Here is a 135142-nt window from a genome sequence, read left to right as displayed (position 1 = left end):
GAAACTTTCTTGATTAAATCACTTTCACACCCTTCAGTGGCAGTAAACTGCAAAGACTCCATGAGGATTCCTTTCCCTAGGGCTTTTCTATGCAACAATTCACCCCTCCCAGAAATTCTGCTCTTACCCTCTTCACCTAGGGCTTGCTCTAGAGGAACACGTTCCTGAGCAACAACAGACTCTTTCTGGGTCTCCCTTACATCCAGAATTACCTCTGGCCCGTCCGGCGGATTCCTACAGAATCCCCTTTCAGGCAAACTGACAGACTTCCTAGATAAAAGGTCAGAAGCATTCTCCTTCCCTTTGCCACACACAAGTTCAGGAATCTTTTCCTTCTTGCTACAGGTTTCCACACCCTCCATAGGTAACACAATCACATCACCTTCCTGCTCTCCTTGTGCCCTGGCTAGGATCTCACCCTGATTAGACAGAGTTGCGACACCCTTTCCCAACCACACACGAGCAACAGGCAAAATACAAGCACCAGAATTGTCTGGTCTCTGGGATTTTACATAGACCCTAACTGGATGCGACCTAGTTACAGGACCATTCTCCTGAGCAGACACAAACTTAGGACCCTTCCCTTCCTGGGCTTTAGCTGAATCCAGAGCCAACTCTGAGACAACTGCACGACCCTCAACCGTCACAGGCTGCAAGGCCCCTTCTGTCTGCTCCACAGACCAAGAAGAGCCGGACACACTTTCTCCTTTCCCAGACACACAGCTTGGGATCTCATTCCCCTTGTCCCAGCACACAAGGCTGGTCACAGACAATTGCTTGGAGATCGGGGTAGCTCCCTCCATAGGCAAGTCAATACCCCTGACAGACACAGGCACATTTCCTTCACTGTCCCACTTCTCCACCCAGCTAACAGGTAAGGTCCAGGGACACTCATCTTCCACTCTCCTCTCCTTCCCACCCTGCTGACTAGACACAGCCATCAGCTCACAAGGCTGCCTAGGCTCATCCAGACTTTCCTTACCCAGCACCTTGCCACTCCCCACAGATCCCCTCCCCTGCCTGTGTCTCCCCCACTCAGCTGGGGTCTCAGCTCCCACTGTGCTCAGCGCTGCCCTTGCTGTCCCAGTGGGGGTAGGCAGCGAGCTCGCTGCTTTCCTCACTGCATCAGAGCCAGCCTGAGCCCCCTGAGCCCCCTCTCCGGTGTGCAAGGGCGCAGGGAGCAGCTCTCTGTCCCACCCAGCCCCAGGGGTCTGCTTACAGGCAGGCAGGTAGCCTGAGCCTAGCGGCTCCTCCCTGCTGCCAGCCAGGTCATCTGCATTTTCACTGACCGTTTCCCTCTCCACCGATTGGTTCCCTGGATTCAAATTCAAACCCTTGGCCGTTACAGGAGCAGGGCCTGGATCCTGTCCCAAAGAGACAGTTGCCCCACAACAGGGTCTCGCAGCTGGTGTCCTGGAGCACCCCAACAACCAGCCAGCCCCACCCCTCCTGGGTCTGCACAGGGATCTGGGCCATAGGCAGGGCGAGGGGCTTCATCCCTGGGACCCTCACCCGGCTCACACAGCCCCTCAGCCTCTGAGGCTGCACCACCCAGGGCCTGACAACAGTTCTCTCTGTCCCAGGATCTCGCCACCCCAGGAATGGCTCCCCATTGACCATCACCTTCTGCTCCCACTGGGGGTCCGAGGGGCCTGGCCCCAGGAAACTCCACACAGACATATAGGTTGGGGTCAGGAGTGGGAGCCTGTCCACCTCCCCACCCATCTAGCTGACGGAGTCTGTGGCCTGGGGACCCAGCAAGGGAGCTAGACACCGGGGGCTTTTCCGCAGGGTCCCCCTGGTTCACATCGCCAGCCTGCTCAAAGGCAGTGAGGTGGGCATCCACATCCCCCCCTTCTTAACCAGGGGCAGCAATTTAGTCTCGAGGTTCCCTGCGGAACTGGCCCCCCGGGGTCTATCCCCACTCACCCCGGGGGGTCCCCTAGGCCTCTCCGCTCCCCCACCGCCAGTTCATGCTGCTGCTGCTTCTGCAGCTCTTTCTCGGGCTCTCGCTGTCTCTCACAGTCCTCTTGTTCTCTCGGACTCAGCTCCAATCCCGTCCGTCTCCGATCCCCGGATGGGGAACCCGATCGTGAAGACCCTCGTCTGGTCGGGGACAGGAGTCTTGGCGATGCCTGGCTCCCACTCCAGCTGCTCCCAGATCCTGCTATAGCCCCATTTGGGGTCAGGAATCTGTTCCTTAGAGCGGTCATCCTCCTCCAGCTGCATGATGAACTGTGCTTTGGTGAACTTTCCAATGCTCAGCCCTCTCTTTCTGCACAGGGTTACAATGTCCTTCTTAAGGAGACGGTGACAGGCCATCACTCCGCTCTTGCCACGTTGTTGTGGACTCACAGGCCTGTGTGCTCGCAGCTCCCCACGGTTTCCAGGGAGAACCCCTCGTGTGCCAGCCCAACTCAAGGTCACCACCTCTTTGCCAGGGTCGAGCTGCAGACTCCTCCGCCCCTGGGACCGCTCGCTGCAGTCCCCCGGGGGACCCTGTTACTGCAAAAGTCCTTTTCTCTGGTCACACAATCCTAGGGGTTAACCGCCCCCTGAAACCGTCTCTCTCTGAATCTTCAGCACGCCTAGTCCCCATCAATCCCCCTTTGTTTTACTGCTCCCCAGTCACTTACTGCAGGAAGTGCCATCCACGGGGTGCAGTAGATCCCACCGCTACCACCAGTTGTCACGGAGTGCCCGGGCGATGCTCTGGAACTGCTCCCCATGAAGCCAGTCAGGACTCTGGGGCAGTCGCCTTCCGGTGAGCAGCCTGTCCGCAGGGCAAACAGCTCACACAGCTTCCACCTTCCTGGGTCTGACCTCGGAGCATTCTGCATCCTCTGCCCCTCCGTGTGCTTCCCACAGCGAGTCCGCTCAGGCGGGGCTCCTGGGGAAGCCAGAGGGTCCTGCACCCCAACTTCGCAGTCAGACGGGACTCTCAGCCAGCCAGTAACACAGAAGGTTTATTAGACGACAGGAACATGGTCTAACACAGAGCTTGTAGGTGCAGAGAACAGGACCCCTCAGCTGGGTCCATTTTGGAGGGCAGTGAGCCAGACAACCACGTCTGCACTTCACTCCATGTCCTAGCCAGCCCCAAACTGAAACTCCCTCCAGCCCCTCCTCCTCTGGGCTTTGTCTCTTTCCCGGCCCAGGAGGTCACCTGGTTCCTTTGTTCTCCAACCCTTTAGCTCTCACCTTGCAGGGGGGAAGGGCCCAGGCCATCAGTTGCCAGGAAACAGGGTGTCGGCCATTCTCTGTGTCCAGACCCCTGCATACACCTGCCCTCTAGGGCTCTGCAGTGATCATACACCCTTACCCCACCCCCTAGATACTTAAGAACTGCATAGGGGAAATTGAGGCACCCCCACAATATTCGGAGGAACCATTAAGAACAGTCCCACTTCGTCACACTGCCCTCCCGCCGATACCGGAGTGCGGCGTGGTGGGGGGCCCGGCCCTCGCTGCAGATCTGCCCCCGGGCCCCGAAACCCGCGTCCCTTGGGTCACGGATGGAAGCCCGCGCCTCGCGTCTCACAGCAGCAGCCGGTGTGGCCGTGAAGACAAGGGCACGGGCTAGAGGAAGTGGGTGGATTGACCCAGGACTTTCAGTGACTGGCACTTGAATCGGTCAGAGAGAGGAAGTTTGTCTGGAAAGCAGCATCCATGGAGGAGAGGGAATGTAGGCTAGTGGTTAGAGCTGGGGGGAGGGGGGGGCTGAGAATCAGGACTCCTGGGTTCCATTCCCAGCTCTGCCAGCAGCACCATGTGCCAGCAGCCCTGGGGGGTTTCTCCTTCTCCGAGTGCACGGTTTAGACCCCACCGAGGCAGAGGGGAGCCGCTCTTCAGCCCAAGGGGAAGGGACACCTCAGCGGCCAGGCAAAGCGGGCCTGAGGGGCTCCAAGCCGGCTGCAGCGAGTCTCCTCACAAGATTCCCGTTTGCAAAAGGGGAGAAATAAAGGAGAAGCTGAGAACTGAAGACCCAAGTTCTCCAAGGCGGCGAGTGACTCTGGGGAGGGGCCCATGCCACCCACAGCCGGGACTCAGGCCCTCCCCAGAGTCACAAGGCTGCTTTCCAAATCCCAGGCTTGCTCACAAGGGAGAAGGTTGGGCTCTGCTCATTTCCCCCGCAGGGGCCGGGCTGTTGGCGCGCTAGGACCTCTGCTGTCCACGGTGCGCCAGGGGATGCGAGGCCAGGACCGCTCCGCACAGGGCCCCGGCCCCGGCCCCGGCCCCAGCCCCTCCTTGGCTGCCCCACTGCCAGGCTCTGGGTTCTCAGCACTTCCCAAGACAGCGCCCGGGAGGTGCCAGGTTCTGCTCCGAACGAGCCAGGAGGAAAGCCGGGCCGAGGGGAGCTAGATGTGGAGCCCCCTTTGAAGCCCAGCCACCCCCGCCCCAGATCCCGTCAGGGGAGACACGGTTTGTGCCCTTTCCCTGGGAACAGGTCAAGCTCTGGGAGAGAAGCCCTGCCCAGCTATCGTAAACACAGGACATCCTCCGCTGCGGCAGCTTCCACCAGGAAACAAGCGGACATGCCGCCAGCCCCACCTCGCAGCCTCTGGAAAGCCCTGGGGCCAGGCTGCCAGAAGCTGCACCGGACGCTGCCTCAGTTCCCCCACCCCAGCTCCAGCAACGTCCCTTCCGCACCGCCTCAGAACCCGACTTCGGTCTGGGGAGCTCTGGGTTTGGAGTCCCAGCTCTGCCGCAGACCTGGGGCCTCTGCTCACCCCCTGACACGGGGCAAAGCCTTCCTGGGTCTTCTTTACGTCAACACGAAGCTCTTCAGGGCAAGGACAGTCTGCTACTGGTGCGCCTTTCGGGCCCAGGCAGGTCGCCCACATTCAAGGGCTGTTTTGGTGCAGAAGAGAAGCTGACGGAGGAGCTGGGGGACACAACGCTGTGACAATGTCTTTGGTCGCTTACAGACACAGCTTTCCCTCGGGCAGCAGGAATAAAACACCAGGAGACAGCATCAGCAAAGAGCTTCACGCCCCTTCCCAGCCAGCACTCTGCCCAAAAGCGCTCCCACGGGCGGCTTTGCTCCGAGCCAGGTTCCTCCCAGTGCTGGTTCTGGCTGCCGCTTCGGCTTTCCGCAGGTTCTCTCACGCAGACACCCCGCTCCAGCGGGCAATTCCCAGCCATCAGACCCCCTCTGCTCAGGAGAACCTGTGCTCTGGGAGGAGGCTGTGGTTGTTTTAGCCACCTGGTTCCATCACCGAGCTCTCTGCAGCTGTTACACCTGGTTTCAATTAAGTTTGACCCAATTCAGCTCACCATCTGTGTACAGCACCTATTCCCATGGAGCCCGTGTGTCCATCGGGTCCCTGCCCCCCCAGTAACAGACGCACACCTTGCACCATTGTGTGCGACGCACCGAGCACGCTCAGGGCCGTGCAAGCCAGCCCCGGCTCCGAAGAGACACTCTGCCGGCCTCCCCCTGCCGTCGTCAGCCACCCCAGCGTACACTCGGCATCAGCACCTCGGTCCCCCTCCTTCCGGCGGGAGCGTGCTGGTAGCAGAGAAGGTGGCCGTGTAAATCGCTCCGGCGCCAGACCCAGCTCGGGGCGGGACGTAGCGCTTAGTGCTGCTGGGGGCGGCCGACGCGCTCCCGTGAGCCGGGCCTTCCGCCGGGAGCCGCGTCGCGCCTGACCGGGGCAGCGGAGTGCGGCGTGTCCAACGCCAGCACGCCCCTCGGGCTTTGTGCTTTCCAGAGAGGGCAGGTCATTATCTGCCAGGCTCAGCGGGGGGCAAGCAGCTTGCCCAAGATCCCCCCGCAGGACAGCGGCCAAGCTAGGAGCAGAACCCAGGCGTCCGAGTCCCTACCCCTCCTGCCTCCCTCCTGCGAGAAGCACTTTGCACAGGTCCCGCTCGTAAGTCCCCAGGCCCCGAGTCCCAGCCATCCTGCGCCCCGGGCAGCTGTTCCCACCCACGCAGAGGGGACGCCACGCACCAGTCGTGTGTAATGAGCAAGAGCGGAGGAAATAGGAAGCAGCCACGTGGGTCTGCCCCAACCCCCCCGATTAACGCCACAGCCGCGTGCCAGGCCGGGCTGCATGGCCTGGCAGCTCCTGCAGAGAGCCCCGTGACCCCGACACGGGAACGGGGCCCTGCCCTGCCCCCACACACTGCAGCTCCCACGGGGCACGGTCTGTGGGAAGCCACCGCCCAGGGCAATGGAGGAGCCGCCCAGGTGGCTGGAAGGAGCGTCACACCCAGAGTCCTGCCACGGGAGGAGAAAGCCCCTCGCACACAGAGCCCCCGAAAGAGGGGGGGAGTCGAGTAGTTTGCGAGGGTCTCTGCAGCCGCAGCCCCCTCGGGGACCTTTGGGAGCCCTCCCAGAACCCCAGAGCAGCCCTGACCTGATGCCAAGGCTGGTCCCAGGAGATGGCGCCTTGCTGCAGGGCCGGGCAGGAGGCTTTTGGGACCCTGGATTCATGGTACCTGGTTGTCCCAGGCCAGCACAGCAGGATGACAGCACCTACCGTGCCCGGGGGCTGGGGAGAGCCCTGCAGGTTAGCTACGTGGGGGCACCTTGCAAACATCCCGGTGCCGCAGGGGCGGCGCTGCCAGTGGACAGAGAGGGAAGGGGGGTAGTGCCCGGCAGGCTGGGGCCTGGGCAATCAGGAGCATCACGACTGCCTGCAGCGGGAGGCCCGGAGCCGGCGCCTGCAGCCAGGGCTGGGAGTCGGGACTCCTGGGCTCTCTGCCGCGCGAAGTCCCTGGGATTGGGTGGGGGTCAGACGCAGGCCCCGCCGCAGGCCCGGCAAATGCGATTAGCTGGTGATTCCGAGCGCCCGGGGGACACGGAGACAGAGCCCCGAGGCACGGTTCTAAGGCCGGGCATGGCCCATGGGGCAGGCCCAGAGCTGCGGGCGCAGAGAGAATGGGGCATTCATCTCCGCCCGCCCAGGAATGGAGTGGGCTCGCAGGGGAATTCGCACTGGCACAGACCAGAGACTGCTGCCAGCCCCCGACACAATGTGCCTGCCGCAGTCATGCCCCCTGCCGCGCCCAGCCGGGCTCAGCACAGGACAGGGCAGGCTCGAGGCCCGGTAGGAGCCCGGGGCCGTGACCCGTCACCTGTCCAGAAGGCCTGAGACAGCATCTCGCGCCGACCCTTGAGCCACGGAGCCGGGCAGCAGAGAGACGTGCCCGGCCGCCCGCAGCGGGAACCTGAGCCCACCAGACGGGCCCCTCGAGGCCACTCGCAGCCCTGGGCGTAAAGAAGCCGCTGGGCTACGCACCAGGCCCCTGCGGGCCAGACTGGGACATGGCTCCGGGACTCGGGCAGCAGGCGGGCACGGGGGAGGAGACCCCGCGGGTTGTGAGCTCATGGCTGGGGGGGCTGGCTGGCTGGCTCCTGGGCGGCCGGGGGGGGGGGGAGCACCAGAGACAGGGAGAGGATTTTCCCTACAGGCTGCCGGGGGGGGCGGCTCTGGGCTGGGACACAGGAGACACGGCCACTCATGCCACTCACCTGTGGGAAGTCCTGGCATCTCCGTGGACTCAGTTTCCCCTCCAGTCACGTGCGGGAGAATGAGCCTGCCTTGGCCGGGTCAGACCCGGAGCTCTTCATGGCAGGGAAAGTGCCTGGGACCGAGTCTGTGCAGCGCCTGGCACGATGGGCCCCCCCATCTCAGCCCGGGCAGCGTCTGGCACGACGGGCCCCCACAACCGCGGCCGGGGGGCCCCCTCCTCCCCAGCCGGGCCACGGGGGCTGCTCTTACCTTGGGGAGCCGCTTCCCGCTGCCCCGCCCGCCGCCGGCTCGGCGCCTTCCCCAGCCCAATTAGCACCTCGTTAGCCCCGGCCCAGCCCCCGGCCGGCTGCGTTGCAGCCTTTAACCCTTCGCTCAGGTGCCGACCCAAACCCGCTCCCCCCGGGCCTGCGGCTGGGCTCCAGGGGGAGCGATCCACCTTCTCCCCAGGGTTAGGGCAATGGGGTAGTGGCTGCGGGCCCCCGCCGGGATGGGGGCCCCCGTCGCGCCAGGCACTGCCCAGACCCGAGCCGAGATCGGGGCCCCGTCAGGCCGGGCACTGCCCAGACCCCGGCCGAGATCGGGGCCCCGTCGCGCCAGGCGCTGCCCAGACCCCAGCCGAGATCAGGGCCCCATCGCGCCAGGCGCTGCCCAGACCCCAGCCAAGATTGGGGCCCCGTCGGGCCGGGCGCTGCCCAGACCCTGGCCGAGATTGGGGCCCTGTCACGCCAGGCGCTGCACACACTCACTGTAAGCTGTTTGGGAGCAGGACTCGCTCACACGCAACAGAATTATGATGATTTATTTTCCCTGCCAATGTGGCAGAAGGTTGGCTTGTAAACACCCAATGGCTGCGGGTGCTGGGAGCTCCGGGCGCCCCCCGGACAGAGGGGACTGAGGCCCAGCGAATGGAGGGTCTGATTTTCCAGAGAGACTGGCACACGCTGCCCCAAAGCCACTCACCCCCAGTCACCCAGGGAGCTGGGACCAGACCCCCGTCTCCAGCGTCCCAGGCCTCGAGGTCGAGCACCCTCCTCCATCTCCTGCCCTCAGTGCAAACACACAGCTTTGGGGTACGGTGGCAGAGCGGCCGAGGTAACTGGCATCCGTGTTTGCAGAAAGAAACCTCTCCCGAGCTGCCAGGATGGAGCAGCAGTGGGCAGAGCCCCTCTGAGCTATTGCTGTAAGGACGGCGGGCGTAGTCCTGCTCAGCCAGCTCCGGGCAGCCGGCTCCACCGCTCCGGGAAGTGGATGGGTGACAATCCTTTCTGGAGGGTTTGTCATTTCCTGCCGGGCTGCTGCTTCCTGGTCATGGAAGGTGCCACTTTGAACAGCCGGCTGCGCTCAGATCCTGGCTCTGTTACATGCTCTCAGCTGGGGTCTGGGCAGCGCCCGGTGTGACGGGGTCCCCAATCTCGGCCGGGGTCTGGGCAGCACCTGGCCTGACGGGGCCTGATCTTGACTGAGGTCTGGGCAGCGCCTGGCGCAACGGGGCCCCAATCTCGGCCGGGGTCTGGGCAGCGCCTGGTGCGACGGGGCCTGATCTTGGCTGCGGTCTGGGCAGCGCCTGGCCTGACGGGGCCTGATCTCAGCTGGGGTCTGGGCAGCGCCCGGTGCGACGGGGTCCCAATCTCGGTCGGGGTCTGGGCAGCGCCCGGCCCGACGGGGCCTGATCTTGGCTGAGGTCTGGGCAGCGCCCGGCACGACAGGGCCCCAATCTCGACCGGGGTCTGGGCAGCGCCTGGTGCAACGGGCCCTGATTTTGGCCGGGGTCTGGGCAGCGCCCGGCACGACGGGGCCCTGATCTCGGCCAGGGTCTGGGCAGCGCCCTGCGTGACGGGGCCCCATGGTGATGGGTAAAGCATTGTAAAACGGGTGTGTTTTCTATGTGGAGCAGAGTCTCTGCTGATTCTCCTCGTTTTCTTTGTCCATGGGCTGCCCCCCATCCCTCCCATTCCTGCCCGGTCTCAGCCAGAGATGTGGGAACCCTCCACTCTGACACGGCTCCTCCGGCCTGGGCACAACCTGCCCTGGAGCGGAAGGAAGCAGACGCTGGGAATGTTTCTTCCCAAGCTCCTGCCTCTCCCCCGCCCCTGAGCGAGTAGCTGACCCCTGGGGGGGAAGCGTGCGGCTGTGTGGGTCCTGCAGGAGCTAGCAGCTGCCCAGGGTGGGACCTTTGGGACCCCGCCATGCGCCTGTTTTGGGGGGGGCACGCTCCAGGGAGGGGGTCAGTTTCCTACAGACAGTGAGGAGTTGGCAGAGGCCCAGCAGTTGAACGCCCAGGCAAGTGATGGGGTCTCACCATCTCATTTGCCGAACCCCGGGAGCTGGGGAGGGCGGGAAAGCTGCCCCCTGCTGGTGCTGGGCCCTCAAGCTGGGGCAGTTCTTTGTTCGGCGCCAGGGCAGAGCACAGCGGAGTGGCCGCAGCGCCGGTGCCAACCACTGCACACGGTGAGCGGGTCGCGGGCCGGGCGCCAGCTGCCCAGGGCCAGGGAGCAGAGTTCAAGGCTGGCGGCGAAATCTGCCCGGCTTTGCCCGGTAACAGCAGTCACTGGTGAACTCTGTCCCGCAGCAGGGGCCGGGCAGCGAGGAGCCAGAGACACCCTCCTTCCCCTCGCTGCCAGCCAGGGGCAAAGTCCCAGCTGCTGGTAACCCCCGAGCACGTGGGTCCGTGGGGCAGAGTCGCCGGGTGCATCCCCGGGGAGCGGCAGCCGGCAGAGCCCCCGTGTGCCAAAGCAGCCCCAATGCACAACCAGAGAGGGGGCAGTGGGGGCTACTGGGTCTGGCCCTGGGCAAGGAATTGGGGGCCCTGGACTCTAATCCTGGCTCTGCCACCCACACCAGCTGCTTGCCTTGTGCACGGACCCACGGCGCCCCTGGAAAACAAACGGCGCCAATCCCCTGAGGCCTGAGCCACCGCCCTGGGGATGCTGAGCCAGGTGCCCCATGTTACAGAGGTGCAGCCAGAGGTGCTGGGCCCCGGGACGGCAGCTCCAGGCCCAGGAACCCCACGCTGCAGACCCAGGACCGCGGGCGCCTGCTGACCCCAGCCCAGCGCCAGGGGCTGCGTCCAGAGCCCGGCTGAAGCGGCTGCTTCAAGATGGCTGATTTCCCATGGGGGGGAAGGGGCCCTGGTAGTGCCAAGACCCCCCTGCTCTTAGCTAGCCCCTCCCTCTGCGGCCTCTGAAGGGCTGTGCAGCCAGCAGGGGTGGGAGGCAGGAAGCACCGGGCGGGAGCGTGATCAGAGTGGGGATGTCCCAGCACCCTGGAAGGGGACAGTCGGCCACTGGTCCCAGAAGGGGACATGACTGCTGACAGTTACCCAGTGAGTCAGGGGCCGAGACAGGGAGAGAACCCAGACATCCTGGCTCCCAACCCCCCTGCTCTAACCACTAGACCCTGCTCCCCTCCCAGAGCTGGGATAGAACCCAGGCGTCCCGCTGTTACAATCAAGCTCTGATGGGCTCAAACAGGGCTCTTTATCTCTGTGTCTCCGTTGGGACTAGTCCCAGCCGTCTAACCTCCCCCACACACACCTGGACACGGTGTGGCTTGGACCTCACCCAGCAGCTGCACCGGTTCCCTGGGACCAGAGCCAGCTTCACACGGGCGAGCGGGCGCACCGGGGCATGCTGGGCTTCGGGCCGGGGGCGAGTCGGGGGGCTCTGCGGGATCACTCTTGGTGGGAAGTAATGCAGGTCAACGGAGTGGGGGTCTGGCCCATGGGTAAGTGACACAGGGAACAGCCCGAAGGAACGAGGGGCAGACGAGATGCAGCCACCCAGGACTTGAGGCTGGCACGGCAGGGCAGCGGGAAGGGCTTGCGGGTGCAAGGAGGCAGTGGGAGCGGGGTGCAGAGCCAGGCGTGTTATTTTCCTTTCAAAGCAGTTCACAGCGGCTTTTCGGGAGCTTCCGACACTTTCCCCGTCGCTCAGACAATAAGTTATTTCCAAACCGTTCAGAGCCCAACCTGGGACCCACCAAGGGCCAGGAAATGGCCTCTTACCCTCCTCCCAGCCATGGCTCATCTTGCTACGATGGGGGGGGCTGGGGGTGAGACCGGGGGGGCAGGGGCTTACTGAACATGTTGCCATTCTTGGCTCTTGCTCTTGGGCCAGGGGTTACGGTGGCTTTAAGGCCCCTTTGTGCTCCCTGTATTCTGAGCCCTGCTGTCAGTTAGAGCAACCTCAGGGCTGCTCTAACTGATGCTTCTCCCCCTATGGGCCCCAGGGTGCAGAGAACAGCCCCAGCACAGTGTGCTCCAGCCATGCCCCTGATCCACCCCCTACATCAGGGGCTGGGAGCAGGGCCATTACACCAGCTCTGCACTGACCAGGGAGACCCTTACGCATGGGAACCCTCAGGGGGCCGACGCCACCCCAGGGCAGGGCAGAGGGGCCCAAGCCTGGCTGAGAATTCAGGCCGAGGAACATGGGGCCGGGTCTGCAGCAGGTATCAGCCGGCTCCACTGACAGTGCCGGATTTACCCCAGCTGAGGATCGGGCCCCTGATAAATTAGTCCAGGGGTATTTAATACTGTCAGCCTCCCTCTGCCCCCCACCCCCGCCCTCAGAGCGCGTGTCCCCCCACGAGCACGTCCATCAGGTAGTCCAGGTCGCTCATGTCCAGCCGGTCCTCGGCGCCAGCCAGCGCCTTGCTGTCTGAGTCCTCGGCGCCGGAGAAAGCCTTGAAGCCGGAGAGGCTGGTAGGCGACCACAGGTCGCAGTCGTACATGGAGGTGTCGATGTCCTCAAAGATGTCCTCCAGGCCGTCCTCCAGCAGGGAGCCGGCCGAGCTGAGCAGCTCCAAGGGGCCCAAGCAAGGGGCTGAGGTCCGAGCCAGCTCCTGCTTGGCTCCAGACTCGCCGGCCAGCAGCTGCTCCTCTTCGGGCCGGGCAGGGCTCAGGACCTCCGCCTGGCCCAGGTCCTCCAGGATGGCGGAGATGGAGGCGTCCCTGGTGGAGAGGAGGAGATCATCCCCCTGGTTGTCGGAGGGTGGCTGCCGGCAGGGCTCCGACCCACTGTCCCTAGAGTCTGAGGCAGGGGCAGGAGAATCCACCCCGGACAGGGCCTTGGGGCTGTCTGGGGCCACTGGTCCCCCGGCCTCCTGCTGCATCTGGTCCTGCATCCGGCGCAAGGTGTTGGCCACCAGCACCAAGTGCCGCAAGTTGGGTTCCACGAGCCGCAGGCTCTGGTGCAGCTTCAGCATGGAGATGTTGAACAAGGAGCTGGCCGGGGCGGCGCCGGGGTCCCGGGGTTCCGGCTCGCCGCCCTCCATCTCCCCCCGCGTGCGCTTCACGCCTTTGGCCAGCATGGGTCTGCAACAGAGACGGGAGCAGTGAGTTCCACCGGCCTGCAGCCTCAAGCGCACCCAGGCCCAAGGCCCAGCCGCCTGACCGCAGGGCGCCGGACTCCTGGGTTCTTTCTCCAGCTCTGGGAGTGGAGCTGCATCTAGTGGTTAGAGCAGGGGGGGCTGGGAGCCAGGACTCCTGGGTTCTCTCCCCAGCTCTGGCAGGAAGTGGGGTCTGGTGAGCGGGGGCAGGGAGCCAGGACTCCTGGGTCCTACTCCCAAGTGTTGTTATTCAGTCCCAGCAATCTAGCCCCAGTGGACACAAGACCAGGCAGCTGGGGGGCACCTCCATGAGCAGGGGCTCCTCCAGCTCTGGTTGTCCTGGTGACGCAACACCCCCCAAGGGAGGGGGATTAGCCTCCTGGAGCCATTGGGCAGCCCCAGTTGGGGGAGGGTATTTAACTCCTCCCCGCCCATTCTCGCCCCTCTGAGACCCGCTCCTGTGTCCCCAGTCTTGGGCTGCCATTGTCCGTGAGCACTGGCCAGTCTTTCCCCTATGGGGCAGGGCAGGCCTGGGAGCCCCACAGTGCAGATGGGGGCTGAGGCCCAGAGACGCTGGCCCAAGGCTGCAGAGTGTCTGTGGAAAAGCAGGGGAGCTGAACTCAGGTCTGCAAAGCCCCAGGCAGCTGCCCTAAACACTGAACCATCCTGCCCGCAGCTGCCCCACGGCTAAGGCCCCAGCGTAGCCGGGCCTCAGGGACGGGGCTGACTCGTGAGCCAGTTTCAGTTTATGCCACGCTACTCAGGCATGCTCTAATGGTTAGAGCGGGGGGGCTGGGAGTCAGGACTCCTGGGTTCTATCCCAGCTCTGCCACAGATGCCCTGTGTGCCCTTGGGCACAAGACCCACCCCCTTTCAGTGCCTCAGTTTCCCCCTCTGTCACCCCAGGATAGCAGCACCAAGGGACTCACCCAAGCTGTTGTCACTAAGCTGCAGCCCCCCCAGATGGGGCCCCTGCGTCTGACAACCTCTGTCCCCTCCGGGAAGCGAAAACCTTCTCCCTGGAGATTTAACCCCAGCTCCCTACAGTGGAAGAGGGGCCCACACCCCTCTCCTGCAGGCCGACACCCTCCCTCTGGAGCTCTCTTCCCAGGCAGCCGGGGAGGAGACAGGATCCGGCTCAGCCTCCCCCAGCCCAGGCCTCCCTGCGGTTCCTCCCCCTGCCGGAGCTGCCAAGGCTGGAAAGCTCCAGAGAGGGGAGTGCGGGAGAGACACCAGCCCGGCCCTTAACTGGCTTGATCCCCGCTGGCCTGGGGGTGTCAGTCAATAGTGAACTATACAGCCTGGGGGTGTCTATACTGTCCTATAGAGCCTGCCCTTCCTAAAGGGGGGGGGTTGTTCAGTTCCTGTGCAATGGCATCGTATAGGGGACATGGTTGTATAGCTTCGAGCACTGGGCCATATGGGCCCTGGAAGGAGTCTGAGTCCCCCCACTTTTCCCCTCCTCTCCCCGAGTTCCCATGAGGGGTGCCCGCACCCTCCAAAGCACAGACCTGAAGTGGGGCTGGGGATCTGCACTTCTGGCTGTCACCGAGTCTCCGGGGGATGCTCTGGACCTGCTCCCTACGAAGCCAGGCAGGACTCTGGGGAAGTCTCCTCTCGGGGAGCAGCCTGTCTGCAGGACACACGGCTCACCCAGCTTCCCCCTTCCTGGGTCTGACCTCAGAGCATTCAGCATCCCCTGCCCCTCCGTGCGCTTCCCCCAGCGAGTCCGCCCAGGCGGGGTCCTGGGGAAACCAGAGGGTCCTGCCCCCCAACTCCGCAGTCAGATGGGACTCTCAGCCAGCCAGGGAAACAGAGGTTTATTAGATGACAGGAACATGGTCTAAAACAGAGCTTGTAGGTGCAGAGAACAGGACCCCTCAGTCAGGTCCATCTTCGGGAGGCAGGGAGGCCAGAGGCCCATCTGGCCCTTCCCCCATTTCCCCAGCCAGCTCCATCCAATGAAGTGAGCTGTAGCTCACAAAAACTTATGCTCAAATAAATTTGTTAGTCTCTAAGGTGCCACAAGTCCTCCTTTTCTCTCTCCAGCAATCTCCCCCAGACTCCCCTCCCCCCCAGCTCCTCCTGCAAGCCTTTGTCTCTCTCCCCGGCCAGGAGAAAACCTGATCCCTTTGTTCTCCAACACCTTCAGTCGGCACCTTTGGGGGGGGGGGGGGGGGCGCCAAGCCATCAGTGGCCAGGAGACAGGGTGTCGGCCATTCTCTGCCTAGACAGCCTCACACTGCCCTCTAAGGCTCTGCAACGATCACCCTCCTTCATCCCACCACCTAGAGACTTAAGAAAGGCATAGGGGGAAACTGAGGCACCCACACAATATTCAGAGAGAACATTAAGAACAGTCCCACGTCGTCACACTGGGTCCCCCTGAACCAGTACTGGCCAAAGCCCCGGGGACACCGCCCCGCCCTGTCCCTTTGCCCCCAACCCAGGGCAGGGAGGGAGCAGCTGGGACGCAAGGGGGGGTTTCCTGGCGCTCCCTGATGCCTGCCCCAGGCCTGAGGCTGCCAGGCTGGGGCCGGGGCACTGTGCCAGGATCATGGCCCGTGGGATGCAGCAGAGCTGCTGTGCCAGAGGCGTCACTGCACCCCCTGTGCGTACCACGGAGATGACACAACGTGAGTAACGCTACAGTGTCGTGCGGATGACAGATGAATCACAGCCCATGGTTTCCAGGCACCTGCCTCCTAAGGGCTCGATACAAACCAAGCTGCTAGGCGCCAGGCGGGACCCAAGGCAGCATTCAAACCAGTGAGCAGGTCACAGGACTGGTTCCATTCCCAGCTCTGCCCCGGGTGGCCTTGAGTACATCCCCTCCCTGTGCCTCAGTTTCCCCTCTCACCATTGCCTACTCAGATGGGGAGCTCTTTGGGGCAGGGGCTGCCTCTCTGGCAGAGTCTGTGCAGCGCCTGGTGTGATGGGCCCCAGAGCCTGATTGGGGCCCTCGGGTGCTACCTTAATATGAATTATTAGTTATCATGGATGTCGTATTATCCTCGTTCATCGTTGGTATTAAAAGCAGGGACCACTGCTACAGGGCACCGTACAAATGCCCCAAAGAACTATCAGTCGACGTACTGATACAGTATATGTGCATACAGCACCTAGTGTGACAGGGCCTTGATTTCCTACCGGCTGTTACCACGGTACCCATAATTACCTCTACAAAAATAGGGATCTTTGCAAAACACTTCACAGAGGAGGCCACACATCCTCTCTCTTCTAGGAATGGGGAAACTGAGGAACAGGGAACCACAACTTGCCCAAGGTCACCCAGTAGGCCAGGGAGAGCCAGGGCTAGAACTCAGGTCTCCTAAGTCCCAGACAACTGCTCTGTCTTCCAGGCCACACGGCCCATTTGCCATGGCTTTCAGCTGCAGCCGGAAGCACCTGGCACTCACTTGGCAGGGGGGCAAGTGGGTGCCCCGGGCACATGGAGAATCAGACCCAGAGAGATTTAAACATGTGCAGATCCAAGGCACCAGCCTGGCAGCTCTGGGAAGCCTGAACCCTCTTTGAGCAGGAGCAGCAGGACCCACTTCCCCCACACCCAGCCCCCTGGCAGCATGTCTTGGTCCTGTCCTGGAGCGGGTGAGAGGAGAATGAACCCTAACCATTATAATGTCCTTGCTCTGATGGGGGGCTTTGCACTTGGAGGTCTCCAGGCAACCTGCACATGATGTAGTGATGCCTACAGATGGGGAAACTGAGGCTCAGACAGGAAAGTCACTTGCCCAAGGTCATGAAAGAGAACCCAGGTGTCCTGAGTCCCAGTGCAGGGTCCTATGGACTGTGCCTGCCAGAAGAGCCATTCGCCCATGGTCTGTGCGCCCTGGGGAACCTGGACTGGGCCAGACTCCAGGGGCCCACAACTCCAGCTGTACATTGTTCCATGGCTGGAGGCTGCTGAGGAGCAAAACGGCAGGCCAGGAAGCCGTGAGAACGACTGTGCCCCTCGAGCCAAAGCTCAGTGCCCGGAGCTGGGGAGGGGCACGGCCGGGTCTGATCCCAACCCCCTCCCGGGCCCAAAGGGTTCGTTTCTAAAGGGGGCGATTTTGTTTCCTAGGTAGGTTAGTTATTTTTCGCCCCACAGCCAGAATGGGGAGCTAGACACCCCAATGGTGGACGCTTGGCAAAGAGGGATCCCCGCCCCAGAGACCCGCCCCAGGGACCCCATTCATCTGCCCCACTGCCCTGGCGGTGCCGCCTGCTACCTGCCCCTTGCGCAGGGGAGCCCCCAAGTTACCTGCCCCTTGCCGGGGGTCCCCAGTGCTCCATGCATTGCAAGGGGGGCTGCCCCTGTTCCGTGCCTCGCCCCGGGGGTCTCCCCGTTACCCCCCCGGCCCGGGGGGGGGCTGCCCGTTGTTCGGGGGGGGGCAGCCCCACGCGGCGGGCGGAGCAGCGGCGGGGGCGGGTGAGTCACGCAGCAGCCGGAGCCTCCTTCCCCGCCCGCCCCGGGTGACTCACCGGGCTCCGGCTCCCGGCCCCGGGCTCCCCCCAGCGGCCGGCCCCGGGCTCCGCCCCCGCGCCCCGTCCCGTCCCGGGGCAGCGCGAGCCCCGCAGCCGGACCCCTCCAGACCCTCATTTACATACCCGGATCCTCAGGGCCCAATCAGCGGGGTTTGGAACGCGCCGCGCAGCCAATCAGCAGCCGGCATGTCCCCCCTCCGGCTCCGAAACCGACTCGGCCACCGGGAATTGCTACATCTGCCGTGCTGCGCCAGGCCCCGCCCCTCCCATTGTCCGGGGGAGGGGGGGAAGCAGCGCGCCAGCCAATAGCGGGGCTCGGCCGCACGCCTCATCTGCATACAGTGGGCGGACGGGACCGAATCAACACAGCTGGAGGGCGGGGCGGAGTGAAAGGAAAGACCAAGAGGCCCTGGCCCACTGCCATCTGATTGGCCCGGGCCAAGCGGCTCATCTACATACAGAGAGCGGACGTGAGCGACTCAAGCGAGAGGCGGGGCGGGCGGTTTGAGTGACAGGCCCGGCAGGGGGCGGGGGTGGGATGAGTTTGTCGGGGCTCAGCCTGCAGCTGCTGGGGGTGGGGTGGAGGAGGGGGGAAGGAGGAGACCCAGGGCATGCCCCCCCTCCGCTCCCCTGGCCCTCAGCAGCCCCACTCCCCCATCCACCTTAGTGCAACCAGCATTGGTCCTTAGACATGGCTCTGCATCGAAGCCAGGGGGCCCATCTACCCTGGTATCCTGCCTCGTTCCATCCAGGGTGGTTCCAGCCAGACCCCCCACAGCGCAGCACAGCGAGGGTGAGACCTGCCGAGCCAAGCAGCCGCAGAGCGTCAGGATTCATGTGATTTAGAGGAAGGTGAAAACAGCCCTGGGGCTCAGAAGTGAAAGTGAAAGGGCCAGCTTTGCCCTGCGACCAGCTGAGCTGGGGCGCAAACAATCCCCAGGCAGCAGGTCCCCAGCATTGCACATCAGGCCCACGCCTTGGCCTGAGCCGCCTTCAGCCTTTTCCAATCATCACCCCTCTGACCGGCCTCACGTCAGCGCCCCCAGCTCATTCCTCTCTGCCACACCAGCGCCCCAGGGCCTCAAAAGCATCTCTCTCACCCCCGGAACTCGGCCCAATGAAGATCTCCCTGTCCCCCTCCTCCCTCTACTATCTCCAAAGCAGACCAGGCCCCCAGTAGCCAGGCACCACCATACGCCTGGGAGACGGCCCCTGCCCTGGGAGTCCCCAGGGATTAGACAGAGGGGGAGACAGAAGCACAGAGCAGCAAAGAGACTTGCCCAGGCACCTGGAGTGTGCCTAGAACTCCGCTCTCTCTGTTCCCCGCCCAGTGGCCCCATTCACTTGACCCTGCTGCGTCCAGGGAGCAGCTGAGCAGGTGGACAGAGGTGTTTCCAGGTGTGTGAAGCTGGCACCGTGAGGAGAGGCCATTCAGACAGCAGGCTACCTGGGTGGGGAGTGGGAGCAGGTACATTGATAGGAGCCCTGAGCCCAGCTGCAGGGGAAATGCACTTCCAGGGGAAAGACTGCCCAATGCAACAGCCCTGCAGCTTTCCTGGCTTCCCGGGCCTAGTTCCTCGCTGCTACCTGAAGTGATTCCTCAGCAGCCGGTGTCGCTTTTTCAAATGCCATTTTGAAAACACACCACTTTTTGCACTAATCAGCCCGTGCTTGCCTGAGCTTTGTCAGAGGAAGGATGAGAGACAAACCCCAAGCCACCCCTCCACATCCGACCACTTGATCCGCAGGGAAAACCTGCCCCCCCTCCAAAGATGAGCTTGGGAGCTTAAATTCAGAACTCCCCTGGACGCTCAAAGCCATGGTCTCACCAGACGCTGCTTTTATGGTTACAAACCACCTGCCACCTCCAAACCCTCCTCTGGCCTGTGACTGCAGAGGTGTTATTTACCCACCTCATTTCAAGGGGTTTCTTGCAAGGTGCTAACCCTCTTGCTCAGCAGTCCGACCCGCCTTGTACGGAGCAGTGACCCCCCAGTCACCCTCACAGTGCACTTCGTCCGGGCTGCAGCAGCTGGAACGTGTCTCTCCCCTCACCCACGGTCGTCCCGTCAAATAGATTACTTCCCCACCTTGTCTCTCTCCATTTGTTTTTTAAACACGATCAGACCCAAGGCCCCAGTCCAGATCTCACCAGCTCCCCACCCAGCAGACCAGGGCCCTCCAGGGTTAACTCACCAAGCTGCTGGTCTAATGTTAACAGTGATGTGCCTGCTACTGGATCCCGTGCCAAGGGCACTGGCAGCCCAGGCTCAGAGGCGTGGCAGGGCTGGCACACAAGTCGTTCTTTACTTTAGCGGAGCGGGAGCTACTTCTGCCTGAACGTTCTGGCCCCAGACAGGCTGTTCCCAGGTGCACCCTGAACGTGCAGTTACTGTGTTTGCGCTGCCCAGCTGCAGCAGAAAGAACTTATCACTCTGCCCAGTGATTGCTTCCAGATGCGAGCAAACCAGCCGCGCGGCTGGGCAAAGGCAAAGACCGGTTCTTAGGAGACAGCCATTTCCTACCAGCTTCTAGACGGGCAAAATCTGAAAACAAACCACAGATGAGATTTTGGAAAAAGTCCCACAAATAGGGCAATTTCTTCCCTCGTCTTTACCGAGAGGCTGCTTCTCACTCACGGACAAGCCCTGCCTGGGGCCAGTTCTACCACAGTTTGTGTGCAAAAGGAAAGCAAATGTGAGGATGGGAGACCTACCGATTTGCTCATTGCCCAACTTCTTGCATGGGCGTCGGACAGGGTGACCAGACAGCCTGACAAAATCGGGGCTGTCCTGATTTTAGTTCTTTGTCCCACGTCCCAACCGATGGGTCGGGACGCCATTTGTCCCGATATTGCGGCTTTGGCCACTACAGCAGTTTGGGGTTTTTTTGCTTCCCACGTGTCCCGATATTTTGTCCGTTTCATCTGGTCACCCTGGAATTGGATAGTAAGGAGATAGCAGAATTTCCTCCTTGCCTCTTGATCTCTGTTCTGTGTCCGGAAATCATAGGGCAGTTGTTTATTTAAAGGACACTGTTAGTCCAGGACCTTCGAAGGGGTGGATAGCACCAGGAGTTACACTGGGATATGGAGCCTTTCATTTCTAGGTCACTTGTTTTGTCCACCCAACTCTGATCTCCTGCAGAATATTGAGCAGAGAATCCCACCCTACCATTCCTACCTGAAGCCCCCTAGATATTTCAGTGAGAATGAAAACGAGCGTTTCCCCCACCATCTCTAGTCTAACCCCCAGCGAAATCCTGCAACTCCCTTCAGACACTCCCATGCGATCGGCACACTGGGAAAGAAGAATGCTCCCTCCTCCATGGATCCGATACTCTTATTCACAAAGTAAAGTAAAGAAATGTCCTTTTTAAATGAACCTCGCAGTGATAGTTTTGCCAGCATAGTTTGTTTCAACGTGTGCCCATCTGTCGGAGCAGACAGCTACGGTCCCTTCAATCATGTTTGACAAGACGGGGCAATCAGTGTAAGACACTTTAGTTTAAACTGTAACAATTCAGGTAGAGCAACAGTTTAATTATGCAGATCTGCATAAGGAGCATTTGCCCTACAGTTTCTCAGCAGATTCAGGGCATTTGCCACGAGTGGGTGACTTAACACTGATATTTGAATCCTTTATACCCAGATTATGGCACAATTTGAGCTTGTCAGGTATGAAAAACCATAATTTGCACCTTGCAAGTAATTAGGGATTGAAACATGCACACACACAATGCTGCAAGAGAAACGAAGCTCACAGCTTTAGTTAAAGGTCACGTAGTTTCGGTTAAGAACAAAAGCTACTAGATCTCCTTGTGCATCCACTTTCCCACACAGAGCCCTGCTCCACACTCAGGCCCAACTCGATTTAAACAGGAGTTTTCCCCGAAGCTGCAGGGCATGTTTGGGAGTTCCATCATTAACGCAGCTTTCGCAGCACCTGGAAATTGCAACGGCCAGGCTACAGATCTCTGAACAGCACCAAGGATTTTGGGAGAAGGTGTCTGCTTTTTGTTCCGTTACCATCCGGCATCGGACAGGACAGAGTGTCCACTGCCCATGGCTTACAGTAAAGCAGATTAATAATTCTAACGCTAAACAGGTGCAATTCTACCGTGATCCCCCAGCACTGGCCGAGCAGTACACCAAGGAGATGGACATCTCTTCACACACGTGGCAAAACCCCCCTGGTAATGCTTTATCTTCCAAGGGCACGTACATCTGGCATGAATCTCACATTTCAGTGTATTCTCCTGAAACATTAACACCACTAGGACTTTGGGTTCCTTAAGTCCAGATTCCCAGGAGTGCAGACACCCCTACGATCAGCCCAGATCTGCTGAACACCTGAGCACCTTGCAGCTCCCAGGGAAGATGGCTGAAGCCGGGCGGGGGCCGAGCAGATCTGAAAATCAGACTCAAGGTCTAGTCTTTTGTGCATGGCAAGATGACACTGCATGTGTCAACTTCCCTGCTGTGACTAATGAGAAGACAGAACTCTGGCCAAACACAGGCAAGCTGGACCTCTCAAGCATTCCCAGCCGCCACCCCAAATTTACACCCCAGAGGAGCTCGTAATATTACAACAGGTTTGGTTCCCTGGAGCAACTCAGGCAAAGATCTCGGGGTACAGGACCAGAGCAACCCACGAAAACATCCCAGGCTTCCAAAAGAGAACTGAAACCAGAACTTGTAGCAGTGACTTGTGTGTGCCCAACTTGAGACCCCGTAAAGGGACCTGGCTAGAGACCGGGTGTCTCAGCATTGGCCCCAGAACACAATGATCATGCCTGCCCAGAGGCCTAAGAAGAAATCATTAAAAATCACAACTGAATCTTAAGAAGTTTTGCAGTTCTCCACAGATCTGGACTGGCTGAGGGCAGCGCACTGAGGTTCCCACTGCAAGAGAAAACAGGCCCGTCGGTATTTTAAAAACCAGGCCTGTCGCTGCAAATGATTGGGTCTGAAACACTGACAAGACTTCACCCAAAAGCCTGCTGCAAAGAGCACGGAGCTCTGTGACGCTCAGGAAAATATTACAAACAGAGCCACGGAGACAGACTGTTACTGACTATTGTGCATATACAAGGACGTGGTTGTACGTCGTACGTCACATATTGCGGCCAACAAATTGCGTCAGAAGAGGAATCCAGGGAACAGCCCCCCAGTCCCAGCTGTTTGCCAGCTCGCTGCCTGAACCCAGCAAGACTGGCAGCCGGAGGCATGAGCAAGAACCAAGCGGTGGTCTCGGGGCAGAGGGACAGCAGGCCCGCAGCGAGGGCTCCGTAGATCAGCTGCTGTCACTCTGATGGTGTGAGTCTGCCCAGGACGAATCCCACGCAGCCGTGCAGCGCTCCTGCAGCCTCCTGGCAGGAGAGGGGTCGCACCGCAGCCCCAGCCGAGAGTCTGAACAAGGACGAGAGATTCAAAGACATCTTGCTAAATGACCGTCGCTCAGAGAGACTCCCGGGAGAATCCCAGCCCCACGGATTCTATGGCCCAATCCCTCCCGATGCCACTTCAGCGAGCCCAGCCTGTTGTTAAAGAGGTAGCAAAGCTGGCTCCCAAATCCGACACCGTACCAGGACATGGACCCGGCCGGCAAAGCCAGCAGCAAGTTGCGATGTGCAGGGCCCGAGCGTTACAGGCCTGCGCCAGAGAGGTGCCGATGGGAACCGGTTTAGCAGACCTCGTTGCCAAGGCGGACGCTGCCCGGGTGTTTCATGGGGGCAGGCGGCCAATGACCTGAGACGCCGCTTGCCTCTGTTCGTAGCCTTCCCTCTTGGCGCTAACGTTATGGCCTTAACACACAGTCACATCGGCCTGCGGGAAGACGGCGATTCCAACTCCCAGCTCCGGCGGGAGCCCTCAGCAGCAGGAAGGAGGCAACGGGACAGGTAGGCTCTCACGTGCAAGTCGGGGCCGACCGGCTGCGGTAGCCAGGAGTTTTCAACCCATGCCAGCAGCCGGAGCCGGTCCTGCGGTGTCAGAGGAGAAGGAAGCGACCAGCACGCTATCCGCCTTCCTCGCTTGAGACAATAAACTCTGAGCGGCCCGTGTCTGTACGCGGAGAACGGGCAGGAGAAGCATGGCCTTAGGAGCCCACGACTATCTCCATTAGGTGGTCGAGGTCATGCCAGTCTCTCCCTGCCGGGGCTCCGCTGGCCTGGGAGGGCAGCTCTCGAAGCTCTCGAAGCCCAGAGTGTCAATGTCGGAAAACAGGTCGTCCCCGGCCAGGTCGCTGAGGTAGCCGGAGTCCAGGGTCTCAAAGCTCCCGAAGAAGGAATCGGCAGTACTGGCCTGTGGCCACGCTTCCCCCAAAGCGGTTCCCAGACTCAGGGTTGCCCCGGCGTCTCCCGGCGAACCCCGGCGCAGCTCCTGAGCCGCACAGCGGCTGCCCGTTGTCTCCAGCCCGTGGCTCTCTCCAGCATCTGGCTGCCGGTGGTTCTGGGATGCTCCGGGCGCCTGCTTATTCCAGTCAAGTCTCTTCCTACCACTGATTTTTCGTCTCTGCAACAGAGCACGTTACTTCTGCACACCCGGGACGGGGATCCCTGCGCTGCAGCCAGCCAAGAGACAAACGCTGCCGAGGACAAGGCCGGGACGTTGAGAAAAGTCAAGGATCGCCTGGACCGAGCAGGGCGAAGGTAAGGCAGGAACGCAGCAGGTCGAGTTTTAGCCTCAGGCCACGTCTACACAACAAAATGAAGCGGCCGCACGGCGGCGTACGGCCGCCACAGTCATTCCACCACTTGTGCGCGTCTACACGCGGCTCCCGGCCCGCACAGCCTCACCGGGAGCGCGGGCACCGGTTATGCCATCAGCGCGGGGGATTGCGGGACGGCTCCTGAGAGCCGGGAACAGCCAGCGTCCGCGCTGACCCCGCGTCGACCTCACAGCGGGAGCAAGGTTTGCGTGTGGACGCTTCCAGAGCTCAGGCGGCGCGAGCTGCCTCGCGTCGACCTGACTGTGCAGCCGGGGCTCAGCGGGGCACGTCCACGCCGACAGCCGACTCGGAGGGGTCTCTCGCTGTCGTTACTCCGCCCCCGAGGGGCGGATCTGGACTGACTGTCAATCCAGCCGTGTCTACACTGGGGCTTAGGCTGGGTCTCTCTGGGGTGTGACGTTTTTACACCCGCCCGCAGCAAAGTAGCTGGTAGCTACGTTCACGTCAGTGCTGGGTGTAGGCCGGACCACAGGACCCTCAGTGAGCTCCAGCACGCTCAGTGAGTTGGGGGGGGGGGGTTTAGATTGGATATTAGGAAAAACTTTTTCACTAGGAGGGTGGTGAAACACTGGAATGCGTTACCTAGGGAGGTGGTAGAATCTCCTTCCTTAGAGGTTTTTAAGGTCAGGCTTGACAAAGCCCTGGCTGGGATGATTTAACTGGGAATTGGTCCTGCTTCGAGCAGGGGGTTGGACTAGATGACCTTCTGGGGTCCCTTCCAACCCTGATATTCTATGATTCTATGATTCTATGATCAAGATAACCAGATTAGGGGAACGGAGCATTTTTAGGCCTTGTCTACACTAAGGAGATTTGCAGGCCTGGCAAAGCCTCCCAGTTAGCGCAAGGAGAGGTTAGACCAGCGAGAGCTTTCCCCACCTCCGAGTGGGATCGGCCATCCCCGCAAAAGGACTTTGCCAGGATCACAGCGTCCGCACAAGGGCTCTCGCCCGCCAGCTACCTCAGCGAAAAGCCCCGAGCCAAACGTCACTGGCCAAACCAGGTGTGAAGCAGGCCTGGGTCTCCCGAGCGCCACCCAGCTGGAAGAGATCCTAGCGCCGCTCTCCCCAGGGGACGATCGTCCGCAGCTCCCAGCGGCCTGGGCCGATTCCTGCAGGGAGGGCCGGCACTGGCCCGCCAGCCCCGCCGAAGAGGAATGGGCCAAGAGGCCACCGGGGTCCTGGGCTGATGCCCGGCCCTGTGGGACGCCGGCTCCAGCCAAGCAACGAGCACCCCACCCCCTCCCATGGACCGGGACACTATAAAACCTGATTCATACCTGATTCCCCCCCCCACAACCTTCCACCAGCAGGAACCCCACTGCCCCTCCCCCACCCCGCCCCCCAGCCCCGCTTCAAGCCCTCCCCGCCCCCTCTCTCCACTAGCACCTAGAGGGAACAGGTGACCCCCCTTTCCACACTCCATCCCAGCCTCTCCCCCATACCCTCCCCCACCACGCACACCCCTCTGCCCTACTGTTCCTTTCCCCTCCCGCAGCGCCGCCCCCCAGCCAGCCTCCAGCTGCAGATATAGTTCGTAGGGAGGGCTGCGGGGGTGGGGGGGAAACAGGACTGCAGCAAGGGGGGAGGGGCGCGGAGGGGCATAGATAACGGGTGAGCCGGGGGGGGTCCAGCCCCCATTGCAGGGCTGCAGCCCCAGCGCAAAATCCCAGCCCTGCCCGGAGCCCAGATCGCGCCCCCCTGATGGGGCCCGGGGTGCGGTCGGTACCTACCGGGTTGGGGCCTGGGGTTTGCACGGGCCGCCCGCGGGCTCCCTCCCTGCCCAGCCGGCCCCGACCCCGGCCCCGGCCCCAGCCCCATTGGCTGGTTCGGACGCCTCGGGAGGCTGGGATTGGCCGGCCGGGGCACTTACCTGGCCGCTCCAGGTGTGTCCGGCCCGCCCCTTGGGGGGTTGCGATCGCCTCCCGCCCACAGACCTGGGACCCCCCGCGTCCCCGGGGCTGAAATAGGGAGGGGAGTGGGGGCCAGTGGTTAGAGGGGGTGGGGGGAGCCAGGACTCCTGGGTTCTGTTCCTGGCTCTGGGAGGGGAGTGGGGGCCAGTGGTTAGACGGGGTGGGGGGAGCCAGGACTCCTGGGTTCTGGCTCTGGGAGGGGAGCAGTGGCCAGTGGTTAGAGGGGGTGGGAGCCAGGACTCCTAGGTTCTGTCCCTGGCTCTGGGAGGGGAGTGGGGGCCAGTGGTTAGAGGGGATTGGGGGAGCCAGGACTCCTGGGTTCTAGCTCTGGGAGGGGAGCAGGGGCTAGTGGTTAGAGCGGGTGGGAGCCAGGACTCCTGGGTTCTGTCCCTGGCTCTGGGAGGGGAGCAGGGGCTAGTGGTTAGAGTGGGTGGGAGCCAGGACTCCTGGGTTCTGTCCCTGGCTCTGGGAGGGGAGCAGGGGCCAGTGGTTAGAGGGGGTGGGAGCCAGGACTCCTGGGTTCTGGCTCTGGGAGGGGAGCAGGGGCCAGTGGTTAGAGCGGGTGGGAGCCAGGACTCCTGGGTTCTGTCCCTGGCTCTGGGAGGTGAGTGGGGGCCAGTGGTTAGAGGGGGTGGGAGCCAGGACTCCTGGGTTCTGTCTCTGGCTCTGGGAGGGGAGTGGGGATTTGGGCCTGCTGGTTCTTTCCCTGGCGCTGGAGAGATGTGATCTAGTGATTCTATGCATCCGATGAAGTGAGCTGTAGCTCACGAAAGCTCATGCTCAAATAAACTGGTTAGTCTCTAAGGTGCCACAAGTACTCCTTTTCTTTTTTCTTTTTACGAATACAGACTAACACGGCTGTTACTCTGAAACCAGTGATTCTATGGTTAATGCCTCGGCCCCCCCGGGCTCTGTGGCCTGTTGCTGCCGGTCCCTGTGTGACGTGGGGCTAATGCTACCCCAGGGAGCCTTGGGGTGAGTGGAAGCTGCGGGACACAAGCCGGGCGGCACTGGTGTGCTGTTCGTGCTGCGCCCTCTGGCTAGCTGGCTTCCACCGGCCCGCAGGCGATGGGGCAGGAGGTCCGGAGCTGCCCCTTGGGAGGTGGTTTGATGCTGTGGTGCCCAGGGTGCCAGGCGCTGGACAGACGCCGGCCCTGTTGGCCTCCAGTGAGGTTTCCTGGGGGGCGGGGGGAGTCTCGGGAAGGAGTGAGGTCATCTCTCAAGCATCAGCCTGCCCCCAAACCCCAAATCTCACCGTTTTCCTTCCGCCTGTGAGATGCTTTGGGTGGTAATGGAACAAGGGCTCTCACCTGAGAGCCGGCAGATCCCTGTCCCCCCATTTCCCCAAGAGGTGGTGGGAGCTGGAGCCAGGTGTCCCCCACCTGCTGGGGGGTGCCCCACCCACAGCTCAAGGGAGAGCTTCCTCCCCCCACCCCAGCTGGTGTTTTGTGAACGTGTCTAGGGGCCCAATCCGAGCCCCTGCCCAGGTCAGGCGCCGCCCGCGAGGCCCGCAGCTGAACGCCCTGCCCCCCGGCGTGGGAATCGCTCGGGGCTCTGGCGGGAGACAGGTGCCGGACGGACGCCAGGAGCGAAGTGGCAGCGTGTATGCCCAGGGGCTGAACGGAGCCTGCCGAGCTGGAGGCTGGTGCTCTGCGGTGGCACCTAAACCCTCCGGAGCTCCGCGGCTCGCACCCGGGCTGCCCCTCGGGGAGATCTGCTTGAACACCAGGCCAGGGCTAGGCAGGGCAGGCGGGAGGCGCTCAGGGTCCCTTCCCGCCTTAAAGTGTCTGAACAATCTGGTTACAGTGGCTCAGCTGGGCACAGCGCCTTGTTCTCCTGCTGTGGACGCAGCTTCAACGCCTGGCTCTACCAACACCTCCTCCTATGGCCTTGGGCAAGTCACTGCATCGCTCCGTGCCTCGATTTCCCCAAATGGAACTTGGGTGCTATCCCTTTAAGCAGCTGGCAGCCCGGCTGAGGCGCTCCCTGGGGTGTAGAGCCCATCAGAGGAGCAGTGTGTCTCCATGGCTAGGCCTGGCACCGTGTACAGAATTCGGAAACATGGTTATTGGTCCAGTCTCCCAAGGCCGGTGGTCTGACCACTGCCCCTAGCAGAGCCCATTGTTCTCAGGGGCCAGTGCAATCCCTAGTGTACTAGCCCATACCTCATCAGCCACCAGTTCCCCCTCCGGCACGTGGGGATGCCTGCCACGCAGGGCACCAGGGGCTAATTGGCTAATATCTGTACAGCTGTATGGGGGCAGGTTACTGCTGAGGAATCCCCCCCGGATCACATCAGAGCCCATCTGGCCCGGCATCCCGTCTGCAACAGGCCAGCAGCAGCTGCTCCAGAGACCCCAGGGTGCTGCTGCCCCCAGGGAGGCTTGAACCCCCTGAGCTCAAGGGTTAGAACGGTGCCCGGGCAGACAGGACACCTAGGGCCTATTCCCAGCTAAGGCAAGTCACTTTCCTGCTCTGTGCCTTGATTTCCCCAGCTGTAAAATGGGGATAATGGTCCTGCTATCTTTGCGAAGTGCTTTGAGATCCAGGGCGAAAAGGTGCTGGGCGCATGATGTGACAATGCTGCCCTGCAGCCGGGGGTACCCACTGTCCCAAATTCTCCCTGCAGCCGGGGGTGCCCACTGTCCCAAATTCTCCATTGTAGTTTTAATCTCTGCATCTGGAGGCCTGGCTATTCCTGCTCATCCAAGCCTTGTTTAAACGAGGGCGCCATTGCAATCTAGTGGCAAGGAGTTGCACAGGCTAATCCCGCAATGACCCTCCACGGAGAACCCGCACGTTGGGGAGCCGGCTGCTCAGAGATTAAAGAGACCAGTGAGATTCAGTCTCAGAAAATAGGAAATCTTTACTGGTCCCCGCGTGGTGCGGGGGTGGCAGCTCCTGCTGCCAGCGAGAAGCAAGCCACAGCCAAATATCAAAGGCATCCCGAGGCCTGGGCTCGGCCGCAAGGGGTCGCCATGGGGTTAGCAGGGCAGCTCCCCAGATGGGGTCGAGCACTGGCCCCGAAGGAGCTCGGCGGATTGACCTGCGGAAAGGCACCGGGGGGGCTGGAGGCGGAATTTTCTCTCCCGCCCGGGGCCGTGGAGGACAGAATTGAATCCAGACTCTGGCTCATTTGGCCCCCTATCCAGGGGCCCAGCCAGCCACACTTGCGCTGCGATAGCAGCTTGGAGCTGGGCTGAGCCCCCCAGATCCGGAGCAGGCGGCGAGGTTACGGCTCAGTGGCGGCAGGCGGCTGGATCCAAGCGGCAGGGGCAGGGCTGGTGGGTGGCTCCCAGCGGGGGCCTGGCGCCCTCACACCTTGGGGTAGTTCCTGGAGAGATAGACGCTCTTCCCGTCATACTCCGAGGTGGTGAGGCATTTCAGGAAGAAGTGGCCGAGGTCGTGCTTGGAGATGACCCGGGCACCGCCGGACGTGTTCACCGTCACCGTGTAGTCCCCGGTCAGCGGCTGGTCGTCTGGCGGGCAGGGAGGGAGGGACGGGTTGGGACATAGCCGGCACTGAGGGTCACGGCCCCCCTTCCTCCCGCTCCGAGGAACCCACCCCACATAGGCCTGCACCCAGCCCTCCAACTGGGAGGGGGTATCCTGCTCCATCCGCTGCCCCCTGTGACCCGGAGGGGGAGCCCACCCTGCCACTCTCTTCCAGGCACTGGCAGAGAGAGCTGGTCCCAGCCAGAGCCCCCTACCCACCGGCGATGTGGGGCGGCATGACGGAGACGCAGTCCAGCCCCGACTCCTGCAGAATCTGGTGCATGCGGATGTGATCCTCCGTCACTGGCAGGAGCTTGGGTGGCACCTTCTTCAGGTCCCACATCAGGAAAGCTACAGGGGCGGGGCATGAGGGGAGAGTCAGAACAGGGGAGGAAGGACAGTGGCAGCAAAGCCAGGACTCCTGGGTCCTATCCCGGCTCTGGGAGGGGAGTGGGGTCTATTGGTTAGAGCAGGGGGCTGGGAGCCAGGACTCCTGGGTTCTCTCCCCATTTCCCACTGATTTTCTGTACAACTTGGGCAAGTCCTTTGGTCCCCCCAGCTGAGAGGTGGGGCTCGCCCCTCCCTGCCCCCAGGGATGTGAGGGTAAAGCCGCTGGTGTCTGGGCCATGCCCAGGGAGGCTGTCCTAGTCGCTCAGGGAGGCGTGGGTATCCATTAAGGCAGGGACGTAAGGACCCCACAAGGCCTGTCAGACAGTAGCATAGCTGCACCCGGCCCCATGGCCCTCACGTGGGTAACCCCAGATCCTGCGGCGTCACACGCGAGGAAGCTGCCAAGCAGCTGCAAGGGGCTCGTTTCTCCCGGCTTGGGGCACAGTACGTTGGGGTGGCAGCAGGGCCCCCAGGACACCAGGGAGCGAAGGGACGGACGTGCTACCGAACCTGAGGCAAAGGGATTAGGAACCCCCTCGTCAGAGGAGGAAGGACCCAGAAAGGGGCGTGAAACCCTCCCAAAGATGCATGAGGCATCGTGTGCCAGAGAAGGCTGCATGGCGGGGACAGGCCAGCACAATGCGCCCAGGCGGTGCCGGTGACGAGGGAGATGCTGATAACCCCCCAGGACTCCCTCTGGGGTCTCTCCCCCAGGCGCTGGGCCAGAGGGTTTGGATGAAGCCCACTGAGCCAATTCCAACAGGTTTCTCTGAAGAGTTCACGGCCGGCTGGCCAGCCGCTGGGGCTCCCACCTGACCCGTCGTTCTGCTAATCCTGGAGCTGGCACGAGAACCTGGCAAACCAGAGCTGCTAACGGGGTGGGGGGGCTGAATCAGAAGCCTCATCAGTCACTTGGGCGCAGGAGCAGGGTCCCCGGTGCTCAGAGAGCAGCTCCCTGCCCAAGAGCTGCATGTCTCAGGGAAGGAGCGAGCCGGAATCCGGCCCCTGCTGGCCGGAGGCGTAGCCCAGGGAGACGCGGGCAGGGGCATGCACCCAGCTGGTGCCCACGGACTCACCCGACAGGCATACGACCACCTTCCGGATCCCGTGGGCCTTCATGGCCGCCACTATGTTCCTGGTGCCCTCGGACATCATGGTGGTGGGGCCTGGACAGGAGAGCAGAAGGGTCAGGGGGGCTTCAGCAATGGGGGGGCACAGTAGCGGGGAGTGCCAAGGGTAGGGGGATGCGTTGGGCATGGGGGCTGTGTAGGATGGGGCAGGGGGAGCTTTGTGGGGGTGAATGGGGTGGGTCAGAGGGTGCAGGGCTGGGCTGGGCAGGAGGAGCATGGAGCGCAGGGGCAGGGGCAGGGGCAGGGAGAGCATGGGGGCTGGTGAAGGGCCCTGGTTCCTGAGGGGCAGGAGGAGCGGGGGGTGCAGGGGCCAGGCGAGGGGCCCTTGGGGGGGCAGGGGGTGTGGGGGCCAGGCAAGGGATCCTGGGGGGACGGGGGACGGGTGAGGAGGGCAGGGGGGGCTGGGCAAGGGGCCCGGGGGGGCGTGGAGGCTGGGTGAGGGGCCCTGGGGAGCAGGGGGGCGTGGGGCTGGGCAAGGGGCCCCGGGGGCGGGGGCCAGGCGAGCGGCTCCCGGGGGCAGAGGGAGCGGGGGGCGCAGGGGCACCGGGGGCTGGGCAAGGGGCTCCGGGGGGGCAGGGGAGATGCGTCGTACTCAGGTCGTTGCGGGTGCCCAGGATGATGATCACGGCGTCCTGCCCCTGAATCGCCTTGTCCACGTCTGGCGGGTTCAGCACGTCGCCCACCACGACCCGCGCCGGCCGGTGCTCCGGGGGGAGCCGCGCTGGGTCCCGCACCAGCACCGTCACCTGGTACCCTGCCAGGAGGAGAGACAGTGTGTGTGGGGGGGAGCCTCGGGCGTGCACCAGAAAGAGTGGGGGCTGGGAGCCAGGACTCCTGGGTTCTCTCCCCAGCTTTGATACTCTCTGTGTGGCCTCAGCCTTGCCTCGTCCCTGTGCCTCAGTTTCCCCTGGCTATTCACAGGGGACAACCCTTTGACACCAATCTCTGGGCAGTCTGCAAAGTGCCAGGAGTTATTGTCAGTCTCTGGCTGGGTAGCGGGACCCGTCTGGTGCGGGAGCTTCGGCCAGAGACCCAGCACCCCGCCCCCACGTGCCTACCTCTCACCTGCAGCACCTGCTCCATGCCAGCAGAGGGGGAGCTCGAGCCCCCTGCGTCTCCCCCAGAGCTGCCAGGCCAATCCTGGGGTGGGCAGGGTGCTGGGCGGGGGGCAGGCGGGGGGCCGCCCTGGGGGGCTGGGCAGGGGGAGTGTGACTAGGTTGTGTGTGTTGGGGTTGGAAGGAGGTTCTGGCGTCCGGGAGGGAAGGGAGGTCAGCACATTGAGAACCCCCCCCCTTACCGAGAGTCCCTGCCCCAGGCTATCTGTGCCCCCCTCTGCTGATTGGGGTGTGGCCGGGGCACACTGCGCTGTGGCTGTTCCCTGCCCCCCAGGGCCCAGAGGGGGAGGAGTGGGAGGTAGAGCGGCCCTGGGGCGGCTGTACCTGACCCCTGAAGCCAGGCAGGGCCCAGGATATGGGGCAGCAAAGGGGCTTTAACCCCCCCACCCCTGGCCCCCGAGGAGGAGCAGAGAGCCAGGCCTGGGGCCAGCAGGAGCAGACTGCACTCCCCTCCCGCACGCTCCCGGCCATGGGGTGGTGAGTCAGCACCGGGGGGGGGGGGGCCTGAGTCAGCACTGGGGGGGGGCTGTGACTCAGCAGGATCAGCGAGCTCTGCTGTGTTGGGGCATCTGAGCTGTGGGGCCGGACCCACAGAGAGACTGAGTCTCTCCGGGTCCATGTGACGCCAGCGCACACTGGGGGCCTGGGCAGGGCCCGGCCCGACGGGGCCCCGATCTCGGCCGGGGCCTGGGCAGGGCCCGGCCCGACGGGGCCCCGATCTCGGCCGGGGCCTGGGCAGGGCCCGGCCCGACGGGGCCCCGATCTCGGCCGGGGCCTGGGCAGGGCCCGGCCCGACGGGGCCCCGATCTCGGCCGGGGCCTGGGCAGGGCCCGGCCCGACGGGGCCCCGATCTCGGCCGGGGCCTGGGCAGGGCCCGGCCCGACGGGGCCCCGATCTCGGCCGGGGCCTGGGCAGGGCCCGGCCCGACGGGGCCCCGATCTCGGCCGGGGCCTGGGCAGGGCCCGGCCCGACGGGGCCCCGATCTCGGCCGGGGCCTGGGCAGGGCCCGGCACAGGAGGCCTCAGGGAGCTCCTGCCGTATAAATGGTTTTGTTGGGTTAATGCTACCCCAGGTCTGGCACAGCATTTCCCATTCTACAAAAGCTGAAGGAGGCTCCTCGCTGTTGGATACGTGAGGAAGTGAGACTCAAGGGGGAGGAACCTGCCCAAGTCACGAGCGGGTCACTGGCAGAGTGGGGAAGAGAACCCAGGCGTCCAGACTGGCCCTCTCCCGCTAGGTGGCATTTCACACAGTCGAGGTGTGGATCTCATCCAGGACTACTGCCAGGTCAACCCGAGGATTTAACCCCGGGGTCTCCGAGGCACGGCACCGCCTGGGGATCGTGGGCAGAAGGGGGCAAAGCCGGGACATCCCACTGGCATCGGGCCAGCCTCAGGGAGTTTTAGGCCAGAAGGACCCCAGCCCGAGCTGCCCTTGTGGTAGCACAAGGCGGAGGGTTGCACCCAGCCCGAGCTGCTGGCCTCGCTGGAGGGGGGCTGTTGAGAGACACGCTCGGGCTGGATCCGCAGGCGCCCGCTGCTGTGGGTCCCCCATCTCCCAGGTCGTTTGCTCCAGCGCTTAGGTACCAATCTGCTGCAGTGTCCAGCCGCCAGGTCTTGTCCCTCACTTAGCTGGGCAGTTCTGTGGGGCAGGGCCCGTCCGTTGTGGTCTGTACAGCGCCGGGCACCGCAGGGTCCGGCTCCAGGACTGGGGCTCCCCGGTGCTGCTGTAACCCACCTAACAGCTCTGCCTTTGTCTCCTGGATGCCCTGCCCTCCGAGGTGCCCACAGAGCCCGATCCAGTCCCCTCTCAACCCTCACGGCAGCAGCGGTTCCCGGGGCAGGACCGGGGTTCCCGGCCGCAGCCGCTGGCTCTGAGGGTCCTGTATCTGAGCGCCCGCCTGCTGGCTCCTTGGGAGGTGCCTGGCTCACGGTTCACCCAGCACTGGTCCTGCACCACTCAGGCCTGGGCTCGGGGACCCATCGCCGATGCCAAGGCGGGGATGGAGACAAGGGCAGCCTCTGGGAGCGAAGGACGCGTCCCCTTCCTGCACCTAGACTTGTGCTGGGGACTGGCGGCCCTCCGCGAATTCTGCCACCACGTCGGGCCACTGGCAGCGTTCGACCTCCCGAGTGAGCAGGGCTGGAGCAGGGGGAATCTCAGAGAAAACCCGGCTCCGGTTCATAGCCCCTCTCGTCAGAGGGGCCACAAAGTGTTCCTCGCTGCTGGCCCAGCGCCACCCTCCCATCCCGCAGCTGGGGAAACGGAGTCAGGCAGTGACGGGATGTGCCCCGGTCCTGCAGGGCCAGGGCAGAGCTGAGCCGAGCGCTCACAGACAGCGAGGCCCGCACCTGGCGGCGAGCCTTTCCAGCGCCCGCAGTGCCAGGACAGTCTACACTAGCGCTGGCTTGGTGCAACAGTGGTGTTTTAAAAACAGGCTTCGTCCCACCCAGGCCTTTACACTGGGTCTGTCCAGCTGCTTTTGGCCCGGCCGCCTGATACCAACGCCCTCGACTTATCTCTCTGGCGCACATGTGCCTTTCCCACCCAGATACCGAGAAGTCAGCTGGAGCCTGAGGGGCTGGAAGCACCTACCCGTGCCCAGAATGCGGGGGCCCCGTCGGGCCGGGCCCTGCCCAGACCCCGGCCGAGAGCGGGGCCCCGTCGGGCCGGGCCCTGCCCAGACCCCGGCCGAGAGCGGGGCCCCGTCGGGCCGGGCCCTGCCCAGACCCCGGCCGAGAGCGGGGCCCCGTCGGGCCGGGCCCTGCCCAGACCCCGGCCGAGAGCGGGGCCCCGTCGGGCCGGGCCCTGCCCAGACCCCGGCCGAGAGCGGGGCCCCGTCGGGCCGGGCCCTGCCCAGACCCCGGCCGAGAGCGGGGCCCCGTCGGGCCGGGCCCTGCCCAGACCCCGGCCGAGAGCGGGGCCCCGTCGGGCCGGGCCCTGCCCAGACCCCGGCCGAGAGCGGGGCCCCGTCGGGCCGGGCCCTGCCCAGACCCCGGCCGAGAGCGGGGCCCCGTCGGGCCGGGCCCTGCCCAGACCCCGGCCGAGAGCGGGGCCCCGTCGGGCCGGGCCCTGCCCAGACCCCGGCCGAGAGCGGGGCCCCGTCGGGCCGGGCCCTGCCCAGACCCCGGCCGAGAGCGGGGCCCCGTCGGGCCGGGCCCTGCCCAGACCCCGGCCGAGAGCGGGGCCCCGTCGGGCCGGGCCCTGCCCAGACCCCGGCCGAGAGCGGGGCCCCGTCGGGCCGGGCCCTGCCCAGACCCCGGCCGAGAGCGGGGCCCCGTCGGGCCGGGCCCTGCCCAGACCCCGGCCGAGAGCGGGGCCCCGTCGGGCCGGGCCCTGCCCAGACCCCGGCCGAGAGCGGGGCCCCGTCGGGCCGGGCCCTGCCCAGACCCCGGCCGAGAGCGGGGCCCCGTCGGGCCGGGCCCTGCCCAGACCCCGGCCGAGAGCGGGGCCCCGTCGGGCCGGGCCCTGCCCAGACCCCGGCCGAGAGCGGGGCCCCGTCGGGCCGGGCCCTGCCCAGACCCCGGCCGAGAGCGGGGCCCCGTCGGGCCGGGCCCTGCCCAGATCCCGGCCGAGAGCGGGGCCCCGTCGGGCCGGGCCCTGCCCAGACCCCGGCCGAGAGCGGGGCCCCGTCGGGCCGGGCCCTGCCCAGACCCCGGCCGAGAGCGGGGCCCCGTCGGGCCGGGCCCTGCCCAGACCCCGGCCGAGAGCGGGGCCCCGTCGGGCCGGGCCCTGCCCAGACCCCGGCCGAGAGCGGGGCCCCGTCGGGCCGGGCCCTGCCCAGACCCCGGCCGAGAGCGGGGCCCCGTCGGGCCGGGCCCTGCCCAGACCCCGGCCGAGAGCGGGGCCCCGTCGGGCCGGGCCCTGCCCAGACCCAGCAAGAGGCAGCCCCTGAACCGAACCCCCCAGTCTGAGGAGACAAGGGGAGGGTCCGTTACCCGAATCAGAGGTGGGGAACCTGCGTCCCCCGCAGAGACCCGGGGAGTCAGTGGCGGAGGCAGGATTTGAACCAACAGCCCCGGCTCAGCTGTGCCAGCTCGGCCCCCCGGGGTCTCCAGCGCCCCCCGCCCCGCGCAGCCATTGTCTGTCCCCGCAGGCACCGGGCGCCTCTGCAGCCCGCCCCGGCCGGCGGCCTCTCGCGGGTGGGCTCGCCCCGCGCCCTCTTACCCGCCCGGAGGGCTTGCGCCAGGGTCGCCAGGCCGGTCATGCCGGTGGCCCCGAAAATGACGATGTTCCTGCAGGCTGCCATGCTCCGGCTCGGCTCCCGGCCGCGGCCGCGCCGTGCGGCTAAATCCCTTCCGTGCGCGGCTCCACCCCGGGGGCCGGGCCGAGCCGAGCCGGCCCCCCGCTCGGCCCCCGGCCCTGCCCCTGTCCCGGGCCGGGCACGTGCCTGCGCCGGGCTGGGCTCAGGTCCCCGCCGCCCCCCAGTGCCGGGGACGGGGCCCGGCCCGCGCTCCTGGCTGGGCTCAGCGCTCCCCCGCAGGGGGCTGGAGCTGGGCCCATGGCGAGCTCCCCCGGCCTGTCTCTGGGCTCCCACCTGCAGAGACCAGCTCTGCCCTTCCGCCCCGCACCAGATCCACCGGCTTCGTCTCCCTGGGGCAGGGCGGGCCCAGGGCCCCCAGCTGCGAACGGAGACCCCTGCCAGGCAAGCCACCAGCTGAATGCTGCCCTGCCTGCGTCTGCCCAGCCCCCCGGAGTCAGAGCCCCCCAGACAAAGAGGGGGTGTCCCGAGGCCGTTTGGAGCCGGTGCCAAGCGTCACTGGTGCAAACGGAGCTCAGGACCGGAGCCGTCCTGGGTCATCGAGTCCGGCCCTTACCACGGGGTATTGTCACGTCCCTGGGAGCACAGGAACGGCCAGACGGGGTCAGGGCAATGGCCGGCCCAGCCCAGTGCCCTGTGCCTGACAGCAGCCGGTGCCAGCTGCCCCAGAGGGAATGAACAGAACAGGGCAGTTATCAAGTGATCCGTCCCCTGTCGTCCACTCCCAGCTTCTGGTAGTCACAGATCTAGGGACACCCAGAGCATGGGGCTGTGTCCCTCAGCATCCTGGCTAATAGCTGTGGATGGACCGATCCTCCAGGAGCTCATCTCACTCTTTTTTGAACCCAGTTATACTTTTGGCCTTCACAACATCCTCTGGCAAGGAGTTCCACAGGTTGGCTGTGCGTTGTGTGAAGAAATACTTCCTTTGGTTCCTTTTAAACCTGCTGCCTAGTAATGTGGGTGACCCCTAGTTCTTGTGTTATGAGAAGGAGTAAATAACACGTCCTTCTTTCCTTTCCCCACACCGGTCATGATTTTACAGACCTCGACCCTATCCCCCCCCTTGGTCGTCTCTTTCCAAGCTGAACAGTCTCAGTCTTATTCATCTCTCCCCATGCGGCAGCCATTCCAGCCCCCGATCGTTGCTGTTGCCCTTTTCTGAACCTTTTCCAATTCCAATCTACCTTTTCTGAGATGGGGCGACCACGTCTGCAGGCAGGATTCAAGCCGCCAGATTTATATGGAGACAATACGATGTTTTCTGCCTTATTATCTGTCCCTTTCCTAATGGTTCCCGGCGGTCTGTTCGCTTTTTTGGCTGCCGCTGCCCATTGAGTGGACGTTTTGAACTCGCCGCAGTGACTCCAAGATCTCTCTTGAGTGGTAACAGCTAATTCGGACCCCACCATTGTACATGTGTAGCTGGGATCATGTTTTCCAATGGGCATCACCTTGCATTTATCAACGCTGAATTTCATCTGCCATTCTGCTGCCCCGTCACCCAGTTTTGAGAGTCCCTTTGTAGCTCTTCACAGCCTGCCTGGGACTTCACTATCTTAAGTAGTTTTGTATCATCTGCAAATTTTGCCACCTCATGGTTTACCCCTTTTTCCAGATCATTTATGAATATGTTAAATAAGACTTTATTCCTACCCTTTGTTTCCTGTCTTTTAACCAGTCACCGATCCAGGAGAGGACCTTCCCGCTTATCCCGTGGGGGCCAGCCGGGGCATGAGAGAGGGGCCAGGCCGCTGGGTGTGTGTTCCATACTCCTAATCGTTTTTGTTACCTGTTTCTGAACTTTTTCCAATTTCAATATGTCTTTTTTAACATAAGAACATACAAATGGCCAGACCAGGTCAGACCAAAGGTCCATCCAGCCCAGTGTCCTGTCTTCCGACAGTGGCCAATGCCAGGTGCCCCAGAGGGAATGAACAGAACAGGGAATCATCCAGTGATCCATCCCCTGTCGCCCATTCCCAGCTCCTGGCAAACAGAGGCTAGGGCCACCATCCCTGCCCGTCCTGGCTAATAGCTATTGAGGGACCCATCCCTCGTTAACTTATCTGGTTCTTTTTTGAACCCTGTTGATAGTCTTGGCCTTCACAACATCCTCTGGCAAGGAGTTCCACAGATTGACTGTGCATTGTGTGAATACTTCCTTTGGTTTGTTTTAAACCTGCCGCCGTTAATGTCATTGGGTGGCCCCTAGTTCTTGTGTTATGAGAAGGAGTAAATAACACGTCCTTCTTTACTTTCCCCACACCGGTCATGATTTTAAAGACCTCGACCCTATCCCCCCTTAGTCGTCTCTTTTCCAAGATGAAAAGTCCCAGTCTCATTAATCTCCCCTCATATGGAAATGGTGGGGCAACCACATCTGCACACAGGAGTCCACAGGCGGGCGTACCGTGAATTAATCTAGAGGCCATATGATATTTTCTGTCTTATCATCTATCCCTTCCCTAACGGTTCCTAGCACGGGTGGCTTTTCTGGCGGCTGCTGCCCACCTCTTAGCATATGCACTACGTGCCTCGGGTGGCACGTGACCAGGATTCACCAGATTTGGCCCGTGGGTTGGATGGTTAGCTGCCCGGGCCAGGACGCTGAGCCGGTGTTTTCAGAGAACCAGGCACAATGACTCAGAAACTCATCAAACTCCATCTTCAAACTCGCCGCCCTGCTCCTGTGCGGAGGAACCTCCCTCCACCTGTGACTGGAAACCGTCTCCCCAGCTCCAGGCTCAGCAACTCCTGGCCGGGTTCTCCCCATTTCTTCTGGTCCGTTAGCCGCTCCCCAGAGGCTGCTCAGCTCTGCCGCCCTAGGCAGCCCCCTCCTGCCACCAAGAACAGAGGTCCCTCACCAGGGCGTGTGGTGAGCCCGCAGTGGGGGGGGGGCCCTCGGGTGCCCCTCCAGCTAGGCCATGTGTGTCCAGGCCAAATCGGAGCATCATTGCCACCTGGCCTGGAGGCCCTGGGCTGCTGCCTGTTTGCCTGCAGCTAGAGCAGTTCCCCTGGAGGCATTTCCAGCGAGCAAACTGATCCCTCCTCCCTGGCTCAGTGCTCTGTTCCCCACAGCCTCCCAGCCGCCCTCCTCTGCGCCAGGTCCAGCTTGAGTTACTCTCTCCTGACCACAGGGGACCAGAGCTGGAGGCCGGGCTCCAGAGGAGGTGGGGAATCGGGGCCATTGTCCTTTTATTTGCCCACAATTCCATCCACCCTCCCCCTTCCTGAGTCTGCTGAGAGCCTGGAACAGTAGCCGGAAGAGGGGTGAACGGCCCCAGGGGCCATGGCCGGGACAGGGCTACAGCATGGGGGGGCGGGGAGGCCCAGGTCGGATGGACCTTGCAACCCAGATTATCTTAATTCAGCCCCATGTCCCTGACCCTGCAAAGTGCTCACATTCCCCACTGACCAGAACCGTGGCAGGGGCAGAGCGGAAACCATGCAAACCAGACCCCAATAAAACAGTTTCTGTCCTCGGCCAGTGTCCCCAGTGCTGCTCCCTGTCGCTCCTGGGGTACCAGGGTGCTAATTATAACACCCCATAAATCGAGAAGGGGCAAACTCCTCCCTCCTGTGGAGACTTGATTCCACTGATATTGGGCTCATAAAATTCGTGTATTAAAAAAATTGTAAATAAAAAATCCAAATTTTGAGGCCCCGACTGAGACTGAGAACCCCACGGGGCCGGGGGCTGCCCAGACCCCGGCCGAGATCGGGGCCCCGGCGGGGCGGGCGCTGCCCAGACCCCCCAGGGGCCAGTCCCGGCTTGGCAGGGTTCACTCACAACCTAAACCCCCCAGCGCAGGAGGGGAGGGGGGTGCGCCCGGCGTGCGGCAGGAATAGGACCCAGGCATCCTGCACCCCGGAGTCCCTCCCTCCCCTTTCCCCGCGCCCCGCATCCCGGCCCCGGCCCCGCGGCTCGCTCCCCGCTCCGGCCGGGCGGGGACGGGGGGAGGCTGCGCCGCCGAGCGGGGATTGGCCGGGCGCGGGGGGCGGCGGTGACGGCGGGGCTGCCCGGCCGTGCGCTCTGCAGCGCGCCCCGGGCCTGGATGCTGCCGCGCGGCCGGCTGCGGGAGCGGGGCCGGGGTGAGTCCGGCGCCGCGGGCATGCGGGGGGCAGAGGCTGGCTGGGGCTGGCGGGTGGCCGGGGACGGGGGATGGGGGAAGCCCCCCCCTTGCAGTGTGGGGTGCCTGGAGTGGCATCACCCCAGGGTGCCAGCCGGGCGCTGGCTCTGGGTGCTCACGGCCCGCCGGGGTTGCCAGCCGGAGATGGGGGGTGTGCCAAGGGGGGCCGCTTGTCGCCAGCCCGGGGCACGGTGCCCCTTTGCCCGCAGCCAGGAGAGCCCAGAGCCGCACGGTGCGTGTCTGTGACCCGGCGTTTCCCCTTCTCCCCGTGGAGTTGGCGGCTGGGAGGCAGGTTTGTGTTTCTGCTGGGCTGGTGTTTGCCAGGTGGCTGCCCTGGCCGGCCCCAGGTGAAAGCTGTTATTTATTTTTGCTTTGTGGCCCTGGTCGGTGCCCATGGGACAAGGAGACCCTGCGATCCCCCTGCATCCCTGCCCCAAGCAGCATCTGTCCGTGCAGCCGGCCACTCCCGCGCCATGGCTGCAGAAGGTGAAAGGCAGGGCAGAGATGCTCCTTGCCATGAGCTGAAGGTTGACAGCTCCCCCCTCCCCCCCGCAGCTGCTCTTGAACCCGGGAGGCCTGGCCAGGAGCCAGCTGGCTAACACATCTCCGGCTGGGGGCAGACGCTGCGGCTGGGGACGGTCCCATTCCAGGCTTTAATTTATTCCTCCAGCCCCTTTTGGGGGGGACTGGGTTCCCTGTTGGGTTGGAGGTTGGGCACAGGGAGAGCGTGGGGCCGGGGGCTGGGTCCCACCCTGTGCGTCTCTGTATCCACCCTGTTGGCAGTCTGCGTGTGCGTCCCCCTCTGTCCATCCATCCCCAGCTATATCCTCTCCCTGTCCGCCCCCAACGCTCGTCCATCTCTGCCTCTCTCCCCGATTGCTTCCTCCGCCGTCCATCGCATTAGCCCTGTGCGCTGGTGTTTTCCAGGCCGCCAGGCAGACGAGTGCCTGGGGACGGGTCTGTGAGCGCGGGCAGGCGAGGGACAGATAAACACGGCTCCCTACCTGCCTGTGGCCTCTGGCGGGTTAAGTCCACCTGGCCGCGCCGGGGGTTGGCTTGGGCTGGGGCCCGGCCAGACGCGGTTGATTTACTCTTCCTGGCAGGATGGCAGACCCCAGCCGGCCTGGCTGGCCGTGCGTTCTGTCCAGGCATTCCCAGGCCAGAAGGGGCCAGGCTGACTCCTGCATTGCTCAGCCCAGAGCGTCCGCAGCAGGCTCCGCCTGGCTGGCGTCTGTCCCTTGAAGAGAATCCGGGCGCCAGGACGAGAGGAACCCGTTCAGTTCCGAAACAGTCCGAGGATCCTGCCCTGTGGGGCCGGAGCAGGGGGCGGGGGAGGATCGGCCCATCCACCCCATTGCTCCGCTGCATCCTGACCCTTCCAAGGGAGACGGAAAGACCCACGATGCAGCCGGCTCCTTGGGCTGCTCTCAGGCCAGCCAGGCTCCTTCCCAGCATGGGGAACTCGCCCAGGGCCCTCCCCCTGCCGCAGACTCAGTGGGACTGGAGCCTGTGGCTAATGGCGTCAGCTCCTCCGGCTCTGGGTATGGGAGCACCTGAGACGGCGGGAGCCTCGCTGCCTGGGCCTGGCACTGGCCAAGCCGCTTCGGGGCAGCGCTCCCTGCTTGCGCAGCGTCGGACGTGCAGGGTGTTGGACGGCGCACGCAGTGGCCTGTGGCCCAGCCTGGGTACGAACTCCAGGCCTGGAGCCGGGCGAAGGCAGCAGCCGGTCGCTAGAGCGAGATGAGCTCAGGCTAGAAATGAAGTGCAGAGCTGTCAGTGAGGGGCTTGGCCCTTGGAAGAACCCACCGGGGAGTGTCTCCTTCCCCAGGATCTGCTCCAGCACAGCCGAAGCTCTGGGCTGCAGGCCGGGCTCTAGGGTGAGGGGCTCCGGCCTGTGCTAAGCAGGAGGCCTCTCTGGCCAAGTTTCAGAATAGCAGCCGTGTTAGTCTGTATCCGCAAAAAGAAAAGGAGTACTTGTGGCACCTTAGAGACCAAGGCGATTGCAATCCGTGCCCAGCTGGGAACACAGGGATTAGCCCATTTACCCAGCTCCCTGCCAGGCGCTGGCCCAGCTGGGTCCATGCTCGAAGAGCCCCCGGCAGCAGTTCCGCCCCCGCGTTGCTCTTGCCCCGGCCTCTAACAGAGATTGCTGCGAGCCCGGCGGGTTTGACCCTGGGGTCTGTCTCGTCTCGCTGTGACGTTGCTCTCCATAATGTTTTATGGAAATATGCTAATGAGTATAAATATGATGTAACTGGAATATGCTTTATGCGAAAGGTCTCTAAAGGTATCAAAACAAAACTTATAATCTACTGAGTGTGGTCATCCTATTTGTATAAATGTATCACTCTTGAATCTAAAGCTAGAAATATAAAGTTAACTCTGGTTTCAGAGTAACAGCCGTGTTAGTCTGTATTCGCAAAAAGAAAAGGAGGACTTGTGGCATCTTAGAGACTGACAAATTTATTTGAGCATAAGCTTTCGTGGGCTACATCGGATGGAACTCTGCATCTGATGAAGTGAGCTGTAGCTCACGAAAGCTTATGCTCAAATAAATTTGTTAGTCTCTAAGGTGCCACAAGTCCTCCTTTTCTTTCTGTTAACTCTGAGGTTCTATTGTAATTATGCAAAGTGTGGGCCATTAATGGTGGCTTGGAATCTTGCCGGGTCCCATTGACCAGGACAATTGGTTGTAAATGGCTCTGTTGACTTGGAAGCCTTCCTGTGAGTCAGGCCTGGAAGAATGAAGGCCGGGATTTCACAGGACATGTGACCATGTCACCTGGTACAGTGGCATCTTAAAGACTAACAGATTTATTTGGGCATAAGCTTTTGTGGGTAAAAAACCCACTTCTTTATCTGGCATATAGGAAGATATATATACACAGAGAACATGAAAAGATGGGGGTTGCCATACCAACTCTTAATGAGACCAATGATTAAGGTGGGCTAGAAAAAAACTTTTGTAGTGATAATCAGGATGGCCCATTTCAAACAGTTCACAAGAAGGTGTGAGTAACAGTAGGGGGAAAAATTAACACGGGGAAATAGTTTTTAGTTTGTGTAATGACTCATCCACTCCCAGTCTTTATTCAAGCCTAATTTGATGGTGTCCAGTTTGCAAATTAATTCCAGTTCTGCAGTTTCTCGTTGGAGTCTGTTTTTGAAGTTTTTTTGTTGAAGAATTGCCACTTTTAGGTCTGTAATTGAGTGACCAGAGAGATTGAAGTGTTCTCCGACTGGCTTTTGAATGTTATAATTTCTGATGTCAGATTTGTGTCCATTTATTCTTTTGCGTAGAGACTGTCCAGTTTGGCCAGAGTACATGGCAGAGGGGCATTGCTGGCACAAGATGGCATATATCACATTGATAGATGTGCAGGTGAACGAGCCCTGATAGTGTGGCTGATGTGGTTAGGCCCTATGATGGTGTCCCCTGAATAGATATGTGGACAGAAAACTATTTCCCCATGCTAATTTCCCCCCCTACTGTTACTCACACCTTCTTGTCAACTCTTTGAAATGGGCCATCCTGATTATCACTACAAAAGTTTTTTTTTCTCCTGCTGATAATAGCCCACCTTAATTGATTAGTCTCATTAGAGTTGGTATGGCAACTCCCGTCTTTTCATGTTCCCTGTGTATATATATATATCTTCCTACTGTATTTTCCACTCCATGTGTAAGATGAAGTGGGTTTTAGCCCACAAAAGCTTATGCCCAAATAAATTTGTTAGTCTCTAAGGTGCCACAAGTCCTCCTTTTCTTTTTGCTACAGACTAACACGGCTGCCCCTCTGAAACTAGTCTGTGAAAGAAGCTTATTGGAACATCGCTGAGGGTGAGATTTACCTGTATTCAGTTTCTTAATGTATTAGGCTTAGACTTGCCTGTTTTGTTTTATTTTGCTTGGTGACCTACTTTGTTCTGTCTGTTATTACTTGGAACCACTTAAATCCTACTTGTTACACTTAATAAAATCACCTTGGTTTATTAATATACCCAGAATAAGTGATTAATGCCTGGGGGGGCAAACAGCTGGGCATATCTCTCTATGAGTGTGGACAATTTATTCGTTTACCCTGTATATGCTTTATGCAGAGTAAAACGGATTCATTTGGGTTTGGATCCTGTTGGGAGCTGGGTGTCTGGGAGCTGGAGATAAGTAACCTGCTGATCAGTTTTCAGTGAAGTCTGCAGCTCTGGGGCGTGGACCAGACCTGGGTCTGTGTTGCAGAGGGGTAGCATGTCTGGCTCAACAAGGCAGGGCTCAGAGGTAATTCCAACAGTCCCAAGGGGGTCTCTGTGACCGAACCCGTCACACTCGTCTCACCAGGGCGTGGAACACCAGGGCCTTTACAGGGACCATAAAGGTGGAAAAGAAACCTGCCCCCAAAGAGCTGCCAGGCTGGGGAGACTAAATAGACTGGGGAGTGGAGTACAGGCGGATGGGAAACCAGCATCTGTCCCCTGGGAGTAAAGGTGGCAGAAAGTGGCCAAAACACCTTAAGCAGCCCTGGGCGTTGCCCAGTCCCCAACCAAGATTGGGGCCCCGTTGCGCCGGGCGCCGCCCAGACCCCAGCCGAGATCAGGGCCCCGTCGTGCCGGGCGCTGCCCAGACCCCAGCCGAGATCAGGGCCCCATCGCGCTGGGCGCCGCCCAGACCCCGGCCGAGATCAGGGCCCCGTCGTGCCAAGCGCCGCCCAGACCCCGGCCGAGATCAGGGCCCCATCGTGCCGGGCGCTGCCCAGACCCCAACAGAGATCAGGGCCCCATCGCGCTGGGCGCCAGCCAGACCCCAGCCGAGATAAGGGCCCTGCCGCACCGGGCGCTGCCCAGACCCCAGCCAAGATCAGGGCCCCATCGCGCCGGGCGCCGGCCAGACCCCATCCAAGATAAGGGCCCCGCCACGCCAGGCGCTGGCCAGACCCCAGCCAAGATCAGGGCCCCGTCGTGCCGGGCGCTGCCCAGACCCAGAGTGAGACGCAGCGCCTGCCTGCAGGAGCTCCCAGTCTGTCGCTATCCCTGTATTACAGATTGGGCAGCTGAGCACCAGAGAGATGCAGGGACTTGCCCTTCGTCACCCAGCGGGGTCCGGGGCAGAGCTGGGATGGAGCCCGGGGGTCTAGACTCCCAGCCGGCGTTTTGACCCCAAGCTCCTCTCTGCCCGGCTTCGGTGACGGCGCAGGCTCCATCTCTGCATGGGGCGGGGGGCAGTTTGGGCGTGGGGGAGGGTGCCAGGGGGCAGCAGTCGAGCGTGGGTTGCAGTGGCTGGGTGTCTGCCCAGGGAGCCGAGCAGCCTGGGAGTTGGCGCGATGCCCTTTGTGCCTCCCCGTGCATCTTCCCAGCTCCATCGCTGGGTTTGACACCCGCCCCCACGCCTGCTCCGGCCCCCTGGGCGCTTTATCCCACCACTGCCATCGCGCGCCTGCCGCTGCCGATCTGCTCAGCGGGTGCAGGGGGATGGATCCTGCCCTGCTGAGAGCGCCCGGCTCTGCGCGTCAGTAACGACCGCACGGGGCGGGCCCAATCCCGGCAGAGCCCTGAGGCCGGAGGGTGGGATCCAGGACCCTTCCCCCAGCCCGCTAGGGGTCTGCTGAGACCCCCTCCTCTTAACCACGCAGGGCTCTGTCAGACCCCCTCCCTTAGCCGCGCTGGGATCCATCAGGCCCCTAGGGGTGGGGGACCCGGTCTGACCTCTGACCCGGCCCGGAGAGCGGGTGCCATTACCTCCCCTGAGGGTGGACACGCCGAGTGCTCCCATTCTCCTGGCTGAGGCGCTGGCGGGGGGAGTCCATGGGGGTCCAGTGCCCTGGCCCCCCGTCACGGCCCGGGCGAGCTCTGGAACTGCTCCCCATGAAGCCAGGCAGGACTCTGGGGGAGTCTCCTCTCTGGGAGCAGCCTGTCTGCAGGACACACAGCTCACTCGGCTTCCCCCTTCCTGGGTCTGACCTCAGAGCATTCAGCATCCTCTGCTCCTCCGTGCGCTTCCCACAGCCAGTCCGCCCAGGCGGGGTCCTGGGGAAGCCAGAGGGTCCTGCCCCCCAACTCCGCAGTCAGACGGGACTCTCAGCCAGCCAGGGAAACAGAAGGTTTATTAGACGACAGGGACATGGTCTAACACAGAGCTTGTAGGTGCAGAGAACCGGACCCCTCAGCCGGGTGCATTTTGGGGGCAGTGAGCCAACCACGTCTGCACTTCGCTCCATGTCTCCAGCCAGCCCCAAACTGAAATTCCCTCCAGCCCCTCCTCCTCTGGGCTTTGTCCCTTTCCCGGGCCAGGAGGGCACCTGATTCCTTTGTTCTCCAACCCTTTAGCTCTCACCTTGCAGGGGGGAAGGGCCCAGGCCATCAGTGGCCAGGAAACAGTGTGTCGGCCATTTATGTTCACTGGCCCTTTGCTCTGCAACAATTACACCCCCTTATCCCACCTAGAGACTTACGAAATGCCTAGGGGAAATTGAGGCACACCTACAGTATTCAGAGGAAACATTAAGAACAGTCCCACTTCATCACAGCCCCTTCCCCTCCAGCAGGGGTGTCACCGTGGGGAAGGAAGCCATCAGCAAGGGGAAAAGGCCCCCTTGCTCCTTGAGGCTGGTCTGTTATTCGCTGGGGAGTGGGGGGACTGTATTTGTAGCTCCCGGGAGCAAAGGGGGGTGCACAGCTAGAAGCAGAAGAGAGCCCCTCACACGTCTCCCTGGCGCAGCTGTCCCCGCGCCCCTCCCTCAATGGCATGGCCAACGCTCAGTTTGCTGCTTCCCTGAACCCCATGGAGGGAGCTGGGGCATCGGGGAGGGGAGCTCTGCCCCCCAGAAACGCCCAGCACGAGGCCCCGGAACAGGGGAATCTCCAGCAGGAGCAGAGAGGTGGTTTCTCCTGTGTATGGCCCTGGTGGGACGCTGCTGGGAGCCTGGGGCTGGTTCTGGGGCCCGCTGGTCAATCGGGGGGTCAAAGAAGAGCCGGGACAACGACCAACGGGTTCAGAAGCTCCTGGGGGTGACAGACGGCAGGAGCTCCGGCTGCTTAGCTGAGCACAGAGACGGTTCGGGGGCGACTTGATCCCCGTCTGCAGCTGCCCAGGGGCAGCAAATGTTTCCTTGCCGGCTCGCCGGGGGAGGTCGAACGAGCTGCTGGCTGGACGTGAAAGCTGGACACGTCCAGGCTGGAAATGGGATGTGGGTTTTAGTGGTCAGAGTAAATAGACAGCGGAACAATTCCCAGGGGCGGGGGGCGGATTCGCCAGCACTGGTGAAACCCTGATGGGCTGTTCTAACAGATCCGCTCCACAAATGAGATCTGCCCCCAGCTCGGAGGGGCTTGGGATCTCGTGGTTAGAACGGGGGGGTGGGGCTGGGAGCTAAGTAGGGTGACCAGATGTCCCGATTTTATTGGGACAGTCCCAATATTCAGGGCTTTGTCTTATATAGACACATATTACCCCCCACACTCCAGCTGTCTGGTCACCCTAGAGCCAGGACTCCTGAGTTCTATTTCTGACTCAGGGAGGAGAGTAGGGCCTAGTGGGTTAGAACCGGGGTGTATGTGGCTGGGAGCCCAGGTTCATGCACAAGTTCCATTCCATGACTGTGCCTCAGTTTCCCCTGCCTGTACAGTGGGGGTAATAATCCTGGCAGTTTGCAAAGTGCCAAGTCCCTGCAGGCCCCATGGTGGGGAAGCACTACCTGACGCTCTGTTGATCTATCAATCCCTTCTGGCCCCACACCATCTCGGTCGGGGTCTGATAGAGAGATATGTACAGCTGTTTGCTCCCCCAGGTATTAATTACTTACTCTGGGTTTATCAATAAACACAAGTGATTTTATTAAGTATAAAAAGTAGGATTTAAGTGGTTCCAAGTAATAACAGACAGAACAAAGTAAGGTTTCAGAGTAGCAGCTGTGTTAGTCTGTATTCGCAAAAAGAAAAGGAGGACTTGTGGCACCTTAGAGACTAACCAATTTATTTGAGCATAAGCTTTTGTGAGCTACAGCTCACTTCATCGGATGCATTCATTTTCCACTGAATGCATTCGATGAAGTGAGCTGTAGCTCACGAAAGCTTATGCTCAAATAAATTGGTTAGTCTCTAAGGTGCCACAAGTCCTCCTTTTCTTAGAACAAAGTAAGGGACCAAGAAACATAAAACAAAACATGCAAATCTAAGCCTAATACATTTAAGAAACTGAATACAGGTAAATCTCACCCTCAGCGATGTTCCAATAAGCTTCTTTCACAGACTAGACTCCTTCCTAGTCTGGGCCCAATCCTTCCCCCCCGGTACAGTCCTTGTTTGCTCCAGCTCAGGTGGTAACTAGGGGATTTCTCATGACTGGAAGCCCCCTTTGTTCTGTTCCACCCCCTTTTATAGCTTTGGCCCAAGGCGGGAATCCTTTGTCTTTCTGGGTTTCTACCCCCCCTTTTAAAAGGAAAAGCACCAGGTTTAAGATGGATTCCAGTACCAGGTGACATGGTCACATGTCCTGTGAGACCCCCCCAAGCCTTCATTCTTCCTGGCCTGACTCACAGGAAGGCTTCCAAGTCAACAGAGCCATTTACAACCAACTGTCCTGGTCAATGGGAGCCATCAAGATTCCAAGCCACCATTTGTGGCCCACACTTTGCATAATTACAACAGGCCCTCAGAGTTATATTTCATATTCCTAGTTTCAGATACAAGAGTGATACATTTATACAAATAGGATGCCCACACTCAGGAGATTATAAGCTTTGTAACGATACCTTCCAAGAGACCTTTTGCATGAAGCATATTCCAGTTACGTCGTATTCACATTCCAAGCATATATTTATAAAGCATATGGAGTGCAACGTCCCAACGGGTCCCGTCCCTCGTTCGCTTCTAGCTCTGAGACGGGCTAGAAACCTCGGGGCGAACCGGGCAAGCGGGTAACGTAGCGCGAGACACGTCGGTGGAATCTCTTCGTTCCCGCGTGCTGGGCTGGGTGCAGGATCTCCGGGCGACTCTCTGATGGCGGAGGGCAACTTAGATCATAAAGGCGTCTTCTGGGCTTAAAATCCATTAGCCTGAGCAGGCTGTCAGGGCTGTTTGCTGGGAGCTCTGTGGTGCGATGGGCGGTTGTTGCCATTGGTCACTGTCAGGCGTTTGGATCTTGCATGTATCAATTCATCGCCTGCAGCGAAGCCCTGGGGGCTGAGTCCTCGTTGCCCAGCCCCATGCGCTGCCATCACACCAGTGCAAAGGGAGGGTGACGCTGGCAGCTCACGAGGGTGGCATTTTACACTGAGACATGGAGAAGCAGAGCCCAAAGGGAAAGGCACAGATTTTAGTAGCTCATTATTAGGTGTATTACGGAAGCATGTAGAGACTCCAGCTTAGATCAGGGCCCCCTTGTGCCAGGCGCTGCACAGAGCCTGCGCCGGAGAGTTTACAGTGTAAATTGATGGAGGGTGGGAGGAGAAGTGACTTGCCCCACATCATCCAGCGGGCCAAGGGGCAGAGCTGGGATAGCACCCGGGAGTCCTGGCTCCCAGCCCCCCCCGCTCTAGCCACTAGACCCCACTCCCCTCCCAGAGCCAGGAGAGAACCCAGGAGTCCCAGCTCCCAGTGGCCACACCACCCCCTGCAGCCCTGCTGTGCACCCCGCAGGATAATCTCTCTTGATCAGAAAACTCCACCTTCTTGGCAAGTCGGCATCTGCTGGGCAAATCCCCCCTTCCTTGGCTGCTGCTTAATGCCAGCGAAGTAACTAAGGAGTCAGGAGTGCACGTCCCGCACCAGGCCCTGGCCGGTCCCCGCTCGGGCCCAGATCTGCGCGCGGATTGGCGCACCCCAGGCTCGGAGGATGGGGCTGTGAGGAGGGACGAGCTGGTGGTCCCGGCTGGACGGGGCCGTGCACAGCTCTGAGCCAGCTGGTAGTCAGCTCTGTACAGATTACTCGTGCGTCGGGCCCAGCTACTCTGCAGCAGCCCGTGAAGTCTCCTCTGGGGTTTGGCCTCTGCGTGCGGCGTTTTGGCTCCGTGCTGGGAGAGTGTCGGCTCCTTGGGGTTATGCTGAACCGTTAGGGTCGTGGCAGGCCCCAAAGCCCCGGTTGGGCTCAGGAATCCCTTGTGCCGGGGGGCTGGCCAGGCCCAGAGGACAGACAGTCCCTTCCCCAGAGAATTCACCCCTGAGCGTGGGCGTCGTTGTCTGGGTGACTCGCACGTGTGCAAAGCCTTGGCAGGCGAGCAGGGGGCCTGTGCATGGTGGGCCGTGCGTGTGCAGCACAGAGCCTCCCCCCCCCCCCGCGGCTCCCTGCGTGTGAACGCACACACCTGAGCAGCAGCGCTGTCCAACGGGCGATTGTGGGCGCAGCTTGGCCTGCTGCGGTCGCCCGTGTGCGACGTTTAGACACGCGGGATGGCAGGTACGTGGGCAGAAGCCAGGTGCGTGGAGCTGGGGTGCAGCAGCTGCCGGTTCTGTCACCGGCGTGCCCATGGGACGGCCTACCCGCACTGCACGTTGGCAGTGAATCGTGCGTGCAGCTTTCCCCGGTGCCGATCCCTCGTGCACACACTTGGTGCGTTGTCAGTTGCACGAAGAGCGATCGGATGACGGTGGGAGACCCGTTCCTGGGCAGGCGGGGGGAGGGTTGTGTGCAGAGGGGGCGCCGTGCAGGAACATTGAACGTGTAGCATTGCACGTGCACCAGTAACCATCGTGCTCTGGTTGCTGGAAGGTCTTGACACTGTTCACGCTGCTTAGAAAACAGCAGCCAGGCCGGCTGCCAGGCCCTGATCCAGCTCGAGGTTCCTGGGGCTGCCGGCTGGAGCGGGGTCTCCGCAAACCCCGGCCCGGAGCCTGTCACTTGCTGTCGTTTCTGGTAGACGTTAACGCTCCCCGATGGCCAACGGAGCAGCTGAGCTGGATAACATGGAGATCCAGTCGCAGAACAACAACACCCGCTGGGAGAACACGGACAACCAGGTCTGGGAGGACACCGCGGCCACCGCCAAGCTGTTTGAGTGTTCCCGCATCAAAGCACTCGCCGGTACGTCCGCAGGGGGCTGGGAGCCAGAACTCCTGGGTTCTCTTTCCGGCTCTGGGAGGGGAGTGGGGTCTAGTGGTTAGAGCGGAGGGCTGGGCGCCAGAACCCCTGGGTTCTTTCCCCGGCTCTGGGAGAGGAGTGGGGTCTAGTGGTTAGAACAGGGGGGCTGGGAGCCAGGACTCCTGGGTTCTGTCCCCAGCTCTGGGAGGGGAGTGGGGTCTAGTGGTTAGAGCGGGGGGCTGTGAGCCAGAACTCCTGGGTTCTTTCCCCGGCTCTGGGAGGGGAGTGGGGTCTAGTGGTTAGAGCAGAGGGAGCCTGGGAGCCAGAACTCCTGGGTTCTCTTCCCGGCTCTGGGAGGGGAGTGGGGTCTAGTGGTTACAGTGGGGGGCTGGGAGCCAGAACTCCTGGGTTCTTTCCCCGGCTCTGGGAGGGGAGTGGGGTCTAGTGGTTAGAGCAGAGGGAGCCTGGGAGCCAGAACTCCTGGGTTCTCTTCCCGGCTCTGGGAGGGGAGTGGGGTCTAGTGGTTAGAGCAGAGGGGGCCTGGGAGCCAGAACTCCTGGGTTCTCTCCCTGGCTCTGGGAGGGGAGTGGGGTCTAGTGGTTAGAGCAGAGGGGGCTGGGAGCCAGAACTCCTGGGTTCTCTCCCTGGCTCTGGGAGGGGAGTGGGGTCTAGTGGTTAGAGCAGAGGGGGCTGGGAGCCAGAACTCCTGGGTTCTCTTCCTGGCTCTGGGAGGGGAGTGGGGTCTAGTGGTTAGAGCAGAGGGGGCTGGGAGCCAGAACTCCTGGGTTCTCTTCCTGGCTCTGGGAGGGGAGTGGGGTCTAGTGGTTAGAGCAGGGGGGTGGTGGCAGGACTCCTGGGTTCTGTTCCTGGCACTGGCAGGGCAGTGGACTGTTGATTAGAGCGGGGGTGCAGTGGGGGGCCCTGCACACGTGGCTAGCCATCTCCACAGGCTGGGTGTGGGCAGGGCAGTGACCGTGCTGCGTTTGCCCCTGGCAGATGAGCGCGAGGCCGTGCAGAAGAAAACCTTCACCAAGTGGGTGAACTCGCACCTGGCCCGGGTGTCCTGCCGCATCAGCGACCTCTACGCCGACCTCCGCGACGGCTACATGCTGACCAAGCTGCTGGAGGTGCTGTCCGGGGAGCAGCTGGTGAGAACGCCTCGGCCGGCCCGGCACTACAGGGGCTGGGGACTGGCTCTGCCCGGGGCAAAGGCCCCCCGCGGCAAAGAGCAGCGAGGCAGGGGACCCCTGGGGGCTGCCCCGCCAGAGTCCGCGCTGGGGCGCTCACTCTGCCCGCTGCAGCCGGTGCAGGGCAGAGCCGGGGCGGGCAGGACGCTGGCCCGGTGTCCCTAGCTGGCACGGACAGAGACATCGCCCCCGGGAGTCAGCCGCAGATGGTGGGGTTGGGGGGTGCTTCTGTAAAGGGGATCTGGGATGGACATGGCTCTGTACCCAGTACTTCTGTCTGTCTGTCCGCCCCCATACGTAGCCCCTAGTCTGCCAGGGCTCCTCCCTGTCCCTCCCTTCTGCCTGGGGCGGTCGTCCTGCACGCTCACCGTGCTATCCCAGTGCCCAGCCCCGGCTGTGCCGAGCACGGGTGGCCCCCCGGGTGGGGCCAGGGCCTGGCTGGGGCGGGGCCCCTCCTGGTGTCTCAGGGCGGTTTGCCTGGCCCAGGGCGAGGACGGGGCATTAGCCGAGAGCTCTCCCTGGCCGGGGGAGCCTGCGTGGCACGGGGAGCCGGAGGCGCGGTGCTCAGGCCCCTCCCTGTGGCCCCCCAGCCCAAGCCGACGCGCGGGCGCATGCGGATCCACTCGCTGGAGAACGTGGACAAGGCCCTGCAGTTCCTGAAGGAGCAGCGCGTGCACCTGGAGAACGTCGGCTCGCACGACATCGTGGACGGGAACCACCGCCTGACTCTGGGGCTCGTCTGGACCATCATCCTGCGGTTCCAGGTGGGAGGGGCCGGGGGGTGGCTCCAGGGGCGGCGCGAGGGGGCGCTGTGCCAGGGGGAGCGAGATGTGGGGCGCTCTGCCCTGCCGGCGGGGCTGGCGCCTGGTGCCATGGGGCAGTGACAGATCCCTGGGGACGGACCAGCCCCAGGGCAGGCCACTGCGCTCTGCCTCTCCCTGCCTCCCCTGCATGCCCCGCTCCGCTGTGCACTGTTACTCAGCCCCTGCTGTCCACCCCAGAGGTGGCTGCACCCCAACAGCGAAGTGATCCCCCTATAGATCGCAAGGCCCTGCCCCCGCCCAGCCAGGTGGGTGGCATAGGGCCAGACACACCTGCTGACCCCACACAGGGGTCCCCCCCCGGGCCGGGCATGGGGGCAGAGGTGGTGCAGCTGTCTCTGTTCTCCCAAGGTGCCATCTTAAGGGGATTCCCCAGCAGGACTTGTGGAGCGGGGGGGGAGTGGCCAGTGGAACCCAGGTGTCCGGCGGGGGAGGGCTGAGTGTTTCCATGGCGCGTGTGTCAATCATCCTCCCCCTTCGCCCAGATCCAGGTGATTAAAATCGAGACGGAAGACAACAGGGAGACCCGCTCGGCCAAGGACGCACTGCTGCTCTGGTGCCAGATGAAGACGGCAGGGTGAGGGGCCCTGGAGCTGCCTGGGTGCCCCCATAGCTCCCAGCTGGCCTTCGCACGGCACGTCCCTCCTGGGGCAAGGGACATGCCCAGGGCCGTGACTCCTCACTTCCCTCCTGGCGCGGCCCAGGGAGCTGGGCCTGAGCCAGGCCTTGCTGTGCTCTCTGGCAGGGCGGGCTCTGCCTGGTGGTCCCTAGATCAGTGGGCATAGGGACCGGGCGTTCTCCGGGCGGGTGTAGGGACTGGGCTGGCTCAGGGACCGGGCATTTGTCACGGAGCCCCCAGGCGATGCTCTGGAACTGCTCCCTACGAAGCCAGGCAGGACTCTGGGGGAGTCTCCTCTCGGGGAGCAGCCTGTCTGCAGGACACACAGCTCACCCGGCTCCACCTTCCTGACTCTGACCTCGGAGCCTTCAGCCTCCTCTGCCCCTCCGTGCGCTTCCCCCAGCCAGTCCGCTCAGGTGGGGTCCTGAGGAAGCCAGAGGGTCCTGCCCCCCAACTCCGCAGTCAGACGGGACTCTCAGCCAGCCAGTAACACAGAGGTTTATTAGACGACAGGAACATGGTCTAACACAGAGCTTGTCGGTGCAGAGAACAGGACCCCTCAGCCGGGTCCATTTTGGGGGGCAGGGAGCCAGACAACCAAGTCTGCCCTTCACTCCATGTCCCCAGCCAACCCCAAACCAACTCCCCCTCCAGCCCCTCCTCCTCTGGGCTTCGTCCCTTTCCCGGGCCAGGAGGTCACCGGATTCCTTTGTTCTCCAACCCTTTAGCTCTCACCTTGCAGGGGGGAAGGGCCCAGGCCATCAGTGGCCAGGAAACAGGGTGTCGGCCATTGTCTGTGTCCAGACCCCTGCACACACCTGCCCTCTAGGGCTCTGCAAGGATCATACACCCTTATCCCATCCCCTAGATACTTAAGAACTGCCTAGGGGAAACTGAGGCACCCCCACACTATTCAGAGGAAACATTAAGAACAGTCCTGCTTCATCACAGCATTCTCCGGGCAAGTGTAGGGACCGGGCGTGCGTAGGGACCGGGCATCCTCCGAGCAGGCATAGGGACTGACTGTGTGTAGGGACCGGGCGTTCTCTGGGCGGGCATAGGGACCAGACAGGCTCAGGGACCGGGCATTCTCCAGGCAGGCATAGGGACTGGGCATTCTCCGGGCAGGGATAGGGACCGGGCGGGCATAGGGACCGGGCATTCTCCAGGCAGGCGTAGGGACCGAGCATTCTCCAGGAAGGCGTAGGGACCAGGCGTGCATAGGGACCGAGCGTTCTCCAGGCAGGCGGGCGAAGGGACTGGGTGTTCTCTGGGCGCACAGCTGGGTCGCTTGAACCAAGGTGCGAGTTTAACCATGGGCGGATGGTCAGTTTTTGGGTTTGGCGGCCGGTTCTGGGTCTGGAACAGCTGGTGCCGGGAATCCCGGGCCGTATCCCCCCGGGGCAGTGGGTGCTGGGATCCCGGGCCATATCCCGCCGGTGCACTGGGTGCCGGGATCCCGGGCCATATCCTGCCAGTGCAGCGGGTGCTGGGATCCCGGGCCGTATCCCGCCAGTGCAGCGGGTGCTGGGATCCCGGGCCGTATCCCGCCGGTGCAGTGGGTGCCGGGATCCCGGGCCATATCCCGCCGGTGCAGTGGGTGCCGGGATCCCGGGCCGTATCCCCCCGGTGCAGCGGGTGCTGGGATCCTGGCCCGTATCCCCCCAGTGCAGCGGGTGCTGGGATCCTGGCCCGTATCCCCCCGGTGCAGCGGGTGCCGGGATCCCGGGCTGTATCCCCCAGTGCAGCGGGTGCTGGGATCCCGGGCCGTATCCCCCAGTGCAGCGGGTGCTGGGATCCCGGGCTATATACCCCAGTGCAGCGGGTGCCGGGATCCCGGGCCGTATCCCCCCGGTGCAGCGGGTGCCGGGATCCTGGGCCGTATCCCCCAGTGCAGCGGGTGCCGGGATCCCGGGCCGTATCCCCCAGTGCAGCGGGTGCCGGGATCCCGGGCCGTATCCCCCGGTGCAGCGGGTGCTGGAATCCCGGGCCGTATCCGGCCGGTGCAGCGGGTGCTGGGATCCTGGGCTGTATCCCCCCTGGCATCTGGGCTAGATGGAGGGTGGCTCTGATCGTCCCAGGCTGTCCCGAGGTTGCTGCGAGTCTGATGCCCCGAGCAGAGCCGTGGTGGGCCGGGCGGGCGGGTGGTCATTCTGCGCACGGTTGTATTGACTCTTTCCCTACCCCTCCTTTCGGACCCTCCTCCAGGTACCCGGAAGTGAATATCCAGAACTTCACCACCAGCTGGAGGGACGGGCTGGCCTTCAACGCCCTGATCCACCGGCACAGGTGTGCGGGCGGCTGCCTCCTGGCAGGCGGTGGGGGGCTGGGTGCTCCCCCCCTCCCTGGGGTCCGGATTCCAAAGTCTTTTGGGTTGTTTCTGATGCGCTGGCAGCTTCCCAGCTGGGGTCTGATTTTCTGGAATACATCAGGGCAACAGAATGGAGAGTTCCCGGCTCGGGGAGGGGAGTGGGGTCTAGTGGTTAGAACAGGGGGGCTGGGAGCCAGGACTCCTGGGTTCTATCCCCAGCTCTGGGAGGGGAGTGGGGGCGGGTGGTTAGAACAGGGGGGCTGGGAGCCAGGACTCCTGGGTTCTATCCCCAGCTCTGGGAGGGGAGTGGGGGCGGGTGGTTAGAACAGGGGGGCTGGGAGCCAGGACTCCTGGGTTCTATCCCCAGCTCTGGGAGGGGAGTGGGGGCGGGTGGTTAGAACAGGGGGGCTGGGAGCCAGGACTCCTGGGTTCTATCCCCAGCTCTGGGAGGGGAGTGGGGGCGGGTGGTTAGAGCAGGGGGGCTGGGAGCCTGGACTCCTGGGTTCTCTCCCTGGCTCTGGGAGGGGAGTGGGGTCTGATGGTTAGAGCGGGGAGAGGGGGCTGGGAGCCAGGACTCCTGGGTTCTCTTCCTGGCTCTGGGAGGGGAGTGGGGTCTGGTGGTTAGAGCGGGGGGTGGGAGTCAGGATAAATGGCTCTATGCCAGGGGCCCATCCCGCTGCCCCACACGTCCCACCGAAGGTCCATCAGGTGTTGTGTTGAATTCCCAGGCCGGAGATCGTCGACTTCAGCAAGCTCACCAAATCCAACGCTACTTACAACCTGCAGCAGGCCTTCAATGTGGCCGAGCAGCAGCTGGGCCTGACCAAGCTGCTGGACCCGGAAGGTAACTCCCCGTCTCGGACGGAGCAGGGTCACACCACGCAGTGCAGCCACCTCTGAGGTGGAACAGCAGCTGGGGGTCGGAGACCCCTGACCGGCTGAGTGACCGTGACCAAGCCCCTTCCCCTCCGCCCTGGGTCTGGTCACTCGGTGAGCCCCACAGCAGCCGGTGCTGGTTGGCTGAGAGCCCCGCTCACCACGCTCGCTGGTATCGCTGTGTCGTGCCCTGTGCTCCCCCGTCGGCCTGTTGTCACTTGTCTTACACCCAGACTGGGGGCTCTCTGGGGAAGGGGCTGGGTTTGTACAGCGCCTAGCGCAGTGGGGGCTGGGTGCATGGCTGGGGCACCTGGGTGCGCCCATGGTACACCTAATAATAATAACGTGGCCTCCGGGGGCCTCGGTTCCCCGCCTGTGACCCAGGGAGACTAGCCTGGCCTGGCCGCCCCGGGGGCTGGGGGGTAAAATCAGTCCCGGTGGAGAGGTGCTCAGAGCTGCAGGAACAGGCACCAGCTAAGTCACTCGCGCTGATCTCGGGCGCTCGGCCGGCAGATCTGACGTCTCTGCTGAGCGGTTCGGTTCTCCCCCCCGGCAGATGTGAACATGGAGAACCCGGACGAGAAGTCCATCATCACTTACGTGGTCTCTTTCTACCACTACTTCTCCAAAATGAAGGCCCTCGCAGTGGAGGGGAAGAGGATTGGGAAGGTGGGTGCCTGGGGGAGGCTGCCGGTGGGCGCTGGTCTCGCCGGTTACTTATGGGTCCTGCTGGGGGACCGCAGAGGGCGCTGACCCATTTGCAGGGCGACCGCGATTCCTCGTGGGATGTTAAACAAGGGCCAGTCCCTAATCTGCAATAACGCCCTCGGTTTGGCATGGGAGTATGGCTGTGTGCGGCTCCTGGCGCACTGCAGCGTCGTATAATGGCGGACTGTAAAGAGCCCAGCTGAGATTGGGACCCCCTCTTGTGCCGGGTGCTGCGCAGACCCGAGATCGGGGCCCCACTGTGTCCCGGAGCAGTGGGGCTGAGATGTAGGGGGCAGTCTGCAGTCCTCAGAGCGATGGGCTCAGGCTCTCAGCAGACTCTGGCAGCGTCGCTGCGTTGCTCACACTCGGGTCACGTTTTGAGCTTTTCTTCCCGAGTGTGAGCTGGAAACCTGCTGGTTCTTTAGACACAAGGTGGGTGAGGTTGTATTTTTTATTGGACCGACTTCTGGCAGCTGAGCTCTGATGCAGTCACGTGGCCCGTGGAGCCTGTAGACGTGGGGTTTACATTTCCTGTGCCTCCGGCTGCCCCCGCGCTCCCTTTCGCTGAGTTACTTGGGCTTGACCCCGAGCCTACCTGGGAGCTGCCAGTGCCTGTAATGGGCCCAGCTCCCCTCGTGCGGCCAATCACGCTAGTGCAAAGCGAGTGTGAAGTGCTGCCGAGTCAGAGAGCCCCCTCCCCCGCACGTGGCACTAGTGCAAATGACCGTGCAGGGGGCAGGGTCCCATGGTGGGGCTGGGTTGAATTGTGTCTGGAGCCCCCTGCTGGTGGTTTAATTTATGACCTGGCGAGGGTATAACGGGGGGTCCGAGCTGACCCCGGAAGAGGCTGGCAGGCAGGGTGTTGTCTGGCCCAGCGAGGCCGGGGTGGAGCCGGGCGGGCACAGTTCCTGAGGCAGCAGCCTTTGCCGTTGGTTCTTGGTGGGCAGCAGGGGGCGCTCTCGGGGCGACACCCAGGGAAGGCGCCAGCTGCTTCCCCCCCGGCCCCCGCCGCCTTGCTGACGAGATCACTGCTGCCAGCTGGGCCCTGCCAGCTGCTCTTTTACGCCCACCTGAGCCGTTCCTTGGCAGCATCTTCATCAGCCCCGGGGCGGAGCTGCCCCTGCACAGGGCTGCCGCGGCAAAGGACCGCCAGGCTACGGAGAGACGCTGCGGGAGAGGGCACCACACTGCACCCGGGCTGTCTGAACTGCCAGGGGAGCAGTGGGGGGCCAGGGGAAGCCAGCGCCTGGTACCTCTAGTGATACCCCTAGTCTCGGACGGCCAGCAGATACCTCCGCACAGCGGGCCACTCCCAGAGCGGCAGCATGGCCAACAGGCTGTGCCCCGGAGGACTGGGTCTGTTCAGGGCAGCCCCCCCCCCCGTGATGGGCGCAGGCTCTCGGCAGACCCAGGCAGCGTCGCTGCGTCACTCATGCTTGGGGCAGCCCCTCCAGCGACGGGCGCAGGCTCTCGGCAGACACAGGCAGCGTCGCTGCGTCACTCACATTAGGGGCAGCCCCCCCCCCAGCAACGGGCGCAGGCTCTCGGCAGACCCAAGCAGCGTTGCTGCGTCACTCACATTAGGGGCAGGCCCCCCCCCCAGCGACGGGCGCAGTCTCTCGGCAGACCCAGGCAGTGTCGCTGCGTCACTCATGCTTGGGGCAGCCCCCCCCCCAGCGACGGGCGCAGGCTCTCGGCAGACCCAGGCAGTGTCGCTGCGTCACTCATGCTTGGGGCAGCCCCCCCCCCCCAGCGACGGGCGCAGGCTCTCGGCAGACCCAGGCAGTGTCGCTGCGTCACTCATGCTCGGGGCAGCCCCCCCCAGCAACAGGCGCAGGCTCTCGGCAGACCCAGGCAGCATCGCTGCGTCACTCATGCTTGGGGCAGCACCCCCCCCCAGCGACGGGCGCAGGCTCTCGGCAGACCCAGGCAGCGTCGCTGCGTCACTCACGCTCGGGGCAGCCCCCCCCCAGTGACGGGCGCAGGCTCTCGGCAGACCCAGGCAGCGTCGCTGCGTCACTCACGCTCGGGGCAGATTGGGGGGATCAGATCCGAGAGGGGACTCCCAGCAACAGGCTCTCTGCAGACTCAGGCAGCGTTGCTGTGTTGCACCTCGGCCAAGTCACTGTCCCCTCTCTGGGCCCGTGTTTCATGGCGCGTCGTCCTGTTTCATAGGCACCGCAGCAGGGGGGCGAAGGACGGAGAGATTCCAAGGAGGGTGGAGGGGCCTGGTGGGTTTTCACAGGGAGCTTCGGCCAAGCACATGGGAGCCAGGGGGATGGAAACGGAACTGTCCGCACTGGGAAATACCCCGCCCTTGCCTGTCTAGTCCGTGAGCTTGTTGGGGCAGTCTGTGTCCGTGCAGCGCCTGGCACGACGGGGCCCTGATCTCGGCCAGGGTCTCTGCCGTGAAATGCATTTGCTTTGTTATAATTCATGTTGCCGTTGGCCCCCCTGTGCCAGGCGCTGCACACACCCAGAACCCGCCGGGGTCACCACCCGCATGCAGAGGGGGTGCCAGGGCCGGGCTGCTCCGGCGATGGGAGAACCCATCTAGACTGGACTAGATCAGCCCTTGGGCTCTGCTGGTGCGATTGAAGCGGGGCAGCGGGATGCGGTTGGACCAGTATAAACGTGGCTAGTCCTTTCCATGTGCTGGTCTAAAGCCCCGTTAGGCCGGGAGAGCCGCTTCCGCCCTGGGATTGCCGCAGCGTGACAGTCCCGCCCTGCCTGGCCTGGCTGCACCAGGGCGCATCCTGAAGGGTTGGGAGCCGACTGGCGTCTCCAGCAGACGGGGAGCAGCGGGCAGGAGCCGGGGCGCCCTGGTGCCTGGCGCAGGGCCCGTTTACTCCTGCGATGACCTTGCCCCACAGGTGCTGGACCAGGCGGTGGAGCTCGAGGCACTCATGGAGCGGTACGAGCGGCTGGCGGCCGAGCTGCTGGCCTGGATCGAGCGCACCGTCGCCATCATCAGCAACCAGAAGTTCGCCAACTCCCTGGCCGGGGTGCAGCACCAGCTCCAGACCTTCACCACCTTCTGCACCCTGGAGAAGCCGGTCAAGTGAGCGGCTGCCCGCAACGCACGGGGCGATGGGGTGGGGGCCGGGCGGGGGGCGCCACGCAGGCGGGGGCAGAATGCCGGGTGGTTCCCCCCCAGATTCTAACCGGTGCAGCTAACCTGGCTGGAGCCGCAGTGTAGACGCGGGTTTGGAAGTGGGGTCTCTATACCCAGCCGGCTGCAGGCGTCCTTGGGCTGAGAGTTTCCCAGGGCGTCCGGGCACGAGGTGCCCCTGGCCCCCCCCAGGAATCCCCCAGGGCAGATCGGGCCCCGGGAAGAGCCCGAACCACTCGGGAGTTGTTTGATCCGTGGGAGAAGCCCTGGCTGGGGGGGGCACTGAGACTGGGGTGAGACAGGGGGAGGCGATGGCTGGAGGGGGACAGCCGAGGGGGGGGCGTAATGCTTGGCCTGGCTCCCTCGGCAGGTTCCAGGAGAAGGGGAACCTGGAGGTCCTGCTCTTCAGCATCCAGAGCAAACTGCGTGGCCACAGCCGCAAACTCTACGTGCCCAGCGAGGGCCACGGCATCTCGGACATCAACAAGGTGCAGCTGCGGGGGGAGGTGAAGCTGGGGGGGCCACGGGGGGCGGAGCTGGGGGGGATGGAGCCGTGCGGGGGAGCTGAGGGAGTGTGGGGGAGCTGTGGGGATCTATGGGGGAATGGGGCCATTCAGAGGGGTCAGGGGGTTCACACAGACCCATCCCCCTGTGGTCTCTCCCCCAGTGGTGCCCTGCACCAGGCCCTGTCTGCATCCACTGGGACTCGGGGCCTGTCCCGTGGGATCGGGGCCCCTCGCAAGCTCTGGGCAGGATGGTACCCATAAGCCGCCCCTGGGCAGTCCAGGCCCCCAGAGCGCTGAGAACCTGGGCTGGGGGCCGAGGGCTTCCTGGGCTCCAGGGACAGCCCGGGCCCCCCGAGGGAGCACAGGCCCCCGGCCCTGACCCCTCTGAGCCCCGCGCTGCCCCCAGGCCTGGGCCCGGCTGGAGAAGGTGGAGCACGAGCGGGAGGTGTCGCTGCGCAGCGAGCTCATCCGGCAGGAGAAGCTGGAGCTGCTGGCCCAGCGCTTCGACCACAAGGCCGGCATGCGGGAGGCCTGGCTCGGCGAGAACCAGCGGCTGGTGGCGCAGGTGAGGTCCCACGCGGCTCCTCCCCGCGTCCCGCGCAGTCCCTGCCCCGGGTTCCCGTAGCCCCGCCAGGGCCCACCCAGCCCCCCGGGGCCCACAGCCGAACCCAGTGGCACCGGAGACAAACAGGACGCAAAGCAGCCCTGACCTTACTGCCCCACGGGCCCTACCTGTGTGGGGTCTAGTGATTAGAGCAGGGGTCTAGGAGCCAGGACTCCTGGGTTCTCTCCCTGGCTCTGGGAAAGGAGTGGGGGCTAGTGGTTAGTCCCGCTCTGACGGACATACAGCCCCAGCGGCCCGGTCCCTCTCTCGTGCCCTGGCTGGCCCCTCACGGGATAAGCGGGAAGGTCCTCTCCTGGATCGGTGACTGGTTGAAAGACAGGAAACAAAGGGTAGGAATAAATGGTCAGTTTTCAGCATGGAGAGAGGTAAATAGCAGGGTCCCCCAGGGGTCCGTACTAGGACCAGTCCTTTCAACATGTTCATAAACGATCTGGAAAAAGGGGTAAACCGTGAGGTGGCAAAATTTGCAGATGATACAAAGCTACTCAAGATAGCGAAGTCCCAGGCAGGCTGTGAAGAGCTACAAAGGGACTCTCAAAACTGGGGGCCTGGGCCACAAAAGGGCCGATGAAACGCGGCGTTGATAAATGCAAAGTGATGCACATGGGGAAACGTGATCCCAGCTACACATGGGCAATGGCGGGGTCCGAATTAGCTGTTAGCACTCCAGAGAGATCTTGGAGCCACTGCGGTCAGTTCTCTGGAAACATCCACTCCACGGGCAGCGGCAGCCAAAGAAGCGAACAGACCGCTGGGAACCATTAAGAGAGGGGCAGATAATAAGGCAGAAAATATCACGTTGCCTCTACATCAGGGGTCTCAAACACGCGGCCCGCGGGGTTCTTCCCTGTGGCCCACCAAGCTCCCGTGGGCCCCCCCCCCAGCGCGCCGCGGCCCTGGCCTACCTCCAGGCCGGGGGTGGGCAAACTATGGCCCTGGGCCGGATCCGGCCCCTCGGGGCTCTGGATCCGGCCCGCGGATTTGCCAACCCCTTGGTGCTGAGGGCTCCGCGCCACCCCTGCAGCCCCGGGGGGAGGGGGAGCCGAGCACTCCGGGAGCTGCTCTTGCCTGTGGGTACCTGTGGGGCCGGGGCAGGCAGGGAGCCTACCCTGGCCCCGGCGCGCGCCCCTGCCTTCCCGGAGCCGCTCAAGGTAAGCCGGGCCGGAACCCGAACCCCTCCTGCACCCCGCACCCCAACTCCCTGCCCTGAGACCCCTGCTGCACCCCGCAGGTGGGGGTGGAGTGGGGGGCAGGGGCCCTTGGACCAACGTACGAGTCCTCACGTGGCCCTCCTGGTGGTTCGAGTTTGAGACCCCTGCTCTATGTCAATCCATGGGACGCCCACAGCTGGAATCCTGCGTGCGGATGTGGTCGCCCCATCTCAGAAAAGGTAGATTGGAATTGGAAAAGGTTCAGAAAAGGGCAACAACAATGAACGGGGGCTGGAACTGCTGCTGTATGAGGAGAGATGAATAATACGGGGACTTCTCAGCTTAGAAAAGAGACGACTCGGGGGGATACGACAGAGGTCTGTAAAATCATGACCGGTGTGGGGAAAGTAAATCAGCAAATTTGCGGATGATACTAAACTGGGAGGAGTGGTAGATACGCTGGAGGGCAGGGATAGGATACAGAAGGACCTAGACAAATTGGAGGATTGGGCCAAAAGAAATCTGATGAGGTTCAATAAGGATAAGTGCAGGGTCCTGCACTTAGGATGGAAGAATCCAATGCACCGCTACAGACTAGGGACCGAATGGCTAGGCAGCAGTTCTGCAGAAAAGGACCTAGGGGTGACAGTGGACGAGAAGCTGGATATGAGTCAGCAGTGTGCCCTTCTTGCCAAGAAGGCCAATGGCATTTTGGGATGTATAAGTAGGGGCATAGCCAGCAGATCGAGGGACGTGATCGTTCCCCTCTATTCGACATTGGTGAGGCCTCATCTGGAGTACTGTGTCCAGTTTTGGGCCCCACACTACAAGAAGGATGTGGATAAATTGGAGAGAGTCCAGCGAAGGGCAACAAAAATGATTAGGGGTCTAGAGCACATGACTTATGAAGAGAGGCTGAGGGAGCTGGGATTGTTTAGTCTGCAGAAGAGAAGAATGAGGGGGGATTTGATAGCTGCTTTCAACTACCTGAAAGGGGGTTCCAAAGAGGATGGCTCTAGACTGTTCTCAATGGTAGCAGATGACAGAACGAGGAGTAATGGTCTCAAGTTGCAATGGGGGAGGTTTAGATTGGATATTAGGAAAAACTTTTTCACTAAGAGGGTGGTGAAACACTGGAATGCGTTACCTAGGGAGGTGGTAGAATCTCCTTCCTTAGAGGTTTTTAAGGTCAGGCTTGACAAAGCCCTGGCTGGGATGATTTAACTGGGAATTGGTCCTGCTTCGAGCAGGGGGTTGGACTAGATGACCTTCTGGGGTCCCTTCCAACCCTGATATTCTATGATTCTATGATAAGTAGATAAGGGCGTGTTATTTACTTCTCGTAACACAAGAACTAGGGGTCACCCAATGCAATGAACAGGCAGGAGGTTTAAAACAAACCAAAGGAAGTATTTCTTCCCACAATGCACAGCCAACCTGGGGAACTCCTCGCCAGGGGATGTTGTGAAGGCCAAGACCATAACAGGGTTCAAAAAAGAACTAGATAAGTTCATGGAGGACAGGTCCATCAGTGGCTATTAGCCAGGATTGGCGGGATGGTGTCCCTGGGCTCTGTTTGCCAGGAGCTGGGAATGGGCGATGGGATGGATCACTCGGTGATTCCCTGTTCTGTTCGTTCCCTCGGGGGCCCCTGGCACTGGCCACTGCCGGAGGCCAGGACACGGGGCGAGAGGGACCTTTGCTCTGAGCCGGTCTGGCCGCTCTTGTGTTCTCTCTCACGCCCCCGCCGCCCCCAGGACAACTTTGGCTACGACCTGCCGGCGGTGGAGGCGGCCATGAAGAAGCACGAGGCCATTGAGGCGGACGTCTCGTCCTATGAGGAGCGCATCCAGGTGGTGGTGGAGCTGGCGCTGGCCCTGGAGGCCGAGGGCTACTACGACGTGCGGCGCATCAGCGCCCAGAAGGGCAGCATCCTGCGCCAGTGGGGGCTGCTGACCGAGCTGGTGGGTGCCCGGCGGGCCCGCCTGGAGCAGAGCCTGGCTCTGCAGACCATCTTCCAGGACATGGTTTCCATGATCGGCTGGATGGAGGAGATGCAGGTGGGCAGGGAGCGGGGGGAAGCGGGGAGCCTGCTCATGGCCTGGAGGGGCTGGGCCTGGTTTAAACCAGTGCCCAGGACCCGGGGGAGCCAAGGCTCCTGTGTGAACTGGGGGGCCAAGTCCGCAGAGGCGGAGAGAGGCTGCTGTGGGCAGAGCTGCAGCGCGGGCCGGCAGCTGGGGCACCGGGCTGGGAACTGGGACCTTGGGCACGTCCCTCACCCTTGCTGGGCTCCCATTTCCCCCCACGGTCTGCTCAGGCTGCGAGCTCGTGGGGCAGGCGCTGTCGGGGCCCCGATCCCACCCTGTGTCTGCGCAGCGCCCGGCGCGCCGGGGCCCCAATCCCAGCCTGTGTCTGGGCAGCGCCTGGCTCGCCGGGCCCCGATCCCACCCTGTGTCTGTGCAGCGCCTGGCGCGCCGGGGCTCCGATCCCACCCTGTGTCTGCGCAGCGCCCGGCGCGCCGGGGCCCCGATCCCAGCCTGTGTCTGTGCAGCGCCCGGCGCGCCGGGGCCCCAATCCCAGCCTGTGTCTGGGCAGCACCCGGCGTGCCGGGGCCCCGATCCCACCCTGTGTCTGTGCAGCGCCCGGCGCGCCGGGGCCCCGATCCCAGACTGTGTCTGTGCAGCGCCCGGCGCGCCGGGGCCCCAATCCCAGCCTGTGTCTGGGCAGCGCCCGGCGCGCCGGGGCCCCGATCCCACCCTGTGTCTGGGCAGCGCCCGGCGCGCCGGGGCCCCGATCCCAGCCTGTGTCTGTGCAGCGCCCGGTGCGACGGGGCCCCGATCCCAGCCTGTGTCTGGGCAGCGCCCGGCACGCCGGGGCCCCGATCCCAGCCTGTGTCTGTGCAGCGCCTGGCGCGCCGGGGCCCCGATCCCAGCCTGTGTCTGTGCAGCGCCTGGCGCGCCGGGGCCCCGATCCCAGCCTGTGTCTGTGCAGCGCCTGGCGCGCCGGGGCCCCGATCCCAGCCTGTGTCTGCGCAGCGCCCAGCGCGCCGGGGCCCCGATCCCAGCCTGTGTCTGGGCAGCGCCCGGTGCGCCGGGGCCCCGATCCCACCCTGTGTCTGGGCAGCGCCCGGCGCGCCGGGGCCCCGATCCCAGCCTGTGTCTGGGCAGCGCCCGGCGTGACGGGGCCCCGATCCCAGCCTGTGTCTGGGCAGCGCCCGGCGCGCCGGGGCCCCGATCCCAGCCTGTGTCTGCGCAGCGCTCAGCGCGCCGGGGCCCCGATCCCACCCTGTGTCTGCGCAGCGCCCGGCGCGCCGGGGCCCCGATCCCAGCCTGTGTCTGCGCAGCGCTCAGCGCGCCGGGGCCCCGATCCCAGCCTGTGTCTGCGCAGCGCTCAGCGCGCCGGGGCCCCGATCCCACCCTGTGTCTGCGCAGCGCCCGGTGCGACGGGGCCCCGATCCCACCCTGTGTCTGCGCAGCGCCCGGCGCGCCGGGGCCCCGATCCCAGCCTGTGTCTGCGCAGCGCCCGGCGCGCCGGGGCCCCGATCCCAGCCTGTGTCTGCGCAGCGCCCGGCGCGCCGGGGCCCCGATCCCACCCTGTGTCTGCGCAGCGCCCGGCGCGCCGGGGCCCCGATCCCAGCCTGTGTCTGCGCAGCGCCCAGCGCGCCGGGGCCCCGATCCCACCCTGTGTCTGCGCAGCGCCCGGCACGCCAGGGCCCCAATCCCAGCCTGTGTCTGTGCAGCGCCCGGTGCGACGGGGCCCCGATCCCACCCTGTGTCTGCGCAGCGCCCGGCACGCCAGGGCCCCAATCCCAGCCTGTGTCTGTGCAGCGCCCGGTGCGACGGGGCCCCGATCCCACCCTGTGTCTGGGCAGCGCCCGGTGCGCCGGGGCCCCGATCTCGGTTGAGCCTCTGGGTGTGGCACTTGATCCCCACTTCAGGGAGGCTAGCTCCCCGGCTCCTCCCCTTCCAGCCAAGCCTCACCCCGCTAGGGTTGCCATCTTTCTAATCGCACAAAACCGAACACCCCTGCCCCACCCCTTCTCCGAGGCCCTGCCCCCACTTGCTCCATCCCCCACCCCCTCCGCCGCTCGCTCTCTCCCACCCTCGCTCACTTTCACTGGGCTGGGGAAGGTTGTGGGGTGCGGGAGGGTGAGGGCTCCGGCTGGGGGTGTGGGCTCTGGGGTGGGGCCAGGGATGAGGGGTTTGGGGTGCGGGACGGGGCTCAGGGCTGGGGCAGGGGTTGGTTGTGAGGGGGGCTGCAGGGAGTGGGATCCGGGAGGGAATTTGGGTGCAGGAGGGGACTCCGGGCTGGGGTGTGGAAGGGAGTTCGGGGTCCCAGCAGCGCTTACCGCAGCTCCCAGGAAGTGGCTGCCAGGTCCTTGCAGCCCCCCGGCCTATGGGAGCTGCGGAGCCGGCACTGGGGGTGGGGGCCGCGCGCGGTGCCTCCCTGGCTGCCCATGGGCCTAGGGGCTGCAGGGACCTGGCGGCCGGAGCCAGGGCAGGCGGGGAACCTGCCTTAGCCCCGGAGCCGCTGACCGGACTGTTACCAGCGGTGCTGACCGGAGCCTCCAGGATCCCTTTTCGACCGGATGCCTGGCAACCCGAACCCTTGTCTTGCGGCTTCGGCCCCCCGCCCACCAGAGCCCCAAGCCCCCCGTGGCCAGAGGAGCCCCGGCCCGCCCACCCCAGCTGCCCTGAGCCCCGGTCCCGCCAGATGACCTGCCCTAGCCACGCCAGCCACCCCGAGCCCCGACCCACCTGCTGCTAGTCCCAGGCCACTGGCCGGCCTGACCCCTGGCCACCAGCCCGAGCACCGGCCTGACCCCCGGGCCGCTGGCCGGCCAGAGTCCCCCCATCAGGCCCCTGGAAGAAGAGAATCGTGCCAGGCCAGTAACTTCCTGTGGGCGTTACGATAGGGCCTCGGGGCCCCGTGGTGCCAGGTGCTGTACGTAACAGAGAGGCCGCCCCTGCCTGGGGTCGCTCGCAACTGGATGCCCACCCGGCGGTGACGGCTTTGCCCGCCCTTGGTCCCGCCAGGCCCCGCTGCTGTCGAGGGAGGTGGGGAAGCACCTGCTGGAGGTGGAGGACCTGCTGCAGAAGCACGGCCTGCTGGAGGCCGACGTGGCGGCCCAGAGCGAGCGGGTGCAGGCGCTCAACCAGGCCGCCCTGAAGTTCTGCGAGCTGGAGGGTAAGCGCGGGCTGGGGCGGGGTCCCCTGACCCCTGCGGTGGGGCCGCCTGGCGGCGGGGCCGGGCCGCGCTTTGCGCCGGTCCGAACGGCAGCTTATCCCAGCCACTGGTCCCCTCGCCAGCGGCGCCCGGTGCCCGGACCTCGCTCAGGAGCGGAGCGTGGCTCCTGTAGCCAGCTGGGGCATCTAGCCCGCGTCCGACGGCAGACGCCTTCTGCAGAGAACGTGCAGGCCCAGGTGGGCTGAGATGGAGGTGGGGGGCCTGGGAGCCAGGACTCCTGGGTTCTCTGGGTCTCTAGCCAACAGGCCAGGCCCGGGGACTGAGTGCCCAAGGCACCGTGGGAGAGATTCCTGTGCAAAGCCATGGGCACCCGGCTCCTGAACAAGACCTGGGGGCAGGCAGACAATTTGCAGAACAGACGAGGGCTGTACTGGGGAGTAGAGTTAGGTCTAGTGGGTTAGAGCAGGTGGGGCTGGGAGCCAGGACTCCTGGGTTCCAGCCCAGCTCTGGGAGGGCAGTCAGACTGAGTGGTTAGAGCAGGGGGCTGGGAGCCAGGACTCCTGGGTTCCAGCCCAGCTCTGGGAGGGCAGTCAGACTGAGTGGTCAGAGCAGGGGGCCGGAAGCCAGGACTCCTGGGTTCCAGCCCAGCTCTGGGAGGGCAGTCAGACTGAGTGGTTAGAGCGGGGGGGCTGGGAGTCAGGACTCCTGGGTTCCAGCCCAGCTCTGGGAGGGCAGTCAGACTGAGTGGTTAGAGCAGGGGGCCGGGAGCCAGGACCCTGGTGGCGAAGCTCTTTCCCCAGCAGCAATCAGCGGCTAAGAGCAGGGCCCAACGTCTCTCCTGCTCCCCTGCCCCAGGTTACCAGCCCTGCGACCCCCAGATCATCCGTAACCGCGTGACCCACGTGCAGACGTGCCTGGAGGAGCTGCGCCAGCAGGCGGCCCAGCGGCGCACGGAGCTGGAGGCCTCCCGCCACCTGTGGGCCTTCTTCCAGGAGCTGGAGGAGGCGGAGGCCTGGGTGCGGGAGAAGGAGCAGATCCTGGCCTCCAAGCCGTGCGGCAGGGACCTGAGCAGCGTCCTGCAGCTGAGCGGGCAGCACAAGCTGATGCTGGGGGAGCTGGGTGGGCGCCGGGCCCTGCTGCACCAGGCCGTGAAGAAGGGGGAGCAGCTGCTGGCCACCCAGCGCCCCGGCACGGCCCAGCTGGAGGAGAAGCTGCGGGAGGTGCGGCAGTGCTGGAAGAAGCTGGAGGAGGTGACGGGGATGCACCAGCAGAAGCTGCAGGAGGCCTTGAGCTTCTACCAGTTCAGCGCGGAGACGGACGACCTGCTGGCCTGGCTGCAGGACACCTACCGCCTGGCCTCCAGCGACGACTTCGGGCACGACGAGTACTCCAGCCAGGCACTGCTCCGCAAGCAGGCGGCCGTGGCCCAGGAGCTGGAGCAGCACCGGGCGCCCGTGCTGGCCCTGCGCGCCCAGCTGGCCCGCCTGGCCCCCCAGCACCACCAGGTGCTGGACGTGCAGATCCGCATCGTGGAGGTGGAGCAGCTCTACGGGGAGGTGGCCGAGGTGGCCGTGCTGCGGCACCAGTGGCTGCAGGACGCCCTGGCCGTGTACCGCATGTTCGGCGAGGTCCGGGCCTGCGAGGGCTGGCTGGACGAGAAGGAGCAGTGGCTCTCCGGGATGCATGCGCCCCAGGAGCTGGAGGACGTGGAAGTGGTGAAGCACAGGTCTGGCCCGCGGGTCTGTTCCCTGCGGGGGCCTAGAGCCGGGGGGCTGGGAGCCAGGACGCCTGGGTTCCATTCCCAGCTCTGGGAGGAAAGGCTGGGGGCCAGGATGCCTGGGTTCCATTTCTAGTTTTGGGGGGAAGAGGGGTCTAGTGGTTGGGGGGGGGAGCTGGGGCTGGGAACCAGAGCTCCTGGGTTCTATCCCAACTCTGGGAGAGGAGTGGGGCCTAGTGGCTAGAGTAGGGGGCTGGGAGCCAGGACGCCTGGGTTCCATTCCCAGCTCTGGAAGGAGGGGGGAAGGGTGGGGAGCCAGGACGCCGGGGTTCTGAATGCCCCATACGATTCTGTTCTATCCACGAGCCCCTGTGCGCCTTGGGCAGGTTTGAGAGCCTGGACCAGGAGATGAGCAGCGTGATGGGGCGCATCCTGGACGTGAACGAGACGGTGCAGCAGCTGGTGGAGGGCGGCCACCCCAGCGCGTCCGAGGTGCAGTCCTGTCGGGACCACCTGAACAGCAGGTACCTGCCCGTGGGGCCGGGGCAGGCTGCGCTCTGCGGGCCCTGGGGGAGGCTTCGGAAGGTGGGGCCTCAGGATCAGAGGCGGGGCTGGGTTCAATTCCCGGCTCTCTGGGTCCCCGCGTTGTTATACAGACAAAACTGGACAGGATCGTTTCAGGGGACAAGACAAGATGTCACGTTTATTATAATAACACAATGTATACACACCCACACAATGTACACACACACACACCCACACAATGTACACACACCCACACAATGTACACACACCCCCCAAATGTTCTGCAGCTGCTGTATAGTTCCCAGTCCTGAATGTAGCTCGAGTTCGTGGCTTGTGGCGGCTCACTGGCCAGGAAAGCCGGGCACGAGGAAGGGCTGGGTCTCTGTGGGGCGCGCACCGATGCCCTTCCATGTTGGCAGCAGAATTAATAATTTTATTAAGATGATGTTGAAGTAAAAAGAAAACGGTACAGAGTTTAGGCACAGAAGTTTCTGGTTATCAGGGAATAAGGTACAGATTATCAAGGGGTGCGAAATTCGGTTTAGGAGCGGGTGGCGTAAGGAATACATAATCTGCAATCTCCCCGGTTGGTGGTGAAAGTTTGACGGGTCAAAGTGCAGACACTGAGCGATGGGGGTATGTCGTCCAGGTAATGGCGACGTTCAGGTGTGGGGCGGATACGGTGATGGGGATGGACCTACCCTCGTTTGGTGGGATTTAATGTTCAGTGAGTTTATGGTTCCAGTTCATATGGTATTACCCTCCAAAGTCGCGAGGCAGCGGGGAGGGGGAGCGTTGACCTGGGAATGTGGCAGGGGAGTTTCACTGGGAGACCTGAGAGCCTGTCGCCTGAGCGGGGGGGGGGGGGGGTGGACAGAGGCTGCAGGAGGGGGCCTGCTGGGGGGGTGTAGTTTTCAGTTTGGGGCTGGGTGGTGGAACGCAGGGAACCCCAGGGCTGGGGTCTGAGCTCCCTGCTCCCCCAGAAGGACTTGACTGAGGGGTCCTGGGTGTCCCCACAAGCTCTGCTTGAGACTGTGTTCCTGTTGTCCAATAAACCTTCTGTGTTACTGGCTGGCTGAGAGTTGCGGTGAATCCCAGGAAGAGGGGTGCAGGGCCTGGACTCCCCCTCACTCTGTGACAGTCTTCCATCTCCCCCATCCTGTTTGCAGGCTTTAGTTTGAATCCAGAGTCTACAGGTCTTGCTGAGTCAGGCTGCCTCTGGGTCCGGAGTGAGTGATCACCCGTCAGTTGCAGACGTGACTTTCAGCCTGGGACCTGGCTTTGATGTTTCTTCAGCTGTACTTTTGTTCTTTTCTTTTGAGGGTGGACTTTTCTTACTTCGTCAGGGCTGTTGTCTGCATCTTCAGCCCTTGGTGTTTACACTTTATTTTATCAGGACCGGCTGGGGCTGGAGGTTGAGTCCATCATCCATCCATCCATCCCTCATTCCCACATTGAAACTACACTCATCAGATTACAGCAGGGTTTAGCGAAAATGAAGTGAGCGTTGTACAATGGAGTTTGGGAGAAGTTACAATGGAGTTTGGGTTACACCATGGACACGTGTAAGGAACGGCAAACAGGGAGCAGAAGTTCCCATGTTGAGGCCGTGCAAGTTTCAGTGATTTAAGCAGCAATTGGATTGAAAGTGAAACTCAATTAGCCAGTTCTTGGGGTACCTGGTTTTATGAATGGATGTAGTTTCATTCATAAAACTTTACTTATGAAGTTATATTAATAAAGCGAACAATTAAAAACAATTTCATGGATCAGTTCTACGGCGTGCGTCCGGGCCGCGTCTGTAACACACGGCTAATGGCCCTGCCCATGCCCGGAGATCGACGGGCACCTGGGCTGGGGGCTCGGGGCTCGTCCGCTCTGTTCGCTGCGTAACCCGCTGCCCAGTTCCCTGGCCCAGAGACCACAGGGTCGGTGGGTGGGAGCCAGGAGCGTGCCAAGGGCCCGTGTGCAGCATGGGCTAGACCTGGGAGTGCCAGGCAGCTGAGACGGGGTCTGTCCGTCTGCCCGGGGACATGGTGCTGCTTGCGGGTGTATTGAACACCTCCAGCCGCCCTCCCGCCCGCCCGCTCCTCCTCCCTGGCGCACGGCTGGCTCCGGCCGGCTCCTTTTCCATGGGACTCAACAGGGCCATGTGTCTGGGTCCCAGCAGCATCGGGAACCGCTCCAACGGCTTTTCATGGGCCCCCTGAAGTGGGGCCTGCCTAGGGGTTCACACTGGCAGCTCTAGGGTCCCCGGGGGCGGGGGTAGGAGAGGAAATCCTGGCAGAACAGCTGTGATCACGGGGCCCTTCCAGGGCTTCCCCACCCTCCCAGTGAAACAGCATTTCCTACCGAGACCTCCCCCACTGCAACGTGGGACCATTGCTCCTCGGTGGCTTGGGCTCCATCGGGAGGCGTCTCCTGAGGGGGCTGATTGGCAGACATTGCCGAGCACTGAGAGTGGTGCCCTGGGCACCCAGCATCCCTGGCATGTCGGCCCCCGGCCCCTCGTGCTGGGCGCTGAACACGGAGGCTGCAGGAGTTGAGGTCGCTGGAAACGCAGAGCTGTGTCTCCTGCCGTTTGTCTGAGGCACGTGTAACGGTGCCCGCAGCCCCTGGCTGCCGTGCGGGGGTCCAGCTCTGGGCCTCAACACCACAGCCCCTTTGTCTGGGCTAATGGCCCCGGTCTGGTACCACAGAGGTGACTCGTAAGCCTCGCTCGGGACACAGCCACTAGAGGGAGACGGAGCCGTGCCGTGGCATGGAACGCACACGCACCCCCCCACGCCCCGCTTCCCACACCCCCTGTCCAGGAAACCGCGGTCCGGATCTGAAGCCCGCTGAGATCAAGCCACGGAGCAGAGCTGGGCGAACATTCCTCGTTCCCAAACCGGGTTTTACATGAAAATTGGCTTTAAAAAAAAAATCCAAAACCCCCCAGAAAACATTGTTTTGTCCAAAATTGTCTGTTTCAATGAAAAATGTTCTTGGAAAATGACCAAAGCAGTCGATTTTTTCCCGTTTTTATCCGCATTTGTTAACTGCCTCCGTCCTGTTCTCTCTGGCTTGGCATTTGACAATGACGCTGCACATTTACCAGCTTCCTGTCTACGGCCCCACCTCGGCTGTACCCGGCAAGCTGCCCGTCGGCCTGGGCACTCCTGGGAGGCAGGCAGTGCTATTACCCTGGCACAGCTGGGAAACTGAGGCACAGCACGACACAGGCCACTACATGCTTACATCGGTGTGACGAGCTCACTCGGGGGCGTAGGAAATCCCCCCCTTTGAGCCAGGCACTTTTGCCAACCAAAGCCCCAGGCTGGCCAGCACCGTGTAGCTGGAAGGGCTTCTCCCACGACCCAGCTCCTCTCTCAGGGAGGTGGATTAGCTCCACACCACGGCAAGACAGCCCAGCTCCTCAGCCCAGTGGGAGCAAAGCCCCGAAACAGTCTGAGCATCTGGGCCCCAGGGCGCCTGGAGCCGAGCAGGGAATTGCCCCGGGGTCTCCGAGGTCCCAGACGAGAGCCCTCACCACCGGGCCGGGCCGTCCTCCTTCCCCAGCCGGCTGCATCTCTGCCAGCCCCCAGCACGCAAAGCTCGTGGGTCAGGAGATTGGTTTGCGTATCATGGGATGTATTGTTTTCAGATGAATTCCTGTTGGGGTTCGTTTGCTGCCTGGTGTTTTTAGCCTTTCCCAGCTTTTCTGCACAGCCGCCGGGGTTGCACCGGCCTTGGCTCCGGGGGGGTTGTTTGGAAGGCGAGCCAAGCGTCTCCGGCGTGCGGGGAAGGGCCTGTGCCACGTGGCCGTGCCCAAGCCGCTGATGGGCTTTTCTCTGTGTCTGGCGAGCCCAGGTGGAACCGGGTGGTGGAGCTGGTGGAGCAGAGGAAGGACCATCTCAGCTCCGTCCTGAGGATCCAGAACTACCTGCTGGAGTGCACCGAGATCAAGGCGCAGATCCGGGAGAAGCGCCGCGCCGTGGAGGCCAGCCAGTGCAGCACCGGCGACCTGGGTGGCGTCCTGGCCTTGCAGCGCAAGCTCTCCACCATGGAGGCTGCCCTGGTGGTGCTGGAACCCAAGCTCCTCGAGCTGCAGCAGGAGGGGGAAGCCTTGGCCACCTCCCACCCAGCCCATGCGCTGGCCGTCCTGCTGCACTTCGAGGAGATCAGTGAGGAGTGGGAGGCCTTGAAGAGCACCCTGCAGGGCTGCGAGGACTCGCTCTCCGTGGCCAGCCGGCTGCAGCAGTTCATCCAGGACCTGGACAACTTCCTGACCTGGCTGGTGAAGACTCAGGCAGCCGTGGCCTCGGAAGAACTTCCCAGCAACCTGGCAGGGGCGGAGCGGCTGCTGAGCCAGCACGTGGCCCTCAAGGAGGAGATCGACCGCTACGAGGAGGACTACACCACGATCCAGGAGGCCAGCGACCTGCTGGCCCTGGAAGAGGCCGACGTCCCCTTCCTCTCGCTCCAGCAGTGGCTGCAGAAGCTGGACGTGGGCTGGAACAAGCTGCTGCAGATGTGGGAGAGCCGGCGGGGGGCGCTGGTCCAGGCCCACGTCTTCCACCTGTTCCTGAGGGACGTGCAGCAGGCCGAGGCGTGTCTGTACAGCCAGGTAACGGGGCGGGGCTGCTCGGCAGGGTGCGTCGCCGCGGGGCATTGCAGGGCTAGTGCCCAGGACGAACTGCTAGTTATATCTGTGAACGATGAATGGCGTTTGTTAAGTATCAATGGCTTCTTATTAATTGGGATGACTGGCCAATTATTGCTAAATCCTGCAAGGTTATTAATATTTGGTAATTATTTGCTACGTATTAATTGCCATTGGCTAAGAATTAATTTGCAGTGATTGCAGTTAGCTAAGTTACTTACTGAGCTTTACTATTAATCAGTATTAAGTATTTGCTAATTATTAATTGATGTCTCTTTGGCTAGTTATTACTTCATATCAGTTGCTCATGTATTGTCTTTGCGAACTATTCGTATCTGCTAAGAATGAATTGCTAATTACTCATTTTTGGTAATTGGCTATTTCTAAATATTGTTAATTTATTGATCTTTGCTAACTATTTGGTATCTAAGTATTCATTGCTAATAATTAAATGGTATTTGATAATTATTGGATTTTGCCATGTATTAACTGCTAATAATTTTTGCTATTTGATAATTATTAATCGGTATATGCTAGATATTGCTCACTATTCATTAGCATTTGGTAATTAGCAATACATTTATTAGCAAATTATCAAATACCAATTGTCACGGAGTGTGGGGGAGTCTTCCTGGGATTCACTGAGACTCTCAGCCAGCCAGTAAAACAGAAGTTTTCCGATAGTCCACACAGAACCGGACTGACCCATCCTTTTTGGGGACCAGCACCACCGGCGAGGCCCAAGGGCTGGCCGATGGCTGGATCACCCCCAAAGCCAGCATGTCCCGGACCTCTCTTTCCAGGTCCTGAGCAGTTTTCCCTGTGACTCGGAAGGGGGAGCATCTTATCGGCGGGTGCGACCCTGTCTGCACCCGGTGGACAGTCAGATTAGTGCGTCCAGGCTGGTTGGAAAACAGCTGTCGGTACGGATGCAGCACCCCCCTGACCTCGGCTTGCTGGGCAGGGGTGAGCTGATCCGAGAGGGGGATTGTTTCCAGGGGGGAACCAGCTCTGGTCCCAGGGAATAGATCTACTAAAGGGTCATCTCCCTGCTCCTCCCACTGACCACACACAGCTAACACCACATTCCCCCTGGCATAATATGGCTTCATCATATTCACATGGTACACCCGGCGGTGGTGGGCCCGGTTCGACAGCTCCACCACATAGTTTACCTCATTGAGCTGCTTGACGACCTTGAACGGGCCCTCCCAGGCGGCCTGTAGTTTGTTCTTTCTCACGGGGATGAGAACCATCACCTGATCCCCGGTGGCGTAGGCACGGGCCCGCGCCGTGCGGTCATACCAGACCTTCTGCTTCCTCTGGGCTCTGGCCAGATTCTCCCTGGCCAGGCCCATGAGTTCAGCCAGTCTCTCTCGGAAGGTCAGGACATACTCCACCACTGACTCTCCATCGGGAGTGGCCTTCCCCTCCCACTCGTCTCTCATCAGGTCCAGGGGGCCCCTCACCCTCCTTCCATATAACAGTTCGAAAGGCGAAAATCCGGTAGACTCCTGGGGCACCTCCCTGTACGCGAACAGCAGGTGAGGTAAGTACTTGTCCCAATCCTGCGGGTGCTGGTTCATAAAGGTTTTCAGCATCATCTTTAGCGTCCCGTTAAACCTCTCCACCAGCCCATTGGACTGGGGGTGATACGCTGAGGCCCAGTCATGCCGGACCCCACATTTCTCCCACAAGCACCGGAGCAGGGCCGACATGAAGTTGGAGCCTTGGTCTGTCAAGACTTCCCTGGGGAACCCCACTCGGCTGAAAATGGTCAGGAGCGCATCTGCCACGGTGTCTGCTTCAATGGAAGCTAAGGGCACTGCCTCGGGGTAGCGGGTGGCGAAATCTACCACCACCAGAATGTATTTCTTCCCCGACCGGGTCGTCTTGCTGAGAGGCCCCACGATGTCCATGGCCACCTTCTGGAAAGGCTCCTCTATGATGGGCAAAGGTCTCAAAGCCGCTTTCCCCTTGTCCCGGGCCTTCCCCACCCTCTGACAGGGGTCACAGGATCGGCAATACTGCCGGACGGTGGTAAAGACCCCGGGCCAGTAAAAGTTCTGTAGCAACCTCTGCCGGGTGCGCCGGATTCCCTGGTGCCCTGCGAGGGGGATGTCATGGGCCAGGGACAGGAGCTTGCGGCGATACTTCTGGGGGACCACCAGCTGCCTCCTGATCCCACAGGACTCCCCTTCCCCTGGGGGAGCCCATTCTCGGTACAGGAACCCCTTCTCCCACAGGAACCTCTCCTGGCAGCCTCTCCTCATGGTCCGTCCCTCACTGAGGTCGGCCAGGTCCCTGAGCTTCTGCAAGGAGGGATCTTTCCTCAACCCGGCCTGGAACTCAGCGGCTGGGGAAGGGATGGGGCCCGGTTCCCCCTCCGTGGCCAGGTCTGAGGCCGCAGCCTCTCTGAGCCGTGCCCCTCGGCGCTCCCTCCCCACCCGAGTAGGGTCTCGCGCCTCCAGTGTGGTACCCTCCCCAGGGTCAGGTCGCAGTGCCCCTCGCCGGCTCTGGCTACGGGTCACAACCAGGGCGGTCTGGGGGGTCGCTTGGCCAGTCCTCTAGGTCTCCCCCCATCAAAACTTCAGTGGGCAAATGGTGGTGTACCCCCACATCCTTGGGGCCCTCCTTGGTCCCCCATTTCAGGTGTACCCTTGCCACGGGCACCTTAAATGGGGTCCCGCCCACCCCCGTCAGGGTCAGGTAGGTGTTGGGCACCACCCGATCTGGGGCCACCACCTCGGGCCGGGCCAGCGTCACCTCCGCGCCCGTATCCCAGTATCCATTGACCTTCCTCCCATCCACCTCCAGGGGAACAAGGCACTCTCTCCGGAGGGACAGCCCCGCACCCACCCTGTAAACCGAGCACCCTGAGTCCAGAGCCTCCAGCCCTCTGGCGGGGCTGGCCGGGGGTACTCTCCCCTCCTGAGCAGGTGGTAAACCGGTAGCCCCCCGTTCCTGGGTCGTCTGCCCCTCGTCCAGCTGAGTCCCTACCCAGTTAACCCTGGGTAGGTTGGGTCTGCTCAGTTTGTCCCTGAGCCCGGGGCACTGGGCCCGTACGTGGCCTCTCTGGCCACAGTGATAGCAGCTCAGGTCACGTTGGTCCCCTCGAACGGGTCGGAGGGGCCCGACACCAGGCGTTCCCCTTTGGAGGGGGTTCTCCCTATTTCCCCGCTGGGAGGCCCCATGGTGACTCTCTCGCTGCATCGGGGGGGGCCTGTTCTTTTGGGACTCCTCCAGGCTACCCCCTGACCGACTGTTCACAAACTCGTCGGCCAGCTGCCCTGCATGCTGGGGGTTCGCGAGCTTTTTGTCCACCAGCCACAGCCTCAGGTCGGAAGGGCACTGTTCATACAGGTGCTCCAGTACAAACAGGTCAAGCAGGTCCTCTTTAGTTCGGGCCCCCGCTGTCCACTTGCGGGCATATCCCTGCATCCTGTTGACCAGTTGTAGGTAGGTGACCTCAGGCGTTTTACGCTGACTCCGGAACCTTCTCCGGTACATCTCGGGGGTCAGCCCAAACTCACGGAGCAGGGCCTGTTTGAACAGTTCATAGTCCCCTGCCTCTGCCCCTGTCATCCGGCTGTAGACCTCCACGGCTTTGGGGTCCAGTAAGGGGGTGAGGAACTGGAGCCTGTCTGCAGGGTCAACCCTGTGCAGCTCGCAGGCATTCTCAAAGGCCGTCAGGAAGCTATCTATGTCCTCCCCCTCCTTCCGCTGGGCCAGGAAGCACTTATCAAAGCTCCTTGCAGTCTTGGGTCCCCCCTCACTCACCGCAGCCGGGGCCCCACTGCTCCTCAGCCTGGCCAGCTCCAGTTCATGCTGTCTTTGTTTCTCCTTCTCCTGCTGCTCATGTTGACGTTCCCTCTCCTTCTCCTGACGCTCCCTCTCCTTCTCCTGACGCTCCCTCTCCTTCTCCTGACGCTCCCTCTCCTTCTCCTCCTGCTCATGTTGACGTTGTTTCTCCTTCTCCTCCTGCTCATGTTGACGTTGTTTCTCCTCATGTTGACGTTGTTTTTCATGATCCTCCAGCTCCCTCATTTTCCTCTCCCTCTCCCATTCCAGCCGCATCCGCTCCAGGGATGGGGAGCTCCGCTGGGAGGATCCCCTGCTGGCTGCTGGGGTCAGGGGGCCCTCGGTATTCGCTGGGCTTCCCACAACCCCTCCCCCAGGCATAGGTAGGAAGGGTCTCGGGGTGTCCTGGGCAGCAGTCTGACCCCTCCCAGCCTGGTCAGGCCCCAGGGCCCACGCTGCGTCCGCCGGGCGGCTTCCCTCAGGGACAGGGATCGGGTCATCCAAGCGATCCCTCTCCTCCAGCTGGGCAATCAGCTGTTCCTTGGTGGACCTCCCGACGCGCAGCCCCCTCTGCCTGCACAGCTCCACCAGGTCGCTCTTAAGGCGTTTAGCGTACATCTCCCGGCTGGCCACTCGCAGGCCGGGCAGCTGTCCACGGTTTCCAGGAAAAGCCCCTAGTGTGCCAGTCCTTCTTGAGGTCACCACCTCTTTGCCAGGGTCGAGCTGCAGACTCCTCCGCCCCTGGGACCGCTCGCTGCAATCCCCCGGGGGACCCTGTTACTGCAAGAGTCCTTCTCTCTGGTGACACACTCCCAGGGGTTAACCGCCCCCTGAAACCGTCTCTCTCTGAATCTTCAGCACGCCTGGTCCCCGTCAATCCCCCTTCGTTTTACTGTTCCCCAGTCACTTACTGCAGGAAGCGCCGTTCACGGGGTGCAGTAGATCCCACCGCTGCCACCAGTTGTCACGGAGTGTGGGGGAGTCCAGGCCCTGCACCCCTCTTCCTGGGACCCACTGAGACTCTCAGCCAGCCAGTAAAACCGAAGGTTTATTGGACAACAGGAACACAGTCCAAAACAGAGCTTGTGGGGACACCCAGGACCCCTCAGTGAAGTCCTTCTGGGGGAGCAGGGAGCTTAGACCCCAGCCCTGGGGTTCCCTGTGTTCCTCCACCCAGCCCCAAACTGAAACTAAACCCACCGAGCAGGTTCCCTGCTGCAGCCTCCATCCACATTCCTGGGCAGAGGTGTTACCTCCCCCTCCCCCTCCCCCTCCTGGCTCAGGTGACAGGCTCTCAGGTCTCCCGTCCCCAGGGCACATTCCCAGGTCAACATTCCCCCCTCCCTGCTGCGTCACATCGTCACACCAATGAGTAATTAATACTTAACAAATACCACTAGCTAGCTAATGGCATTACATAGAAAACAATACTGATCAAACTGCTAGTTATTCCTAAATATGAATGGCTAATTCATTGCTGGTCACTCATGATTCGTTGGTATTTGGCGTCTGTTATGGATGAGTTGCTCCCCGGGTTCCCAGATGGGCTCTAAAGCCCGATTACTCGCACCCCGGCGCCGGAGAAAGGCCGGAAGCCGCATTAGCTGGGTTCGAGTGGATGATTTGTCGGCTGGTTGTTGAGCTGGGACACGGATCATCAAACCGGCCCCTTAGTGCACGAAATCTGAGCAGGGTGGGCTCCTGCCCCAAGGGCCCTGTTCCCACCGCTCCCCACCACCCCCTTTCTGCCCAGCCCAGCGTATCCAGGACAGCAGGAAATGGAGCCCCAGGCTCTGTGGGGGGATTGGGAAAAAATGCTGGCTAAAATGGGGGCTCAACCCTGTCAGAGGAGCAACCGGCAGCCCAGAAACTGGGGAGTCAGGGCCTGTAGTGAGGACCCAGTTCAGGAAAGCACTTGTGAGTTATGGTGAGTATTATGGGAGCACCCAGAGGCTACAACCGAGATCAGGGCCCCGTCGCACCGGGCGCTGCCCAGACCCCGGCCAAGATCAGGGCCCCGTCGAGCTGGGCGCTGCCCAGACAGAGTGAGAGACCTGTGTTGTCCTAAAGGGCTTCCAGTCTAAATAGGCCAGGAGTGGGAGGGGAAACTGAGGCCCAGAGAGGGAAAGGACTTGCCCAAGGTCAGCCAGCAGGGCAGTGGCGGAGCTGAGCACAGAACCCAGGTCTCCTGACTCCCCTGAAAGAAGCTGCACAAGTCTGAGCCTGTGAGCAAGTCCCACTGACGGCCGGGGGGCTGCGTAAGGGCTCTGTGTGTCCTGCATCCCCCAGCCGTCAGCCGGCTCCCACCCTCCCAGGAGCCGGGGGGAAGAGGAGGCCCTAGCTGGAGCCAGTCGGGAGCAGTTATGTCAGTGCCCCGTGCCCTCGCCTCCCGCTCCAGGTGTCGCTCCGGGCAGGCCAGGCAGACGGTTACTGGGAGGAAGCTCTGCTCCGGGGTGGTTGCAGGGCCGGCTCCAACAGAGCTGGCTGCAGACAAGGCCAGGGGAATCCCTGCGGAGAGGGAGATGCTCTTCCGAGGCAGCACCTGGGGCTGAGGGCATCAGCTGGGATCTAGGCTCCGGGACCCGCACGGGTCTCTGCGGGTTCCCCGTCTCTGGCCCCCCTGTGGTGCCCAGCATGAGGGGCTTGACCCAAAGCCCACAGGCTTGGAGCCAGGCCCGAGCCCAGGGGAGCAGCTCTGCTCCTCTGCTCAGGCTGGCAACGTGGGAGCTGGCATTTGGCGCGGCCTGCGTCCAACTGACGCCAACGCAGAGCGACGGCTGCCAGGCGCCTCTGAGCGCAGCTGCCTGGCAGTGGGGCCGCTGTGCGCATGGCCCCAAACACGGCAGAGAAGGAAAGACGGGGAGGGATTTTCTATCCCTGGCTCGGGGAGTGGGTGGGGACTAGTGGTTAGAGCAGGGGTCTGGGAGCCAGGACTCCTGGGTTCTACCCCCAGGTCTGGGAGGGGAGTGGGATCTAGTGGTTATACCGGGGAGAGGGGGATGCTGGGCGCCAGGACTCTCTTCCCAGCTTTATCCCGTGACCTGCTGGGTGACCCCAGGCACGTGGCTTCCCCCTCCGTGTCTCAGTTTCCCCCCACCACGGGGGGCCGGTGGGGGGAGTGTGTGGTCGGGGGGAGGTTTGCAGGCTGCCCAAGCGCTGAGTGTTAACCCCTGCCCTCCCGCTCCCCCCCCAGGAGTCCACCCTGGCCCACACGGAGCTCCCCACCACGGTGGAGGCGGTGGAGAAGGCCATCAAGAAGCACAAGGATTTCGTAACCACCATGGAGCTGAGCATGCCGAGGACGACGCTGGCCCTGCAGGCCGGGGAGAGCCTGGTGCGCCAGGGCAGCCCCTACAGCGAGCGCGCCCAGGAGGAGATGGCAGAGCTCAGAGCCAAGTAGGCCCCACGCAGCGCCTGGCACATGCCCCTTCCCGGCCCGAGCCACCTGGCTGTCCCCTCCAGCTGGGCCGTGACTTCCCCAGGGGGCCGCTTCTGGGAGATTGCCCTCTCCGGGCCAAGTGCTACTTAGCCCCCCCCGTGACCCCGCCGGGCAAAGGCTCCGGTCAGCCCCTGTCCCACCCACGCACCAGAGACCTGGGTTCAGTCCCCCACTGCTCCACCGTGACCTCTCACAAGCTCCCTGAGGGGTTCGGGACCAGAGCCCCTCGAAATCGGTGGGGGTCAGGTACGAGCGCCCCAGGCCCGGGTCTCTCCGTGTCCCCCAGGCAATGGGCAGAACAGTGCCACGTGGGCAGAGGGAGGAGATGTCCCTTCGGGACTGGGAGGCGCCCAGAGGCTGCGGTGATGGGGGTACAGATGCCCCGGTGGATCCAGGAGCCGGTTCCTGCGTGTGGGGGGTGCTGGGGAACCCTGACGTCCGAGATGAAAGGCCCTGGGCTCCAGAGGGCAGTAATTTGGGGAGAGGGTGAACTGAACCCCACAACAGAGCCAATGAAGTGCTTCTCTGCCCTCCGTGCGGTGGGTTGGGTCGGCAGCTGCCACCCCCGCGTCTCTCTTCCCCTTGACGTCTCCAGGCCAGGTGTCCCTCCCGCTAATCTCCTTCCACCCTCGATTACAGTGGAATCGTCAGGATATTTATCCTCGCCCACTGGCTAGAGCCGCTTTTGTGGGGTGGGTTTGTAACGAATAACGAGGCACGGGGTTAATTGAATCGTTTGCCTTGGCCTGGGCATCGGTCGTCTGCTCATTCCAGCCAAGTTCGCTGCCCGCCTCTGCCCCGTCTCCTGGGCCGTCCCGAACCTCCTGTCTCGGCTGCCAGGAGAGGCTTAAAAACCAGGCCGCTTGGCCTCATTTGCTGGAATTACGCCCTAAAAGAGTATGTGGCGAGGCTTGTGTCCCTCGATTTGGGGCCTGCCCTGGCCAAAGCGAGTGCGTGTGGATCCCGCGTTGAATTTGGGGCCCAGTGGGTAGGAGCTGGCTGGGGGTCAGGAGACCCAGCTCTGCCCGGGCACCGGCTGACCAGGGAGCTCTCGACCACACTCGGTCGCTCAGTTTGCCCAGCTTTTAAATGGGGTCATACGCTCACCCTGCTTTGTATGGCGCTTGGAGGTCCCAGTGGTGGGCGCTGGGTACGAGCTGGGGCCGGTTTTTCTGTCTCTCGTGGGCTGGGTACAGCGGCCTGGCCTGGGTGATGGTGGTCCTGGCAGCGGTGGCTGTGGGAACGAAGGGCCCCCAGGCCCGGGGCCCAGTGATTCCGTTCCTAATGCTTTCGATTGGTCTGGTCCGTGCTACGGCAGCTCAGAGGGTCCCCAGTCCTGAAGCAGGACCCCCTGTGCCGGGTGCTGCACAGACAGGTCAGAGCCCGTCTCCGCCCGCTCGGATGATTGTGGGTAATTCTCCAGAGTCCTCGCCAGGTGCTTTGCCCTGTTTCTTCCCGCCCTGCAGGAGGGCCGAGCCTGCCAGCGCCTGGGAGCTTCCTACTTCAGGGCCTCCCATCCCGCGGCCTCTCCCCATGTCCCTGGGGCAGGCGGGGAGCTTGGGTTTGCCCCTCCAAAGTGTCTGGAGATAGCACAGCCAGAGCTGAAGAAGCTCTGGGGAAAGGCCCCGGGACTCCTGGCAAAGCCCTTCCCTGGAGATGTAGGACCCATCCCGGGCTCCACTCAGGACTGATCCGAGCCCCACGGAGAGGGCGATTGGCTCACAGCTGAGCCTGGATCCCATTGCCAGTCGATGCCCCGCAGGGCTTGGGCCACCCTCCCTCCCCGGCCTGTGGGTTCTGCCCAGCCCGGAGCAAACACCCGCTCTGGGGTCCTGCTTGGCTCCTTGGCTGTGTCTGGCCAGAGGGTGGTGCCAGCTTGGTATGGCCCTGGCAAGCCCGGGGAGCCTCGTGCCAGCCAGACAGTTCAGACCCCTGGTCAGGGTGAAACCCATGTGTGCTGAACTCCCAGTCAAGTCAGGGAGGCTGGTGAGTAGGGCAGTGGGACTGGGAGTGGGGGTGTGACGAAGCGGGACTGTTCTTAATGTTTCCTCTGAATACTGTGTGAGTGCCTCAGTTTCCCGTATGCATTTCTTAAGTCTCTAGGTGGTGGGATAAGGGGGTGTAATTGTTCCAGAGCATGGCCCGGGGACTCCGTGACAGGGGGTCAGAACACCTGGATTATCTGCTGTTTCCCCCCCTCTTTGCCTCAGTTTCCCCATTGTCTGTTCAGACTGGGAGCTCTTTGGAGCAGGGACTGTCTCTGGTTCTGTCTGTGCAGTGCCTGGCACAACGTGGCCCTGATCTCGGCTGGGTCTGGGCAGCGCCCGGCACGACGGGGCCCTGATCTCAGTCGGGGTCTGGGCAGCGCCCGGCATGACGGGGCCCTGATCTCGGCCGGGGTCTGGGCAGCGCCCGGCACGACGGGGCCCTGATCTAGGCCGGGGTCTGGGCAGCGCCCGGCACGACGGGGCCCCGATCTCGGCCGGGGTCTGGACAGCGCCCGGAGCGACGGGGCCCTGATCTCGGCCAGGGTCTGGGCCCTGATCTGGGTCTCTCGATGCTCCGGAAATGCAGTGACAGCCGGGCACGTTTGGAGACAGGCGCTATGAAGGGCCGGTCTCCTGCTGGGTGTTTCCACCTCTGCTCCTGGGATCCCTCTGGCTGGAAGGCCCCGGCGAGGGGCTGAGCAGCGGGAACCGCAGGGAACTGAGCCAGCACCTTTCGTTTCTGCAGGAGCCACCGGAACTTCCAGCTGGCCCAGGAGCGGATGCAGCAGCTGAACGATCACTTGGGTCTGCAGCGTTTCTTGCAGAACTGTCACGAGGTGCGGCCCCGGCCCCGGCCCCATGCAGCGGTGACGTGCGTCCTGCAGCCGGCAGCCCCACGCTCACGGCTTCTGCCTGCTGCTGGCATTTCCAGCGGGGCTCTGTTCCCATGGGCGCTTGGCTTTCCCACGGGCCAGGGCGCGCCAAGGAGCCAGGCTGCCTGTGGGTGGGGCAAGCAGGGCACTGACCTCGGCGGGGACCTGTTGGGTCGGCCATGCAGAGCGGCGTTCTGCACTGCGTCCTCACCGAGCTCCGGGAAGGAGCAGGGGCGCCCTGGCTCCAGAGGGGCCCGCTTGGGATGCCTCAATGGGGGGACTCAGCACTGGCTGGAGTCGGGGCGGACGCATGGGGGGAGTTGGACTCCTGGTCTCCAAACCTCTCCTCCCGAGCTGGACACTTGCATTGAGCAGCCCCGCAGCGCCAGCTGGGCCTGGAGACGGGGCGAACACTCCGGGTGTGCCGAGGCTGGCGGGAACGTCAGGGTGCTGAACCGGGGCAGGGGGCTGGGAATCCCTGGCGGGAAATAGAGTCCAGCCAAGTCTCCCCACCAGCTCTGCCCACAGCGCTGGCCTCGGGGGCATGGACAGAGCCTTCACTGAGCTGGGCTGGCTACATGGCAGCTCAGCCCCCGTCTGTCTCCTCATGGGTGGTGGAAGCGGCTGGGATGGCCAAGGCTCCCCAGCATGGCCGGGCCAGGGGGCTGCGGCTGGGGGACGGGCCCTGGCACTGTGGTGAGGGGTGCCAGGGGGCAGAGGGTCAGGATCGCTGAGGGGCTGGACGCAGACCTAGCGAGGGGCTGCCTGGCAGTCAGCGGGGCGTATGTGGGGATGGGGGACAGACGATGCAGTCAGGCGGAAGGGGAGCCCCATGCATCCAAGAGCTGAATTCAGCCCCAGCCGCTGATTATTTCAATAGCGAAATGTATTCGGGCTCCTGCCTCATTTGCGTGGCTAGCCCTGCCCCCACCCAGCACTGCCTCTAATTAGGGCAGCTGGTGCGTTTCCAGGCAGCGCGGGCGCTATGGTAATGAATTGTGCTGGGGGGAGAGGGACAGGCCCAGCGCATGGCGCTCCGCAATCTGCCCCCTTTCTCCGAGCTGGCTCTGGTGCTTGCGGGCGGCTCGGGGCCTGAGCCAGCCCTGGGCACAGCTGGGCATTGACGAGCAGCTGCGGTGCCCCCGACTTTCCTGCCGGGGCCCTTAGCTCAGGGCTGCCCACAGAGCACGTGAGTGTAGGCTGGGAGTGAGGGGCACCGGCAGAGCTGGGGGGCAGGTCTGGGCTAGCAGGGCCTGCAAGTTGGGAGTGAGGGGCACCAGCAGAGCTGGGGGGGCCTAGGGCTGGGCTAGCAGGGGCTGCGGGTCAGGAGTGAGGGGCACCGGCAGAGCTGGGGGGGCTCAGGGCTGGGCTAGCAGGGGCTGCGGGTCGGGTGTGAGGGGCACCAGCAGAGCTGGGGGGAGGCGGAAGAGGAGGGCTGGAATAACAATGGGGCTGTGGAGTGACTGGGCCAGGGCCCCAGCTGGTGTAAACCAGCGTAGTTGCATTAATGTAAATAGAATTGGGCCAATTTACACCAGCTGAGAATCTGGCCCACTTTTGGCTCCAGGGCAAGCACCCGGGGCTTTGTGGGCCAGCCCCTCTGCTGGTGTCAGCCAGCCAATGGTCCCAGCAAAGCGATGCTGATTTACACCAGCTGGGGGTTGGGCCCTTTGCCCCAGACCCTGCTGCACAGCTGGAGACGGGACACACACACACCCCCGGCCCCTGCGCCAGGCGGCCCCGGCTTCCCCTTCCTGCGGCCAGCCCCACCCGCCAGGGACGGGTCCCTCCCGTCTCCTGTCCGGTCACGGCGCCGAGAGCAGCTGGCAGGTGAGGCCTGGCACGGCGAGGGGGTGACCGGGCCAGGGTTGAGTGTCACTGCGACCTCGTGGGCCAGGATTCAGCCCGGCTGCCCCCTCCCTGCCGTGCAGGGGGCCGGGGCCCCGCACTGCGGGCTCTGGGACAGGTCGGTGGATTGACATGCAGGACGGGGCAGCAGGTATAACTAACCAGGGGGATTCTCCAGCCCTGCCCGTCTGGAAATGCTCAGAAAGCTGCTCTGGGCCCAGGGGTGCTGGCGAGAGGATCCCAACGGGCCCTTCTGGCCTGGGAAGCCGTGAATCTGCGGGGCTGCCAGTGCCCCGACGCAGGCAGATCCCGCTGCAGTGACCCGGGTTCTAGTTAACCCGGCGCCTGTTGGAGGGGGGCGCAGCTGCTGGGAGATTGGGCCCCGTAGAGTGTGTGGGGGGGCCGTCGCTGGGACATGGGCCCCTGCAGCCTGGGAGTCCTGGGATGCTGGAGGGGCCCTGGGATGCTGGACTCTGGGAAGGGGAGGCGGGTCTAGTGGTTAGAGCGGGAGGCTGGGAGCCAGGACGCCTGGGTTCTGTCCCTGGCTCTGCCCCAGCCTCCCTGTGTGGCTGGATCTCTCGGGGTCGGTGGCAGGAGAGGGGTGGGGTGTTTCGGGTCCATTTGTTTGGAAGACCTGGGGGAGCCATTGGCAGGGCCCAGAGAAGGTCACGGGCTGTCTCTTTCTGGGTCGCACCTGGAGCCTGACCCCCTCCACAGCTCCTCGGGGCACCAAAGGGAGGTGACTCCAGACCCTGGGGTGTCCAGAATTGTCCCCATAGCTTCGACTCTGTCTGTCCGTCTGTCTGTCCCCACACGGACCTGTCTGTCCATCCTCTGTCCACAGACCTACCCCCTGTCCTTCTCCATAGCTACCCTGTCCGTCCATCCCCACACCTGCCCCTCCGTCTGTCCCCATAGCTACCCTGTCTGTCTGTCCCTCTGTCCGTCCCCACACCGCTCGTCTGTCTGTCCCCACACGGACCCGTCTGTCCGTCCGTCCCCACACCTGCCCCTCCGTCCGTCCCCATAGCCACCCTGTCTGTCTGTCCCTCTGTCCGTCCCCACCCCGACCCCTCCGCCTGCCTGTCCTGTTCTCACGTGGCCCCGGCCCCCCAGCCCAGCAGAGTCACCCCCGCGCCCGGCTGATGCAAGGCGCCGTGCGGGGCCGGGCTCCCCTCCCCAGCGCAGCCGCGCGGCCCCGCATGACGCGCGGGGGGGACGCGGCGCGGGTGGCTGCGGCAGCGGGGGCTGAGCGGGGCGGGGCGCGGGGCGGGGACCCCGCGGCTCAGCCCCGCTCTGTGCCCGCAGCTGGCCGGCTGGATGAAGGAGAAGCGGCCCATGGCCGGGGACCCGGCGGCCAAGCCCCACCGGCGCTGGCTGCGGCACCGGGCGTTCCTGGCCGAGCTGGCGCAGAACCGCGAGTGGCTGGAGCAGATCGAGCAGGTGAGACGGGGAGCGGGTGCCTTCGCCCTTCCCGCCCGGGAGGGACCCCCCAACTCCCCCAGCCCTCCCCCCGGGCTCAGCTCGTGCCCTGCCCCCAGGGAGCTGCATTCCGACCCCCGCCCGCTCCTGTCCATCCCTGGGGCAGGGGGTGCCCGGCCTGGCACGGTGCCCGGCCCTTGCCTTGCGCCCTCAGGGGCGGAAGGTCGGGGGTCCCTATGAGAACAGGCCCCGGCCCTGCCACCTGCCGTTCGCAGCATTGGCACCGGTGCCAGCCTGGGGGACGTGTCCCGGCCCGAGGCAGCCTGGCCCGGCCTGGGCGTCCGGGCTGGCATCTCTGCCACCAGCCTGCCGGCGTGTGCTCTGCAGAGAGGGGGAGGGGACGGGGGAGTTGGGGGGGCCTCACCCCCGCAGCCGCCTGCTCTCTCCGTGGGCTGCCACAGCTTGGACCCCCGGCCTGCAGGCGTGGGCACCCGGGCGGCCCTGCCGGAGGCCCCGAGACAGCTCACCGGGGGTAAAGCTGGACGGGACCAGACCTGAGGCCTGCGTCTCTGGAGCAGGGGGAACCCCCCACCCCAATAAACCCCCTGACGTTAAATTGTCCTTCGGGGGCAACAGCGGGGGGAAGTGTTGCCTGCCGCTCGGACCAGCTCCTAAGCAGGTGTAAATGGGTGTCGTGCCCTTGAAGCTGGAGCAGCTGGATGCCGGGCAAGGAGCAGACCCCAGGCTGGCACCGTCTGTGCCCTGAGTGGAGCCGCAGCCCAGCGATCCAAAGTACCTGCCCGCCCGCCCGGATCACGCGCTGCCGGCCCGCGCCTGGCTTCGTGTTCGGTCAGCCCCGTGCTGGGCACAGAACCCCCACGTGCCCCGCCGTGAGGCCCACAGCCCGTGGGTGGCAGGGGGGGGGGACCTGCGATCCCTCTCTCCCAGGGGGTGGGGGGATCAGACTAGCTCACACTGCAGAGCCAAGCCTGCTGTGCCCACAGACTGGGGCCGGGGTCAGAGCCCCCCCAACAGAGCCCAGAGCCAGGGAGAGGCAGGGGGCTCCGCGGCTCGCAGGGGTCAGGCCGCCCCCGGCCCCCGGAAAGGGTTGGATTCAGTGGGGGAACCATCTCCCCTACGTCTGGCTCTGGGTGCTGCTGGGAGCACGGGCTGGGGCCCAGGGGGTCGCACAAGGGATGCGAGGATGCTTCGCACACGCAGAGGGCTGCGGGGCGGCCGGGAGCAGCGCTGCGGTGACCCTGCCTGCGTGGCCGGCCTGTGTCCTCCACCAACCTCCTTTGGTGCGAGGGAGCCCTGCGGGGGGGAACCCTGGGGGGGCACAGAGACCTTTCCCAAGCAGAAGCGATGAGGCTGCTTATAAAATGTGTGCGCTGGGGGAGTGTAGCCGTGTCCCCCCCAGCTGCGTGTGTGTATCCGTGTCCCCCACAGCTGCGTGTGTGTTTGTGGAGCTGTGTCCCCCCTCACAGCTGCGTGTGTGTTTGTGGAGCCGTGTCCCCCCCCCCAGCTGTGTGTGTGTTTCTGGAGCCTTGTCCCCCCCCCAGCTGCGTGTGTGTTTCTGGAGCCTTGTCCCCCTCCCAGCTGTGTGTGTGTGTGTTTGTGGAGCCTTGTCCCCCCCAGCTGTGTGTGTGTGTGTGTGTGTGTGCGTGGAGCCGTGTCCCCCTGTTACGGGGTCCCCGGGCGATGCTCTTCAACTGTCCCACATGGAGCCAGACAGGACGCTGGGGGAGCCCCCTCTCTCCGAGCAGCCTGTCGCCAAGGCAAGAAGCTTCCCACCACTGAGGTATTAGTGCAGCACACAGGGAAACTGAGGCACACACCGTGTTCATGCAAAACAATAAAACGTACAACATAACAAGGGAAAATCCCCACTTCATCACACACCCCCAGCTGTCTCTGTGTGCTTGGATCGGTGTCCTCCCCAGCTCTGTGTGTGTGTGTGGATCCGTGTCCCCCCCAGCTCTGTGTGTGTGTGTGTGTGTGTGTGTGTGGATCCGTGTCCTCCCCAGCTGTGTGTGTGTGTGTGGATCCGTGTCCCCCCCGAGCTGTGTGTGCACCTGTGGATCCGTGTCCCCCCCAGCTGTGTGTGTGCACGTGGATCCGTGTCCCCCCCGAGCTGTGTGTGCGCCTGTGGATCCATGTCTTCCCCAGCTCTGTGTGTGCGCGTGGAGCCGTGTCCCCCCCAGCCGTGTGTGCGCGTGTGGATCCGTGTCCCCCCCAGCTCTGTGTGTGTGTAGCCGTGTGCCCCCCCAGGCACAATGGGGCCCTGATCTCCGTTGGGGTCTGAGCAGCACCCGGCGCCACGGGGCCCTGATCTCAGCGGATGTCTCTGGGCACTACTGTGATAGGCTGATGTACCGATGGGGACTAAGGGTGCCGGTGCCGGTGCCGGGCTGGGTTCTGGCTGGGCGGGTGGCGGGGGCGGTTCCAGGTCTGCGCCTGCCTTGCCAAAGCGAGGACGGGCGCAGGCAGGCGTCAGGAGCCGTCCCCGCAGCCCTGCAAGCCCCGCTGACGGGCTCTGGGCCCGAGGGGTGAAATCCTGCCCCGCTGACCTCACTGGGGCCAGGATCCCAGCCCTCGCAGAGCCGCGGGGTCCCAGGCTGGATCTGGGCGCCGGGCCTGGCTTTGCAGCAGAGGGCGAGTCTGGCGCTGACCCTGCCCTCTGCCCGCACAGGAAGGCCGGCAGCTCATCGAGGAGAAGCCGGAGCTGGCCGGCTCGGTGCAGAAGCAGCTGGAGGAGATCCGGCAGTGCTGGGCAGAGCTTGAGAGCACGTCGCAGGCCAGGGCCCGGCAGCTCTTCGAGGCCAGCAAGGCGGAGCAGCTGGTGCAGAGCTACGCGGACCTGGACAAGAGGCTGGTGAACATGGAGGGGCAGCTGCAGGCTGTGGATGCTGGTGCCAGCCTGGCCACCGTCAACAACCAGCTGAAGAAACTCCAGGTAGGGCTGGGCGGGGCCCAGCTGGGAGGGGGCTGGACGTGTGATACCAAGCCCAGCACATGGGGATGCTGCATGGAGGCAGTGTGAAGGGGTGGACTGGGCGTCCGGACTCCTGGGTTCTCTCCCAGCTCTGGGAATGGAGTGGGGTCTAGTGGTTAGAGCAGGGGATTGGGAGCCAGGACTCTGTGTTTGCAGTTGGCCAAGCCGTTTCTGCAGCCGTGGTGCCAGTCCCTGGAGTGGCTGGGAGGGGCCTGGCCCTGATTCCCAGTCATGTTCACACCCCTGTGAGGCCCTGTCTGGCTGCTGGTGTCGGGAGCCGACCTGTCACTGAGGACAGGCTGCCTAGGAGCAGATTGCCAAGCACCGCGCTGCTGGCGGATAACCCCAGTGAGGGGGACACTGGGGCAGCCCTTTGGATTCCGCACATCTTGGCCCGTTGTGCTGGGAAGTGGGGGTGCAGTAGATCCCACCGCTACCACCAGTTGTCACGGAGTCCCCGGGCGATGCTCTGGAACTGCTCCCTACGAAGCCAGGCAGGACTCTGGGGAAGTCTCCTCTCGGGGAGCAGCCTGTCTGCAGGACACACAGCTCACCCGGCTCCACCTTCCTGGGTCTGACCTCAGAGCATTCAGCCTCCTCTGCCCCTCCGGGCGCTTCCCACAGCGAGTCTGCCCAGGCGGGGTCTTAGGGAAGCCAGAGGGTCCTGCCCCCCAACTCCGCAGTCAGACGGGACTCTCAGCCAGCCGGGAAAACAGAGGTTTATTAGACGACAGGAACATGGTCTAACACAGAGCTTGTAGGTGCAGAGAACAGGACCCCTCAGCTGGGTCCATTTTGGGGGGCAGTGAGCCAGACAACCACGTCTGCACTTCACTCCTCATCCCCAGCCAGCCCCAAACTGAAACTCCCTCCAGCCCCTCCTCCTCTGCGCTTTGTCCCTTTCCTGGGCCAGGAGGGCACCGGATTCCTTTGTTCTCCAACCCTTTAGCTCTCACCTTGCAGGGGGAAAGGGCCCAGGCCATCAGTTGCCAGGATACAGAGTGTCGCCATTTATGTACCCTGGCCCTTTGCTCTGCAACAATTACACCCCCTTATCCCACCATCTAGAGACTTAGGACTCTAGAGACTAGGGAAAACTGAGGCACTGATGTGAGGATGTGACGCAGCAGGGAGGGGGGAGTGTTGACCTGGGAATGTGCCCTGGGGACGGGAGACCTGAGAGCCTGTCACCTGAGCCAGGAGGGGGAGGGGGAGGTAACACCTCTGCCTGGGAATGTGAAGACAGGCTGCAGGAGAGAGCCTGCTGGGGGGGGGTTTAGTTTCAGTTTGGGGCTGGGTGGAGGAACACAGGGAACCCCAGGGCTGGGGTCTAAGCTCCCTGCTCCCCCAGAAGGACTTCACTGAGGGGTCCTGGGTGTACCCACAAGCTCTGTTTTGGACTGTGTTCCTGTTGTCCAATAAACCGTCTGTTTTACTGGCTGGCTGAGAGTCTCAGTGAATCCCAGGAAGAGGGGTGCAGGGCCTGGACTCCCCCACACTCCGTGACACCCCTACAGTATTCAGAAGAAACATTCAGAACAGTCCTGCTTTGTTACATCCCCAGAAGCTGGGGTCCGATGGCGGCCGTGGTCAGTCGCCGGGGCCTGTAATCCCGGGTTTGAGATCCATACCCGGCTGGGGAGCCCTGCTTCCTCCAGCCTAGCTCAGTTCACCCCGACCGCTCCCAGCCAGGTGCAGCTGCCCAGGAGTAACTAACTCGGTGTAGCAGACTCAGAAACGCTGGGCTGGATCCCCGGGGCCCCGAGTGATCCCAGGCCCCGCGCCGTGGCAGGCTGGCGTCTAACCTAACGAGGGCCCTGGCACCGGGGCGTGGCGGGGGGACCTTCGCAGGCACAGCGATGTGCATACCAGGGACACTGTCTCTTCGCTTCCATTGCCCCCGAGATGTGGGAAATGAGTCCCAGGTGGCTTTCCCCCAGCCGCCCCTGAGGCGGGATGGGGGCTCATTCGTCTCCGGAAGGAGAACAGCCTCCTGCGGGCCCGGGGCAGGAAGGGGGCTGCTCGGGGAAGCGCTGAAAGCCCCGGGCCTGATCCCTTCCCACTGCCCCTCTGTGAAGACAGCACCATGAGGCGATTTCGCAGGGGCCGGCCGGAGCGGAGGTGCCAGATCACAAGTGGGTGCAAATTAGCGCAGCTCCATGGGTCCCAACCACCGCTGCCTGCTGCCTGCCCCCTTCCCGGTCACGCCAGCGCAGGGGGCATGGAAGGGAAGCATTTCACGCCCATCGTGCGCCGGTGGGGACCAGCAGCTGGGAGTCAGGCCCCCAGGAGCTACAGGCTGGGGATCGGGCCCTGTTGGCTCCCGTGCAGTGACACAGCGCCTGAGGTGCCGGCCGTGGGTCCAAGTGGCCCTCACAGGGGCTCCTGTCTCCAGTTAGTGTCCTGGGCAGGGCCGGGGGTGGGCTGGGGGTCCAGTCCCATTCTCCAGCAAGAACGTGGCTCGTAAAGGTCGAGGTGAGAAGGGCCCCGTGTGATCGTTCGCCGTCCTGCACCGTGCCCAGCCCGTGTCTCCCTCCAGCCCCCGGCCTTGCCGCCCTGCCCCCGACGCTCAGCCCCTGGCCCTCACCCCTCTGCTGTCTCTCTCTCTCGCAGACGATGGAGTCGCAGATGGAGGAGTGGTACAAAGAGGCCGGGCAGCTCCAGGCGCAGCTGGCCTCCCTGCCCCTGGAGCCGGCCAGCAAGGAGGTGGTGGACGAGAAGCAGAACGCGGTGGGGACACGGATTGTCCGCCTCATCGAGCCCCTGAAAGAGAGGAGGAGGATCCTGCTGGCTTCCAAGGAGGTGCATCAGGTCTGCCGTGACCTGGAGGACGAGATCGTAAGTTGGGGATTGCCGGGGGGACGGGGGGCAGCTTCCCATCCCCTGCCCCAGTTCTTGGAGCTGGCCAGTGGCTCCCAGCAGGCAGGGACCCGGTTAGCGCCCCAGTCACCAGAAAGGCCAGGGATGGAGCGGGCTGGGGAGGTGGAGTTCCTGGCTGCCCAAGCAGTGTTGGGGCGGCCCCACACCTGCGAGGTGGGGCCCTGTGGGGCCGGGCACTGGTGCATTCTGAGATCAGCGGAATGCCGTGGATTTGCACCCGCTGGGGGGCTGGCCCTGATAAATCCAGTGGAGTGACACCAGTTTACACCAATGGAGTGACACCGATTTCCACCAGGGGGGGATCTTGTTATGCTTATAAGAAAAACACACACACCCCAGATGGTCTTCCAGTTCCCAGTCTGGCGTAGCCCGAGTCAATCCAATGGCCAGGCAGACTGAGCGCGAGTGAGGAGCTGGGCTCTGTCGGTCGCGATCCGATGCGCCGAGGCTTTGCAGGACTGACCCCAGAGTCTTATGGCGAAATACCCCAGGTTTATACTTGTAAATTCCCACTTTAGTCTGTGGACTTTGCAATGTTTCAGAGCAGCAGCCGTGTTAGTCTGTATCCGCAAAAAGAACAGGAGGACTTGTGGCACCTTAGAGACTAACCTATTTATTTGAGCATGAGCTTTCGTGAGCTACAGCTCACTTCATCGGATGCATTCAGTGGAAAATACAGGGAAGAGATTTATATACACAGAGAACATGAAACAATGGGTGTTACCCTACACACGGTAACGAGAGTGATCAGGTAAGGTGAGCTATTACCAGCAGGAGGGGGGGGGGGGCGGAAACGGACCTTTTGTAGTGATAATCAAGGTGGGCCATTTCCAGCAGTTGACAAGAACGTGTGAGGAACAGTGAGCGGGGGAATAAACATGGGGAAATAGTTTTACTTTGTGTAATGACCCATCCACTCCCAGTCTTTATTCAAGCTTAAGTTAATTGTATCCAGTTAACAAATTAATTCCAATTCAGCAGTCTCTCGTTGGAGTCTGTTTTTGAAGGGTTTTTTTGTTGAAGAATTGCCACTTTTAGGTCTGTAATCGAGTGACCAGAGAGATTGAAGTGTTCTCCGACTGGGTTTTGAATGTTATAATTCTTGATGTCTGATCTGTGTCCATTTATTCTTTTACGTAGAGACTGTCCAGTTTGACCAATGTACATGGCAGAGGGGCATTGCTGGCACACGATGGCATAGATCACATTGGTAGATGTGCAGGTGAACGAGCCTCTGATAGTGTGGCTGATGTTATTAGGCCCTGTGATGGTGTCCCCTGAATAGATATGTGGGCACAGTTGGCAACGGGCATTGTTGCAAGGATAGGTTCCTGGGTTAGTGGTTCTGTTGTGTGGTGTGTGGTTGCTGGTGAGTATTTGCTTCAGCTGGGGGGCTGTCTGTAAGCAAGGACTGGCCTGTCTCCCAAGCTCTGTGAGAGTGATGGGTCGTCCTTCAGGATAGGTTGTAGATCCTTGATGATGCGTTGGAGAGGTTTGAGTTGGGGGCTGAAGGTGACGGCTAGTGGCGTTCTGTTATTTTCTTTGTTGGGCCTGTCCTGGAGTAGGTGACTTCTGGGTACTCTTCTGGCTCTGTCAATCTGTTTCTTCACTTCTGCAGGTGGGTATCGTAGTTTTAAGAGCCCTTGATAGAGATCTTGTAGGTGTTTGTCTCTGTCTGAGGGGTTGGAGCAAATGCGGTTGTATCGTAGAGCTTGGCTATAGACAATGGATCGTGTGGTGTGGTCTGGGTGAAAGTTTAACTTTGCAATGTCATTCTGTAATCTTTAGTCCTTAAATGGGGTTAATCTCAGGGTTTTCTGCTGTTCTCTCTTATTTTTTGTCTCACCTTCGGGGGTGTTTGCCTCACCTCTGAGGTCGTCAGTGCTGCTAAACTCGTTTAGCATCAGCTACAATGGGTGTTTTCTGATTGTTTCTCCAAGTCTCTCACGTCTTCTTGACCATCTGGACATTTGTGAGGCTTTCACACTCATCCTTAACCACGCACCCATCCTTTCCTCACCCCAAACAATTGTACACAGACTTTCAGGCAGGAATCCATTTTAGGAAGGGTGATATGGTTACTAAAGGGATTACAAAAGAACCTCACGCAACTTGGTTTGCAGTGCAGATAAGAAACAAGACCTTATAGCAAACACTGTCATGAACACTTCTCCTAAACCAAAGGTGACCAGAATCAGCCATGAGGACTGTTCTGCTCTGTTCCTGCCTTAACATCACTTCGGACACAGGCCGCCTGTCCGATGCATTAGTCCCAACGACCCAGGGTCGTTCCTTCCTGCGGTCCAGTCAGGGTGGCCGGCAGAATACAATCAGCGTACATCGGTCCATTTCATACATGCTACATGGTTATCTTCTTCTTCTTTATCCTTCATTCTAAGTTATACAAAATACAAACAATGAACCCCACGATTACAATCCGGCCCCAGTGACTCCAGTGCAATGACACCGATTTACACCAGGCAGGCGGGGTCTGGTGCACAGGGTCTGATCCAGGCGCTGCCGTTCCCTCGGGTTTGCTTCATTCACACTGCGCCCCGGCCCCCTGGCCCGGCCTGGGCCCAGCCTCGGTTTTCATGCCACGGCTCCTCTGCTCCGTCCCGTCTCCCTCCAGAGCTGGGTCCAGGACCGGCTGCCGCTCGCCACCTTGAGAGATCCCGGGAGCAGTCTGCAGGCCGTGCAGCAGTTCATCAAGAAGAACCAGGTGGGTGCTTGGTCCTCGCCCAGCACTGGGATCCTGCAGCAGGGCAGGCTGGGCGCCTGGACACCTGGGTTCTCTCCCCTGCGCTGGGAGAAGAGTGGGGGAAGCTGGGAGCCAGGACTCCAGGGTTCTCTCCCTGGCTCTGGGAGGGGAGTGGGGACTAGTGGTTAGAGTGGGGGGGAGGGGGAGCGGCAGGGTGCCCGGACACCTGGGTTCTCTCCCCTGCGCTGGGAGGGGAGTGGGGTCTAGTGGTTAGAGACAGGGACCGGGAGCCAGGACTCCTGGGTTCTCTCCCTGGCTCTGGGAGGGGAGTGGGGACTAGTGGTTAGAGCGAGGGGGGGGAGAGGCTGGGTGCCCGGACACCTGGGTTCTCTCCCCTGCACTGGGAGGGGAGTGGGGTCTAGTGGTTAGAGTCAGGGGCTGGGAGCCAGGACTCCTGGGTTCTCTCCCTGGCTCTGGGAGGGGAGTGGGGTCTAGTGGTTAGAGGGTGGGTGGTGGCTGGGAGCCAGGACTCCTGGGTTCTGTGCCTGGCTCTGTGTGACATTGGGGGGATCCGACCCCTGCCCTTCTCTGTGTCTTGGGCACTGACCCCCCTTGCTGGTGGCGGTTATGGGGCCCAGTCCCTTTGTGCAGTGTGCTGGGGGGCCCCAGCTGGCGGAGCGCCGTGCTGCCGAGACCCCCCCGCCGCCCCCCGTATGTGTGACTGGGCGCCGCTGACCTGCCCCCCACGCCCCACACCAGAACCTGCGGCGGGAGCTGCAGACGCACCAGCCCCGGGTGGACGAGGTGCTGGCCCGGGCGGGCGCCCTCGCCTCCCTCAGGAGCCCCGAGGTGGACGGGGTGGGGCGGCTGCTGGAGAGGCTGCGGGAGCTGTGGGGGGCGCTGCAGGAGCAGACGGAGCAGCGCCAGCACCTGCTGGACGCCACCTACCAGGCGGAGCAGTATCACTTCGACGCCGGCCAGGTGGAGGCCTGGCTCAGCGAGCAGGAGCTGCTGCTCATGAACGAGGAGAAGGGCAAGGTGAGGGGGGCCTAGGGGGCGCTGTGGGGCGGGGCGGGGGGCTCGGCAGGGGGCGCTCTCCCCTGGCCGGCGGGGCTGGCCCCAGGGCGGCGCTAGGGGGTGCTGTGGGGCAGGGAGCAGGGTGGGGAGTTCAGCAGGGGGCGCTCTCCTCCGGCAGGCAGGGCTGGCCCCAGGGCGGCGCTAGGGGGCGCTGTGGGGGGCTCACCAGGGGGCGCTCTCCCCCAGCAGGCAGGGCTGGCCCAGGGCGGCGCTAGGGGGCGCTGTGGGGGGCTCAGCAGGGGGCGCTCTCCCCCAGCAGGCAGGGCTGGCCCCAGGGCGGTGCTAGGGGGCGCTGTGGGGGGCTCACCAGGGGGCGCTCTCCCCCAGCAGGCAGGGCTGGCCCCAGGGCGGTGCTAGGGGGCGCTGTGGGGCAGGGGGCGGGGTGCGGGCAGCAGGGGGCGCTCTCCCCCGGCAGGCAGGGCTGGCCCCGTGGGGCGCTAGGGGGCGCTGTGGGGCGGGGTGCGGGCAGCAGGGGGCGCTCTCCCCTGGGCTGTTTGGAGCCCCAGGAGCGGGAGCCCATGGCCGGGAGCGGCCTGGCAGGGCGGCCAGGTTACCCCCTCGCCCACCCCTGCGCGGCCAGGCCCCGGGCCCGGATCCCCCCGCTGACACCAGCGGCCTCTCCCCGCCCGCAGGACGAGCAGAGCACCCTGCAGCTGCTGAAGAAGCACCTGCTGCTGGAGCAGACGATTGAGAACTACGAGGAGACCATGGCCCAGCTGTCCCGCCAGTGCCGCGCCCTGCTGGAGCTGGGCCACTCCGACAGGTAGGTGGGAGCCGCCCGCCCGCCCCCTGCCCCGTCTCGCCCGCCCCTTGCCCCGCCTCGCCGGGCGCGGTTCTCGGCACTGACCAGGGTGTGTCCTTGCCCAGCGAACAGATAAGTAGGCGGCAGTCTCAGGCTGACCGGCTCTACGTGTCTCTGAAGGGCCTGGCGGAGGAGCGCAAGGCCAGGCTGGAGCAGCAGTACTGGCTCTGCCAGCTCGGCCGCGAGGTGGACGACCTGGAGCACTGGATCGCCGAGAAGGAGGTGGTGGCCGGGTCACCGGAGCTGGGCCAGGACTTCGAGCACGTCACGGTGAGCGAGGCACCCACGGGCGGGCGCTGGGGGCGGGGCGGGCGGGACCGCGCTGTGCCCTGTGCCCTTGCCCCAGCGCCCCCAGGGCACACGCCACCCATCGCCCCCAGGGCACCCCCCCCAGGGCACACGTCCCCCTGCCCCAACGCCCCCAGGGCACACGCCCCTACCCCAGCACCCGCAGGGTACACGCCTCTGCCCCAGCGCCCCCAGGGCACACGCCCCCCATCGCCCCCAGCGGCCCCAGGGCACCCCCCCAGGGCACACGTCCCCCTGCCCCAGCACCCCCAGGGCACCCCCCCCAGGGCACACGTCCCCCTGCCCCAGTACCCCCAGGGTACACGGCCCCTGCCCCAGCACCCCCAGGGTACACGCCCCCCAGGGCACACGTCCCCCCGCCCCAGCACCCCCAGGGCACACGCCCCCCTGTGTCCTGCCCTGGGTGACCCCATGATACATGCCCCCCTGGGCCCCAGGGCTGACGCGCTCCAGACTGGGCCGACTGGGCCACATGGCCCCGGGGCCGGGTTCTCTGTGCCAGGCTGGGTGCTGGGTCCCTGCCGCGTCCTGTCCCACGGGCTCCGTGCTGCTCTCCACCTCCCCCGGCTGGGCTCCCAGTGCTGGGCCCTAGGCCAGGGGCTGGTTTCTGTGCCATAGCCCACGCGCTGCGTGCCGCCCTGCGGGCTCCGGGCCACGCTCCGGGGCCCCGCCGCGGTCTCCGGGCCCTGGTCCGTGTATCGTGCGCTCACCCCCCCGTCCCGCCCCCAGCTGCTGCAGGAGAAGTTCACGGAGTTCGCCAGCGAGACGGGCAGCGTGGGGAACGAGCGGCTCTCGGCCGTGAACCAGATGGTGGACGAGCTGATCGACTACGGGCACGCGGACGCGGCCACCATCGCGGAGTGGAAGGACGGGCTGAACGAGGCCTGGGCCGACCTGCTGGAGCTGATGGAGACGCGGGCCCAGATGCTGGCCGCCTCCCACGAGCTGCACAAGTTCTTCAGCCGCTCCAAGGACCTGCTGGCCCAGATCGAGGAGAAGCAGCAGCGGCTGCCGGAGGTGGCGGCCCGCGAGTCCCGCAGCTCCGCCGGGGCCCTGCAGGGGGTGCTCAGCGCCTTCGAGCACGACGTGCAGGTGCTGGTGAGCCAGGTGAGGGGGCGAGGCAGGGAAGGGGCCTTCGGGGGGACAACCAGCCTCTGCGCCCCACCCCGGAGGGGACGCCTCGCAGCCCCCGGCCAGGGTGCCCTGCGTAACCAGCCTCTGCGCCCCACCCCGGAGGGGACGCCTTGCGGCCCCCGGCCACAGGGCCCTGCGTAACCAGTCCCCACGCCCCACCCAGAGGGGATGCCTCCCGGCCCCTGGCCAGGGGCCCTGCGTAACCAGCCCCTGCACCCCCCCGGAGGGGACGCCTCGCAGCCCCCGGCCCAGGGCCCTGCGTAACCAGCCCCCGCGCCCCACCCCAGAAGCAGCTGCATTGCAGTGCCAGGTGCAGTGATCCTCGTGCCCAGTGCACAGCCCCCGGGCCGCTCCACTCAGCCCCCGTGCCCCCGCAGGTGCGGCAGCTGCAGGAGGGGGCGGCCCAGCTGCGGACGGTGTACGCCGGGGAGAACGCTGATGCCATCGTCACCAAGGAGCAGGATGTGATGCGGGCGTGGAAGGAGCTGCTGAGCTCATGCGAGGCGTGCCGGCTGCAGATCACCACCACCACGGAGAAGATGCGCTTCACCAGCATGGTGCGCGACCTCATCTCCTGGATGGAAGGCATCATCTGCCAGATCAGCACCAGCGAGAAGCCCAGGTACCGGGGCCACCGGGGCTTGGCCTTGGGAGCCTCAGACGGCTCTGTGCGGCTCAGCCCTTGGCCTGCGGTAGCCAGACAGCCAGGCAGCCTTCTGCAGCATCCCTCGCTCCATCCCTCCATCCCTCGCTCCATCCCTCCATCCTGCAGCATGCCTCGCTCCATCCCTCCATCCCCCGCTCCATCCCTCTGTCCTGTAGCATTCCTCCATCCCTCGGTCCATCCCTCCATCCTGCAGCATCCCTCCATCCGTTGCTCCATCCCTCCGTCCTGCTGCATCCCTCGCTCCATCCCTCTGTCCTGTAGTATTCCTCCATCCCTCGGTCCATCCCTCCATCCCTCGCTCCATCTCTCCATCCTGCAGCATCCCTCCATCCCTCGCTCCATCCCTCCGTCCTGCTGCATCCCTCGCTCCATCCCTCCATCCGTCGCTCCATCTCTCCGTCCTGCTGCATCCCTTGCTCCATCCCTCCGTCCTGCTGCATCCCTCGCTCCATTCCTCCGTCCGTCGCTCCATCCCTCACTCCATCCCTCTGTCCCTCGCCCCATCCCTCCTTCCCTCCATCCTGCAGCAGCCAGCCAGCCAGCCCTCTCACCGTCACCAGCGCAGGCTCCTCACCCCCCCCACCCCGTGCCCTGGCCCTTCCGATGAGCCGTCGCCCTGTGAGGGACCCACGCCGGATGCCATGGTTGAGCTCCCGGAGGCAGGAAGGGGGCAGAGAACCCGGGGTCCGGACTCTCCCCTCTGGGTGTCTGAGGAAGTGAGGAGGTTTGTCCAGGCCTGGCACCCTGGGGTGGACCCGGTGGGGATGGGGCTGGCTGGGGAGTCCCCCTGGCGCGGATCCGAGGGCAGGGTCGGGGCCCTGGAGCCCACGCAGCCGCTCTGGGGGCTCCTCTGCCCGGCCCCGCTCCTCCCCTGTAGCCAGGCCTGCCCCGTCTACCCCCAGGGACGTGTCCTCGGTGGAGGTGCTGATGAACTATCACCAGGGCCTGAAGAGCGAGATCGACGCCCGGAGCCAGAGCATCACGGCCTGCGTGGAGCTGGGCAAGACCCTGGTGCTCAACAGAAGCCCCGCAGCCGAGGAGGTAACGCCGGTGCTGGTGGTCTGCCCCTGCGGGGCGGGGATGGGGGACGGGGCGAGGGAGCTGGGGCAGACTGTCTCCAGGGCGAGACGCGTCCCCAGCTTCCACCTTCCTGGGTCTGACCTGGGAGCCTCCAGCCTCCCCTGCCCCTCCGTGCGCTTCCCGCAGCGAGTCCGCCCAGGCGGGGTCCTGGGGGGGCCCAGAGGCCCTGCCCCCCAACCCCGCAGTCAGACGGGACTCTGGGCCAGCGGGGAAAACAGAAGGTTTATGAGTCGACCGGAGCACAGCATTGGGCAGAACTTGTTAGCACAGAAATCAGTGACTTGTAGCCAACTCCACCTTGTGGGGAGGGGAGCCCAGAGCCAGGGCTCTGCCCTCCCTCTGCCCCCAAAGCCTGCCGAGACCAACTCGGTCCAGCTGCCTGGCCCCTGCCCTGCCCCTTGCTCCTCCTCCAGCCTTTGTCTCGCTTCCCAGGCCAGAGTCACCTGGTCGCATCCCCCTCCTGGGTCTCAGGTGACGAAGGGGCGGCCAGAGCATCCCTGCAGGCAGCTGGAGCAGCCCTCACAAAAGTCACACAGGCTTATTCCCGCCACCTAGACACTGGTGCAGTACACAGGGAAACTGAGGCACACACAGCTTTCCTGCAGAACAGCAAGGCTCACATAACATAACAAGGTCACAGGCTGCAGGACTCTGAGGCAGTCCCGGGCCAGGGCACGGCTGGGCATCGCTCTGACGGCTTCCCTGGAGCTGGGCCTGTTTGCAGCAGCTGGGATCTGGCCCGGTGGCTGCCGGCCCCGGACCCTCGGCCTACTGGTCCCCACCTGCTCCCAGTGAGCTGCTGGTGGGGACGGAGCACCCGAGAGCAGGCACTGACAGGCCCCGGGGCAGCGTGGGGAGAACTCGGTCTGTCCCCATCCAGGCCCCCTGCCCTCTGTGTACGGATCTTCCCCTTCCATCCAGCCCCGAGGCTGGCTGTCCGTCCACACTCTTCCCCCTTCGTACAGCAGACGAGAAGTCAGGGACTGGAGGGTTGTGCCCGGATCTGCCTAGCCAGTCCCTGCAGGTCCCCGATATCCGTCACACCGTCCCCACCTGGGCCTGTCTCTGCGGCTCTGTCTGGCTCATTGATCGAGCCCCCCTTGCGCCCCCCCATTCAGCAAGAGAGTCACAGCGCCGCGGTGTGCATTCGCGCCCCCTCCTGCAGTGGGGCACAACCCCTGGGCTGGACCCCTCGCACTCTGGATTTCCCCAGCCTGGTGGTACCCGGGCCGCTGCACAGGGCGAGGGGCCAGCACCGCCAGGGGCCAGGATATGGGGTGCACAGGCCCCTGGCAGACACACGCATCTCTCTGCAGATCAAGGGCCAGCTGGAGAAGCTGCTGGCCAAGAAGGAGGAGCTGACTGAGAAGTGGGACAAGCACTGGGAGTGGCTGCAGCAGAGTGAGTGCAAGGCACCCGCCCCCCAGGCTGGGATGGACCCTCTAATGAACCTGGGGGCGAGTGCTTCCAGCCGGGGCAGGGGGCAGCTGGGAGCCAGGACGCCTGGGTTCTCTCCCCAGCTCTGGGAGAGGAGTGGGGTCTAGTGGTTAGAGCAGCGGGGGCTGGGAGCCAGGACCCCTGGGTTCTCTCCCCAGCTCTGGGAGGGGAGTGGGGGCTAGTGGTTAGAGCGGGGGAGGGAGGGAAGCCAGGACACCTGGGTTCTATCCTGGCTCTGGGCAGGGAGTGGGTGCTAATGGTTAGAGCGGGGGGGGGCTGGGAGTCAGGACTCCTGGGTTCTATCCCGGCTCTGGGAGGGGAGTGGGGGCTAGTGGTTAGAGCGGGGGAGGGAGGGGAGCCAGGATGCCTGGGTTCTCTCCTCGGCTCTTAGTTGCCGTGTGCCGAGTCGTGCCAGTGTTCAGTGGCCCATCTGTGGACGGGCACGTGGAGACCGGCACCCCCCGGCGGTGCGGCTCCCGCCACTGGTGGTGGTATGTGGAGCCCCCGGACGGACCCCCCCGAGGGGAGAGCTGGGGCGGAGGGGAGTGCGGAGGGGCCACGTGCTCACCCCCCTCTCGCCCGCTCTCCCCAGTGCTGGAAGTGCACCAGTTTGCGCAGGAGGCCGTGGTGGCCGACGCCTGGCTCACGGCCCAGGAGCCCCTGTTGAAGAGCCACGACCTGGGCAGCAGCGTGGACGAGGTGGAGCAGCTGATCCGGCGCCACGAGGCCTTTCGCAAGGCGGCCTCCTCCTGGGAGGAGAGATTCAGCTCCCTGCGGCGCCTCACCACGGTACGGGGGGGCAGCCCCCTCCGCCCCCTGGGCCCTGGGGGCAGGGAACAGCCACAGTGCAGGGGTCTGGCCACGCCCCCATCCTCCCCCAGCCACGCCCCCGATCCGCCCCCCTGGGGGCAGGGAACAGCCACAGCGCAGGGGTCTGGCCACACCCCCATCCTCCCCCAGCCACGCCCCTGATCCGCCCCCCTGGGGGCAGGGAACAGCCACAGCGCAGGGGTCCGGCCACACCCCGATCCACCCCCCATGGGCCCTGGGGGCAGGGAACAGTCACAGCATAGGGGACCCTGGCCACGCACCCGATGCACCCCCAGCCACACCCCCGATCCACCCCTAGCCACGCCCTTGATCCGCCCCCCGTGGACCCTGGGGCCAGGGAACAGCCACAGCACAGGGGTCCGGCCATGCCCCGATCTGCCACCATGGGCCCTGGGGGCAGGGAATAGCCACAGTGCAGGGGTCCAGCCATGCCCCCAGCCACCACCCCAGCCATGCCCCTGCTCCGCCCCGGCCACGCCCCAATGCGACCCTGGCCATGCCCCCAATCCGCCCCCCATGGGCCCTGGGGGCAGGAAGCAGCCACAGTGCAGGGGCCTGGCCATGCCCCTGATTCTCCCCTGGCCACGCCCCTGATCCTCCCCTGGCCACGCCCCCGATCCGCCCCCCATGGGCCCCGGGGGCAGCAAGCAGTCACAGCGCAGGGGGCCTGGCCATGCCCCTGATCTGCCCTGGCTACACCCCGATCCACCCCCCATGAGCCCAGGGGGCAGGGAACAGTCACAGCATAGGGGGCTCTGGCCACGCCTCCGGTCCGCTCCCAGCCACGCCCCGATCGACACCATATGGGGCAAGGAATTTCACCATCTCGGTGGCTGGCAATGGAACCCAGGAGTCCTGGCTCCAATCCCCCCTGTTCTAACTGCTAGCCCCTGCTCCCCTCCCAGAGCTGGGGAGAGAACCCAGGAGTCCTGGCTCCCAGCCCTGGGCTTTAACCAGAGCCCGTTTTCCCTGCAGCTAGAGAAGCTGAAGGCCGAGCAGAGCAAGCAGCCGGCCACGCCACTCCTGGGCCGCAAGTTCTTGGGGGAGCCCAGCGAGCCGGGCCCCAAGGGCCCCCCGCTGCTGCGCCAGGCCGAGGCAAAGCTGGAGCGTCAGGACCTGCTGCGGGGCCGGCCCCAGGCTCCGGCCCTGCCCAGCGGGGGCCCGGGCGAGCCCGCCGAGGCGCTGGAGCTCAAGGTGGCCTACGTGCGGCAGGAGATGAAGCCGGAGCGGCTGCAGCCCCGGATCGACCGCGTGCAGGAGGGCCTGGCCACCAGCGCCGAGAGGCTGAGGGAGGCCAAGGCGGCCGCTGAGGAGAGGCTGGAGGCCAAGCCGAGCCAGCACCTACAAGTGCCCGTGGTGGGCGCGGTGCTGGCAGAGCCGGGCCAGGTCAGCCGGGCTGAGATGCAGCCGGAGCCCAGCGAGCAGGAGACGCCCCGGCACGAGCAGCCTGAGAGGCGCCGGGAGCGCCGGGAGCGCCGGCTGGAGCGGCAGGAGTCCAGCGAGCAGGAGACGCCCCGGCACGAGCCCAAAGGGGGCGGGTGAGTGCCACGCTGCACACCCAGGGAGGCCCCCGCTGGAGTCTCTGGGCCCCTGGCACCCCAGAGAATGTCTTCCCGGAGGGGTGTTAGCTCACCGCTTGCCAGTGGGCCTGGGCGGCACCCCGAAGTCCAGGGGTTCGATCCAGCCAGCGTGTCACAGTTTGTTTTGAAATGTGCCCATGAAACATGTCACTGTCCTGGGGCCCGGGAGAGCGCGAACTGGGGCGGGACAAACCCCTGGACGGCTGGGGATCCCCGAGGCCCAGTGTTAGTAACCCCGGGTTAGGCGCTTGGCCGGCAGCCAGAACCACAGAGAGATTCAAACGTAACCTGGTTTTATAGAAACCGAACCAGAAAGCAAGCTGGTTTCTCACTACAAGCCTGCTTTTCTTTTGCATCTCGCCTTGTCGCAGTGACGGTGCAAACACGAGCCGGGGGCTGGGGGATTGCACACGCTGCATTCCCAGCAACCTGAAATAATCTGGTTCCGAAACCAATCGATGAATTAAACATAAATAATTAAAATCAATCCCACCAAACGGGGCAGCCAGGGGACGTAAAAATAAAGCAATTCAATTCTCTAGAATTGAATTCGCCCGACGCGAACAGACCAGGGATGGAGGCTCGAGTCCACATTCCTGTCAGTATCCAACTTGGTTGCACATTTCGTGCTCGGGCTTTGTTCTCTTGCCCTGCGGCCCCCTGGGCTGTTCTCGTAACGTCTCTTCGAGGCTCAGACTTGAACCGTGGCTCGGGATTGCCAGTGTCCCTTGGCTGAGCGAGGCCAGCGGCCCCCTAGTCCCAGGCCAGTCTCGTGCTTTCGAACAAGACTGAGCGCCCCCGTTCGGCCTCGGAGCGGGGTCCAGCTGAGCCAGTCCTGGCTCCTCTGGGAACCTGAGACCACCACGAGGGCTTTCGACGTTGCTCAGCTGGGCCCACGCAGCGTCCTGCCGTTCTGCCCGGCGGCGTGATCTGTGTCGGGCTCATTTCTGCCTCAGCTGCCAAGCCGCAAACTCCTCGGGCAGCTTCTCTCTCTCTGGCGGGGAGGGATCAAACCCAGGCCGGTCTCTGCCAGCCAGTGCTCCCCCTGCTCCGCAGTGCCGTGCTCCCTGATCCCCGGGGTCCCAGCTGCCGCCCTCTGTGAGTTCTGCCATTCCCAGGAGCATCTGGCGGGCAGACCTGGCCACGCTGGCATCCAACGCCCCAGCTGCACCAGAACCAATCCCCCGCCCTGCACGCCCCGTCTGCGCCCAAACCTACAAACCCCAGCGCCAAAAACCCAGTTTCGATATGTAGCCGTGTACTCCAGAGGAGGGAGATGAGCACGGCGCAGGGATGTGCGAGGAGGGGGACAGGGTGTTCGGGAGTGAGTCTCACCCCCAGCGCGGGACACCTGTCTGCATGGCCCCTGCATGCTGAGCGCGCTCCACCCGTCCCAGCTCTGTCTGGACCCCTCCCTGGGCCGGCGTGACCCCCTTTCCCAGAGCCCGACACCGCCGCGCGTCTCACCCTCTCTCCTCGCTGGCAGCAAAACCACGCTGGCAGACATTGTGGAGCAGCTGCAGGAGAAGGAGTCGACTGCCCAGGTGCCAGCCCCGGTAAGTGTCTCCCGCAGCGTCCGGTGGGACGAGTCGGAGGAGCCATGGCCCGTTGTCGCCAGCCGGGGATCTGGCCCCGGGTCTGCAGAGCTGGGTTAACCGCTCAGCTGCCCGCTGCCTTGTCTGCTCCTGCCCGTTGCAGGGGAAAGCCCCTGCAGCCGGGTTCAGAAGGAAGCAGGGGTCCCCGACACCCCGTCTCGGGAGAGTGGCCAGCGGCCTGGCCCCAGGCGTCGCTCAGCACTGTGGGGCCAGGACGTGAGCTAGAGCTGCCCCAGAGGACTGCGAAGGGGTCTTAGCGTCTCCTGGGCCCCCTGCCCACGGCACAAGGGGACCCGGGATCAGGGCCAGAGCCTGTCTCCTGGGGGCAGGTGGGAGACGGGGGCTCTGCCCGTCCAGGGTCCAGCCCCGACCTGACGCTCTGTCTTTGCCCCGCCAGCCCCACGACTCCCCCACCCACCTGCCCAACAGCTTCGACCTGCTGCCCGAGAGGACGCCACGCCCGGACCGGCCGCGGGCCCGCGACAGGCCCAAGCCCAGGAGGAGGCCGCGGCCCAGGGACCCCAGCCAGCCCCCAGGGGAGAGCCGCAGGTCCCGCTCGGCACCGGCCCAGAGCAGCGCCCCGCCCCCCCCGCCCCCCACCCACACCGTCCATCTGGAAGGCTTCCTCTTCCGCAAGCACGAGCTGGAGGGGCCCAACAAGAAGGCCTCCAACAGGTGAGGGGCCGGGGCCGCGAGCGAGGGGGCCCAGCAGGCTGGGGCTGCGGGGGAAGATCGGGGGAGGGGAGCCGGTCCCCTGCCCTGGCCACTACTGAGCAGCCCCCCACCAGCAGGGCGGGCACCGGGCTGGGACTCCGGAGTCTGGGGTTCAGCTCCCAGCTCCGTCACTGACTCCCTGGGGTCCGGGCAGCACCCGGCACAACGGGGCCCCGATCTTGGTGGTGTTTTGGGCAGCGCCCGGCGCAACGGGGCCCTGATCTCAGCCGGGGTCTGGGCAGCGCCCGGCGCGACGGGGCCCTGATCTCGGCCGGGGTCTGGGCAGCGCCCGGCGCGACGGGGCCCTGATCTTGGCCGGGGTCTGGGCAGCGCCCGGCGCGACGGGGCCCTGATCTCGGCCGGGGTCTGGGCAGCGCCCGGCGCGACGGGGCCCTGATCTCGGCCGGGGTCTGGGCAGCGCCCGGCGCGACGGAGCCCTGATCTCGGCTGGGGTCTGGGCAGCGCCCGGCACGACGGGGCCCTGATCTCGGTCGGGGTCTGGGCAGCGCCCGGCCCGACGGGGCCCTGATCTCGGCCGGGGTCTGGGCAGCGCCCGGCACGACGGGGCCCTGATCTAGGCCGGGGTCTGGGCAGCGCCCGGCGCGACGGGGGCCCTGATCTCGGCCGGGGTCTGGGCAGCGCCCGGCGCGACGGGGCCCTGATCTCGGCCGGGGTCTGGGCAGCGCCCGGCGCGACGGGGGCCCTGATCTCGGCCGGGGTCTGGGCAGCGCCCGGCGCGACGGGGCCCTGATCTCGGCCGGGGTCTGGGCAGCGCCCGGCGCGACGGGGGCCCTGATCTCGGCCGGGGTCTGGGCAGCGCCCGGCACGACGGGGCCCTGATCTCGATTGGTGTCTGGGCAGCGCCCGGCACGACGGGGCCCTGATCTCGATTGGTGTCTGGGCAGCGCCCGGCGCGACGGGGCCCTGATCTCGGCCGGGGTCTGGGCAGCGCCCGGCCCGACGGGGCCCTGATCTCGATTGGTGTCTGGGCAGCGCCCGGCGCGACGGGGCCCTGATCTCAGCCGGGGTCTGGGCAGTGCCCGGCGCGACGGGGGCCCTGATCTCGGCTGGGGTCTGGGCAGCGCCCGGCGCGACGGGGCCCTGATCTCGGCCGGGGTCTGGGCAGCGCCCGGCGCGACGGGGCCCTGATCTCGGCCGGGGTCTGGGCAGTGCCCGGCGCGACGGGGCCCTGATCTCAGCCGGGGTCTGGGCAGTGCCCGGCGCGACGGGGTCCTGATCTGGGCTGTTGCTCACCTCAGTCTCGTGGCAGTTCTTGTAATACAAGCGACAATAATGTCGTAACGATGCTGCCTCTGTTGGGACCCAACTGAGAGCATCACTTCAGGACAAATTGCTCAGAGCAGGGCAGTTACAGCCCCAGGCTGGGGTTTCTCCACCTCTAAGGCAAACCAAACCAGCCAGCCAGAGAGGACTTTGGTCTCACCCCACTGGCTAACCACAAGTCACACAAGCTATTCCCTCAGACACCCCAGTTTCCCAGTATCCTCACCAGCACCACTCGTTATGGGGACAAAGGGTTATGAAAACCAATACCCCAGTAAAAGAACAAAGGCTCTCCCAATCCCAAAGGACCAAGCCCCAGACCCAGGTCAATGATCACTTAGATCTTACCCCAAATACACACTTATAGCCAATTCTTATTAAATAAACTAACATTTATTAAAAAAGAAGAGAGAGAGTTGGGTGAAAGATCAATGCACAGACAGACTTGAGTTCAGTTTCTTGAGGCCCAGATACAGAGCAGAGACAGTGAGTCTGTAGTTGCCAAAAGTCCTTTTAGAGAGTGTCCATATTCAGGGCGACTCCAGTCAGTGACTGGGGATCTCAATCCTGATGGCTCAGGGTTTCCCCTTCTTGGCAGATCTGAGATGAAGAAGGATCGTGTCCCGGGGTCTTTATACATTTCCAGCAGCCTTTTGGCCTGAGAAAACAACAGGCTTAACTTCCCTTCTCCCAAACATCCTGGCAATTAGCCCAGCGTGATTTATCCATTCCACAGCTCAGATACAGGTCACCACAACCTTCAAAGAGAGACAGACAATAAAACTAGTTCCCTCCAGTGTCCTCCTAAATGTTACTATTCCTGTTTTGATCTTTGAACCAAAGCCATGGCAATAGACACGACTCGTTTGCTGACTTCCCAAGCCCTGAGCTGACAGCCCCCTTCTCTCTAACCAGCCGGCTGCAGTTCACAGCTCTCCTCGTTTCCGTCTCTTCCCGACCTGCCTCTCAAGTTGGGCCCTGGGTCCGTCAGTCTGGGAGGCCATTAACCCTCTCGGGCCCTGTCCCCTGCCAGTGAGATGGTCTATCACACTCATAACGTGGAGGGCAGGATCCTGCCCTGGCCAGCTGAGCCGGGCTCCCCTGCAGGGGGTCTCCTCCTGGGGTCCCAGAAGCGCCCCCGGAGGTGCCATGGGGCCATGACCCCAGGCCTGCCCCGTATGGCTGGATGGGCAGGGGGGTCCCAGTCTGCCCTGCTCCATTGGGCTCGCTCTGTTTTGGTAGGTCCTGGGTAAACCTTTACTGTGTCCTGAGCAGAGGGGACCTGGGCTTCTATAAGGACGCCAAGGGGCAGGCGTCGGGCAGCACCCACGGCGGGGAGCCGCCGGTCCCCCTGCACCAGGCCACCAGCCAGGTGGCCAGCGACTACAAGAAGAAGAAGAACGTCTTCAAGCTCAAGTGAGTCCAGCTGCCCCCAACCCCGGGTCAGAGACACTGGGCACCTGCCCGCCCCCCTCCCTCCCCCAGGTCAGAGACACCAGGCCCTGGGGGGCAGCAGCTGCGTGGGCAGGTGCTGCCCCAGGGGCTCAGGGGCTCTGTGCTGGGGGGCGAGTTGGGGTTGTGGGCCTGGAGCAGGGAAGCAACCATCATCCCTCTGTCGTCCGCCATCCAGGGCCTTTCCTGGAGCCCAGCCCTGGGCACCCCCTGCACGCAGCCTCCTAGGCTTCCACGTGGCGTCCTGATCAGCCGGGGAGCCAGCCCTGGGCCGACTGGGGGGATCCTCTACCAGGCAGCCCCCCCCATAGCCTAGCGCTCCCCCCTCGCACGTCTCCCCCTCGCACGTCACCCCCCCAATCCCACATGACACTAACGCGCCACCTGCTTCCCCCAGGACTGGTGATGGGAACGAGTTCCTGCTTCAGGCCAAGGACGAGGTAGGACACGGCCGGGGTCTCGCTCCTTGGGGCTGGCCAGGAGCTTCGCCGCAGGCTGAGGGGGGCGGGGGGTTCAGACGGCACAAGGGGGACCCGACCCCTGCCAGAGCTGGGGCAAGCTGCCAACTCTCACATCTTCCACGGCCCCTGAGTGCCGTTTCCAGGAGCGCCCGGCAGCGGGGCCAGGCCCCGGAGCCTTCAAACCCCTTCCCCTCGCACTCGGGGCCCAGAGCCCGGCTGCCCCGCCGACGGGCGCGGCCGCAGCCAGGGGCCAGCAGGAGTCACTTGGGAGCCGCCAGTGGGGCAGGGCGTGACCAGGCTCCGGCGGGGCGCCGCGGGTCGGCGGACGGGCAGCGCCGGTTCTCCGGGCCCTGACGCTGGGTGAAGTTCCACTCGGCCTCCCTTGTGTCCCGGGCGGGGAGCCGAGCCCTGTCGCCGGGCCGCCTCGGAGCGATCCCCGTCGGGGCAGGGCACACGGCGCCGGGAAGGCTGGGTCCTGAGCCGCTCCCGCAAGCCAAGCTGCGACACTTTCGCCCGCTGGGGGGCCAGCCAGGCATGCCAGCCCCAGCCAGCTGGTGTACTGGGGGGCCAGGGCCAGGGTGGGTTCAGACAGCCCGATCCTCTGCCCCCCGCTCGTCCAGAGCAGCCTGCGCGAGGTGGGGGGCGCCGCCCGGGGGTTCACGCGGCTCTGGCCTCTCTGTCCTGCAGGAGGAGATGAAGAACTGGCTCCAGGCGCTGGCTGCGTCCACAGAGGAGCACGCCGAGATCGCCCGCTGGAGCCAGGCGCTGCTCACCACCTCCTCCACCGACGAGGGCAACCCCCGGCGGGAGAGCGACCGGCGGGCCAGCACGTCCGGCAGGAAGAAGTGAGGCGGCCCGGGGCAGCGTGCAGGGGGCTGAGAGCGGACCCCCACCGCCCCACGGGCTGCAGCATTGTCCCTCCACGTCACTCACCGAGCCAGCCCCCTTCTGCGCACATCCCGGACAGCCCCTGGACCTGGGGGCCCCCCGCACGCCCCGCTGCAGGAAACCACGCCCGAGCAGGGCCCCCTGGGGAGGGGTGCCCTGAAACACACCCGTGAAGGGGTGCGAGGATGCGGGCAGCCCCGCCCGGGCGCTGGAGGGACGCTGGCACTGTGTTCGCCGTTCGGTGCCTGGAGGAGTCCAGCTCATGGCAGCAGGAGCCGCCGGCCGGCCCGGCTCCTCACCACGGGACGATATATGCAAAGCCGGCACCGGGCGGGGCTGGGCAGGGAAATCCACGGGACTCAGAGACTCTGTGCAGTGGGGAAGGGCCTCAGGGGGTCGTTAGGCCTGGCCCAATTCATTTCCTCCCCTGGGGGGCATACAGGAGCCTCCCCCCCCCCGCACCCCGAGTCATTGCCCCTCTCCCTGCGTGGTGCAGGGGCTGGAGCGGGGCGGGCAGTTCTGTTCCCTCCCCAGGCTGGGAAGCCGCTTGGCATCTCCGGGGCAGGGGAGGGGACGGGACGCTTTTCAGGTAGACGCTCCCAGGGGGTTTAAGCATTTTGGGTAATTCACATAAGGGAACTGGGCACCTGGCTCTCGCTGAGCCCGCTATGAACGTGGGCCCGTCGCACGGGGGGCGGGTTCTGAGCACACGCAGCGCTGGGTTTCCACGGCTCTCGGGCGAGGGAAGGGGGCAGGGCTGGGGTCGGCCTTCAGGTCCATATAATGGTGTGCTGGCCCCTTAAGGCCCAGCATAGGCCCCTACGGCCCTCAGCCCAGGCTGGCACAGCCGGGGATCGTGGGGACAGGGCCTGGGTTCGAGGTATGGGTCCTTCCCAGCGTTCCTGGCTGTCCCAGCCTGTGACAGGACCGGCGCGCCCTGCCCCGCTCTGGCCCATCGCTGGCCAGGGTGGGTTCAGACAGCCCGATTCTCTGCCCCCCGCTTGTCCAGAGCAGCCTGTGCGAGGTGGGGGGCGCCGGCCGGGGTTCCATGCGGCTCTCCGTTCTGCCACCACCTCTCCTCCGTCTGACTGGCAGTGCCCATGGCTCCGGGTGGGGCAGGCGTTTGGAGAGGGAGTCCTGCCTCCCTGGTCTGGTCTGTCTCCCTGCAGCCCTGCGCTTGGCATCTCGTCCCCTGGGGGAGCAGGCTTTCCTGACGCCCGCCTGGCACACCGGCCAGCGCAGCCACAGAGCCCCTGGCCCTGATGCCCCCCGAGGTATCTGAGACTTGCCCCGCACTGAGCCCCTGGTTCCATCTCCCACTCGTGCATGCCCTTGCACGCCAGCTCTTGTGAACACACGTCCATGCATGCTCACGTTTCAGCATCCCGGGCCTGCCCTGCCGTGTGGGTCAGCACAGCATTGGCAGTGCTTGGCCGGATCCCCCAACTCCTCCTGCAGAGCCAGGGGCCCGAGGTTTCCTGCCAGCTTTGGACAGGTCCTGGGGTTTCGTTGCCATCCTGGGAAGTCGGATGCGCGACTGGTCCGTCCCCACGGCAGGGGCAGGGAGATCTCGGCCCCGGCGCTGCTCCCCCGGCCCTGTCCCGCCAGCCCGCAGGCGGAGCCGCATAGGGCCAGGTCTCTCGCAAACGGAGCTAGGTCCTGCTGCCAGCCTGGGCGCAGCGCTCGCCCCACGGGCAGGGATGGCGGCTGGAGCATTTGCTCCGGGACAGAGCACAGAGCGGGGTGGAGCTGCTGGGCCTGGGGGGCTCTGTACCCCCAGGGGCTGTTCAGCCCTCTGCCCCCTCGCCCACCCTGCATAGGCCGTGTTTGGGCCCCTGCCGAGCAAGGCTCCAGGCCACTGGGCGCCATCTCCCCCGGCTCGCCCACCCCCAGTGCGCAGGGATGCGCTGCCCTGGCGCAGGGGGAAGGTCTCATGGTGGAGCAGCCCCAGAGGAGCCGTTCCTTTGTGGCATCCTCCGTGGTCCCTCTTCACATCCCCCCAACCAGGAGCCCTCGCCCGGTGCCTTCAGGCCCCAGGAGATCCAGCTCGGGGGGCATCAGGGGGAATCCCGTCCCCTGGGGGAGCCTGGGCAGCAGCCCCCCAGCCCCTGCACCTTCAAACCTGGGGAGATCAGGACCGGCCCTTGCTTTGGCCCAAGCGAGAGTTCAGAGGTCCCGGCTGCTGTGGGCTGGGCTCCGGTGCCATTAACAAGCCGTAGTGCTGGCTCTGCACGTGTGTGACCGGCTTGGCCCCCCGCCGGGCATCGGGTCCAGCGGGAAGAGCCGGGGGGGGGGGGGCTCTTCCAAGGTCGCACGAGGGCACGTCTTTATGCAATAAACGGGCAGGCGGCCGAGTGTTGGGGGAGGCTCCGGGGCAGGGGGCGGCTGGTTCTTGGCCAAAACAGCCCCTGCCTGACCGACCCTGCCCTGCCGCAGTCACTCGCAGCAGTGCAGAGCCGGGCTGGGCCCTGGCAGTGACTGTCAGGGGATCGGGCCCCTGGGCCGATTGCTTCGGGAATCCAGCTGCTGGCTGAGGCTCACGACCCAGGGCCCTGGAAAGCAAAGCGCCAGGATGCGTCAAGCCCAGAGGGGATCCAAGGAGCTGCCCTGCAGGTCGCTTTGCTGGACTAGACTCACATCCACACCCCGAGCCCAGGCGGACACCGAAGAGACGCCCCATTGGGAATGGCCCCAGCCGTAGCCGGGGTTCCCGGCCTTTTTGAAGGGAGCCTGGGGCCGGGGCCAACGTGGGGGGCAGGGGGCGAGAGAGAGACGTGAAGTGGGCGACCATCTCGGGGGCTGGTTCTTCGGGCAGACCCGAGCCGGGGTCACGCTTGGATCCGGGGGTCCAGTTCTCCAGGGCCCCGTGCTGCCATTCAGGACCATTGCCCGCTAACGGCCCTCAAGGGGCAGCGAGCCAGGGTCCCCGGCTCCCAGAGCGTCCCCAAGCCTGCCGGTGCAGCGCCCAGCCACCCTCCAACCCGCCCTCGGTTTTGTGTCACCCCCCAGCCCCGTTTTATACCCACCCGCAGCCAGCCCGAGATCGCGCCGGGCCGCAGCCAGCCCCCGCCTCCTTGCAACAACATGGGAGAGAGTCAAGACGAAGCCGCTTCCCTGGCCGGAGCATGCAGCCCCAGCCTCCCCTTGCGGCTCCGGGGGCCGGGGCCAGGGTGTAACTGCTCTAAACCATGTTTTTCCTCCTGTATAAAGAAAACCTTCCCGAGAACGAGTGTGTTTGCGGGCTCGGTTTGAGTTTATTTCGCCCGTGCTGGAAGGCCTTGGGCAGGGCCGTGCTTTGGAACCAGCGAGCGGTTTGTGAAGATCGTACCAGCGAGGGCGTGAGAGGAGGCTTGGGCTGCGACGGGGCAGGGGCCGGACTCGGCTCCGGGGGAACCTGCCGCCATTTGGCACGCCCTGCACGGCGCGGTGCGGAGTCTCTGCGGCTCCCGGCCAGCTGCCCTGGCGAGGGGGGAAGGGGCTTCACGCTTTGTAGCCAATAGAGGGGACGGGCTGGCCGGAGAGTCTGGGGGCCAGCGAGCCGCCCGGTGCCGTTTGCTGGCAGAGGGCGCAGCCGGGAGCTGGGCTTGGGGGCGACTCCAGCCCCCTGCCCGGGGCGGGGGCCGAGGACTCGTCTCGCAGGCCCAGGGCGACCCAGCAGCCGGGGGCTGAAGCTGGACTAGAACCAAGGAGCAGATTCCCAAGGCCGGGGGCAGCATTGGGGGTCAGGGGGGCAGGGGACCTGCAGGGGGGTGGGGATTGAAGGGGGGAAGGGATGGGGGAGGGGTGAGGACAGCTGAGGGGTGAGACTGAAGGGGGGGAGGGGGGGCAGCTGGGGGGAGGGGGGGAAGAGAGGGAGGAGCAGGGAAGGGGAGGGGAGGGGGCAGCTAGGGGGAGGGGGAAGGTTGGGGGCAAGAGAGGGAGGAGCAGGGAAGGGGTGGGGCAGCTGGGGGGAGGGTGGGAAGAGAGAGGGGGAGGGGGAAGGTTGGGGGGAGCAGGGGAAGGTTGGGGGGAGCTGGGGGGGGGAAGAGAGGGAGGAGCGGGGTGGGGGAGGGGTGGGGGCAGCTGAGGGTGAGACTGAAGGGGGGGAGGGGGGGCAGCTGGGGGGAGGGGGGAAGAGAGGGAGGGGAAGGGGAGGGGAGGGGGCAGCTAGGGGGAGGGGGAAGGTTGGGGGCAAGAGAGGGAGGAGCAGGGAAGGGGTGGGGCAGCTGGGGGGAGGGTGGGAAGAGAGAGGGGGAGGGGGAAGGTTGGGGGAGCAGGGGAAGGTTGGGGGCAGCTGGGGGGGGAAGAGAGGGAGGAGCGGGGTGGGGGAGGGGTGGGGGCAGCTGGGGGAGGGGTGGGGCAGAAGGGGGAGGGGGAAGGTTGGGGGCAGCTGGGGGGGTGGGGGCAGCTGGGGGAAGCAGTGAAGGGGGGGCGGGTCCGGCGCGTCAGTAACGGACTCTGCCCAGTGGGGGGGTCGCGGTGACCCACGTGCCGCCCCCCCGAGGGGTCAGAGCCGGTCACGGGAGGTGGGGAAGGGAGGGGCAGGAGCGGGTCGGGGGTCAAGCGGGCGGTGGGGAGGGGTCCACTTCCTCCTCTGAGGGGCCTGCCCCTTTAAGGGGTGGGACGGAGGCGGAGCCGGCTTGGGGGGATGGGCCGGGGCGAGGCGGAGGCCAATGAGCGCGCGGGGTGGGCGGGCCCGGGACGAGCGGGGGCCAATTAGCGCGCGAGGTGGGCAGGCCGGAGTAGGGGGCCAATCAGTGTGCGGGGCGGGTGGCCGGGGCGACCCAAGGGCCAATCGGCGCACGGGGTGGGCGGGCCCGGGTCGAGGCGGGGACCAATCAGCGCGCGGGGTGGGCGTGTCCCAGCAGGGCGGTGGCGGAAGCGGGGCGCGGGCGCGGACATGGCGGCGCCAGGCGGGAGCGCGCGGCCGGGCGCGGAGCTGATCCAGCTCAACGTGGGGGGCAAGAGGCGAGCGGGGGCCGGGACCGCCCCGCCCCTCGCGACCCCCGGCCCCGCCCCCACGGGACCCCCCGTCCGCGGGATCCCCGCCCCCCCCGGCCCCCCTTCACCCCGCCCCCTTCAACCCCCCCCACGTGCCGGGCCCCGCCCCCTCGACACCCCCTTTCACTCCCCCCCACCTGGGCCCCCCTTCAACCCCCCCCGGGCCAGTCCGCGCCCCCCGCCGGTCCCTGCCCCCCTTCACTCCCCCCCACCTGGGCTCCGCCCCCTTCAACCCCCCCACGTGCCGGGCCCCGCCCCCTCGACACCCCCTTTCACTCCCCCCCACCTGGGCCCCCCTTCACTCCCCCCCGCCGGGCCCCGCTTCACTCCCCCCGGGCCCCGCCCCCTTCACCCCCCCACCCCCCCCGGCCGGTCCCTGCCCCACTTCACTCCCCCCAACCTGGGCCCCGCTTCACTCCCCCCCCCCCCCCCCGAGCCCTGCCCCACTTCACCCCGGCCCCCTGGGCCCGGCCCCGCCCCCCCTTCACTCCCCCCCACGTGCCGGGCCCTGCCCCCCCACACCTGCCTCACTCCCCCCCACGTGCTCCGTGTCCCCCTGACGCGCCCGGCCGCTCGCTCACCGCGCCCTTTGCCGTTGCAGGTTCAGCACGTCCCGGCAGACCCTGACCTGGATCTCGGATTCGTTCTTCTCAAGGTGACGGGCAGAGAAGCCCGGCCCGGCTGCTTGTCCCCGTGCGTGGGCGCGAAAGGCCCTAGCCCAGCCAGGCGGGGGCACGGTGGCTTGGGGGCAGCCCGCCCTCGGCACAGCCGGCCCATCGCAGCCCTGGGCGTCTCTTGCTATGGGTTTGGTACAAGGCACCTGCCCTGTTACCCTCCGCCCACCTGGGGCCAGGTTCCTGGCGGCCCTGCCTCTCGTGTCGCCGATCCAGCGGCCGCAGGTGCAAACAGCCCCGCAGGGCCAGGCAGCCGCGGGCCGGCGCCGGGCAGGGCTGGGCAGGGCTCATGGGAACTCTCCTGTCGGCTGCTGGTTCCCCAGGGACCGAGTTGGGTCCTGTGCCCCCCCCGGCACCGAAGGCTAGCATGGCGCAGGGCCCCAGCGTGGGGGGCCCTCATCAGGTCCTGCCCAGTCTGCTCCCCAGGGATCAGTCTGCTCTGAACCGATACAAGTGAAGGGTCCAGGGGGCAGCAAAACCTCAGCACCAACCCCCTGGGGCCTGAATTAGCTGCTACCCCCCGAGAGATCTGGGAGTCCGGAAACGCCCGCTCAGTGCGCAGCAGCAGTCAGAAAAGCTCTCGTGGGAAAGGGAGAGAGAATAAAACTGAAAAAATGTCAGGTTGCCTCAGTGTAAATCCCTGGTACACCCCCTCTCAAACGCTGCCTGCAGATCTGGGGACCCCGTCGCAAACAGGATCTGTTGCAACTGGAAAAGTGTAGAAAAGGGCGACAACGATGATGCGGGGGATGAAACGGCCGCTGTGTGAGGAGAGATTAAGAAGACCGGGACTGTTCATCTTAGAAAAGAGACGGCTAAGGGGGGATGTGATAGCGGGCTATAAAATCATGGCCAGTGTGCAGAAAGTAAATAAGGACGTGTTATTGCCTCCTTCCCACAACACAAGAACCAGAAAACAATGAAATTAGCAGGCAGCAGATTTAAAACAAACACAAGGAGGTCTTTCTTCACACAACGCACAGTCAACCTGTGGAACTCCTTGCCAGGGGATGTTATGAAGGCCAAGACTATAACCGGGTTCAAAAAAGTACTAGATAAATTCATGGCGGACAGGTCCATCAATGGCGTCCCTGGCCTCTGTTTGCCGGGAGCTGGGAATGGGCGACAGGGGATGGATCACTTGGTGATTCCCTGTTCTGTTCATTCCCTCTGGGGCACCTGGCACTGACCACGGTCGGCAGACAGGACCTTTGGGCTGACCCGGTCTGTTCTCTGCCCAAAGCGGAGCTGCTGGTGCGCCGTCACAGCCCTGAGGTTATAGTGGTTGGGGTTCTGTAATTGCCTTTCCGCTCGGTCGGGGCCTGCGTGGCCCCAGCCCGCAGGGTGGATAGCAGCAGTCACCTCTGTCTCTCTTTAAATTCCAGCCTCCTGAGTGGCCGGATCTCCACCCTGAAGGATGAAACGGGAGCGGTGAGTTGCCCCCGGGGCTGCAGCGTGGGGAGCCGGGCTACGGGAGCCGCGTGCCAGATCGGCTGCATACCCAGCATTAAGGGTCCCTCCGTGGCACGAGGCATCTGGCAGCCCAGAGGTCACCTTGTCCGTGCAGAGCTCTCGAGTGCCTGCCAGGGGAGAGCGCCCCCTGCTGAGCCCCCTGCCCCGCTCCCTGCCCCACAGCGCCTCCTAGCACCCCCCGGGGGCCTGCCCTGTCGAGCCCCCTGCCCCACTCCCTGCCCCACAGCGTCCCCTAGCACCCCACGAGGGCCTGCCCTGCCTGGCAGGGGAGAGCGTCCCCTGCTGAGCCCCCCATAGCGCCCCCAGCACCCCACGGGGGCCTGCCCTGCCTGTGAGGGGAACCCCCTTGCCACCGAGGACTGGGGCACTGGTTTGTACGGTCACCAGCCGTGCTTTGGAGACCTGCCCGTGTGGCACTGCCCCAGGCGAGCTTGGGCCCCGCTGGGCTCCCAGCCATGGGGCCGTGGGCTGAGACGCGTGGAGTGCGGCTCGTGGGGCACTGTGTGTGCTGCTCCTGATGGGAGAGATGCCCCCTGACCCGCTCTCTGCCCCCCCAGATCTTCATCGACCGAGACCCCACCGTCTTTGCACCCATTCTCAACTTCCTGCGAACCAAGGAGCTCGACCCCAGGTATGGCACGGCACTGCGGGCGCTGATACCCTGGGCAGGGCGCAGAGAAAGCATCTGACCCCCTGTGCCAGGGATGTCCAGGAGCACTGGGGCGTTCCTGGCTCCTCCTCCTCAGCGGTGGCCCCGGAAATGGGGAAAGGGGGGTCTGCCCAGCCCATCAGGGCTGCAGGCAGCGTCCTGGGTCTGTGCGGCGCCTTGCCCTGTGGGTCGTTGCCTGAGCCCCTGGGGCAGTGGGAGGCTCCCACACATCCAGGGGGTGCGCCCCGAACCCGGGCAAATCTGGTGTTGCCTTGTGCTGCTCCAGTCCCGGCCTCTGTCCTGACCTAGCCTGTCGCTGTGTCTTTCCAGGGGCGTCAACATCTCCCTGCTGCTGCATGAAGCTGAGTTCTATGGGATCACCCCGCTGGGTACGGCACAGGGGGGGACGGGGGGACGGGATCACCCCGCTGGGTACGGCACGGGGGGACGGGATCACCCAGCTGGGAACGGCGTAGGGGGGGACGGGGGGGTGGGATCACCCCGCTGGATACGGCGCGGGGGGGCACGGGGATCACCCCGCTGGGTACGGCGCGGGGGGGGGCACAGGTCGGGGGGGGGGGTCTGCAGCTCACCCCATGCCCTCTCCTGCCCAGTGCGTCGCCTGCAGCTGCGCGAGGAGCTTGACCGCTCGGCCTGCGGGAGCGTCCTCTTCAATGGCTACCTGCCCCCCCCAGGTGGGTGCTGCGCCCCGGGCCGAGTGACGGAGGGGCGGAGACTGGCTGGGCAGGGCGGTGGCGGAGACTGGCTGGGCGGGGAGGGGCGGGGCCTGGCTGGGCGGGAGAGGGGCGGGGCCTGGCTGGGCGGGGAGGGGGAGGGGCTGGGTGGGGGTGGAGATGGGCGGGGGAGGGGCGGGGCCTGGCTGGGCTGGGCGGGGGGCAGAGACTGGCTGGGCAGGGGAGGGGCTGGGTGGAGATGGGCGTGGCAGGGGAGGGGCTGGGTGGGGGCGGAGACGGGCTGGGCAGGAAGGGGCAGCTTGGCTCCGATGGTCCCACGGCCCCCCCTCTTGCAGTGTTCCCCGCCAAGCGGCGTAACCGGCACAGCGTGGCAGGGCCGCAGGTGGCCGCCCGGCTGCACAGCGCCGCCGAGAGGGCCCCCGTGCGCCGCAGCAACACCCTGCCCCCCACCCTGGGCCAGGCCGGGCTGCTGGGCCGCCTGCTGGAGGAGCGGGGCCTCGGGGCAGGTACGGGGCCCCTGGGGGCGGGACTGGGGGAGCTCCTCGTTCTCCAGCTGCCTGGTCTGGAAGGGCACTGGGGGCTAGTGGTTACAGCGGGGCGAGGCGGGGGGGGCGCCAGGACACCTGGGTTCTCTCCCAACTCTGGGTGGGGAGTGGGGTCTAGTGGTTACCGTTGGGTGGGGGGGGGCTGGGAGCTGGGACGCTTGGGTTCTCTCCCCGGCTCTGGGTGGGGAGCAGGGTCTGGTGGTTAGAGCAGGGGCCCTGGGAGCCGGGACGCCTGGGTTCTCTCCCCGGCTCTGGGTGGGGAGCGGGGTCTGGTGGTTAGAGCAGGGGCCCTGGGAGCCGGGACGCCTGGGTTCTCTCCCCGGCTCCGGGTGGGGAGCGGGGTCTGGTGGTGAGAGCAGGGGCCCTGGGAGCCGGGACTCCTGGGTTCTCTCCTGGCCCTGTCACTGATCTGCCGTGTGCCAGCTGAGCCGTACTCCATTCCTCCTTTGTGCTGGTCTCTGCCCTCCCGCCCCAGGGCCGGCCAGTGACCCCGGCATGGTCCGAATCGTCTGCGGGCACCATAACTGGATCGCTGTGGCCTACGCCCAGTTCCTCGTGTGCTACAGGTAACCGCAGGGTCTCCTGCCTCCCCGGCCACGGGGGTCCCGCTGCGAACAGACCCCGGAGCCCCTGCCCCCTGCAGCACAACCCTCCCTCTCCCCCCGGGCAGGGCTGGGGCCAGCCGTGCCTGCCGGGGGGAGCCCCGGCTCGAGCCCCGGTCTGACGCCTGCTCTGGCCCCCAGGATGAAGGAGACGTCGGGCTGGCAGCAGGTGTTCTGCAGCCCGCGGCTGGACTGGGTCATCGAGCGGGTGGCCCTGAATGCCAAAGTGCTGGGCGGGTCGCTGGGCGAGCAGGACAAGATGGTGGCCGTGGCCTCCTGCAGCGAGATCATCCTCTGGGCCCTGCCGGCCGACGGCAATGGCAGCGAGATCGGTGAGGGGGCGGGGGGCTCGGGGTGGGGGGCAGGGGCGAGGAGCTCGGCGAGGGGGCTCGGGGTGGGGTACAGGGGGGCTCAGCGCGGGGGGCTTGGGGTGGGGTATAGGGGGGCTCAGTGTGGGGGTCTGGGTGGAGGAGGAGCTCGGCAAGGGGGCTCGGGGTGGGGTATAGGGGGGCGAGGGGTGGGGTATGGGGGGTTCAGTGAGGGGGGCGAGGGGTGGGGTAAAGGGGGGCTCAGCGCGGGGGGCTCGGCGAGGGGTGGGGTGTAGGGGGGCTCAGCGCGGGGAGCTGGGCAGGGGCGAGGGGCTCGGCGAGGGGTGGGGGGAGCTCAGCGCGGGGGGGCCCTGGGCGGTCCCCCTCATGGCTCCTCTCCCCGGCCAGGCGTGTTCCACCTGGGGGTCCCGGTGGAGGCGCTTTTCTTCGTGGGCAGCCAGCTCATCGCCACCAGCCACACGGGCAAGATCGGCGTCTGGAACGCCGTCACCAAGCACTGGCAGGTGAGGGGGGCGGCCGGGGGGGAGCTGCGGGCGGGGAGCGCGCAGCAAAGAGCCCCGGGGGCCGTGAGATGGGGGAGCTGCGGGGTGAGCGGGGGGGAGCTGTGGGGGGATGCAGGGCAAGCAGGGGGGAGCTGTGGGGGGACGCAGGGCGAGCGGGGGGCATGGCTGGGTGGGGAGCTGTGGGGGGGATGCAGGGCGAGCTGGGGGGGACGCAGGGCGAGTGGAGAGCTGTGCGGGGGATGCAGGGCGAGCGGGGGGAAGCTGGGGGGGATGCAAAGCAAGCGGGTGGCATGGCTGGGGGCAGCTGGGGGGGGGACGACACAGTGTGAGCTGAGGGGGGTGTGGCTGAGCAGGTTCCTTCTTGGCCCCCGGCAGATCCAGGACGTGGTTCCCATCAGCAGCTACGACGCGGCCGGCACCTTCCTGCTGCTGGGCTGCCACAACGGCTCCATCTACTACGTGGGTGAGCGGGGCGGGGGCAGCCTGGGGGCGGGGCGGGGCAGAGCAGGGGCAGCCTGGGGCGGGGTGGGGCAGGGCAGAGCCTGGGGAGGGGCGGAGCAGCCTGGGGGGTGGGGCGGGGCAGAGCAGAGCAGGGGTAGCCTGGGGGCGGGGTGGGGCAGGGCAGAGCCGGGGGCGGGGTGGGGCAGGGCAGAGCCTGGGGAGGGGCGGGGCAGCCTGGGGGGCGGGGCGGGGCAGAGCAGGGGTAGCCTGGGGGCGGGGTGGGGCAGGGCAGAGCCGGGGGCGGGGCGGGGCAGCCTGGGGGGCGGGGCAGGGGCAGCCGCTCGCCCACCAGGGCCAGGCTCTGCCAGCTGCGGAGGGGCCCCGCGGGGGCAGGGGCAGAGCTGGGAGCTGATCCCCGTCCCCTGCGTCCCAGCCCGGTGCACTACCGAGGCTGCGTGGTGATGGGTTGGGGGGGGTCTCTTCTGAGCCCCCGGCCTGGGCCTCGCCGAGCCCTGTTGCCGCCTTGTGCCAACGGGCGTGTCTCAGGAGGGGCCGGGCACCCGGCCAGGGGCAGGGCCTGTGGGCAGCGTGGGCACCGCTCTGGCCCCGCCGGGCTGACGGGGGCTGGGGCTGCCCTGACACGTGCCCCCCGTCCCCAGATGTGCAGAAGTTCCCCCTGCGCATGAAGGACAACGACCTGCTGGTGACGGAGCTGTACCGCGACCCCTCGGAGGACGCGGTCACCGCCCTCAGCGTCTACCTCACCCCCAAGACAAGTACGGGGCCTGCCCCAGCCCTGCCCCCCGCCCCCCCCGCCACTCCGGCCAGCCGCAGAATCCAGGATTCAGCCTCAAGCTGCGGAAGGAAAAGGATTTGTCCCCGGCCATCCAGGGAGCCAGTAACGAACCCAGGGGTCCTGGCTCCCAGCCCCCCCTGCTCTAACCACTAGATCCCACTCCCCTCCCAGAGCTGGGGAGAGAACCCAGGGGTCCTGGCTCCCAGCCCCCCCTGCTCTAACCACTAGATCCCACTCCCCTCCCAGAGCTGGGGAGAGAACCCAGGAGTCCTGGCTCCCAGCCCCCCCTGCTCTAACCACTAGATCCCACTCCCCTCCCAGAGCTGGGGAGAGAACCCAGGAGTCCTGGCTCCCAGCCCCCTCCCCCCCGCCCCGTTGTGGTTCCCATAGTGCATTTGATGTTCCAGCTCCCCTCCCCGTGGCCCCCCACTGAACCAGGGCTTGAGGGCGGGGCCCTAACCCGGCGGGGGGACGGGGGGAGCTCTCCCCGGCTGACATGGGGCCCCACAGGCGACAGCGGGAACTGGATCGAGATCGCCTATGGCACCAGCTCGGGGACAGTGCGGGTGATCGTGCAGCACCCGGAGACCGTGGGCTCGGGGCCCCAGCTCTTCCAGACCTTCACTGTGCACCGCAGCCCCGTCACCAGGATCATGCTGTCCGAGAAGCACCTCATCTCGGGTAGGTGCTGCTGGGCAGCGGGGCTGGGGGGGCTGTGCTGAGGGGCACCGGCTGGGCGGGGGGAGGGGACCCAGGGCTGGGACAGCATGGGCTGCAGGTCGGGAGTGAGGAGCACCGGCTGGGCTAGCGGGAGGGGCGGGTAGCAGGGGGCTGTGGGTCAGGAGTGAGGGGCACTGGGCCTAGTTCCAGCTGGTGCCCTGTTCGTGACGGGGGAAGGGAGCCCCTTAGGCAAGGGGGTTCAGGGAGCCTTTGGTTAAATGAGTCTGTCCCCCTGGCCTCCAGTCTGTGCCGATAACAACCACGTCCGCACCTGGACGGTGACGCGCTTCCGCGGCATGATCTCCACCCAGCCGGGCTCCACCCCGCTGGCCTCCTTCAAGATCCTGTCCCTGGAGGACATTGACGGGCACGCGGGCTGCAGCGCTGGCACCGACATTGGTGGGTGATGCCAGGGGGTGATGGCGCTGGGGGACGGGAGGGGCAGGGGGCGCGGTGACGGCGCTCGGGAACGGGGTGGTGGCACTGGGGGGCAGGGGACGCGGTGACGGCGCTCGGGAACGGGGTGGTGGCACTGGGGGGGGCAGGGGACGCGGTGACGGCGCTCGGGAACGGGGTGGTGGCACTGGGGGGGGCAGGGGACGCGGTGACGGCGCTCGGGAACGGGGTGGTGGCACTGGGGGGGGCAGGGGACGCGGTGACGGTGCTCGGGAACGGGGTGGTGGCACTGGGGGGGGCAGGGGACACGGGGGGCAGGAGGCGCGGGCGTGTCCCTGCCCTGGGGCAGAGGCCAGGGCACTGACCGGCGGCTCTCGGCAGGGCCCTTCGGGGAGCGGGACGATCAGCAGGTTTTCATCCAGAAGGTGGTTCCGGACGCCAGCCAGGTCTTCGTGCGTCTCTCCTCCACCGGCAAGAGGTACCCGGGGGGCCCCCGAGCCTGGGTCAAGGGGCCACACGGCCCGGCTGCGGGTAGGGTGGGGTCACGTGGCTCGTGGCTGCCCGCCGTGGCTGGCACTGCATCTGGCGGTGGAGGCTCCGTGGTGGAGGGGCCCCGAGGGATGGGGGGTGATGGAGCCTCTCTGTACAAAGGGGGAGACAGGCACCGGGAGGGCGGGCTCTGCCCGAGGTCCCACGGGGCCCGTGGCTGAGCCGGGGGAAAGAACCCAGGCGTCCTGGCCCCCAGCTCCCGCCCTGCCCCTGCCCCAGGATCTGCGAGGTGCGCTCCGTGGACGGCACGGCCATCACCGCCTTCACGGTGCACGAGTGCGAAGGCTCCAGCCGCATCGGCTCCCGCCCGCGCCGTTACCTCTTCACGGGCCACGCCAACGGCAGCCTGCAGATGTGGGACCTGACCACGGCCATGGAGATGCTGGGCAAGCCGCCAGGTACCCGTCGCCTTCCCACCCCCCCGGCCCCTGTGCTGCAGGGGGCTCCCTGGCACTGCGGGGTGCTCCCCGCCCGGCGCGTGGCGGCCTGACCTGTGCTCTGCCCCCTCTCTTCCAGAGGTGGGGGGCCTGACGGAGGAGGAGCTGCTGCAGCAGCTGGAGCAGTGCGACCTGGCCCTGACGCGCACCCCGGACATGAGCCCAGCTTGCTCCTTCGCCCACCCCGGCACGCCCCGGGCCTCCAGCACCAGGTACAGGGGGCCCCGGGGAGCCCAGGGCTGCGGGCTGGGCTCCTGCTGGCAGACCTACGCCGGCTCTGGGGGGCGCCCGGTTAAACTGGACTCCACGCGCTGGCGCCTCACAGCCGGGCCGGTGCTGGCCGCCCCGGGCCCATGTGGGGCTGCAGATTGCCGCTCGGTTCTGCTTGAGCTCTGCCTGCCTGGCTGGCTAACGCCCGGCCCCTCTCCCCTCCCCTCCCGACAGCCTCCAGTCCCAGGGGAGCGACAGCGCCCGAGACAGACCCGCCAAGGGGGCTGGCAGCGCCGGGCTCCTGCTGAGCGCTGCCCGCGGGAGCCTGCTGCTGCCCAGGGCCCGCGAGGGCCCCTTCGCGGCGCTGACGGCCAGCCAGAGCTCCCTGAACTGCGGTGACGGCCCCGCGCTGGAGCCCTGCCCCCGGCGGCCAGCGGATGGACCGGATGGCGACCCCCGGGCTCCCCACGGGCTGCGTGGCGGGGGCAGCTTCGTCGAGCGGTGCCATGAGCTGGCCCGCACCTCCGGGCTCGAGGCCAGGTGGCCTGGCCCGGTCGGGGAGCCCGACGGAGGGCGCCTTGGAGCAAAGGGCAAGGTCCTGCTACGTGCCCCCGGCATGCCGGCCCGCAGGCCCTCCGGAGCCAGCCCCACCCCCTCTGTCAGGACCCTGCCCCCTGCCCTGCCGGGGTCTGGCTCCTCCTCCCCCTCGGTGGCCAGCGAGGCCCTGCCCATCGTCCTGCTGGCAGCGCCCAAAGCCCGGCTGAACGAGACCTCATTTTAGCATCCGCGGAGGGGCCTGGGGACTCTGGCCCGGCCGGGACTGACTCACCACGGAGGCCTTACGCCCGCTGCCCGACTCAGGCTCTGCTCCGCTTAGCCGGCTGGCCGATGCCCTGGACTCTTCCACCCGTGGGACCTGCCGCAAGCCCTGTGGGGCGGGGGCCGGATCCCACTGCAGCCGCGTCCTGCTGGGGCTGGCAGGGAAAGGGGGGGCTACCCCCCTGGGGCGGGCCTGGGACCGTCCGCGAGGCAGGATCGCGCTCTATTCACAGAGCAGTGGGTTCGCTGGTCTTCCTCCTCCTGGGGGCTCCCTCTGCCCCCCTCCCCTGCCCCCTCTGTGCCTTGCGGGTGCCCACGCACCCTGCATGGTGCTGGGCCCCTCAGGTGCTGGCTCAGTGGTCTGGGGCAGCTGCACCCAGGAGGGGCAAATCCTAATGCAGGTGTGAAAAGGTCATTGGCTGGTAGGCAGGGCCTAAGCCTGGTGGCTCCTCCCAGCCCTTAGCAAGCCAAAGCCTATTGGCAGCAATAGGGGGCGCTGTGCTGGGGGTGGGGCCCCGCTGCCTGTTTCAATAGGGGGCTTCCATGGCAAATACACCCGCATTCCCGCTCCACCTGCGTGTCTGTGTCTGGGGGCCGGGCGGGGCCGGGCCCCCCGCTCAACCTCAGTGGCCTGCTGAACTCGCGGCGCGGTCCAGCCCCCTCTCCTGGCAGCTAAGGGCAGGCTCCAGGCCTGTCCCTCGGCAGCAGGCGTGGGGCAGGCCCAGCTCCCTGGCACACCTGTGGGGCCCGATCCCTGCATGTGGGGCCCCGGGCGTTACTGGAACACGCAGGGTTGGCCAGGCCCCACACCCAGCCGGCAACTCTGTCCCTGTTCCAGACCGGGCTGGGAGAGGAGCCGGCCCTGTGGGAGCTGTGGCTGAAAGCCAGGAAGGGGGAGAACTGGGGGGGGGGGAGTGGCTGAGCAGGGGAGGGGCCTCCTGAGGTCCCCCAAAGCCTAAGTCCCACTCGGCCCTCAGGGGGCCTAGACCCTGTGCAAACTCCTGTGACGGGGGCTGGCTGCTCCGGAGCAGCATCAGCCCCCATCCACCCTGGCCCGTGCCGAGGGCTAAGCCGAACAGCATGGGCTACCTGGGAGAGCTGGGGCTGGCCCATGGTGCCCTCTGGGGGAAGGGCAGGCAGGAGGTTCCCCCAGCGGCCTGGGGCTCGAGCCAGCCCAGCTGCACCCCGTCCCCGCAGCCCGGTGCTCCTGGGCGCCAGGTAACTCTGACACTCACCCGGGGGTGCTGGGAGCATGGTAGATTCTGGGGTTCGGGGCACTTCCTGCGGCCGCACCGCACCCTGGGGTGACACCGGCCCCTCGTGCACTGTGTGCCCGGCGTAGCCCAGGCTGACCCGTGCCCGGGGCTCCCCAGTGGCCATGCCAGTGGGACGTGACTGAGCCCTGTGCTGGGCACCATCGGGCATCGTCACACGCCCGGACACAGGGGCAGCAAGGGGCTGACGGACCCCCTGGCCTCGTGGCTAACCCCGCCAGCCTGCAGCCTGAGTGTGATTGGTCAGCGTGCAGGGAAACGGAGCAGGGATGTCAGAGTGGGATTTTATACTGTGCGTGCCCCCGGCGAGCCGCACGCGCCCCCAGCGTGCCCCCGGCGAGCCGCACGCGCCCCGTGCGCACACATGGACACACTTCACACTTATGTGCCCCATTGAAAGTCCATTGAAACTACCCCGTGCTTGGCCCTCGAAGCCCCGTCCCTGCGCCCACCTCCATACGCCCCCGAACACCCAGTTTGGCCCAGGGGAGCAGCGCCCGCCCTACAGGACCCCCACCTGCTCTGTCCCTGGGCCTGCAATGGTGCCTCAGCTGTTGCTGCCGGGGGGGCTCGCTGGGCACCCCCGGGTGAGGGGGAGGTTGTGGGCACCTGGCAAGGTTGGCAGCAGGGGCCTGAGGCTGCCCAGGACGGGACCCCCCCCGCCCCCACCCCCCTGGGCCCTTCCGGCCTGTTTCTATAACAGCCTGTGAGTCAGCTGGAGCCGAGCCTGTGCAGGGCTAGTAACCGGGGCCAATGCAACACCGGGGCGGCTAGCCCGGACACCTGGGTTCTGTTCCTATCTCTGCGACTCCCTGCAGGGCCTTGGGCAAATCCCTCCCCCTGCCCCTCCTTTGCACTTCTGATTCCCCATTTCTAAAACAGAAATAAGAATATACTGACCTAGTCCGTCGGCCTGTTTCTGCCTCTGCCCTACAGAGCTCCTGGCCTGCAGAGAGGGTGGGTTGTTTTCCCCATGGCAGAGAGGGACTGAGGCCCAGGGTCACACTGCGTCTGGGGGGGAGTGAGCCAGGGGCATGTGCAGGACCCTAGGGGGGCTGTGCACCAGCAGGGGCGTCCGTGGCTTCCCCCCGGCCCTTTGGCAGGGCGTGGGGTGTGGGGCCCTGCACGAGGAGGCCCATCTCTCTGCTTCACCCACTCCAGCCAGTCTGACTGCAGGAGACGGGGCTAGGGGTTGCGCCCTCCCGTCAGCCTTGGACCCCCGCCACTGTCTCTGGGTGCCCAGCTCCCCACAAAGCCCAGAACATCTGGTGCCCCCGCCTAGAGAGCAAAAAGGGGGGGCAGCGTTCCCATCTAAGCAGCAATGCGTGGGGAGGGAGGCAGCATACGCCCACTGGCAAGAGGGGTAGGAACTTGGGCATGGTGACATTTGAGGTAGCAGCAGAGCCAGGGAGAGAACCCAGGAGTCCAGGCTCCCAGCCCCCTGCTCTAGCCCACTAGCCCCCACTCCTCTCCCAGAGCCAGGGAGAGAACCCAGGAGTCCAGGCTCCCAGCCCCCTGCTCTAACCGCTAGCCCCCACTCCTCTCTTAGAGCCAGGGAGAGAGCCCAGGAGTCGGGGCTCCAGCCCCCTGCTCTAACCCACTAGCCCCCACTCCATTTCCACAGGGCACCTCCTCCCTCTGCTCCCTTCCCAGCCCCTCAGGCCCCCTTCCCCAGAGGCTCAGCCCTCCGGGATATCCCCCCTCTGTCGGGGCGGGGGGGGGGCCTCTGCATCCCTGGGGGGCTGGACGCCTGGGTCCTCAGCAGGGAGGACTCTGCTGTCTGTGTCCACCACCTCTGCACCTCGATCAGGCGGTGCCCCCCTGCTCCCCACTTGCCCCTCCCCCACGGCCCCTCCCTCTACAGCCACGGGCCCCCTCCCTCCGCGCGGCCCTTGGCACCTGGTTGCGATGCAGGATGTTGCTCCCGGAGGCAGTTGCTTAGCAACCAGCTCGGGCAGCTGCAGATGGAGACTGGGGGGGGGGGGGGGGGGCCGGGTTCGCCTGGAGCGTCCCCGGGCCGGGCTGCGCGGGGCGGTTCTAGGCACTTCCAGGCGGCGGGCGGGGCTCAGAGCCCGCCCCTCCCCGTGGCCTCAGGTACCGGCTGGAGCGCGGCCAGGGACCGACCCACGGAGACAGCCCCCCCGTGACACCCCCAGGGCCTCCTCGCACACTCACCTCCACCCTCCCTATTGCACACTGTTCCCCATCCCGATTGCACGCTCGCTCATAGCCCCATTGCACACTCGTCCCGTGCACACTCACTCCAGCCCCCCTGCACATTCCCCGCCAGCGGGCGGCCCGCCACTCTCGCGTCCCTCGCACGTTCACCCCCCAGATGCTCGTCCCTTGCACGCGCCCCCTTTGCACACTCACGCGCGCGGGGTTCGGCCGCTGCCCAGGCCCGCTCTCGCCCTTCCGCGGCTGGAGCCCATCGGGGGGGCCTTGGAGCCGCCCCCCCCAACGCGCGGCTCCGTCTCCCCAGCCCGCTCCAGCCGGCCCGGAAGGAGCCGTGACGCGCCGGCTGCTCCCGATGCAGTGCGTGGTAGGTGCCCCCCTGCGGGAGTGGGGGGCCGCGAACCCAGGCGTCCGGGGGTGGGGTGGTCGAGCGCGGGGTTGGGGCGGGGGACCCCACTGCGCATAGAGGCCCCCCCTCCAGCTCCTCCCGCCAGCCCCGGAGACAGCAGCTCCCTTTGCACCCCCCGACTCCCCCATGGGGCAGAGCCCCGCTGCGCGGTACCGGCCCTGCAACAAGCCCCCGCTCAGAGCCCGGTCATTGTTCACAAGGGGAGAGGGGCAGGACTCCTGGGTTCTCGCCTGACCCTTCCTCTCTCTGGGCCTCAGTTTCTCTGTCGGTAAAATGGGGACATTGACTGTCACCTGCCCTCAGGATATGGGGGGACCCTGAATTACCCCCGTCACCTTCTCTCCCAGGAACTGCCCCCCTCCGCACCCCTCCCCCAGGCTCCCCTGGCTGGGGATGAGGGTTCTTGGGGATCCCCCCCACCGTGAAAAATCTGTGTTCATAGAACTGTGGGACCCCCGGGCTGGGACTGCGGGCCAGGAGTGAGGGGCACGGGGGGGCGCTGCGGGTCGGGAGTGAGGGGCACCGGCAGAGCTGGGGGGGAGCAGGGGGCTGCAGGTAGGGAGTGAGGGGCACGGGGGGGGCTGCGGGTCAGGAGTGAGGGGCACTGGCAGGGGTGGGGGGCAGCAGGGGGCTGCAGGTAGGGAGTGAGGGGCAGCGGCAGGGCTGGGGGGGAGCAGGGGGCTGCGGGTCGGGAGTGAGGGGCAGCGGCAGAGCTGGGGGGAGCAGGGGGCTGCGGGTCGGGAGTGAGGGGCACCGGCAGAGCTGGGGGGAGTCCCGCTGTCCCTGCTGACGTCGTGCTCATGTCACTGGGGGCTGCTGACGGCAGCGAGGGGGGCAGGCGCACCCATTGGATACGTGTCCCCCCGCCCCCTCCCCGGGGCTATTCACGCCTGGGGGGCGATGGAGGGGCCCATGTGGTGGGGGTGTCACATCTCTTCCTGCCTGGCGCTGGGTGGGTATGGGGGGGTCTGGGATCCTGCGCCACACCTGGGATGGACCCTGCCCTGGTGAGGGGCAGGGCTGGGGGTGCAGTGAGGGAGCAGGTCTCAAATCTGGGATCCCCTTTGGGGGGTGCTGGGCAGCTGGAGTGTCCCCCCCCTTCTGCCAGGCAGCCCAGGGCCTGGAAAGCGGGGGGCTGCGGGTCAGGAGTGAGGGGCACTGGCAGAGCTGGGGGGGAGTCCAGGGGTCGCTGCCAACCCACCTGGCCTGGGGCAGCAGCTCGGGGCAAAGTGGGGACCTGATCCCCTCCCGTGTCTGTCCAGAGGGGCGTGGAGCCAGCCCCAGGTTCCCCCCAGCTCCACGGGAACTGGGGATCCCCATGCGGAGAGACGGGGGGGCGGGGCCTGGAAGGGGACAGGGAGTGGGGGGGGTCTGTCCCTGTAGTTGTGGAAGGAGGGGGAGGGGCTTGCCCTGCAGTTGGGGGGAGGGAGGTGGAGAGGGGGCGGGGCTCGCCCTGCAGTTGGGGGCGGGTGGAATCGGGGAGCCCCGCCCCTCACCCTGTCTCCCCCCCCCCCCCCCAGCAGGTGGACCTGGAGCTGCGGGTGGAGAAGCTGGATGTGAAGATGGTGCCTGGGGGCACCGGCAGGGAGGGGCTGGGCCCGGGCCCGGGCCAGGAGGCCAAGGAGGACCATGAGGAGCGAGTCCTGGCCATGCTGGGCATAGCGGGCACTGTGCTCAACCTGCTGGTCATCATCTTCGTCTACGTCTACACCACCGTCTAGCGCCAGCCCGGGCCCCGCCAGGGCCCTGCCAGCCAGAGACACCCGCGCCGGGGTCCTGCCAGCCAGCCGGAGACACCCGCGCCGGGGCCCTGCCAGCCAGCCAGAGACACCCGCGCCGGGGCCCTGCCAGCCAGCCGGAGACACCCGCGCCAGGACCCCACAGCCGGAGACACCCGCGCCGGGGCCCTGCCAGCCAGAGACACCCGCCCCGGGGTCCTGCCAGCCAGCCGGAGACACCCGCGCCGGGGCCCTGCCAGCCAGCCAGAGACACCCGCGCTGGGGCCCTGCCAGCCGGAGACACCCGCGCCAGGACCCCGCAGCCGGAGACACCCGCGCCGGGGCCCTGCCAGCCAGCCAGAGACACCCGCGCCGGGGCCCTGCCAGCCAGCCGGAGACACCCGCGCCAGGACCCCACAGCCGGAGACACCCGCGCCGGGGCCCTGCCAGCCAGAGACACCCGCCCCGGGGTCCTGCCAGCCAGCCGGAGACACCCGCGCCGGGGCCCTGCCAGCCAGCCAGAGACACCCGCGCTGGGGCCCTGCCAGCTGGAGACACCCGCGCCAGGACCCCGCAGCCGGAGACACCCGCGCCGGGGCCCTGCCAGCCAGCCAGAGACACCCGCGCCGGGGCCCTGCCAGCCAGCCGGAGACACCCGCGCCAGGACCCCACAGCCGGAGACACCCGTGCTGGGGCCCTGCCAGCCGGAGACACCCGCGCCGGGGTCCTGCCAGCCAGCCGGAGACACCCGCGCCGGGGCCCTGCCAGCCAGCCAGAGACACCCGCGCCGGGGCCCTGCCAGCCAGCCGGAGACACCCGCGCCAGGACCCCACAGCCGGAGACACCCGTGCTGGGGCCCTGCCAGCCGGAGACACCCGCGCCGGGGTCCTGCCAGCCAGCCGGAGACACCCGCGCCGGGGCCCTGCCAGCCAGCCAGAGACACCCGCGCCGGGGCCCTGCCAGCCAGCCGGAGACACCCGCGCCAGGACCCCACAGCCGGAGACACCCGTGCTGGGGCCCTGCCAGCCGGAGACACCCGCGCCGGGGTCCTGCCAGCCAGCCGGAGACACCCGCACCAGGACCCCACAGCCGGAGACACCCGCGCCGGGGCCCTGCCAGCCGGAGACACCCGCCCCGGGGTCCTGCCAGCCAGCCGGAGACACCCGCGCCGGGGCCCTGCCAGCCGGAGACACCCGCGCCGGAGCCCCGCCAGCCAGAGACACCCACGCCAGGGCCGCGCCGGGGTCTGGCCAGCCAGCCGGTGACACCCACACTGGGGCCCGCCCAGCCAGCCAGAGACACCCACGCCCCTGCCATGCCAGGGCCCCACCAACCAGAGACACCTGCACCAGGGCCGTGCTGGGGCCCCGCCAGCCAGAGACACCCGTGCCAGGGCCAGGCAGGGGCCCCGCCAGCCAGAGACACCCATGCCAGGGCCACGCTGGGGTCCAGCCAGCCAGCCGGTGACACCTGCGCCAGAGCCGTGCCGGGAGCCTGATGGGGCCTGGAGGGTGCCCACGGGGCAATGAGACGCTCTCCCACCTTCCGTGTGTGTGCCCCAGACCCTGCCCCTGGGCACACGGAGATCTGCCCCTGCCAGGCACCCAGCGACTGGTCACCCCCACGCAGCAACAAGCACAAGGGACTGGCCCCCCAGGACAGCGAGGGGGCACTGGGGGCCCAGATTGCGCCTGCTGCCCGGCCCCCAAAGCCCGGAGCCCGCAGACTCGTGAGAGGAGATACCAGCGGCGCGAGCCGGGACAGGGACTGTGCTGTGGGTGGGGGAGGTGCACGGGGCTCTGAGCTGGGGGGCCAAGGGGGCGTTTGGGGTGATTTTGCCCTGGCGGAGATGCCAGGGACAGGGTCTGTTCTAAACGGTGATTCTGAGCTGGTGGAGCCCAGCCCGGCCTGGCACTCTTGGGACCCGCTCTGCGGGCTCTGGGGGAAGTGCTGAGCACCCACCATTCCCAATCCTGACCCCCCAGACCCTGTCCAGGCCACCCAGAGCCCCCCAACAGCTGAGTCTGTGCCAG

The 135142-nt window shown here is 64.8% G+C and overlaps 5 protein-coding genes across 9 annotated transcripts in view; 2 read left to right on the top strand and 3 right to left on the bottom strand.

Moving 5' to 3' along the window:
- PRX (periaxin) overlaps positions 1-7651 on the bottom strand; it is a 44638-nt gene extending 36987 nt beyond the window's left edge. Inside the window, exon 1 of the mRNA XM_074937929.1 lies at positions 7481-7651. Coding sequence (XP_074794030.1) covers positions 7481-7499 — 19 coding nt within the window. The 5' untranslated portion in view covers positions 7500-7651. The remainder of the gene's footprint in view (positions 1-7480) is intronic.
- Positions 7652-12044: 4393 nt separating this feature from the next.
- On the bottom strand, positions 12045-17576 carry SERTAD1 (SERTA domain containing 1). Of its 2 annotated transcripts, none has more exons than XM_074937304.1 (2): positions 17421-17576; positions 12045-12795 (listed from the first exon to the last, which is right to left on the bottom strand). In XM_074937304.1, exon 2 carries the CDS (start codon positions 12789-12791, stop codon positions 12048-12050), a length of 744 nt encoding a protein of 247 aa, XP_074793405.1. In that variant the 5' UTR covers positions 12792-12795; positions 17421-17576; the 3' UTR covers positions 12045-12047. The 2 variants fall into 2 exon arrangements, with proteins under 2 accessions (XP_074793405.1, XP_074793406.1); XM_074937305.1 differs by lacking the exon at positions 17421-17576 and adding an exon at positions 13739-13950.
- Positions 17577-28791: 11215 nt separating this feature from the next.
- On the bottom strand, positions 28792-36388 carry BLVRB (biliverdin reductase B). The gene is made up of 5 exons (XM_074937087.1): positions 36238-36388; positions 31548-31709; positions 30902-30991; positions 29655-29786; positions 28792-29419 (listed from the first exon to the last, which is right to left on the bottom strand). Exons 1-5 carry the CDS (start codon positions 36317-36319, stop codon positions 29256-29258), a joined length of 630 nt encoding a protein of 209 aa, XP_074793188.1. The 5' UTR covers positions 36320-36388; the 3' UTR covers positions 28792-29255.
- A 14920-nt stretch (positions 36389-51308) lies between these two features.
- Positions 51309-114997, top strand: SPTBN4 (spectrin beta, non-erythrocytic 4). 3 transcript variants are annotated; one of them, XM_074937265.1, is made up of 36 exons: positions 51309-51471; positions 52465-52616; positions 53246-53419; positions 53962-54053; positions 56304-56384; positions 57135-57250; positions 57839-57951; positions 60864-61051; positions 61473-61590; positions 62015-62173; positions 65142-65444; positions 68421-68571; positions 69427-69666; positions 69754-70297; positions 70675-70812; positions 74666-75422; positions 82453-82655; positions 85432-85522; positions 88715-88849; positions 91521-91784; positions 94437-94661; positions 97336-97425; positions 98164-98442; positions 99114-99244; positions 99349-99553; positions 100322-100699; positions 101104-101348; positions 102296-102434; positions 103790-103874; positions 104503-104699; positions 105717-106279; positions 107808-107877; positions 108314-108591; positions 111157-111330; positions 111764-111806; positions 112515-114996. In XM_074937265.1, the coding sequence occupies exons 1-36, from the start codon at positions 51324-51326 to the stop codon at positions 112674-112676; spliced, it is 7431 nt and encodes a 2476-aa protein (XP_074793366.1). In that variant the 5' UTR covers positions 51309-51323; the 3' UTR covers positions 112677-114996. The 3 variants fall into 3 exon arrangements, with proteins under 3 accessions (XP_074793366.1, XP_074793365.1, XP_074793367.1); XM_074937264.1 differs by having other exon boundaries at positions 69427-70297; positions 112515-114997; XM_074937266.1 differs by lacking the exons at positions 51309-51471; positions 52465-52616; positions 53246-53419; ... (13 more) ...; positions 82453-82655; positions 85432-85522 and adding an exon at positions 86564-86747 and having other exon boundaries at positions 112515-114987.
- Positions 114998-117566: 2569 nt separating this feature from the next.
- On the top strand, positions 117567-133119 carry SHKBP1 (SH3KBP1 binding protein 1). Of its 2 annotated transcripts, XM_074937268.1 has the most exons (19): positions 117567-117662; positions 118297-118350; positions 119755-119800; positions 120400-120473; positions 120822-120880; positions 121106-121186; positions 121522-121692; positions 122207-122297; positions 122475-122665; positions 123050-123165; positions 123541-123628; positions 124266-124382; positions 124913-125083; positions 125366-125521; positions 125900-125996; positions 126287-126465; positions 126584-126716; positions 126949-127309; positions 132915-133119. In XM_074937268.1, the coding sequence occupies exons 1-19, from the start codon at positions 117595-117597 to the stop codon at positions 133110-133112; spliced, it is 2451 nt and encodes an 816-aa protein (XP_074793369.1). In that variant the 5' UTR covers positions 117567-117594; the 3' UTR covers positions 133113-133119. The 2 variants fall into 2 exon arrangements, with proteins under 2 accessions (XP_074793369.1, XP_074793370.1); XM_074937269.1 differs by lacking the exon at positions 126949-127309 and having other exon boundaries at positions 132912-133085.
- Positions 133120-135142: the final 2023 nt, after the last annotated feature.

The sequence above is a fragment of the Natator depressus genome, chromosome 23 (assembly GCF_965152275.1).
Source record: "Natator depressus isolate rNatDep1 chromosome 23, rNatDep2.hap1, whole genome shotgun sequence".
NCBI lineage: Eukaryota > Metazoa > Chordata > Testudines > Cheloniidae > Natator > Natator depressus.
The sequence above is the reverse complement of the archived record's forward strand: the minus strand, read 5'-3'. Positions and strand labels throughout refer to the sequence as shown.

Excerpts from the sequence above, each read along its gene's own strand:
- SERTAD1 (XM_074937304.1), bottom strand. The coding sequence starts at position 12,791 with ATGCTGGCCAAAGGCGTGAAGCGCACGCGGGGGGAGATGGAGGGCGGC.
- SHKBP1 (XM_074937268.1), top strand. The coding sequence starts at position 117,595 with ATGGCGGCGCCAGGCGGGAGCGCGCGGCCGGGCGCGGAGCTGATCCAG. Across the intron at positions 119,801-120,399 it reads TGAAGGATGAAACGGGAGCG|ATCTTCATCGACCGAGACCC; the intron begins GTGAGTTGCCCC and ends CTGCCCCCCCAG. Across the intron at positions 124,383-124,912 it reads CTACCTCACCCCCAAGACAA|GCGACAGCGGGAACTGGATC; the intron begins GTACGGGGCCTG and ends GGGGCCCCACAG.
- BLVRB (XM_074937087.1), bottom strand. The coding sequence starts at position 36,319 with ATGGCAGCCTGCAGGAACATCGTCATTTTCGGGGCCACCGGCATGACC. Across the intron at positions 30,992-31,547 it reads GGGCACCCGCAACGACCTGA|GCCCCACCACCATGATGTCC; the intron begins GTACGACGCATC and ends TCTCCTGTCCAG. Across the intron at positions 29,420-29,654 it reads CATGCCGCCCCACATCGCCG|ACGACCAGCCGCTGACCGGG; the intron begins GTGGGTAGGGGG and ends CCTGCCCGCCAG.
- SPTBN4 (XM_074937264.1), top strand. The coding sequence starts at position 51,324 with ATGGCCAACGGAGCAGCTGAGCTGGATAACATGGAGATCCAGTCGCAG. Across the intron at positions 57,251-57,838 it reads CAAGCTGCTGGACCCGGAAG|ATGTGAACATGGAGAACCCG; the intron begins GTAACTCCCCGT and ends CCCCCCCGGCAG. Across the intron at positions 97,426-98,163 it reads AGTTCATCAAGAAGAACCAG|AACCTGCGGCGGGAGCTGCA; the intron begins GTGGGTGCTTGG and ends GCCCCACACCAG.